The sequence below is a fragment of the Anolis sagrei genome, chromosome 1 (assembly GCF_037176765.1).
Source record: "Anolis sagrei isolate rAnoSag1 chromosome 1, rAnoSag1.mat, whole genome shotgun sequence".
Taxonomy (NCBI): Eukaryota; Metazoa; Chordata; class Lepidosauria; order Squamata; family Dactyloidae; genus Anolis; species Anolis sagrei.
In genome coordinates this window covers 68,615,347-68,726,947 of record NC_090021.1, presented here as the reverse complement: position 1 = coordinate 68,726,947, position 111,601 = coordinate 68,615,347, and the positions used below count along the sequence as shown (strand labels likewise).

Genomic DNA, 111,601 nt, shown 5'->3' with positions numbered 1-111,601 from the left:
GTGGCCCCTCAACTGTGGAATTCACTCCCCAGTGATATTAGAGCAGCTCCCTCCCTCCTGGCCTTCAGAAAGAAAGTAAAAACCTGGCTTTGAGATCAAGCCTTTGGAGATTAACTATAGTGCAATAATAGCTAGGGAATATGTTCAATGTTTATTGGAACAGCCCTGGATTATGATTGTGGATGGTGTGATTTTAATAGTGAATGAAATGTTTTTATATGTTTTAATGTGCTTTAATTCTAATTTTAATTTTTAACTTAAATGTATTTAACAGCATATTGTCCAAAGGAATATGTAAAGCCACCTTGAGTCCCCTTTGGGCTAGAGAATGGTGGGATATAAATAGGGTAAATAAATAAATAAATAATCCACAATTAGTTACAAAGCTTGCTGGGTAACCTTGGATAAGTTGCCACTCTCTACCTAATCTGCTTTGAAGGGAAATCAAATTTCAATGCAACAAATCAAAATTCTAAACAAGGAGAAAGTGCTAAAGCTTTGCATAAAACTGGAGCCTTATTTCTCTCAGCCAAGAGGAATTTCCTTCTGACATAATTATTGTTTTTATAATCACAAAGACCCTTTGGGGAAAGCAAGCTTGATTTATCCTCTTCCTGAAGTACACAGTAATTTCATGTGCTCCATCCTTCCAGCCTAAGCAAGCATTTGGATGTTCGCAGGTTGAGATGGTAGCTTTAATGAAGTTTATCACATTCCATAAGACTCTCATGAAAATAAATAGGAATAAAATATGCACACGCTATTTTAAAAGTGTCCTGATGAAAAATGAAAGGTTAAATGTTTGCTTATATTGTCACGCATTTGAACTTTGAAATGTTCTGCATTTTAATATCAGCATGTGATTTATGCTCACTGAAAGGCAAGCCTGCAGTTACGCTATACTCCTTCAAGATGTAGGTTAATACTGCAGTTGGTTCATTTAGAAAACTAGCATGTCCTAACCTCACCCTTTTCTTACATCTGGTTTTCCATGTGCTGATCGTTCTTTAGGTACAGCAGCGGTTCTCACAATTTGACTCTCTGGTTTCTGACCTTTGGTCCTCCAGATGTTTTGAACTTCAGTTTCCAGAATTCCTGACAGCTGGCCAAGCTAGATGGGGATTCTGGGACCTGAAGTCCCAAAAACCTGGAAGATCAAAGATTGAAAATAATTACTCTATATAGTGAGAACATCGGTTCACAGAATCCCCGAAATATCAGGAGACCAAATGTTGAGTCTTATTTATACAGAGGAGCATTTAGTCTCATGTGCATGGGAAAGTACATAGTAATCTTGGCCAAATCACAATCATCTTGGTATTCCAGTAAGGGGTCATTGAGGGCTTCCGCCTAGGTTTCCTTTCCTTGGCTCTCTTCCATAGCTCAGTGGATACAAATTATCTAGTGAGAGAAGCACAAGCAGCCACAACTCACTCCAGAGTTATCTTTCAGCTTTTTGCTACTTTCATTTGTACTTCAGCAGGTATCATTAATACTGCATTGAGGCTCAGAATATTGCAGGAAAACCAAAATAATAGCCAGAGTAAAAATAAAGGTAAAGGTTTCCCTGACTCTGGGGAATGGTGCTCATCTGCATTTCTAAGCCAAAGAACCGGTGTTGTCCATAGACGCCTCCAAGGTCATGTGGCTGGAATGATTGCATGGAATGTCATTACCTTCCTGTTGAAACAATACCTACTGATCTACTAACATTTGCATGTTTTTGAACTGCCAAGTTGGCAGAAGCTGGGGCTAACGGCAGGAGCTCACCCCACTTCCCAGATTCGAACTACTGACCTTTCAGTCAGCAATTTTAGCAGCTCAGTGGTTTAACCTGTTGCACCACCAGGGGCTTCAGAATAGCCAGAGATAATTCATGACGTGATCCCATCTCTCTGGCAGAGGTGAGAAATGAAAAGGTGATCTTGACATGGAAAGGGGTTGCTGATACTTTTGCTGCCACTGTAGTAACCAACAGCAAAACATTAATCCTCAAACTGTGGCCCTCCAGCTGTTTGGGCCTCCAACTCCTAGAAGCCCTAATGAGCATGTTCAATTGTCAGGAATTCTGGGAGTTGAAGGCCCAAACTGCTGGAGGGCCACAGTTTGAGGATGCCTGCATTAAACATATGCACAAAAAATATACCATATTACAGACCAGGGAGGCATGGTAGATGTTGCCCACCCCCACCAGAAAAGTTCCAGTGTCACTCATTCAAGAAGGGTCCTATTGTGTTGGAGCTGACTTTGGTTTTAGTCCATGCTGCAATCGAAATAAGTGTTGGCATAACTATGATTTCTAACAGTCTTGATAAAGTCTTGATGGGAACTTCTGCCTCTGGATTTACATAGCATATGCTTGAAGGAAATAAAATTATTAAGCAGATATGTGAAATAGGATACACTTTATGTTGCATAAATGAGGATGCCATTAAGAAAAATGAATTTGCCACCTTATCTGCCTTAAAAATGTTTCCCTTTGACATTAAGTCTAGTCATGTCTGACTCTGGGGGGTGGTGCTCATCTCCATTTCTGAGCCAAAGAGCCGGTGTTGTCCATAGAACCTCCAATGTTACGTGGCTGGCATGACTGCATGGAGTGTGGTTACCTTCCTGCAGAAGCGGTACCTATTGATCTACTCTCATTTGCATGTTTTCAAACTGCTAGGTTAGCAGAAGCTGAGGCTAACAACGGGAGCTCACCCCGCTCCCTGGATTCGTACCACCAACCTTTGGGTCAGCAAGTTCAGCAGCTCAGTAGTTTAAACCGCTGTGCCACCCACTTAGCAAGATATAATTTATTAGCATTAGAAAAAATACCCCAAATCTTTAAGCACATGATATTTAAGGTTAAAACTGGATAAAAGGTTAGTGTTTTAAATGCATTTTACATTGAGACTAGGCCATGACCTCTTGCCAGAATGCAAATAACTGCAAGCCTCCCAAGCCCAGACTCGAAGAATGAGTTGCACTTCACAGCATGAGTAATTAGAAAAATATTTTGCCCCATTATAATGACATAGGTAGTACTTTGTAGGAGTAATTGCTTCAGAGAGAAACTGCATTAAGTTATGCAAATAAATCACTGCAATCGTGTTAAAGGGAAGAAGTCCTACATTCTTAGATAGGTCAGGCATTCTGTTCCTTATTGCCCAAAACTCAGAGCTGGGCATTTTTTTCATCAGTGGTTGCATCATAAGGCAAATACATATTCAAATTCACACCTCCCTAAGGACTGAGATAGATATTTCATACAAAATTAAAGCAACCAATTGATTAATAAATAGCATTCTGTGTCACCATCCAGTCCACAACATCATCCTGAGGCGATGGACAAAGAAAACCTAATTCAAACAATGCAAAATTTTTACACACGTTACAATACAGTCTGAAACAGTTGTAGAATCCACTTCTGAAATAGTTAAAATGGTCATTTCAAACAATGAATGTCAGTGATCTACAGATCACTATCTGGTCAGGTTTAGACTGGCTGGGATTCAGAACCTCTGCAGGGGTGGGGGACCCATTAAGATGGTCTGTCCCAGGAGGCTTTTGGCTTTGGATGGATTCCTGGTGGCTCTTGAGGAATTTCCTGCCACCTGGGCAGGCAAGCTTGGTGAAACCTTGGTAGATCTCTGGAACAGGGAAATGGCCAGGTCAGTAGACACAATTGCTCAGAAGTGTCCCTTCTCACGAAGTAGAGTTAAACCAGTCCCTTGGTTTACTAAGGAGCTGGCAACAATGAAACACATGAGATGAGGACTAGAGTAACAGTGGCAGAAACCTCCGAGAGATTCCGACCAAAAATAAGCAAAACAATATCTGAAGACCTATGGTGGGACAATAAACTCAGCAAAAAGATCATTATATACTAATACTATTGTTGGAGCACAAAATGGTCCAGCAGAGCTATTTCGGGTGGTTAGAGGTCTAATCCAACCTGGCCCAAAAAGGAATGTTGCATGCTTTGAGGAGCTTGCCCACTATTTATTATTATTATTATTATTAATAATAATAATAATAATAATAATGGGAGTTGGAAGGCTTGCAGCTAATTTTATTCTCTACTTCAAACTATTACTTGTGCCGGCTTTGGCCTATAAAGCCCTAAACTGTTCTGGTCCAACTTACCTGTACGAATGCATCTCCCCTTATGAGCCAACTAGAGCTTTAAGATCTGCTGGGAAGACCTTGCTCTTGGTCCCGACTGGTTGGGACGGGAGACAGGGCTTTCTCAGTGGTGGTCCCTCGGTTGTGGAATTCTCTTCCCAGGCAGGCCCCATCCCTTCTAGTCTTCAGCAAAAAGGCTAAAGATCTGGTCCTGTAGACAGGCATTTGGAGAATAAGATAGTATGGATTTTGACACAGCCTGAATAAGGACTATGGATCAATCAATAAGTATGGAATCAAGAAGTGAAGTAAATAAATACATAAAATAATTACTTTAAAAGGATAGCAAAATAAAGGTAAGAACAATGTGATGATACAAAAATGATAAATGCATGACACATTTTCATAATCTCCCACTCAGCATGTCACAAAATTACTTTTAGCAAACGAGGGAACTCCAGTGGATTGCTATGAAAAAGATTATATAGAGATGTGCATTTTATGACAACTTTGGCAGCACCTCGTTTGTTTCTTAATGGGAGTTCCCCTTTGGCGATAATTAACCTTTGTACACAGAGTACTGCATGAGAGAAGGAGTCCAAGAATACACCCACCACAAAGAGATCCTGGTTATTGTGTGATACTGTATGATAGCTAAATTTAGGCCTGGTGCAAGCAAGGGCAGTACAACCGAAACAGAGAAGTTGCAGTGTACAGTTTTGTACGCCTTTGCACAGAGACCAACAAAATCCTAAAGATGTTCTCATTGGGTGTCAACCGGGGACTTCCCAAAAGTTGCAAAAAACCCAGCAACAAATCACCATAAATGTACAAGATTTAAAAAGCCTTATTTGTTCTCTGAAAATATATGTATAAAGATGATGTGAACACCATACTCGAATAGCACCAATTTAGCAGGGACAGTCCATGTTAATCCTGTTTTCTGCTTTTTCTACTGCTTATAAAAATGTCTGTTTCTCATTGCTGCCACTTTACTCCATCCCCAGCTTACTTCAATTTCTGCAGAGTTCAAGATGCAAAAATACTTTGCACTTAGTTAATTCAACAGAGAGGAGAAAAGAAGAGGAATGGAATTTTGTCCTTCCCGTATGGTTGGGCAAAAGCAATCTGCTGCAGCCTCTCCTAGACTATGAACCTCAACACACGGGGCAAAATAGCCCAATTTTGCCACTATTATTGGTGGCTTGGACGAGGCCTACTGTGCACCATCACATGATGCATGGCAGGTCCTGTCCACATTTCTCCCAAAGTGGAGGGGAAGTGTGAGAAGGCACTTCCTCCACCACCATGGGGAGAAAAGTGTATTTTGGAGCTACCCGCATTTTCCACTTGTTTCCCCATCTGATGGGGAAAAGGGTGGTGGGGCAATGCACATTACTGTCCTTTCTCCCATCTGATGGGGACAGGGACTGTACCGTCCCCACCATATTATGTGGGGAAGGAGAGACGGTGCCACGAGTCGTATCATGCACCTTCCCTTTCACTGGCAGCTGCCGGCAAAACAGCACAGCCCAAAAGGGCCGAGTTAAGAGGTCCCAGGTGTTCCTCATTCATAACCTTTGCCATTTTCTGCACACTGATGTTGCTTGGCCAGAGGTCTCTAGGTTTTCATCTGTGAAAAGTGTAAAAGTATGGGACACAAAATATTGTTTTGAATTCTCAGATTAATCATAATTCCATTACCATATTCTCATTTACAGTTTCCTTACATAATTCAAAAAGTACTACTAGAAGGAGAAAGAGAGGGAGAGGATAAGCAGCTGGAATCTCTCTACACTCATGATTTCCTGCTCACTTTTCAAGTGGATTCACTATACATGCTGTGAGAAAAGAATTTCAGAAATGAAAAAAATCTTCTGAATGAAACATCTTTTGCCTAGTCTCATTGATAAGAAACCCTGTTTTAGAGTAGAAAAAACCCACTTGTTTAATAAATCTATTAGTAGTCAACAGGAATGTGGACTGTGAATGAGTTTAGATTCAGCTTAGATGAGGGCTCTGTAGGGTCTTCTGTGAACAAATCACGCCAAGAAAGACCTGTGACAGTATCTCCATAAATTGCAGTTGACTTGCAGGCACACAAAGACAACAACAATAACTGCCACATTGAGGAAGGCAAATTTAAACCTTCCTTTTGCATCCCTCCACTAAACAGACCCTTCAAGATATTTTGCTCAATGGGGTGATATTTAAGGAGTGTGAATGGGAACAGCATGCCTTTCAAGCTAAGTGCAACACTTTGTGGTCCAGTATGGTCCTTTCTACCCCACTGGCAAAGTCTCTGGTCATTTTAGTCATTAAATCTGTTGTGGAGCATCATGCTGTTTGATTATTTCCCCTAAAGTTTACAAAACAAAACAAAATCAATGGCTCAAAGGAAACAGAAAGTGAACTGTCATTACTTCAGATCACCAATGAAAGCATCTAAAACAATTTACTATGATCATGTGGAACAACAGTGGAGTCCTAAATGGGTTAGCATGCCCCCCTGGTTTTTGGAGTATGCCCATTCCTGGAGCAGAGGCACTGCTTCTGGGGCAAAATAGAAGCATGCATGGAGTGGCAGGTGGGGGGGGGGGGTGGACACAGATATCCTAAAAATCGGGAAGAAAAAAGGCACATCTTGTGCAAGACCATGTCATGTGAACTCAATCCAGTTTTCACTTTCGGAATGTGTATTTGAGTATATAGCAGAAGTTTAAATGGAAGTGGATGCAAAGTGGCTCTCCACCCCCATGTCCAGGCTCACTTATCCTTTTGTCAATGATACTTCAGTCACCTTGATTTTCATCTAGAGGGTTATGCAGACCTCAATGCAGATCTCGTTTTGGAGCAACAGGAGCTTGAAGAAAAAGGAGACACTCTCAACGCTTTTCCATACCATTTGAAAAAGTTACCTTTTTAGGGCTGCAGTTGCCAAGATCCCCTTGCCATAGTATCTTTTGGCCTGGATGGCGGAGTGATTCTTGAAGGTGCAGTCCCAACAAGAACTTTTCCTTTTCCTTTAGGGGGACATGAGAGAAGCCTCTTACAGGATGGCAAAACATCTGGGCATCCCCTGGGCAATTCTCTCACACTAGATGTGACTTGCAGTTTCTCAAATCGCTCCAGGACATGAAAAAAAAGCACTTTTAAACTAGCCTTGCTCTTGGACCACAGCCTAACATGCAGAAACATTGTATTCTCATTTTTTCCTGGTAGAGACACAGTGAAGAAAAAATATTCCCACATAACTTTGGTGTGTCAGATGGCTTCTAATGAAACAGGAAAAGGAAGTGTTAAAAAGGTGACAGCTGTAATTGCACCAACATTTTTAACAGTCCCGTTCCAGCATGTCCTGTGCTCAGGAAATGTGGAGGCAGGTAATTCTATATGCTTTCCAGCTTCTTATCTAATCGATAGGGCTTTTGGAGTCACTTTGCAGAAGTAAGTGGGCTGTATCAAAATTCCATTATACAGGGTAGAGGTGGGAGGACTGAGGACAAGGCAGGCTGGGGTTTCCTTTTCATCTGACCATACAAAGCACCAAAGTAATCTAAAAGAGATGGTTAATTCACTCCCTCCTTACGACACACCCAGATTGAAATTCCTAACTGTGGAGGAATTGGCTATGATTCATGGTAGAAAAGGTCAACAAAAAGTTATGAACAGAGTTGGTTAGCAATTCCTGACTAAACACCTTATTTAACTATATTCTATAAACTCACTCAGCTTTCTTTTTCTCTCTCAACCTGTATTTTAAAACATTTCTGCTCCATATACTGTATAGTTTTGCTGGAATGTCGTCTTGAGTGTGGAATCACAACCTTTGGAGTAGTGCTTCTGTAAAAAAACTCTAATATGCAGCAATAAACGGGTTAAGTAGGAGGCTATAAATGCTTCACTGGCAGACTTCTGTATAGCAAATGTTCTTGTTAAAGACATACCTACAGGCCAAGCTGGCATTTTTCTTACCACTTGGCAACCTTGTTGAAACACCTTTGGGCAACTAGGTAGTAGAGAGCTGAGAAGAGCAAATACGCAAGAGAAACTGAGGAACAAAGCTGAAGGACACTTCTGGCACCCAGAGCTGGCATGGCTTTTCTGATCACTTTGTTTGGAGAAGAGGTATTGATCATTTATAGGGCAAACCTCGGCCCTCCAGGTGTTTAGGATTTCAACTTCCACCATTCCTAACAGCCTCAGGCCCCTTCTTTACCCCCCTCAGCCACTTATAGTATGGAGAGATATTAAATAAGGCTTTTAATAAAACATATAATTAGAGGAATCTGAATAGATGTCTGAAACAGGTACAAGTTTGGTATGGAACCAAAAACACCCCTGTGGCTGAGACCAACAGAAGGTATTGCATTTAAGGATGATGTAATAGTATATGGAGAACTAGTTATCAGGTTCACTGGACCAGATTTGTCACAAATACACAATACGCCCAAATTTGAATACTGATGTGGTTGGGGGGAGGATTAATTTTGTCATTTGGGAGTTGTAGTTGCTGGGATTTATAGTTCACCTACAAGCATAGAGCATTCTGAACTCCACCAATGATGGAACTGAACCAAACTTGGCACACAGAACTCTCATGACCAACAGAAAATATTGGAAGTGTTTGGTGGGCATTCACCTTGAGTTTTGGAGTTGTAGTTCACATACATTCAGAGAGCACTGTGGACTCAAACGATGATGGATCTGGACCAAACTTGGCACAAGAACTCAATAAGCCCAAATGTGAACACTAACGGAGTTTGGGGAAAATAGATCTTGACATTTGGGAGTTGTAATTGCTAGGATTTATAGTTCGTCTACAATCTAAGAGCATTCTGAACCGCACTAATCATAGAGTTGGGCCAAACTTCCCACACAGAACCCTCATGAGCAACAGAAAATACTGTTTTCTGATTGTCTTTGGTGACCTCCCTGACACCCCCCTTGTGACCCCCCAGGTTGAGAAATGCTGTTATACAGTCTATAAACAGATGTGGGTTTGAGACATCCTGTGATTATCCTACATGTTTCATTGTAGGTTGAAAGGGACCAAGGCACACAGGGTATCAGAAGTCACCCTGAACAGAAAGAGGAATCTTGCAGCCCTCCAGATATTGTTGGACTACTCCTCCCATCTTTCCTCACTATTTACCTTACTTGTGAGGACTGCAAGTTGATGTTGGCAATGGTCAAACAATACACTTGTCAACTCCCTTCGAAAATAACAGGACTTACTTCCGTAAACATGCATAAAAACAAAGTAGAGCATGCATTATTTCAGAAGCATTGTTTCATTTTCCAGTGGGGTGGGGAAAAAAGATTTTATACGAAAGTTTCAATATATATAACAGCATAGTAAATTGGTGTCTCTTATATAACACTAGCCATCCCCTGCCAAACATTGCTGTGGCCCAGTCTGTGTATATGTGTTTTGTGCGTGTATACATATTTGTGTATATGTGTATATATGTGTGTTTGTATGTGTGTGTGTGTGTGTGTGTGTGTGTGTGTGTGTGTATACTAGCCGTCTGCCACGCGTTGCTGTGGCCCACATGGGGGTTCTGTCTGGGAGGTTTGACCCAATTCTATCATTGGTGGGGTTCAGAATGCTCTGTGATTGAACTAAAAATCCCAGCAACTACAACTCCCAAATGTCAAGGTTCTATTTTCCCCAAATGCCACCAGTGTTCACATTTGGGCATATTGAGTATTCTTGTAGAGTTTGGTCCAGATCCATCATTGTTTGAGTCCACAGTGATCTCTGGATGTAGCTGAACTTCAACTCCAAAACCAAAGGACACTGCCCACCAAACCCTTCCAGTATTTTCTGTTGGTCTTGGGAGAACTGTGTGCCAAGTTTGGTTCAGTTCCATCGTTGGTGGGGTTCAGAATGTTTTTTGATTGTAGGTGAACTATAAATCTCAGCAGCTACAACTTCCAAATGACAAAATCAATTTTTTTGAGTGAAGGACATACATAGGGTTTTTAGGTGTCTTGTGTCCAAATTTGGTGTCAATTCTTCCAGTAGTTTTTGAATTCTGTTAATCCCGCAAACGAACATTACACACACACACACATATGGGTTTGCACATGCGTTGTAATGGTTTTTAAAAAACGTTTTGACTTTTTAAGTCTCTTCTGCTGTGTTTTTCAGTATTTCTATGAGTGACTAGCCATCACCTGCCACCCATTGCTGTGGCCCAGCCTGTGTATGTGTGTTGTATGTGTAGATATATATATATATTTAAAATTATTTATTTATTATATTTGTATACCGCATTTCTCAGCCTGTGGGCGACTCGAGGCAGTTTACAGAGGCAAAATTCAAAGCCCAAAGAACAGAAAACATTTAAAAACATTAACATATAATACATAATCATAATAAAATAAAAAAATAAAACATTTCCGTCACCTAGTTAAAAAAAGGGTCTCATCATCCAATCATTCCATATTCCTATGTCTGTTACACTGCCTTAAAGATTTCCAAACGCTTGCTCAAACAGCCAGGTCGTGACTTTCCTCTGGAATGTTAAAAGCGAGGTGGCCGAGCTGATGTCCTTAGGAAGGGTGTTCCACAGCCGAGGGGCCACCACTGACAAGGCCGTCTCTCATCCCCACCAAACGTTTTTGTGACGCAGGCGGGATCGAGAGCAGGGCCTCCCCAAACGATGTGTATATGTGTGTGTATATATTTGTGTATATGTGTATTTATGTGATTACGAGCATAGGTTGTAATGTATTTTTTTTAATTTTTGGCTTTTAAAGTCTTTTCCGCTGTGTTTTTCAGTGTTTTTATGAGTGATGGTCACTCGTTGGGCTGATAGGTGTATTGTGTCCAAATTTGGCGTCAATTCGCCCAGTGGTTTTTAAGTTTTGTTAATCCCACAAACAAAAATTACATTTTTATTTATATAGATAGAAGATCGGCTGAAGCAGGCCAGAGCAAACTTGGGCCCTCCAGGTGTTTTGGACTTCGACTCCCAGCATTCCTCACAGCCTCAGGCCCCTTCCTTTTGCCCCTCAGCCGCTTAAGCGGCTGAGGGGCAAAAGGAAGGGGCCTGAGGCTGTGAGGAATGCTGGGAGTCGAAGTCCAAAACACCTGGAGGGCCCAAGTTTGCTCTAAATTCAGTCCTGGAAAGGTAGGTGATTCGGGCCCCTGCCTACACAGCCTTGGGACTGAATTACATGGCCTTGGAGAGCAGACCCTAGATACAAGTCCCTTAGTTGTGGACCTTGGTCCCCCTTGAAGCCCACGCCCGGCATCCTAGGGCCACAAAGGGCGCTGCGGCGTGGAAAGAGCGTGGGCGCGTCTCCTCCTCCTCCGTGGGCCCCTCCCTCCTGTGCGTCCGGCTGGGCTGCTCCTCCCTCCCTCCCTCCCTCCCGTGTGTGCGAGTTTCGCTCTCCGGGGAAAGAAAGGGCGATGGAACTTTGCCCTGGGTGCGATTGCGTCGTCACAAGGGCCGGCCGGCCAATCAGCGCGAGGGGTTAAAATAGCGCCTTATAAATAGCCGAGGGAGGAGAGCTCGCGGGCAGGTGACCCAGGTGCCTCTCCCGGCTTACCTACCTGGAGGCGGGCGGGAGGCAAGCAGGCAAGCAGGCTTTTGTCCTTCCTTCTGGTAATAACGCCCAGCAGGAGCCGCAGGTGGACGGGCTCTAGATGTGCTTTGTAGTCACACACAGCGGGGGGAACCCTAGGTGCTCTGGCCTTGGCCTTACTGTCCCTGCGGCCAGCTTTGTTCTCTCTCGCACAGTTAGGTAAAGGTAAAAGTTTTCCCCAGACATTAAGTCCCGTCGTGTCCGACTCTGGGAGTTGGTGCGCATCCCTACTTCTAAGCTGGCGTTATCCATAGACACCTCCAAGGTCATGTGGCCGGCATGACTGCATGGAGCGCCGTTATCTTCCCACAGGAGAGGTACCTATTGATCTACTCACATTTGCATATTTTTGAACTGCTAGGTTGGCAGAAGCTGGAGCTGAAAGCGGAAGCTCACACACCTCCCCGGATTTGAACCTGTGACATTTCGGTCAACAAGTTTAGCAGCTCAGCAGTTTAACCCACTGCGCCACCAGGGCTCCAGCTAGTCCTCTGGAGCATAACTCACACAGTTAGTCCTTTGCAGAGGCGGCCCTAGGTAATTTTCAACGGTAAGCAAACAGTATCCCCCCCCCCCCCCCAAATCAATCACTGATATATATTTTCTGTTCGTTGTGGGAGTTCTGTGTGCTATATTTGGTTCAGTTCCATCATTGGTGGAGTTCAGAATGCTCTTTGATTGTAGGTGAACTATACATTCCAGTAACTACAACTCACACATGTCAAGGTCTATTTCCCCCCAAAAGCACCTCAAGAGCACCCCTGGGCAAAATCAACTGTATTGCAAATGCTTACTTTGCGTAATGGGTTGAGCCGCCCCTGGTCCTTTGGAAAGTTACAGGTCAGGGCTTGCCCCCTGTCTGGGTGCAACAACGCTGCTCAATGATTGCAGTTTGACCCCGATTTAACTATGGATCATGCAGGCAGGGTTGTAGGTTTACAACAGGCCTGGGCAAATTTGGGCCCTCCAGGTGGTTTGGACTTCAATCCCCACAATTCCTAACAGCCTAATGAAAGGGCCTGGCTTGTCATAGCCAAGGGTGCACCTACACTCCAGGATGTCCCATAAGTTGCTATACATAGGGGAAATGCGTGCTAAAGGTAGCCTTTATTTACAAAATATTCATTACAACTTTTTTTAAAAAAATGTTGCATATCTGAATATATAAATAAAAATAAAAATATAATGTTCGTTTATGGGATTCACCTAACTCCAAAACCACTGGACGAATTGATACCAAATTTGGACACGATACACATATCAGGCCAACGAATGACCATCACTCATAAAAACACAGCAGAAGAGACTTAGTAAAGGTAAAGATTGTCTCCTGACATTAAGTCCAGTCGTGTCCAACTCTGGGGTGTGGTGCTCATCTCCATTTCTAGGCCGAAGAGCTGGTGTTGTCTGTAGACACCTCCAAGGTCATGTGGCCGGCCCAAATTTGCCCAGGCCTGTTGTAAACCTACATGACCTTGGAGGTGTCTACGGACAACGCCGGCTCTTCAGCTTAGAAATGGAGATGAGCACCACCTCACCAGAGTTAGACATGACTGGACAATGTCAGGAGAAAACCTTTACCCTTACCCTACATAAATATATATTCACACATATAAAACACATATGCACAGACTGGGCCACAGCAACGTGTGGCAGGGGGCAGCTAGGATATATATAGAGAGAATTTGGTATTGGGACTTTTGGAACGCTCTGTACAAAATATATGGAGCCCTCGGTGGCACAGTGGGTTTAACTGCTGAGCTGCTGAACTTGTTGACCGAAAGGTTGCAGGTTCAGATCCAGGGAGTGGGGTCAGCTCCCGCTGTTAGGCCCAGCTTCTGCCAACCTATCAGTTCGAAAACGTGCAAATATGAGTAGATTGTGGAATTGTGGGAGTTGAAGTCCAAAACACCTGGAGGGCCCAAATTTGCCCAGGCCTGGTTTAGAAGGTCTTGATCTTCCTCTTTCAAATAATGCCACTACATGTCCCAGGACTCCATAGCATTGAGCCTTGGGTCTTCAAGATGGGGTGTCAAAGTCCATTCATTTTGTATAGGTAGAGGTAAAGATTTTCCCCTGATATTAAGTCTAGTCGTGTTCAACTCTGTGGGTGGGTGGGTGCTCATCTCCATTTCTAAGCCGCAGAGCCGGCGTTGTCCATAGACACCTCCAAGGTCATGTGGCCGGCATGACTGCATGGAGCGCCGTTACCTTCCTGCCAAAGTGGTACCTATTGATCTACTCACATTTGCATGTTTTCGAACTGCTAGGTTGGCAGAAGCTGGGGCTAACAGTGGGAGCTCACCCCACTCCCTGGATTTGAACCTGCAACTTTTCGGTCAGCAAGTTCAGCAGCTCACAGTTAAACCCACTGTGCCACCATAGGCACCATATATTTTGTACACAGCGTCCCAAAAATCGCCATACCTAGGAAAAATTGACACACTCTCTCTCTATATATATATATTCAGATGTGCAACATTTTGTAAAAAAAGTTGTAATGAATATTTTGTAAATAAAGGCTACCTTTAGCACTACATATGGCAACTTATGGGACATCCTGAAGTGTAGATACACCCTTGGCTATGACAAGCCCGGGCCTTTCATTAGAATTGTGTTTAAAAACAGGTTAATTCTTAGAGCCGTCGCAAACTCTGTTCCTGCGAGAGAAAACCTTGCCAGCATGTCCCTGACGTCACGAGACTCCGCCTCTCACCCCGCCCCTTTCTCTGCCCCTTTCTCCATGCGAGCGTGGTTTTTCCTTTGCTAGGGCAGCATTGCCCGCATTTTCTCTCAGTTGGCTGAATTCAACTGAGAGAAAATGCGGGCAATGCTGCCCTAGCAAAGGAAAAACCACGCTCGCAAAGAGAAAGGGGCGGAGAAAGGGGCGGGGAGAGAGGCGCAGGCTCATGACGTCAGGGACTTGCTAGCAAGGATTTCTCCAGCAGAAACCTAGTTTGCGACGGGCCTTAGGAATCAGGTACAGTTAGTGCAAGATAGGCCGCTACTGTGCCTTCTGCACCGTTCAGCTCACATTCTCTAAGAAGATGTCTGCACTGCACAGTTAAAGCACTTTGATTCCACTTTATTTGCCATCTCTCTATCCTGTGGGAGTCAGGGAACTGTGGTTTACTCCTTGGACATCTCTGCAACCTCATACCTTCATCTGCCCAATTTTGTCCCATCTAGGCCTTTTCAGTAGGTCAGAGCTTCCCAAACATTGCATGTTGGTGACACATTTTTTAGATTAACATCATTTCATGAAACAGTAATTCAGTTTTACTAGCAAACTGGAGGTTAAATCAATCCCTTATAAGAGATACGGGCACACACATAAATTGTAATAATGAAATGTAATGGGGACATAACCTTCCCGAAGTGGTACCTATTGATCTACTCACATTTGCATGCTTTCGAACTGCTAGGTTGATAGAAGCTGGGCCTAACAACAGGAGCCCATGCTGTCCTGCAGATTTGAACCACTGACCTACCACTCAGCAAGTTCAGCAGCTCCACAGTTTAATCCTTTGTGCCACCACAGCCCCTCACTCCCACACACAACTGCAAATCCCAGGATTCTGTTGGCTGGAGACATGACTTTTAAGGCTGCATTAAGTAGCCAGGGATTTGTAGTGCAGGTGAACATTGATGGCAAGTTGACAAAGGGCCCTTCCATACTGCTCTATAACCCAGAATATCAAGGCAAAAAATCCCACAATATCTGCTTTGATCTGGGTTATCTGAGTCCACACTGCCATATATCCCAGTTCAAAGCAGAAAATGTGGAATTTTATTCAGCTATGTAGAAGGAAGCCTAGACTTTTAATCCAATAACATCTGAAACACCTCACGGTCTCTACCTCCGGCTTCTTTCCCTCATTGTTTAGACTGAAATGGAAATAAATAAAAGGAGCAAGAGAGAAACAACCCAGAAGTGAGAAACGCAAGTCAGAGTTTGTTCGGTCATTTGCAAGACAATTGGTGGCTTAAGCAACAAACCATGGTTAACAAAATATGATTTATTGTTACATGTAATCCAAAAAGTGATTACTGTTCTTGTGTACCTTCAAGTTGTTTCTGACCTGTGGCAAACCTAAGGTGACTCTATCATGAAATAGCATTTGTTCAGAGGGGATTGGCCTTTGCCTACCTTGGAGGCTGAAAAAGTGTAGCTTGCCAAAGGCTACCCAGTAGATTTTCATGGTATCAAAGACCCTGGTCACAAGAGTCTTAGTCACTATGTCATACTTACCAAGATTTAAATGGATCTATCTCAGGCATGGGGAAACTTGGGCCCTGCAGGTGTTTTGGACTTCCTAACAGTTTTGGACTTTCCTAACAGCCTCAGGCCCCTTCCATTTCCCCCTCAGCTGCATAAGTGGCTGAGGGCGAAAAGGAAAGGGCCTGAGGCTGTTAGGAATGGTGGGAGTTGAAGTTCAAAACACCTGGCGGGGCCAAGTTTTCCCATGCCTGATCTATATACTACATTTGCATACAAAAAAACCCTGATATCCTACTATAAAAAGAAAAAGGCAGCAGGCAATTGTGTCCACAATATTATTGGGAGATACTTAGAAATAGCAGTGACATGCATTTTCAAATTATATTGGTGTTTTTTTGGTTCTGTTTTTAATCTGTGTAGTTTAGTCTTGAATACAATGCTTCATATACTAATTTCCAGACATCCATCAGTCCCTCTACAAAGGTAAATTTGTTCTATACAGCTACCACTTCTCTTGATGATCCCTGATAAACAATTATATTGGCAGTTTTAGACAACTTCCAGATTCACAAGGATGCACTGTTCTCATACTATTCCAAATAGAGTAACACACCCTTTTCCTATGTGGCATTTTCCCTTTCTTTTCTTGAAATGTTTATCCTGTCTAAAGATTAATACCTTGAAACTCTAGCTGTGCCAAATAAGGAACAGAAGTTTTTCCTTTACAGTTGAGTTGGTTTAATCTAGGTACAGCAGTGAGAATATGTGATTCATTCCCACTTTTCAAATTTGCCCAAGCTTGCTCCCTCCTCCCTATGACTTCCCCTCACATATTTAAATATGGCCGTCATGCCTCCTCTCAGCCTTCTCTTCTGGAGGCTAAACATGCCCAGCTCTTTAAGCTGCTCCTCATAAGGCTTATTCTCCAGAATCTTGATAATTTTAGTTGCTCTCCTCTGGACACATTCCAGCTTGTGAACAACTGCCTTCAACTGTGTTGCCCAGAATGGGACACAGTATTCCAGATGTACTCTGACCAAGGCAGAATAGAAGGGTAGCATGACTTCCCTGGACCTAGATAGACACTTTACTCCTGTTTATGCAGGGCAAAATCCCATTGACCTGTATAAATTGCCTAATTATCAGAAATGCAGAGTTTAAGAATGTAATTTTTAAACTATCCCAAGTAATATGGGAGTTTCTTGGAGCTGCAGGCCAACCCACACTCCAAAAACAAAACAAAACAAACAACACAAAAAACCAAAAAACCAAAACAAAACAAAAAACCAAAACAAAAACCCATATTCAGACTGAAATACCTATTTATTTATTTATTTATTTATTGTATTTATATTATTCTATTCTCACCATGAAGGAAACTCGAACATTCAATGTTATTATACACTAACAAGACAGACAATTGTACATAGATAGAGGTATATATAGGCTTTCCCATCTTTGGGATCTTGGAGGCTGTGCTCGGTTCTGGCCATGAGGGTGGTGGTGGGGCGGGGTGCTGTCACTACATTTTCCCTGCCAAAGAGCTTTTGTATGTAAACTTCCTCCTCGATTGAATTGCCAGTATTTTTCTGGCATTTCCTTATGGGTGCCTTAAGTACCTCCCCGCTTGAAGCGGTACCTATTTATCTACTCACATTTGTTTTCAAAACTGCTAGGTAGACAGAAACTGGGCTAAAGACCAGGAGCTCACCCCAACCCAGGCTTCGAACTGTCAACCTTTTGGTTGGCAAGATTTACTGCAGCTGGCGCTTAACCTGCTGTCCTAAGCCCAGCCCTGTAATACCTAAAACAGTGTGAACTTCTTATACTGAGGGCATTTCTAGATGGAATGCTCTTCACAAATGATATCTACATTTCTCTTGAACAGATCTACAGTATGAAAAGAGGAAGATGTATTGGAAAAATGAACAAGGAGGACTATATCATCTGAAGGCCCCATAAAATTTGTTGAATGAGGCAGGACAGTGGGACGAACTGCTCTCATCTAGACAATTACCAAAAACACAAACTGGTTGTTCTTCTCTAGGCTTTCAGGTAGGATTCTGATCTTAGAACCTGCTAAGTATAAAGTAGATCATCTATCCTTATATCTTTTAAAATGTGTATGTGTGTAAGTTGCCTGTTGACTTAGGGTAACCTTGTTAATTCCATAAGGATGTGTTTTAAGGGCAAGGAATACTCAGAGATGGTTTACCAGTTCCTTCCTCTGAAATATAGCCTACAGCACCTGGTATTCTTTGATGGATCCCCATCCAAATATTAATTAGAATAATAGAATCATAGAGTTGGAACAGACCTTCCAACCCCCTTCCAAGAAGCAAGAAAATCACATTCAATTAGTCGTGAACATGCTTAGTTTCCAAGATCCGATGGCATCTGATGCCTTCAGTGTATTCGGACTCTCTTTCAAATATAGGGAATGATATAAAGAAAGCAAAGATATAAGCAAAGGACAGATGGAATCCCAATGTCCTGTAAAAGCTTTGTCTGTTTTTTGTATTACACTTTGGAGTATGTTTGCAATCAAAATTCAGGAACTATCACCAGCATACCTTTATAATGTTTGGAAATGTCTCATTTTTATGTTTTCCCACCATTGAAAGTTCAGTGGAGATAGTTAACAAAAAGAGCATCTTACACTTGGAACTGAAAGAGATTCATTTGCAGTTCATTACAGTTGGCCTTCCACAGTTTTGACTTTTGCAGAATTGATTAAAAATGTCCTTTCTGTGAATTTTTTATTGTCCTCCAGTATGACAGTGGTCATCTTTCTCCAGTCATGCTAGAGGACCAAGAGATTTTTAATGAGACTACTTCTATAGTAATCTCTAAATCTTTTAATGTGATTCTGTGTCTAGTTTCTAGGATAAGTTAACTATAGAGTCCTAGAAATTTCTTCTCTGAAATAATTTCTTTATTTGTGATATTTATTTATTTACTATATTTATATCTCACTCTTCTCAACCCCGAAGCGATGCGATGCCATCAACAGACAATAGAAAATAGGCATGTACATTATAACACAATTAAAAATAATACAATATTAAACACAATTTTAAAATCACGTAATCTGAGGACATAGTCAAAGGCTGTTCTGGTCATTATTGCACAGAAGTCTACTTTACTTATTTCACAGCACTATTGGCCAAACTTGGTCCCAGAGCCATGATTTTACTTTCTTCCTTGTAAAGAAGTATTAACGCCACCGAATGCCACCAAAACTGTAAGGAACCTCCGACAATGCTAATTAAACTGCCACCATAATGTATAGAGACGCTGGTATTAAAGTCTCTGTTAGTCTCTGTTTGCGTTGTGAGGTAATTTTGGTAGAGTGGAATGCACCGAACGTAAAATCAATGGAGATGAGGCAGTTTTTAAAATAACAAAGAGAACAAGTTTATTGTTAAACAAAGCTTGTGGTTGCAATATAAAGATGTTCAGCTTGGCATATACTTGATGGTTACAATATGGAGAGGTTATGCTTGGCATATACTTGATGGTTACAATATGACTTGGTAGAGATACAATTCAGCCTTTGATGTTACAACTTTTAAACTCTTGCTCTGGTGAAGGTGTCTATTATTCAGTGTTCCCTGCTGTGAATATTCTCACTGTTTGATCTATACTGGATCAAATAATAGAATTCCAGTCTTCCACCGACTGGCAATCGTACAAAGCCTCTGTTAGTTCTTTTTATCTAAAGAAATCTAACAAAGTTTTACCCTTCAGCTCCCTAGCTGAAGAAATATTCACGAACACTAACTAACACTACACTTCTTCACTCCTCAGAGTCTCTTCCCTGACTCTGCTACTCTCTCAGAGTCCCTATCTGACTCTGCTACTCTCTCTCAGGGTCTCTTCCTCCTGACTGAAACTTAACTGTCACTTTCAAACCTTTTTTTCTCTAAGCTCCTCCCACCTCCTCTTCTGCCTTGTTTCCATGGCAACATATCTCTCACAGCTGGGCCGCTCCAGCCATAGGCAACCAATGTAAAACACAAATACAGTTTTAAACACATTATAATAAACACTTCTGTACATCCTGAAGGTCAGGAGGGAGGGGGCTGGCTTGATTTCACTGGGGAGGGAGTTCCACAGCTGAGGGGCCACCACTGAGAAGGCCCTGTCCCTCACCCCACCAACCGCACCTGCGAAGGAGGTGGGACCGAGAGCAGGACCTCCCCAGATGATCTTAATCTCTGAGATGGTTCATAGATGGAGATACGTCCCAAAAGATAAGCTGGGCCAGAACCGTTTAGAGCTTTATAAGCTAAAGCCAGCACTTTGAATTATGCTCACTAGCAGATGGGTATTCAGTAGAGCTGGTGTAACAGGAGGGATGTCCTCTCTCTGTATGCTGCTCCGGTGAGCAGCCTGGCTGTCGCAAGTTGGACCACTTGAAGCTTCCAAACAGTCTTCAAGGGCAACTCATGTAGAGCGTGTTGTAGGTGTCTATATGGGATGTAACGAGTGAGGAACATCATGACCAAGTCTGACTTCTCAAGGTACAGGAGCAACTTGTGCACAAGTTTTAATTGTGCAAATGCTCCCATGGCCATCACCAAGACTTTCACAGGGTTTCCTTTGCCCCCAGTCTCAGCAAATGTGGAGATCTGACTGTATACAGTTTTAAGATACTAGAGCCAAGACTTTCCAGAAGGCTCTTGTTATCAAGATTAGTAACAGTATTAAGGCTGACACCACTTTTTGTGGGGGATGAAGACTGATTATCTTATTTCCTTGAAATGATTTGTTTAATATGAAGCATTTGGACCTTATTGCAGATTAAGATTTGATTGTTTGTAAAAAATATATTTTTAAGAAAACATGATTTTCTGTTGATTCTTTATTATATGCTTTGAGCAAGCCCCAAAATCATATTTAAAAAAGAATTAGTGTGTAAACTATATTGAGAAGAATGAACTTCATGGTTAAACACTTTCAGTTCCATTTTCCTCACCAGCTACAGTGATTAGAATATCATGAAACAAATGCTTTCCATGAAACTAGATTGGAAAACTATCACAGGGTGTTTTTTTAATAATCAGGGAAAGTTTACATCCTAGAACTATCGTCACGTTGTATTTGTTTTTACCAAAGTAATCTAAAAACTAAAGATATGATTATAGACTTACATTAGATTTGTAAATAGAAAAGCAACAGAAATGTCTGAGTGTCAAACAAGTGACCTTCTAGAAACCAAAAATGGACTCCAGTTTTCAAAGAAAAATACATTACACATCGAAATTTTCCTTTCTATTTGGCTTGACACAAAAAAGGCTGCTTTCCAATTCCTGATCTGATATCAAAAGAAACACATGGATGCTGCCAAATTTTGAACGCATCTGAACTGGTTTGACAGACCAGAAGGCCTTGGATTTTATTTCTGTTCTTTCTAATTTTATTTCAGTGATCCATTAAAAAAAAAAATCACAGAATATTTCTGTCAACTTCTGGTATTATCAGAGACTACTATCTACCCAGATTTGTTTATTTTAACCCAGTGTAAAATCAGAAAGAACAAGAAAAAATGAGGTATTTTCAGGCAGTTGGCATGAGCTCTTATTCTCGACTCTCATTTCTTGCTGGCATAATCTATTAAAAGGTACAATTAGAAGTATATCAATCTGTTCTCTGTGCTCCTATTATTGGGAACTTGGAAATACATTTGTCCCTCCACATTTGTGGTTTTGACTCATGTGGATATGATTAAAACGTTCTCTCTAGAAATCTCTAACACCTCTGGGGTTATTCTATGGTCAACTTCTTTTATTTATTATTATTTATTTAAAACTTTTATATCCCAATCTTCTCAACTCCAAAGAGGGACACTCAGACCAGCTTGTTGGAAGACTTAGCGCTTTCTATAGAGAGGGCCTCTTTAGAAATGTCTTGGTTTCTCAAGTGCAATTCTGTGGTCGGCTTCCACACCTGGAAGTCAACCATAGAGATACCCTGGAAGACCCAGAAATTCTTAGGATCTCATCCCATGAGGTGGGGGCAGGGAGTGGGGATAAACAGAGGGAATTGTCTTACCTCATTCCCTACCATTGAGGTCTGTCTTCTGGGTTGGCCAGCCATCCCACATCCTTTCCTTATTTTTCCCTGGTTTTCATCTATTGGAGTTGGGTAGCACCTGACTCCTGAAAATGCATTCTGGTCTCTGTTTCCATGCACTGTGGAAACAGAGTTGTATGGAGTCCCACTGGAAGTGTCCTTATTTCATGTGATGGCCTCCATGGGACTCCGTTTCTGAAGCACATGGAAAAGGAGCTCAGACTGTGTGGGATGAGATTCCAAGACAAATGTTCTCTCAGATTTAAAAAAAAAATCATTTTCACAAGGGTCCTGTTCTCCTGACTCCAGCAAACCTGGAGGGATGACTGTACTGAACTCAGGAAGATGAAAACAGAAGACACACATTTCTTATAACATCACAAGTCTCTAGCTTTTGTGGAAAGAACAATATAAATGGACTTGTGACTCAGTGCTCTGCAAACTTATACATTCTTAAAACATTTAAAAAGTTTTTAAGGAACAGGGAAGGGAATCCTGCCTTGGGCAGTTTTTTTTCCATGTCAGGAGAGACTTGAGAAACTGCAAGTTGATGTGAATTGGTTTTAAAAGCTTTTTATTTATTTGAATTGTATTTGAATGTATTTGCTTGCATACTTGTACAAGTTTAATGCATTTCAATATTTACTTTTTGTATGTTTTAAATTGTTTTGCTTTCAAAGTGTGATAAACTTTGAATGACAATTCTGAGAAAAAGTGAGGTAATCATCATCATCATCTCCACACATCAGCACAAAATAAATAATAGCAGTAAACGTGCTAATTTCGCAGAACTATTTTATTATAGACCAGGAAGAACTACAGGCATTTTACAAAATAAGACAAACATTTTCAGGAGGAGAATATTTCATTTTTGTCTGTACTACATTTAAATTATTTCAGAAACAGATAACAAAGAGTAATATTAATACTTCAATTATTTGTTATAGGATATGTATCCCTATCCTATACAAAAAGATTCACTAGGGCATTAAATACAGTCTGATTAATAAAATGACAATAAAATTCAATTTTAACAAACTATATACTATATTGTTTTAATGAAATAGTATATCAATAAATAGGTATATTTAAGGTTTCTCTTGTATATTTTGTCGTATTAATTACACTTTCAATTTTTTTCAAATAGAGGAAAATATTATGTTTAACTTAAATTACAACAAAATCAGATAAATAGTTAAATAAAATCACAATAATTGCAAACTTTGGAAAATGTGGAATATCTGGTTTATTGCTTGCTCCAGGGATGATTTGCACCAGAAGAAATTCAGTAGATGTTCTCAGATGATTCTAGTAAACTTTCTTGTTTATATTCAATTTCCTGTGGAAATACAGAAATAGATATTTATAGGTCACATTTATTACTGTATATAGTTTCCTTCACCTAAGAACATAAAATGTCTACAAGGTTCTGAGTATTGCAGCATCAAGAGATACAAATATGAAAAATTAAAATTAAAATCCAGATTCACACAATTTCACTAATAAGAGTCAATCATAAAAAAGCAAATTACATTAAAGTATGGAATGATCCTATGTTTTTTAAAAGAAAGTTTTAAATCTCAAATGATTTCAGTGAAGCTTCAACACATACCATATTTATAAGTTCTTATTTAATACAGTGTCACAAATTTATTAACTTTGGCCCCATCATCCCCAGATATTACATAGTTTTAAGAAAATCCCCAACTTGTTATTGGTTATTTAACAGATTAATAGCATGTGTAATATGTTAGTAAACATATTAGTACAGCTGTTGGGTGATCAGTGATCACTCATTGTTAAGAGGATTACTGGCCAACCTTCCTCCCTCCTCTAGTGTCCTATTGTTGTGTGCCTTAAAGTTATTTTTGACACATGGCAACCCAAAGACAAGCCCATCAAAGGGTTTTCTTTTTGGCAAAACTTGTTCATAGGGGTTTAGATTTGCCATATTGTATGACTTCCCCAAGGTTTCCACGGTCAAGTAGGGTTTGCCTCCAGAGGCATAGTTTAGCATAGTTTTATTGAAGTGATGTTTTAATTGATGTTTTAATTGTTTAATTGCTGTTATTCATGTTTTATTTTATTGTTTATGATGATGCCGGCATTGAATTGTGCCTCTGTAAGCCGCCCTGAGTCCCCCCCCCCCTGGGCTTGAGAAGGGAGGGGTAGAAATACCCGAAATAAAATAAATAAATAATAGCAATCAAACAGTACCCCTCATGCTCCTCTAGAGGGCATTTTGGGAGAAAGACAGTTGTGTGACAGTGATGTGTGCTGCCCTCCAACTTCTCCTCGGGGACCATGTGACTCTTTTGCACTTGATATTTGCCCACTCCTAGTTTAGGGAGATACACGCAGTTGACTCTGTATCCTTCCCCTCTGAGGTGAAAACTCATACCAGCAGACCCCAAGCTGATTCTTCAGATCAGCACACTCTGACAACCACCATGTTGGTGACATACACGGGCATATCCTCCTGTTTTGCTGGTGCATGTAGTTTTCGGTTGTTGGAGGAGGAGGAGGTATGTAGTACCTCTTTGCATGATGACTTTTCTCTCATGCAACCTCAGCTTTGAAGCACCAGATCCACATCCTCATGGCCAGTCAGGAGGCTCCTGAGCACCACCTGGCTGAAGTCGTACAGCTGGGAAAAGCAACAACTCTTACTGCTGTTTCTTGGAGGGTATTTGGTTGAAGGTTGGATGGATGAGGGCTGTTCCTTTTCCCAGGTCTACAAGTTTGGCTAGATGGTACCAGGAGCCCTTTGCCTTGTTGGCTGTTGGGATATTGGGTTGTGCAATTGTTGTAGTCGAAGCCTAGTGGCAATATCATGGTGGGGATTTATTCTTGGCTATTACTCAAAAAGGATCTTGGCTTCAATCTTGGGACTTCACTATAACCTCATATTCTCTGACTTTACTATTTAGCAAAGATGATTTTGGGACTGCTCTTTTTTCACCTCATCACAAATTACGTAATAGTCAGGCTGAGTAAGAGTCTTGAAGTACACAAAAGTTCATCTTGTGTTTGTTTTAAAAAAAAATAAAATAATCCAAAGCCAAAATGTATTGATCACACTGGCCAGAATCTTGGTTTCATATACATGGGTTTATATTTTGGGAGGTTGTAGAACAGTAATATTGCATTTGTCTGTATCTTGTCAGACCAGCAACTGATTCAATGAGTTTACTCTAACTCGGACTAAACAAGATGTAGGCAATGAAGTTGTGCATTGAAAATAATTCATTTGTCCATTTCTTCAATTTAGACTAAACCATGCATAAAATGCCCAAAATCCAATTCCTGGCTCTGGGATAAATGCCTGTCCAAAATGGTGGAGCAGGGCTGTTGCATATCAGGGATACTAACTTTTTATGGTCAATGGGCACATTTGGAAATTTGTTGTGCTTTCATAAATCAGCTGTGATGCTTAGAAGTTGTCATCAATAAAATGCTGATATGGTGGAATTGTTGTTGTTTATTCGTTCAGTCACTTCTGACTCTTCGTGACTTCATGGACCAGCCCATGCCAGAGCTCCCTGTTGGCCATCACCACCCCCAGCTCCTTCAAGGTCAAGCCAGTCACTTCAAGGATAACATCCATCCATCTTGCCCTTGGCCAGCCCCTCTTCCTTTTTCCTTCCATTTTCCCAGCATCATTGTCTTCTCTAAGCTTTCCTGTCTTATCATCATGTGGTCAAAGTACTTTGTCCCTCCAGTGAGCAGTCCTGGAGTATGGACTGGTTTTATCTTCTTACAGTCCAAGGCACTCTCAGAATTTTCCTCCAATACCACATTCAAAAGCGTTTATCTTCCTTTCTTATGGACCACCTCCTTTCTTATGGACCATTGGTTACTACAGGGAATACTAATCGCCAAGTTTTGGGAAGCCAGGAATGTATTTTTATATATTTGAAGGAGTGAGGGAATATTAATGACATCTCTGGATTTGAAAATAAACTTCCACTCACAATTCAGGAGTTGGAGGATGTAGAACGTATAAAGTTAGTGGTAATTACCATATTGTTAAAAGGTACATTGTTAGTAGAAAAGCACAAAGACCCCTTTTTATTATTATTTTCAAAATATTTTATAAGTAGTCATATCTGTGTTTTTATTTTTATTTATATGCATATATTTTCTTTTGTTTTCACTGTTGTGTTGCTACTCTTTTGTTGAAATGAAGTTTAATAAACACAATGAAAAAAAGTGATCTTAGGCATGCCCAAATTTCCTTAAAGTAGTGGTTCCCAACCTTTGGGCCTCCAGATATTTTGGACTCCAGCTTCCACAGTTCCTAACAGCTGGTAAGCTGGCTGAGATTCCTGAGAGTTGAAGTTCAAAACTCTTGTAGACCCAAAGATTGTGAACCACTGCCCTAAATAAATACCTGGGCTCCCCAATCCCCTCATGGCTAAAATGCAAATGTATGTGTAATGATCTTGCCCCCTGAACCCACTCAAAACGTTTAATCCTTCCTCCCCAAAATGAAAAGCAATCTATAAATGGTATAAAATTGCTTGGGGTCATATCTGAGCATTAGAACAGGTGTGGGGATGAAAAATAGCTTCCGCTACTTCCACAGCTGCCTTAGACTGGAGCCTTCCAGATATTTGTGAGACTATAGCCTCCATCAGCCCTAGCTGGCACAACAGGGATGATGGGAGTTGTGGGATTGCTAAGTTGTATTGCTGCATGACGGGGTTGGACGGATGTCTCTTGTGGTTTCTTCTGACTCTGTGTTTGTAGTTTATTCATAATCTGTAGTAATTACTTTTCACCATATTTTCTTTTCAGACTTTGTGTTAGATCTAGGGCTTAACTAACAATTACAGTTTGTTTAGCTGGAAGGAGGAAGAATAGGTGAGTGGCTTGGACAAGGTGGGGCTGTTTTCATGCGCAGTTAATGGTTAAGCCGATTTGCTCTGGTGGAATGTAGCGGCCTTCTTTTAAATGGCAATGTCCTGCTTGAATTGTTGGCATAGCAATAGGTACGCACGACATACATGAGACAGTACAGTGAATAACATCCATCTAGTGCGTGACTCATTCACAAAATGTAGAATAAGAAAACCCCAAATTTGGCACGGATTATGCTTTCGTGTTCATTTTATGTTGTTAAAAATGTGTAACTGCCAAACCAAAGTCACCCAGACTTCTTTAGAATACGATTTATTGCATTGCGCCTAGCATACATTACACCATTCAGCTCTGATGTAAAGAGAATCTTTGAAAACACATCTGCACTGACTCTCATGTGTCTGACATTAGGAAATTGATTTGCCATTACCTGAATGGAGGTGGACAATTTCAGTTATTTATTTTGTATATTTATATACTGCCTTTCTCACCCCAGGGGGGACTCAAGGCGGTTTACACCATATTAATGCCAAGCTTTGAGCTAATTTAAACTTTTAAACTTTTAAACAGAGGCTGGATGGCCATCTGTCAGGGGTGATTTGAATGCAATATTCCTGCTTCTTGGCAGGGGATTGGACTGGATGGCCCATGAGGTCTCTTCCAACTCTTTGATTCTATGATTCTATGATAATTTAAAGGTTGATTGACAGCACCTGCAACTCGTAATATTTTTTTCCATTGCAAATTAGAAAATCCAGCAATTTTCTGGGGGGAAAAGAATCAAAAGTTTCTGATTAGTCCCAATCTTTTTGGAAATGTTTGAGATGCCCATCAATTGCTTTAATTGCCATGGCCAGGTCTTATGAAATTGTGGGATTTACAGTATAGATGGGACCCTGGTGGTGCAGTGGGTTAAACCAGTGAGATGCTGAACTTGCTGACCGAAAGGCTGGCAGTTCAAATCAGGGGAGCAGGGTGAGCTCCTGCTGTTAGCCCCAGCTTCTACCAACCTAGCAGTTCCAAAACATGCAAATGTGAGTAGATCAATATGTACCGCTTCTGCAGGAAAGTAACGGATCTCTGTGCAGTCATGCTGGCCACATGACCTTGGAGTTGTCCACGGACAACGCCGGCTCTTAGGCTTAGAGATGGAGATGAGTACCACCCCCCAGAGTTGGACATGATTAAACTTAATGTCAGGGGTAACCTTTACAGTTTAGACAGAGAGATTTAGAAATCTGAGCAAGAGAGTATTTGATCCTCACTAAACTACAAACCCTAGAATTCCATAGAATCTTAAATAAATGGAATAAGAATGTTACAACAGTGTACTGCAAAAAAATCTAACTAAGTCTAAATATGAAAGTAGATCAAAATTGGTTCAAAACTGTACATTTTAGAGCATTTTTTTTTAAAAAATTCAAATTACTTATAATGAGATGGGGCACTAGTGCCATATGTAGTTGACAGATGAAATCCAAAATGCTTAATACATTTTTTGCTCTGTCATGTTGGATAATATACCAAGATTGGTGACCAAGTGTGTCAATTCGTAGCAGATAGATAGAAAGACATGGAAACACTTCAAAATATAGAGATTTAATTGAAAGGGGTGAGGGGTATCTTCTACACCTCCACCATACCCTGTCATAACTGGACAAGAACCCTAGTTTTAAGAAGCTATAGAGAACTGAAAACACTAATTTATTCATATATAACAATCATATATATAATAATCATATTTATCTCTTAAAAGAGACTCAAAATGACAAGCAGTATTAAAAGAAATACAATATACAACTGAAAAATCTAAAACATATAAACACTAAAATAGAATTAAATAGGGGACCATTAAAAATCCCTGTTGGTGCAATGGGTTAAAGCTTTGTGCCGACATGTTTGCTGACCAATAGGTCAGTGGTTCAAATCCGGGTTGAGCTCCCTCTGTCAGCTTCAGCTCCCCATGCAGGGACATGAGAGAAGACTCCCACAAGGATGGTAAAACATCAAACACATCCGGGGATCTCCTGGACAATGTCCTTGCGGATGGCCAATTCTCTCACACCAGAAGTGACTTGCAGTTTCTCAAGTCACTCCAGATATATATATATATATATATATATATGGATTAAAATCTATAAAACGTTTAATGAGATTTGTTCATGTGATTCAGTTTTCCATTGTGCATTTCTTGATAAAGCTGCCTTGTCATCCACTATTGGTTTTAACTCATTGTGATCCTGTTTCTCTGAACAAGATGAATGATGCCATGGAAGAAGGAATGGCAAGAGAATGTTCCACCTCATTGATCCCGAGAAAAGTCACTAACTTTGTGAAGCCTGTTCCTGCTTGCCTTGACTGCCACTGGCAGGTAAAGATCAGGAATTCAGGTAAAGATCTTTCCAGGGCAAAGGACTTCTAGCTGGAGGTGCCAGACATTGCCCCTAAGATTTCATTGACTTATAAAGCTGATGGTTCACCATCACACTACCAGTGCTACAGTATATTGGAGGCAGACCTACTATGCTTTTGAGGCAGTATAAAGCAGTGGTTCCCAACCTTTCTTTCTCTCGATCAGTGGAACCCAACCTTTGATCTTCCAAGTTTTTGGACTTCAGCTCCCACAATTCCTAACAGCTGGCAAACTGGCTGGGATTTCTGGGAGCTGAAGTCCAAAACAACTGTAGGACCAAAGGCTGGTAACCACTGCACTAGATACAGTATTGTTGATTTCAATTCTCAGAAGCCTCAGCCAGCTTGACTGACATCGAGGAATTCTGGGAGCCAAAGTCCACAATGTGGATGAATAAAGGTTTGGAATCACCAGTATAGAAAGTAGCCTGGAGTGCCACCTGATTGAAAGAAGAATGCTAGGTATATATATAACAATATAACAATAACAGCTTCTCGCTTAACTTTTTTATTGGATTACTAGGAAGTCCTACCAATCCATCTGGGCAAGCATAAGACATTTTGCTGACTCTAGTAGTCATCCAAGTCAAAGTACATAGCATGCAATGCCAACTTAAGTTAATGTCATACTGAGCCATGAAATCTCACAAGTATCTCTTCCCTGTGACTGCAAATAGTCGTAACAAACACAGCAATGAAAAAGTACAGATTCACTAGAAAGCAAGTAGCAAACAATCTGCTGTCATTTCACAGTGTCCAGAATGAGCTGCTGAGTAAGCAGACTCATTCTCTAAATGGTGTGTGTGTGTCTGTGTGCAGGGGAAGGCTGTGATTTCCATTTAATTTGTTTGTCTCACCTGCCAATCGGAGCCCCCGGTGATGCAATGGGCCAAACCCTTATGTCAGCAGGACTGTTGACCGAAAGGTTGGAGGTTTGAATATGGGGAGCAGGGTGAGCTCCTGTCTGTCAACTCCAGCTTCTCATGTGGGGACATGAGAGAAGCCTCCCAAAGGATGGTTAAACATCCAGGTGTCCGCTGGGAAATGTCCTTGCAGATGGCCAATTCTCTCACACCAGAAGTGACTTGCAGACTTTCTCAAGTTGCTCCTGACATGAAAAAAAGCCCTGCCAATCTGCTAAAGTTCCTGAGATGATGTGCAACAAGTAAACTCATTTACAGAACACAGAAAACTTAAAAAAAAATTGACTACAGTCCTTAAAAATTATTTTAAGACTAACAATTTAGACAGATAGAATGGTTTTAAACACAAAAGGTGAAGGTCAGACATAGGATTTGGGGGATAATTACACAAATTATACTCTAGCATGGAGTCTGACCTTGATTTTGATTATAAAGGTTGTTTAGAATTACTGTGAAATAAATGTTATTCTTGAGTTCCTTCAAGGCATTTCTAACAGTAACTCTGTTTTCTTGATGATATTTATTCAGAGGGGGTTTGCCTTTGCCTTCCTCTGAGGAGCAGAGAATGCGACTTGCCCAAGGTCACCCAGGGGGCCTTCTTGGCTGAGCAGGAATTTGTACCCTGGTGTCCTAGTGTCCTCGTCCAGCTCTCAAATTTGTATATCACAACAACTGTTTGAAAGAAACGTACATAACCTAAAGTGTCATTTTGGCAGTATTGTGTGGACTACAACTGAAGTTAAGCAATGCAATCCTTAGCCTTATCACTAAGCTGGAAGGACAACTGAACATAATTTAGTTCAGATAAATCTGCAATATGGTACCATCATTGCTTTCTATGACACCACCTTTGCATATGTCCACAAAGTGGAATTTGGTGGCTCCAAGGTTAGTGGGATGATGAGACTACTCCAGATTTTAGTCTAAACCTTACCTGAACAACCCAATAGTTTCCTTAAAATTTGGATTAGATTAGAACCTGGAGCAGATTCCCTGTCTCTCGCTGCCCCTGAGGCTTCCAGCTGCCACTGAGTGAATAATTGTAGGTCTCTGCTGTTAATGACTTCAACCAGGGTATTTTGGCCAGCCATTGTGTGTAAGAAGAAGAAATTCACTAATAGCTGAATGGTTTTTGTTTCTAATGGTATCACTGACATCTAGTGGTAACACACGTTGGAACATCAGTGGGGTTATTTTAGTGTATTTTTGAGATGGTTCTTGCAGATTGGTCTAAAAAAGTGTGGTTTCTTGTAGCATAGCCCTGCGTTTTCTAAGGCGCTGGCCATCTTTTGGGAGTGCTTTGATTGTGTATTTGACTTAATTTTAGTTTTGTGATGCTTATTTGTTGTAATGTTTGTTGATGTTGGTTGATGTATTTTTGATGTTTTTATTTTTTTTGTTTTTTAATAATTTTAATTATGGTGTTTATTTGGTATATGTTTTTAATTGAGTTTACTTTGTAATTTCGCCTATGTTCAGCTTGGTCCCCATGTAAGCTGCCCCAAGTCCCTCCGGGGAGATGGTGGAAGGGTATAAGAATAAAGTTGTTGTTGTTGTTTTTGTTGTTATTGTTGTTATTGTTGTTATGCATAACAAGAGTAGTATGCAGCAAACAAAATCACTATGCTGGCATTTGTATTTGATCACATGTCGGATACTTCCCAAGTGTCTAGGACTGTGTGATGTATCAGCAAATAATGCGTGTAGATCCGAGTAGCGTTTGTTTTCTTAAGAAATTGCAAGTTGCTTCTGGTGTGAGAGAACTGGCTGTCTGCAAGGACGTTGCCCAGGGGATGCTCAAATGTTGGATGTTTTACCATCCTGTGGGAGGCTTCTCTCATGTCTCAGTTCAGCCAGCACAAGGGTTAAATCACCGCAGTTCCTATATAGGGGACTGTGTCATTGTGCCAGCCCGGCTCCTAAATAGGGCACTGTGTCTTTGTATGTTGTGTAATGTATGTCCACACAGACATACATTCCATGTAGATTTGTTTGCTTGTATGCTTTCATCCTATCACTTTCCATTTTTTGCACATCAGCAAAAGACTATAATGTGCTGTGTGCATGCGTTTGAGAAGAAGGCAGGAAGAAGGAAAGAGAAAGATATAAAAAGAATCTGTCAATCAGCCATGGAAAATTTCAAACCAGTCTATAGAAGTATGAATTTTAGCAAAGTAGCTTGCTGAGTTTTGTTTGTTGTCACTTCTGCATTCACTTTTGCATCTTTTTTTGGGTGGGGGGAGGAGCAAGTGTTTGTAACAGTATCTTGCATGTATGCTATGTCTGGGTTGTTGTAGGTTTTTCGGGCTATATGGACATGTTCTAGAAGAATATAGCCATATAGCCTGAAAAGCCTACAACAACCCAGTGATTCTGGCCATGAAAGCCTTCGACAATACATATGTTATGTCTCTTCCAAAGAGTTTTTAGAAACTGGGGACATGCATTGGCGAGGTGTCTGAAGGGCACATTTTCTTCTCCTTTCTTTCTTTTACTTTAAAAAAAATAGTTACAGTGCTTTAGTGCAAAGGTACCAATTTAATGATAACTTTAAGGAAATAAAATAGGACAAGAGATAGAGTCACTTTTGTTTTGAAATGTCTTGGAATTAAAATGATACCCTTTTGAGAACTGGAACAAAAAGTTGAAGTTGGGACCAGGAATTGCCAGAAAATAATCCAGGACAGCAGAAACGTCATTTTGAAATTTCTTTAAAAAAATCCCCTCAAGATATCAATAAATACAAGAACGTCCTTACATGCACACCTCACCTGGAGGAGTCCATTGTCAATAGCATCCACTACCATGCACATTATGGGATAGTTATTTTGGGGGGGGGGGGTTACAAATTTGAAGACCTAGTTTGCAAGGGTACAATTCCATTTGACAAAGAGCTATGACCACTTCCAAACCAGCCTTACTGCTCTGCAAATGTTATGACTACTTGGCATTTATGTTCATACCAGCATGTTAGAATTGCTGCTTAAACAGTGTGATGCCTCCAATGGGTTTGTGATTATACATGATTGAAAATGCATGTTTTTTGGAGAGAGATAATTGTTTTTGTCTGTTACCTGATTTTCTGGGCAAGGAATGGTCTTGAGACAACCTGGTTTATGGATTACTGGAGCGTCTTCTGTGACTAGGTCTGTGGAATCCAGCAAATTGTTTCTCCCGCCAGCTTTTCTCTTTCCGTGCGAACTCTTGACTAGCAAAATCATCCACCCTGTTTCCAGCGACCTCATTTATTAAACCTGAAATAGTAGTACTTTGTGTTAGATAGTCTCTTCTAAGCTACATCTAGCAAAGCAAGTTGTATTTGATTACATTTTAATGCATAACATGCCTCCTTTGCAAGCAAATTGGGGATTTTTAATTGATAGAATGTGCATGGGTAATAATTGCCACACAAATGACAGGTGAAAGAAGCTGATAGCTATTTCTGTAGGGTTGAAGGAGAAAGAGGGCTCCCTGGTGATGCAGGGAGTTAAACCGCTTAGCTGCTGAACTTGCTGACTGAAAGGTTGGCAATTCGAATTTGGAGAGCAGGGTGAGCTCCCGCTGTTAGCCCCAGCTTCTGTCAACCTAGCAGTTCAAAAACATGCAAATGTGAGTATATCAATAGGTACTGCTTCTGTGGGAAGGTAACGACACTCCATACAGTCATGCTGGCTACCTGATCTTGGAGGTGTCTATGGACAATGCTGGCTCTGCGGCTTAGAGTCAGACATGACTAGACTTAACTTCAAGGGGAAACCTTTACTTTATAGGAGAAAGAAACAATAAATATAAACTCTTTAAATCCACCAGCATAATTGGCTGCTTATTGAACTCCTTAACACCCAGTGGTTGGAAAAAGTTTGCAGAAATGTTATACAGTACAATGGAACTGTACAAAGGTGACTTGATGGATGTTGAGTGCCATTTCTGGACTTGTAAAGGGACTATGAAAATACATGGTAATCACTGTACAAGCAATGGTTTTTCCCTCTGTACATGACAGTAATCTAACAGAGAGAATGGGCAAGAAGGGGTTGCATTTTAAATAAATTCATCAGAATAAAACACCTCTTCTGCATTTAAGAAATGAAGGTATTTGCATGTTCTCTTTCTAAAAACAATATTCAACTACAGTTTATTATTTATTTATTTATTATTTATTTATTATTTGCACTTATTGACCGCCACTCTCAGCCCTAGGGCGACTCGTTTACAAAAAGTTTACAAAAAGTTTACAAAAAGATGCACAGCCAAATGAAAGCACAGAAATTATTATGTGGTTAGTTTTTAATGCACTTTTCTCAGTGTCTCAACAAAATCAATGGTGCTTACTGACAACTTTGTATGTTATAGTCGAATTCTAGGAAAGTTACTTCTGTAAGTTATGGCTTCCAGAATCTCGAATATGTCCAGAGGAGGGTGAATAAAATGATCAAGGCTCTGGAGAACAAGCCCTGTGAGCAGCGGCTTAAAGAGCTGGGCATCTTTAGCCTGCAGAAGAGAAGGCTGAGAGGATACGTGATGGCCATATATAAATATGTGAAGGGAAGTCATAGGGAGGAGAGAGCAAGCTTGTTTTCTGCTGCCCTGGGGAATAGGATGCGGAGCAGTGGCTTCAAACTACAGGAAAGGAGATTCCACCTGAACATGAGGAAGAACTATCTCGCTGTGTGCGCTGTTCAGCAGTGAAACTCTCTGCCTTGGAGTGTGGTGGAGGCTCCTTCTTTGGAGACTTAAATAGAACAGAGGCTTCATGACCATCTGTCGGGGGTGCTTTGAATGTGATCTTCTTGCTTCTTGGCAGGCGGTTGGACTGGATGGCCCACAAGGTCTCTTCCAACTCTCTGATTCTATGAATCTCCCAGTAGCTATGGCTAGTGTCCATGATGTTTTGAGGATTCTGGAGACTGTAGTCCTAAAATGTTACTTTTCCAAACTCTTGTTACAGGAATAATTTCAAAAAGAGAACATGACATTCTTTGATATCTCATTCTTATTAACTTACAGTCTGTCATGATTCTTCCTAGAAGCCGACTATCCATTCTTTGTTCTACATTGTTCATCAGGTATGGAAGGAAATCTTCCTCAACCTCTGTAATGATGCAAGAGAGCAAAACATGTGTTATATATATTTTTATTCATGTCACTTTTTACGGAAAATTATTCCAATTTCTAATAAAACACTTTAAGAATCTCCCTCTCTTTTTCTCCCTCTCCTCCCCTCTCTCTATATGTGTACACACTATACATAGTACTATAGGTATGACCATAAGTAATATAAATCCTCAGCACTTATGCAGTAAACCCAATCGAAGAGACTGCTTCTCGCAAGCAATCCTGGATAGGAATACAGTGCACATCATTCCACCCCTCATTTTCTTTAATTCATCTGCTTCAGCTGAATCGTCCAACAAATCTTTGGACTCTACCACATTGCACAATTATCTCACTATGGTTTCATTTTAACTGCTATGGCAACATGCTATGAAGTTCTGACACTTGGTAATTTAGGAAGTGACATCCAGAATTAGCAACCAGAGAGCCCTAGTACTTAAAGTTTCCTTCTGATAAATGTCGAGGCTTTCTGTTTCAGGATTTCACAGTTTTTAATAGTTGTTTTCACTTTTTGCATCCAGTCAGGCCCCAAGTGTACAGTACTGTGGTCTTGGCCCTGGTTTGTGATCAATTTTAGTGCTATCCTCAATCTGAACATTTATTTTCAGCTGTTCTTTGTTCCCAATTGAGATGTGACTAAACTTAGATGTGTGTTTTGCTTCCCTTCATTCCTCTGCATTCCTTCCCTGAATTCAGCATCTCCACCTATGATCCTCCCCCCGTATCCATGTTTCCTGTCTTAAGTATTGAATTTTTTTACATTTTCCTTATAGTCATAACACTAAAGTTATAAATCTGTACTACTTGAGCATTATAACTGCAAAAGAAAGGGGATAGAATTTCAATTGGAAATCTCATAAAGGAACTAAGATCAGCAGAAAACCTCCATGCGGTGTTGTTAAACTCTAGCATGGATGTGGTTTCCCTCCATATAAAAAATGCAGCAATTCCCCTCAAAATTCATGTTCTCTGTCTTGTACATTTATTTAAAAATTGATACAGTCACGATGCTAAGATATCATTCCACTTTAGCACTATATTCCTGAAAGAATGAAGAAATGACCAACCTACTACCCAGAAATGTAAGAAGGGAACAAAGCTCAACAGAAAATCTTTGTGATGAATGTCGAACCTCTATTCCAAAGTCAGCTCTCCCAAAAGTACAGCAGCATAAACCCATCAAGAGATACAGAGTTATCCAAAGTACAGAAGCTTACCCCTAAAATAGATCCAGCAGTTTAAGTATCTCCTTTAAAGTTCATAATAAAGTCTAGAGTTAAGTAAACTTTTATTTGCAACAAGCTAATTACCATTGCTATTTTTAAAAGTATAGTACATATCAAAAGATATAACAGTTTCAAATCACATTCACTGATGTAACAGAGTAAATCTCTGAGGCCCCTTCTACACTGTCATATAATCCAGATTATCAAATCCACATTATCTGCTTTGAACTGGACTATATGAGTCTACACTGCCATATAATCAAATTCAAAGCAGTTCATCTGGATTTTATATGGTAGTATAGAAGGGCTCTGAGACATATCCCCAAAATCATCTGGCAAAATAGTTCCAGTATTACAATGAATAAGCTGTGCACAAAATGTCTGTGGAATACATGAATTGACTGGATGGAGAAGGAGAATATTTTGTGAAAAGAACAACCTAGATTTACACAGGCAAATCAGCTATAGATCACTGCTTGGTTTTGAACTCTCTGATAAATACGTTATTTAAAAAACCCATAGGACCTTTCTATTTTATATGTCATCAACTGAAAAGAAGCATTTGACTCCGTCTCCAATATGGGATATTGAGGGGGCGGAAAGTAAAGGTCTCAATACCTGTAGATAAAAACTTGTGTGTTACATACCTCTTTGGATGTCATCGTAGAAGAATCCCTTATTCTGAAGATTAGTCAGGACTGAAGGAATGAGGTTTGCCAAGTACTGCAGAGCAAATATCCGAGCAGCAATTCTTTCCGCAACCTCAGACTGCTTTTTCTGCTCTTCCAACTGCTGCCGCATACGACGAAGCTTTAAGTAATAATGAAAGACAACTGTCACATTGGCGAGATAGGTAGACATTTCCCCATTGTCCACAAAAAGAAGCTGGGAGTCTTTAAAACCACAAAGAGGATTTTGAATTAAGAGAAAGGAATTACAAATAATTCCTTTGTAATTCATTATTATGAATTAGCTATGAAATCAGATCACATCTCAGTCTGTGTGATATTTAAAGAAATATTTGAGGGCAATCAAGTAAGTCTGAAAAATATGTATACAAAAAAGAAAGCTGCTGAGAACTTCACGGTGTCTTTGGAGATGACATCCTCAAACCAATTATTTAATTTCTTTGATTAAGCAAAAAATATATACAGACTGGCACTGATTTTGGTGTTTGATCCTACCATGTTTGGTCAAGAATTCCTCTTTTGTTAATGCCAAAGCTGTCTCTTCTTGACATGTGTGAGAGTGACATGGGACATTCATCATGAAGTGGTATCTTAGTAACCTGCGATGAGCAATAATTGTTTCTAGAGGGCCAGGAGAGGAGTACAGCATCACCCCTAGTATGTCTTCCCGTCCCTCCACCCATGCTTTCCATGTTGCTACCTTTGTTTTGTATTTTTGCAGCTCTTCATTTTCAAAATGGATGAAACTAGATATGACTTCAATGCTATTCATATGTTGGACTTCTAAACAAAGCTCCAGATCCACTTCTTCGTGGAAAAACATAAGTGTTAAAGCACATGTAGGGACTGCTTTTATTAGGATCAATTAAAATTCAACAAAATGATTTTGTGATTTATTTTGGATGATGTTTGGTTTGTGAAGTGATTGTGACCCCCCCCCCCACCCAATGTTTGGTTCCAGGATCCCCCTGGGTAGCTAAAACTATTGGTGCTCAAGTTCCATATATACAGTGGCATTGTAAAAATACACTTGTATTAAATAATAAACAACTCAAATGCTTCCAGAGAGAGACTGAGGAGCTGTGAAATACTGGGAGGCTGCAGCAGGGTATGCCAACACATCAGCATAGTGTTCATAGGACAGCAAAACGCATTTGTAATTTGCATTTTCCCTCCAGAATATTTTCGAGCTGTGGTTGGTTGAATCTATAAGTATAGAACTTGTGTATATGGAGGCCTACTGTATAGCACTTCATTCCACACTGTGCCCATCCTAGACAACGATTCCTCCTCATTGACAAAGTACCTCTTTTGCCTTATCTTAAAAATCACATATCCACAATGAGAGGACAAAAGCACTCTTTTGCCTTTTTTGTGGTGAAGGCTCACTATCCCCTCACCACTGGTCTCATTCATGGCTAGGCTCAGCTGGGGGTGGGGTGGGGTTACACTAAGAAGAGAAAAATGTGCTTCTCATCTGAATGTGGGAAGGAGAAATGAATGGCCATCAATATAATATCAGTGTGGTGTATTACAAATAGATTTGGTGCTAAAAGTGGGAATTTGGAGCAGCTTTGTAACACTTTGAATTACAGCTGGAATAATGGGTTGTTGTTGAAGACTTTCATGGCCGGAATTGCTGGGTTGCTGTGAGTTTTCCGAGCTGTATGGCCATGTTCCAGAAACATTCTCTCCTGATGTTTCTCCCACATCTATGGCAGGCATCCCCAGAGGCTGCAAGGTCTGTTGGAAACTAGGCGAGTGATGTTTATATATCTGTGGAATGTCTAGGGTGGGAGAAAGAACTCTTGTCTGTTAGAGGCAAGAGTGAAAGTTGCAATTGGCCACCTTGATTAACATTGAATAGCCTCACAGCTCCAAAGCCTGGCTGCTTCCTACCTGGGGGAATCCTTTGTTGGGAGGATTCACCTAGGAATATTTTGTCAATAGACAGGTGCCTAGCTATACCTTTTCTTCCTTGCGTCTTTTCTCTTGCTCTTCAAGGCGCTGCATTTCAGCGATCTCTGCATTGCGGAGTTCCTGAAAGGCATACTGGTGTGCCTGAAGATTGGCCAGGTCCTCTTCTTCTGAGACTTCTATCAAAGCTTGCTCTATGGTTTTTCCAACCAAAACTTCAAGTATTGGTTTGACTTCAACGTCAAAGTCAAAGAGCTGAAAAGATAAAACAGATGATGTTTAGGCCCTCTGCAGTTGGCATCTTGTTTTCTGATGTGGAGCAGAAGACTTTTATTTTTCGAAATGAGATGGGATGACAGATAAACCTTTTGCTGATAACATTGGGGTTATTATAAATAACAAGTCAGGGATTGGGATAACATTTTCAAAACTATTAAAAGTTTGGCTTGTGGTCTATTTCATTACCAATGAATTAATATGTGGCTATTTTTTAGTTATTTAAAATATATACTTAAAATGATGTAAATAGTCGAAACATCACCAATTTAGCTTCTAAAAGCAAAGTCTTAGAAGTAAATAATACAGTTATGGAATTGTTTCCAGAAAGTACCAAACCCATCTGAACCAATTTTATAGGAATCAGAAAAAAGTGCTGAGGATATGCAATCAGAATGACCTTGCTCATCCTTTGCTCATATATTCTTTCCATGCCAGACATCATCTTTACATGTGTCACAAAGATATTCCAGTCTTTATTATGGAATTATTCAAGAAATAAATTTGGATTTGGTACCTTTTGGAAACAAATTGTAAATTGATACGTTTTGGCATGAAACAACTGGATTTGATACATTTAGCTATAAAATGTGATTTTCCAAGTTCTGTACTGAAGTGATTTGGTATATTTTGGTTATTTTAATCTATACATAATATTATTCTTCTATCCAAAATGTGCTGCCACCTGTAACTCATTTTTCTTTTTCTTTTTAATCTGGTACCTTTTGGAAACAAGCTCCCAAATTACTTGTTACAACCAGAGTAAACTGCTAGCAGTAGCTGCTACCATACTTTTTTAATGTAACAAGAGTGAGAGCATTACTATTTCAAAATGTAACACTTATTGCCAGATGTAGTACATTACTTTCAAGTTTTTGTTGGAAGGATAGCTCAAATAATATATATACAGTAGAAGTGTTAGATAAATGCTATATGAATTATTATTTTGCAGTATTCTGTAACAATCTTCTGTTATTCTATTTCTAAATTATATTGTGTCCATTTAATTTTTTGTTTTGTTTAAGTCCTTCTAATTCTATAGACACTGAGAACTGGGAAGCCCTGGTCCTTGAGCATTCTAACTGGAGGTCAGCTGTGACAAGCAGTGCTGCTGAATTCGAAGAAGCATTAATGGAGGGCAAAAGGGAGAAATGTGCCAAGAGGAAGGTGTGTCAAGCCAACCCTGACCGGGACAGTCTTCCACCTGGAAACTGATGTCCTCACTGCAGGAGAACATGCAGATCAAGAATAGGGCTCCACGGCCACCTATGGATCCAGACACTATACTTGGAGGACCATCATCCCTGGCCTACAAGGGATTGCCTAAGTAAGTAAGTCTAATTCTATAATTATTTTAGGTTTTTTAAAACTATATGATGCTTCATTTGAATTGTTCAGATATAGAAAATGTGTTTTTCCCTGAACATGAAACAAGAACTGGGTAGAAAGAAAGCCAGTGCTGTCTGACAATGAAATTTCTCATGAGGCAACCCTGGATTAGATCATGACATGATGATTCAACATCCATATACAAAAGAGGTAAAATGCAAGATGATGCCTTTTGCCCATTCCATGTTCATGAAATAACTGGAATGAGTGATAAATGTTATATCAGTATTGATTATAGGATAGGATTTTCTCCACCACATCTAAAATGCAACCCAGAATCAGAGCATGCCATGTGGTTAGACAGGGCTGGCTGTAGTTGATGCCCATCATTTGATGCCTGATGTGGTTGCTTTACTGTGCCTAATGACACTACAGATGACATAGAGGGAAATTCTAGCTTAGCTTGTGATGTCTGCTATAGGGACATGATACCATCACTTGGCATACAATAATTGTCATTAAGACATTGTCTTGGAATCACCAAAGAACAAACTGAAGTATGAGCCTTTGGGAAAACGTCTTGTGAAAAGCAAATTTGGCCCAGAATTCAGGTAAAAGCCAGCTAATCAGGTAGCATGGCATCCCATGGCCAGGAAGAAAAACAATTGTGACACCCTTGGAAGTAGCAAATGTACTCATTAGCTGCTCCAGATGCCACCATTTTTACTATGCTTTACATCCCACACAGCCTTCCCTACTTCCATTACACCCCCACACATCTGGTGGCCTTATGCTGCTGCCGAGGGTTATGGAAGGCTCACTACAAATATATTGGGATTTTTTTCCTGCCTTGTTCCAAATGGCACAGTGGGCCTAAGTGCATGTCCACATCAGTTCTTCCTCCAGTCCCATCTTCTCACCATTGCACAGTAACATTGCATAATTGAAATGCATATAAAGACCTTTAGTTGGGTCTGGTGACAGCTGGGAATGGGTGGAAATGACTGCTGAGACTTCAGAGCCAAAAACAAAGTCAAATATCCTCCTGCAAACACTGCTGAAATATGTTTCTCCAACTAGAAAGGCCTGACAGTCCTCTAAACTGAGTTATCTCAGACCTATACATGATGCAACCAAACTGTCTCGCGTGCTATTTGATTCATCCAGTAGTGACTCAAGGCTATGATGTAATGATTACAGGACATTTATAAATGTCTGAACTTCTAGGAGTATCTAAGAGAGCAAAATATGCAGGGAGAAGAGTTTGGCTATCTGAATGTAATTCAATATTCTAATCTTACACACCTCTCCTTCTTCGATTTGTGTGGCTACATCAGCCCCAGTCTTCAATGGGATGAAAAGAGGGCTGGGTGCTCTGATCAGAAAAGCATCTGTTTGACACTCTATGTCCGTTTCAATGATGCGGTCTGCAATTTCTTCCAGGTATAGTTCTGCAATAATGACACATTGAGGAATGGTTAGTGGATTAATGAAAGGTATAGCTGGAATCCTGCTGGACAGTTACAAGAGTTAACTGGTAACAGTTACAAGAGTTGACTGGTTTCTTCATCTGTGTGTCATACCGCTGAAGGGAACATCAGTTAGCTGCCCCCCAATTGCCGAGGGAACAGATCCCCATTGATTGCAATGGTGGTTGCAATTGCAGTCAGTGACAGCAGTGGAGATTGAAGGAACTGAGATGAGATTCATTGCACAGCAACATATCTATATTGCTCATGTATTCATAAGTCCTCAACTGGATTCTGGCTCCATACTTTAAAAATTATATTTTAGTTGAAAAGCTAAAATCTAAACCAGTGGTTCTCAACCTGGGGTCCCCAGATTTTTTTGGCCTTCAACTTCCAGAAATTCTAACAGCTGGTAAACTGGCCAAAAACATCTGGGGACTCCAGGTTGAGAACCACTGATCTAAGCAATGATTTCTTGTCTGTGCAATATTCTTTTCATTTATTCTTTTCAACATCTTTGCATGTTTACATTGCTTCTCAACAATAGGAGCCTCTCCGTTTAATCTGCACTGATCATGAGGCAGGGATTTCATCATTTATTTATTTAGAAATGAACCATTCACATATGTTTTTGGTGCTCTACCTGTCTGCACATCGACACGATTTCCAGCGTCTTCAATTACTGGAGCATGTACTTCACTCTCTTCCTTTATTCGCCTTCTAGCAAGCATTTTCCTGTGAGCTTCTCGTCGCCTCTGAATCTCAGCAGGATCTGGTTCAGGACTCTGGAAAGTGGGAGAGAAATTCCCCTGCTAATTTGAAGTGATATTCCAATCTACATGATAAAGGTGTGAAAAACTATTTGGGATTTTTAAAATCACACATGTCCCACTTTATGGGTCCTAGAGGCCCAGAACACAACTTACAAAATGTTTCCACAATATAAAAGTACTTCAAAAGTAGTCAGAAAGGTGTGATGGTTTCACTGTTGCGAACAAAACTTCAGGAGACCAAGGTTCAACTTGCCACTCAGCCATGGAAACCTGCTAGGTGATCTTGGGCAAGTCATACTCTCTTGGCCTTAGGAGGAGAAAATGGCAAATGTCTTTGGAATAAACCATGTCAAGAAAGCCCTGTGAGAGGTCTGCCATAAATTGGAATCAACATAAAGGTGTGTAACAATTATTCCCATTGAGTACACATTCCAACAACAACAAAAATATTCTTGGTGTCTTGTTTTTAGGCCTGTTCTTGATGTTATTTGGGGCACTGATTAAGAGAATCGCATTGGCTAGACCGCATCAGCTCTAGTTTCTTAAATATAGTTATAATTTTCTATGAGTGAACAGATGGTGATTGGTAGATGGTATATATTCTGTATCTCAAAAATAGAGTTGATAAGGAAAACAGGTGCCATTTTTGGAATCGGCAGGTCAAATATACCCAGATAAAGGGCTAACATTTAAGGCACCAACATAGATGTTAGCCAGTGTGGTTTTTTTGTTTTCTTATATTTAAAAAAGACAGGAATATGAGGAGGAAAAACTCACCCAAGGTAATGTAGGAATTGAGTATGTGTTGCCTCGAACCACTCTGCGGTCATACATGAGGTTCCCATAGCGAACAGAGCCTTCTTCGCTATAATACATAAAATTAAAGGGAAGGAAACAGTAGAATTCAAAATGCTATTTATCATGTTTTATTAAAGACACCCAACAAAAAAAGAAAACATAACTGAATACTCTGAATATTACCAGGCTGCTCAATAGAGAACAGCTTCTATGCTTACTGATAACAGAACATGGGAAGTTATAAATTTCATTTTCTGTGCAAAAATATGAATGTTGTATGAAATTTCGAACTAGTGCATTTTCTGTATAAGAAACAGCATTCCTTGTGCAGGAAACAGTACATTTCAGTGTTATTGTGTGGAAAATCCTATTTTGTTGTGTACAAAAATACACCAATTTTCTGCCGAGTATGTTGAGCCCTCAACGACATGTCTTTCAGTGGCAAGAAAATGGTTAGTAGTCACATGAGGGCTGTACAATGGCTCTAGCTTCACCAGGTTTGCCCTGTGAGATGTATAACACACACAAACACATGAAGGCTATTCGCTAGATAAATGCACTTTACTCTGAAAAGTAAAGAAGAAATGAATGTTTGCTCACTCCCTTTTCCATAGATGTTTTCTTTAATAACTGTAAGGAAGCACAACCCCAGGATGAATGGATTTAACACACCTCCATCCTATTGGATAGTAGAAAAATTGTTAGTTATTGCTTTATTTGCCACCTTTTAAGATTCTGTTTCAAGAGGAGAATTTTCAGGCAACCTTTTCTAAAGGGGCTTATTTATCAAGAATATCTAAATTTTATTGGTAGTCCCAACTAGACTTGCCAGTCATTTCCTTATGAAAATCTTCCTTCTTGCTTTATGACATGTCTAGATGTACCCCAATATCAAGGACAACTTATGTACAAAAGCCAAGTGAAATGTTGCAAGAAGGGGAGCCTTTGGTAACCTGTATTTTCAGCGGAGCAAGAAATGACAAAATCTTTTGGCATGGCAACTGCTAGAATATACCAGCCACTATGGCCACATCTCTGGAAGTTTGTAAACAGAAGCTGGATAGTCCACTGTTGGGAGTGCTTAGCCTGGTGTTCCTGCATGGCATGGAGTTGGACTGGGTGGCCCTTGTGGCCTCTTCCAACTTTCTGATTCTATGAAAAACAAAAACAGACCAAAGGATAGGGCAGGAGGGAAAAACTAGAAGAGGTCATTTGGTGTGGGCTGGCCCAAGCAAAGTCAATGAGTATTGAAAACAATTGGGCATCACAACTCACCTCTCTTTGGCTAATGTGGATGCTCGGTACCGTTTTCTGATGGGCACAACTTTGGGTCGACTGCTGTAAGAGTATGTGGTAGTAGGGTCAGGAGGACCTTCTTGGCTGAGAATAATTGAGGTCATGTTGGATCTTAGCCACGTTGGGTTCCAATAGACTTAGCAAAGTCTCTGTGGCATTGAAGAACAATCCTCTCTGTCAACAGTTGCTATGTGTTCTGGAATTCTATCTTGTTGCCAAGATAAACGGATTCTGGGCTGACCAGTTCTTTTGCACAGATTGAACTCTATCCATATTCTTAAGCCTGAAAATTCTATGCAAAGCTAGCAAAGATTCCCTTTTCAAACATGCCTTAATTGACTCCAGTAAATTGCAGTGACAACAAAAGACATTTAGTACCTAATGCAGAAAAACAACCATTGGTCTTCAAATCAGGTTGGTGTAAGCCACTTTGATGCCTGAGACAGGCATGGAAACCATGTCATTCAAACCATTATTTACAACATACCCCCACTTTTCCAGGTTTAATATTTGCAGATTTGATCAACATAATCTCTCTAGGAATCTCTAGATCTTCTAGTTTGATTCTGTAGTTAACTTCTGCTGGAAATTTACCATGGAGTTGTGCTAGAAGACCTAAAGATTCCTAGACAGGCATTGTCTTAGTTTTTAAAAAGTAGTTTTTAATTCACATTTTTCAACCAATGAAACAACTTTCTCAATCTGGTCAGAACAAAACTCATGGTTAAACCCTTGTGCTGCTAAACTGCGGACCAGAAGGTTGGCCGTTTGAATCAGTGGGACAAGTGAGCTCCTACTGTTAGCCCCAGTCCCTGCCAACCTAGTAGTTCAAAAACATGCAAATGTGAGTAGATAAATAGGTACCGCTTAGGCGGGAAAGATATAAGATGCTCCAAGAAGTCATGCCTGTCACACGACCAGGAGGTGACAATGCAGGTTCCTCGGCTTGGAAATGGAGAACAGTACCTCCCCCAGAGCTAGAGATGATCACCTCCTCCAAAGCCGGAAATGAAAGGAGAAGTCTCCACTTTTGTTTGTGTTTGTGTGTCTTATTTTGTTTGCAGGTATCTGTTTATATTGTAATCTGCTCTGAGTCTTCACAGGGAGAAGGGCAGAATATAAATGAAGTATTACTACTACTACTACTACCACTTGTGCAAATATGGCACTAAGAGTTAAAGTACAAGAGCAAAATGCATAAGTTACATTGCCCACAGTACAGAAAAATGATGGTTATTTTAGTTAGCGAAATGTTTAGCTTGTGTTGGGATAATGAAATTTGTGGTCTAGCAATGTCTGTACATGTGTTCCTCATCTTTACTGGCTCACAAAATGTTTATAAGAGAAGTCTCTTTTAAAAATATGCATTTCTTTCTGTTGTTGCCAAAGATTACTCTCCAACACTGTTTTAATTTTTCAAATATTACTTTGGCTCTCTCATTGGAAATGTATGGTTGCCAGAAAAACACACAAATGCCAACGTCATTATTTGATTGTCAACTATATATGATATAAAGGGCAGATGGCACAGAGTCAGACTATATCATAAATTTTGTTAGAATAACTACTGAGGATTCCACCACAAGATGTCACTGTAATCTTTATTAGCATCTCTATATAATTTCCCCCTGACTTGCTTGCGTGAAGCAGGAGTTGGAGCGTGCAGTTGCTTTTATGACTTCCTAACAGGGTTCCCGTAGCCAAATTGATGACTACATGCCCATCAACATTTTACAGAGTACATGTTGCCAAACAATATTACTGCTAGAAAAAGTTGTCAATGGGTAATAATATAAAGGGTAGGAGGTAATGCAGCTGTTTGCTTTATCCTGAATCTGTTGGAAAGAGTAAGATTCCATTATCTTTTTTCCCACTCTGCTGAGTGCAAACCACCTCTCTACTTCTTGCAGCATCTGAAGAAAGCCAAGGACAAAGTAGATGAGTGAATTAATTGGGGACAGTCCCTGCCAACTCTAAGCACATAGAGTGACAATAGTGATGATGGGTAAGACTCGGAGGCATGCAGTGTGCAAATTAAGGTTAAGATAATCTGGAGACGCCCTGCTCTCAGTTCCACCTCCTTCACAGGTACGGTTGGTGGGGACCAAAGACAGTGCCTTCTCTGTGGCTGCTCCTCGGCTATGGAACTCCCTCCCCAGCAAAATAAAGTCATCCTCTTCCCTCTTCATTTTGAGAAAGAAAGTAAAAACATGGCTCTGGGACCAAGCCTTTGGCTAGTAGTGCAGTGCAATAAGTGAAGATGGAATATGTGTAATAATGACTGGAGTGGCTTTGACTATGATTTCTGATTGCGTGGTTTTAATAAATGGGTTTTAATCTTTATATTGCTTTTTAATTTTATTTTTTAATGTATATGTTTATTTTATCATGATTGTTTGGGATGGCATCAAATTGTTGCCTATTGTAAGGCCACTCTGAGTCCCCTTCGGGGTGAGAAGGGTGGGTTATAAATACAGTAAATAAATAAATAAATTCTGGTCTGAATCTACAGGATTTACACGGAATCAACTACTGGGTGATCAGTAAGCAACTCATATATATTTTATAGGTTCCATGGATATATTTTAGTAGGTACTAACAATAGGATGCACACTTCTGATATAAAGTGACTGAACCACACAAATGAATCCATGGATCAGAACAGAGTTATCTTACAAATGTCACAGTCCCACACTTGACATTTGACAATGTTCCCACACAATTTTTGCTTTTAAAAAGGAATGTTTTTAAAGCATTCCTTTTTGGATACAAAATGTTGAAAAATCCATATTTGGGGAGAAAACACTCTTCTGTAACCTTCAATAATTGTGTTGGAGAATGTAGAGGTGCCTAAAGAAGTGTTTTCTCTGCAACATCTGGTAGGTATTGACCTTAGAGTTCACTGGACAACCTAAAGATTTATAGAGAGACCTAGTAATCAAATCTGCAAAAGTGAAATCTGCAAATATTGAGAGTTGACTGTATTTCCTTTCTCTCTGTGCAGTAGTAATCAAAAAGAGTCTAGTTATAACTCCATAGTTAATCAGTAGCTGGATGATCACTATGCCTAGTAGCCTCTCCAAGCTCTTTTTCCAGGGCAGTCAGAACCTTGCATGAATGAGGAGTAGACATCCCCTTCAACTGAGTCTGAAAAAGTACATACATGGGAATAAACTTCAGTTATGACAAATATGCCGTTGGCAGGATCCTGAGTAGTGACACAAACTAGATGGATCTGTTTCACCTATTCCTAGCATCTAGGAGAGATTGTCAATACTTAAGGAAGGAGTTGCACTGAAATAATCTTATCCAAGCACCCCCTACCCCCCTCCAGCAATTCAGGCTGTGCTCTGGTCATGATTATGTAGAAACTGCAGAGAGCAGGTACCAGAATACATTAATTGAATATAAATTAATGAACAAATCAATTGCATTAATGTTTTGCTAATGGGCTAACTACCTGACTGGTACTGTATGAACACTGTGGTGGATTGAAGGCCTTTGGACTTATTCAACAGGCAAGATCAATAAACAAGAATAGGAGGTAGAGGAAGCCAGCAGGTAGGACCAAAGGTCAACAGAGGATGAAGGGATCATCTACACTGTAGAATTTATTGGAATGGTAGTTTTACAAGATCTGTAGCCTTCTTTGCTAAAGAGTGCTGATGTTTCATCACACTATAAACCCCAGGATTCCATCGAATTGAGAAGCCATGGGCAGCAAACTTTGGCCCTCCAGGTGTTTTGGACTTCAATTCCTAACAGCCAGTAGGCTGTTGGGAATTGTGGGAGTTGAAATCCAAAACACCTGGAGGGCCAAAGTTTGCCCATGCCTGGTACCGAGCCATGGAAATTAAAGTGGTGCCAAACCACATTAATTCTACAGTGTAGATGTGCCCTTAGTCACTTGTCAATTGTTATATTAAACATTTTTTTTTAAAAAATGGGTTCTACATTTCTTAATTTCTTTCATGTCCTCACTTTTATCTATGGGATGGAGGTGGTGTTTTGTGTCCAAAATTTTCATCTTTCCTTTAAAAAAAGTTTTTGGACTTTATCCACACAACCATTTTTTTCAGATGTTGTTTTCCCAGTTGCTGGTGAGAAAGCCAAATAAACAATTGTATCTTGGAAGCAATGTAGTTTCATTAACATCTGCAGGAAACAAAAACTATCTGTACACGTGCAGAACAGAAGATATGAATCAGAAAACACAGTTGCAACCATAGTTATCTGTTTTGAAAGCCCAGGGAAACAGAGGAAAGTGTTGCAATTGATGGGCAGATGAGAACCAATAAAGCACAACATAGAGGGCAGTCTCTGTTGGCAGAATCAGCAAGTCCATGAGATCATGAAACTGGAAGCTTGCATGAGAAACTGGAACTGAACACCCAAAGGTTTTCCAAAACAAGCAAGCAAGCGAGCCAGATCAACTGTTTGGAAAATTTACCTTTTTTACTGCAACTCCCAGAATTCTTGGAATGACATTATGGGAATTGTCCCCAAAGTAACTTGTTTAGCTACTGACAAACATCACTTTGTCTGAGGATATCACTGAAGCTTTAAGAAAGATAAAGAACCTCTGGCTTCTGCGGTGGGAAGTAAACATTGATAGTGACAAAAGAATTCGGAGAAAACCCAGAAAGCTTAGAACATGTGTGGTTTTTAGTTTCCTGCTGTAATGTTTTAATTCATATGAAGCTGTAGTAGCTGCTTTCTTAGATGTAATTGATCATTCCATTTATCCTGATAAAAACCACTGTCTACCTTTCCTTTCCTCCTCCCCCGCCTCTCTCTCTCTTTCTGAGCTTTCATTACATGGCTGAAAACCCTAGCAGATTTTTCAGTCTCCTTCAGTCAGACATACTTTACCCTGACATGGAGTATAGTTGTCCCCCATGTCCACAGATTCAACCAACATGGCTTGAAAATATTCTTTCTTGCTTAAATCCAGAAGACAAACCTTGATTTTGCAATTTTGTATAAGGGACACTATTCTACTATGTCTTTGTATACAGTGGGGCTTGAACATCCATGGATTTTGATACAGGAGGTGGTGGGGAAGGGTAAAATGGATACCATGTGTCCACTTTAATCCAGTCAGATTCCTCTGATTCATACCATAATGGGTATTGCTGTGCATCTTCAAACACTCTATGCCAACATCCTCCAACCCAATTTTCTCAAAGTCTGCTGGTCTATGTAGTTCCATACCCCAATCAACAGGGAGAAGGCTGTGGCAGATCAGGAATGTTTAATACACACTTCTTCTCCCATCTACTACAATTATGGACGTTTTCTAGTCATTAACACTAATCATTTTCTCGCGGTTTTAAATGATGTGAGTGACTTTTCCAAGGTCACTATGTGTTTACTCTGTACATCAGATCATATATAGTAATGTATATGTATGGTGCGTGGGGATTGTTTAAATCAGGGATCCACAAATTAAGGTCCATGGGACAGATACAGCTCTCCAAGATCATAGACCCAGTCCCGACCTAAACTTTTGACTGATAATCGCCCTAAGTCTGAAATGACCTGAAGGAATACAGCAACAACAATCCCAATTAACTTGACTATCTCAGCCAAAAGCAGACCCACATGCCCCACTGAAATACTGGTAAATTTATGTTGGTTAAATTATTCTTCCTTTTTTAATACTGTTCTTTCATGTGTTTTTGCACTACAAATAAGACACATACAATGTGCATAGGAATTGCCTTCTAGCTGAGAAAGGCGGTATATAAATGCGGCAAATAAATACATAAATTTGTTCATTCCCCCATCCCCCCAAACTATATTCCAGCCCTCCAATAGCCTGAGGGACCATGAACCACCCCTCTAATTAAAGTTTCAGGACCCTGGTTTAAATGAAGCAGTTTAGCACCATTTCAATACTATAGATTGCGTTTGGGAGATTCTTTTTGCAATTAAGTACCTACTTCTTATTACCATTGGCAGGGCAATCCTATGGTAGTGTTTGCAGTCAGTGTCTCAAGAAGGTCCAATGTATTGAGAGATAATGATATTTATTGCTGTAGTTCTCAGGGATCAAAAATATCAAAAAATGGTTGGCCTAGACTATTTTCTGGAAATACCTAGAACCAGCTTCAATATTTGATCTCACTCTTGAGTGGAGCTTTTTAAAATTTTTGAGTAACAAACAGTACATGCCCTTCTAGATTGCTTTCTCTTCTTGTTCCTTTCCAGGTTCAGCCTAACTTGAATAGGGTTTAGTTCAATTAAGTTGGCCCTTGTTTCAATCCAATTCTTTTTGTTAGGCCCTGTTATTCCATACATGCTCATTAGTTATTGTGGTTACTTTAATGGTTTTGACTACTGTGATGATTTTATTGGTTTTATTGCCTAATTGGTTTTTAATGTGCTTTTAGGGGTTCTGAGTGCAATTTTATAGTGCAGGGAGAATGAAAATGCAGTAAATTTTATAGTGCAAGGCAGGGTAAATATGCAGTAAAATAAATAAAAAAGAGGAAGTGAGTCTCTACAGTTTAATGTCATATCTGAGTTGGCTAAGAAATAAGTAAAAGTGGTTTTAGCTAGAAAAACTCTGCAACCTTTTAATCCCGTTCTTCTTATGAAGGTCAAACACTACACATGATATGAGCTAAAAGCATATCTCCCCAATTTGACATTTTCTTGGACTACTAATTATTTCTACCATATTTTGTCAGGATATGATGTTTGTAGTCCAACACATCCTAAGGTCAATATGCTGGGGAAACCTTGGCGACAAGCACCTATAACATCTTAAGGTTGTTGACACATATTAAAGCAGAGACACTACTTTCTATAAGGACAGTAGTCCTCTCTAGGTATTCCAATGGAAAGCAATAAATCACATCTTGTAAGAAGTCTAGCAGAACAGGATAGATAAATCTCCTAATCTTTTTGCTTATCTTTAAAGCATGCCTTTTAAAAATTCACACAAATTTATAAACTTAGATACATACATATATACAAGATTTACAGATTTGTAATTGGACAATACACATTCCATATTACAATTAAAAATGGCATTTTTAAAAACACAAACAATTATTAAGGGGATTAAGGGCAGTCAAAGACTTGTGTTTACATCACTGGTGGAACAGATGAACTTAAACATAGGACTCCTTTGCACACTGAATGCAGTCAAAGGCTGGCTGACTGCACCGTCGCACCAAATATTCTTGTTTGCTTTTTTGGTAAGAACCAGACATGGTCCTAAGACGGTAGACTTGAGGAGTGAGGGGTATATTTGCCCGGGGATGTATTCCAATGACAAAATCAACAGCTGGCAGAGTGTCCTTAGGATTATTGATCACAGAAAGTCTGCTGCTTAAAAAGTCCTTATATACTTTATTTGTAACCTCTTTGTCAAACCTTGAATGTTGAGGCTCAGAATCTGGAAATGATTTGATAGGTCTTGTATCTTGAACTGCTAAACTGCCATAGGAAGGAAGTCTAGCAGCTGTGCAGTTTTTGGTTGCCTCTTCATAAGATGGGGGCTTTCCAGGATTTCGCCGATCCACAAATTGAAACACTTCCTCTGCTGACATGAAACGAGACCTGTGTTGATATTCCACAGGTACCACTGGTTTGCATTTATCAACGTAAGTTGCTTGGACTATCCGGCAGGAAAGATGCCTCTCCTTTTTGGACTCTGTCTTGAAACTGTCCCTTTGAGAGCCACCCAGGCTACAACTTTGCGTTTTTGTTACTAGTTTCCTGCGGGTTGTTGCCGAAAATGACACTGAATGTTTCTTTAGCTCTCCGATGTGTGTGCCACTTCCTTCTGAAATATTGGTAGACAAGGACTGTGGTTGAATCAGGGCATTATTCTTGAAGAGGGAAGGCGATGCTAGTGGTGAGCTGGAGAAGACTGAATTGTCTGAGACTGAGGTGAGGCTGTCTAGTGAACTGCTGGAGGATGTTCTGGGTAAGGAACCACTTGACAGTTCTGACTGCAAACTGGCTTTGATAGTAAGGTTTAGTGGTTTTTTGGTTCGATAGAGACCCGGAAGAGGAGGTTCCCCTATCATGTGCATTCTCAAATTTTGACATTTCAGTCCCAATTCCTCTTGCTGAATAACATTCTCCTCACTTTTGGTTAACTTCTGACCCCTCACACAGTTTTCCCGAGAACTTTTAGAAGAGAACATGTCTGGTTCGGAGTATCTTCTGTCCAGTTTGCTTATAGATAATTTAAAACGGGTCAGGGAGGAGACAGGGGAGGTTTGTTCTAGTACTCGTTGGGGATATAACTCTCTGCGGCTGGGTCTGCTAGCTGCCATGTTTGCTTTTGGTAGATTGTTAGGCTGGAGATCATTGGAGCTGCATTCTCCCTCAGGGTCTGTGCTGTCATATGCAGAATCATGTAACTGGCTTGCAGATGGCATTTCTGGAAAAGAGAAAATTGTACTGTTTAGGTTTGAAGCAGCTGGATGCACGCTTTAGAGGTAAGTTTATTTAATTATTATATATAAATAGCAAAGAATGAGACTTGTGATCTCTATGTGCAATCTACTTTTCAGAAATACTAGACACACATATTGACTTGTCTTAAGTGTCTAAAATATGGATACTACATAATCCTATAATTGACAGCCCCTGGTGGCGCAGTGGTTAAACCCTTGTGCTGGCAGGACTGAAGTCTGACAGATCAGAGGTTCAAATCCTGGGAGAGTGTGGATGAGCTCCCTCTGTCAGCTCCAGCTTCCCATGCAGGGACACGAGAAAAGCCTCCCACAGGGATGATAGAACATCAAAACATCCAGGCAACCCCTGGGCAAAGTCCTTGTAGACAGCCAATTCTCTCACACCAGAAGCAACTTGCAGTTTCTCAAGTTGCTCCGGACATGAAAAATTCTTCCACAATGTCCAGACTCCAGAACAAGAATGTTTTGATATTCCAAAAATGGGCAAATGCATGACTGCTAATATTAATATAGTTTGCTTCCTCCCACAAGACCATAGAATTCTAGAGGTTCTTCAACATGGAATCTAATCTGATAAGGAGTCAACTATAAGGAAGTTCTCAATGTTGTTATCTATATGCAACCATCTCTTGATGTATTTCTTGCATATCTAGGATTACTTTGTATGGTATTGGACATAAAAAAGTGTCTAATACAAAGTTACACCAGCAGTGAGGGATTTCCAAAGCATATATTCTGCTTCTGTATCACTTTGAGACAGCAGCTTCACTGGAGTGTTAATCTGTCTTTCATGTGAGTCTCTAAGAAATAGCTCTTTTAGAATTTGAAAGCAATCCAATGTTGTGGTTTGTCCGTTATCTTTAATCACTTCCTTTGCAGTTTGAACATGTCTAAATAAACTAGCAACAATGCAAGTTCAAATCATATCTTTTAGTGTAGCACTTTCAAAAAAACCATTGCACATTCTGAGAAAGATGAGCACTCTGAGAACAATCGGAGCAAATGCTAGAGAGACCCGACAACAAAATATTTTAAAATACCTGATTTGTCCAGGGAATCATCAACAGAATTACTGAACATCAAGCAGATTTCTTCTCCAAATATATCAGAACAATTGTTAATGAGGAACTCCACTAGGGTCTTTACCTGTTGAAATCAATCAAGGATACTGTTACTTGGGCATTTTTCTGGGGTCATTTTGCAATTAACACTGTCATTTCTGGGTTGCTATGTGTTTTCTGGACTGTATGGCCATGTTTCAGAAGCATTCTCTCCTGACATTTCACCAACATCTCTGGCAAACGCCCTCAAAGGTTGGAACCTCACAACCTCTGAGGATGCCTGCCATAGATGTGGGTGAAACTTCAGGACAGAATGCTTCTGGAACATGGCTATTCAGCCCCGAAAACTCACAGCAACCCAGTGATTCTGGCCATGAAAGCCTTTGACAACACACTGTCATTTCGGCAGATCTTTCTTATATATGGCTCATTCTTTGGTTAAGAAAACAACAGATGCATCAGTAGTGCTAACTATATTTTCAGCTACAACCCTATATGATTCAATGTAGTAATCCTGCATATGAAACTACACTACAGCTGGCAATTCAGTGAGCCATGGAGCACCTCTAGAGTCACTACAACCTGCCTCCCCATCCAAAAAAGAAAGATACCTCCCAAAAAGTAAGTTTTCCAAGCACTTGAAGCTATGCAATCATTTTGGAGTTATCTCCCAGGGATCATAGGACAACAGTGGATAGTGTTAGTACTCGGCAACAACAGAGGCAAAATTTTGTTGGACCACATCATTTTTGGCTTCTAATCCTTGGTTTCCCTTCCCCTCTGTCTCCACAATGCTTCTTCCATGCCCAGTGGGCTGATGCGGGAAGAAACAAATTATGCTAAAAGTTTGAATTCATCCTTTGAAGAGGGGTTTTGAAACCAGAACTTAAAGATGCTCTGCTCATTGAAATAATGAAGCTTTTAGGTTGAGGATGGCGGGGGGAGGGGGGAGGGATGACGACAGGAGATGGCAGAACCTCCAAATTCTGTCCACACCACCTCCCAACAAGCCACTATTATGCCTATACAACTTGTGATTGTGAGGAAGCATACAGTCAGCCAGTGAATTTGAAAGCAGTCTGACACATATTCATTGCCTGAGTCACTGGATGAGTTTCTACCGGTTGGGTAAGGCTACATAAAAGGGGAACCCTAAGCAAGCAGTTCACTCTGAGCTTCAGTCCACCCACACTCCCTATGTTAAGACATTTTAATTATTTATAATTGTTAAAACTTTATGAGGCATTTAGCATGGGCTATCAATCCAGACTTCAATGACCAGTGTAATCGGCATTGGTTTTCCAGGGGTCCCAGCCCATGGAGGTATTTCTCACCCCTTGGTGGTTATGAGGCTCGGCTGGGATGTCCCAGCAGGGCCTTTCAGTACATTCCTATTGGATCTGATACTGGATTGGACAAGCAGATAGATTAGTTAATGCCTGAATTTGGATCCATGTGCAAGGCCACCCTTATCTACAGCTATAACCAAGATTTCTTTATCCAATGTGTTTTTGGTCTGGTTTTTCTCTGTAATGGAATGGGCCACACAATTACAATTTCTAATAGGATGCACATGCCTGTCTTGTAGGTAAGAATCTGTTCCTGCACAGCTATAAAGCTGGTTTGTACCTCATCAGAATATTTGTCTTTCTAGCCTAGCCTGTATATTCTGACAGCATTCTTCATAGTACCAGGACTTGATCTATTAATTGGAAAAGGCCAGGGATTGTATCTAGACCAGTGGTTCTCAACCTGTGGGTCCCCAGATGTTTTTACCTACATCTCCCAGAAATCCCAGCCAGTTTACCAGCTGTTGGGATTTTTGGGAGTTGTAGGCAAAAACATCTGGGGACCCACAGGTTGAGAACCACTGGTCTAGATCCTCTATGAGTCCATTGTATTATCACTCCTCCTTGATCCTAGTACATCTCAAGCATTAATTGAAGCTACCCTGATTCAAAGAGCATTGCTCTCTAGAAATTTTAGATTAAAGATTTTTAAAAACTGGCAAAAGTCACTGAGACTAAAGATCAAACAACTGTCTTAGGAATGACTTTCTTGACTAGTGCATTGGTTCAGTTTTCAGGAATTAGCTCTTAGGATAAAACTCCAAATGTAAGGACAAAGCTGATGTGAGATAATTTTACAACAAGTCGCTTAGAAGAATAATATAGTTATAGGTAAAAAGAATTAGAGCAATCTTACCTTATCTGTCTGCTCTTTCTGGGCTGCAAGAGGCAGACTTCTGTCATAATCTGAAGTCAACATGGTTGGGCCAAAACAGATGGCTAGATTGCTAGAATCCATTTTGTTGATCTCTGAGCTTTTGCTTATGTGATGCAGCACACAAAGCAAATGTTTCAGCAAAAGAAGATTTGGTCTTGGTAGCTTGCTTACAACCCTATGGAAATAAAAAAACAAAACAAAAAATAAAGGTCATCCTCAGTAACTTCCACATCTTATTGAAGTGAAGCTTCAGTCACATGAAACTTCCTTTAAAATGTGGAAATTTATTTAAAGCAGTTAGACAAAAAAAAATCCCATTCAAAAGTCCCCAGATATCAGCTGAGTGAAATCAACAAACCAAAAGGTCCTGACCAGGTGTCAACTGACATGGTACTTTATCTTTGTTGTACCAACATCATAGCTACTTCTATGGAGGACCCAGGAAGAAGCCCTCTCTCTCTTCTTATGGGAAGCTACACTGGCTACTTTTCTGCTTTCCTTTAGCTGTTAGGCAAATATATTTTTGTTTAGATAAATGTTTGACTAAACACATTGCTTAAATAAGAAATTATTCTGTACTTTTATTTATATCACACTTGAAGTCCTTTAAATCAGCACTCTTATTAATAAGATAATTAATTTAAACTCTTTCCCCCTGTTAACATTGGGCTTTTGCTGTAGTCCCTGAACACACATCCCAATCCTGTATTTCTCTTCTCAGAAGTAAAACGCATGGCTTTCAGTAAAGGTCACTTCTAGGTAGGTGGGCAGAGGATCTCAGTCTCAAGAGCAATTTCTGTAGAACCTTCTGAAAAGTTTACATTTGGAGCAAGGGACGGGGAAATCAACTTCTAGTTTTGCTGTATGTCACAAAACAATACAATTTCTGAGATGGGTCAACTTACTCTTTTATTGCTTCAGTTTTTTCACGATGGCCCATTTTCTCCACTGCTGTCATCCAGTCATCATAAAGCTCAGTTAGCAGGAGTTTATGGGGAATGTTCCTGAGGAAATCCTGCAAGGAAATAAGCCTTTCTTTAACATTTAGGTGAAATATTTTGCTACCACATAGACAAAGTTATGTCTTTACAGTATAAACAAACAAGACCGGCAAGAGAGATTTTGCTGGTTCAGTTGAAGAGCAAGCTAGAACTCCTCCTTCATACACAAAAGCCAACTCTATTGCTGATTGCCTCTTCTTCAGCACTGGCAATTGAAGAGTATTCTATACCACACCCAAAGACAGTAAGCTAGCTTACAAAGCCCAGGGGTGAACTATATAGCATGTAATACCCTCCACCAACACCTTGCTGCTGTGTCTCCTGCTAACTCAGCTTCAGGCGACCAGCTCAGTGCCTACAGCGGGAAAACAAGGAAACATGCAAATACATACATATAAATGGACACCGACCTTGAAAACCACTGCTAACAAATGCACAGAGGCCTTCTCAAAGGCAACATTTCCTCCAGAGTTTAACTCTTCTTTCAGCTCTTTGCGTAACTTCTCATTTGCTGCCTTCCGAAATATTCCTTCAGTGTATGGACCTTGCAGGAAGAGTATTGTAAGGATATCCTATAGATATCAGAGAAGAAAAGAAATGATATTTGCCCGAAGGAACTGGGAAATTATTGTTTCCATTCGATGTTTGATGTTTTGTCTTAGAGTTATAACAGGCTGTGTTTTTTATTTAATTTTAGTTTTTAAATCATAATTCGTGTTTATATGTTGGGTTGCTTAAATTTTGTTAGTATGGATGTATTGTTGTTGTATTCAGGCATTGAATATTTGCCTTTTATGTTTGGAATCTGCTCTGAGTCCCTTTGGGGAGATAGAGCAGAATATAAAATTATTATTATTATTATTATTATTATTATTCAACACAATTCATTTTACTGACAGAATGATTGAAAACCAAACACAGTTTACTTTTTTAAAAGCACATGCCACCTTTTCAACACAGTGTTCAAAGTAATGTGCGACGCACCATTAAAATACAACAGAAACCAATAATAAACAGTTACAGTTCAAAAAAACCACAGGAAGCAAAACAGTACATAAAACAAGAAAGAAACTAATTTATGTCATCGGAGCTAAATTATGAACTAGACAGGTCAGATACCTGTCTAAAGAAGAACCTCACAGGTGGAACACCATCAGAGAGGGAATTGTTTACTTGCATCTTTTATTTAAAAAGCAGAAAAACAAAGTGCTCATCCTGGGTTATTTCCTCTCTCAAACATTATTTTCCTCAAGCATTGCATTCTTTATTGTCCTCCTATTTACCACTCCTAATGTTCTAGAAATAATTCCCAAAATCAAAACAATCAAAAAGGTATTGGGTTTTTTTCCCCATGTTTGAATTGGTTTGCTGGAATATATACAGCCCAAAACATTTGCCTCTTTTGTAAAAAGTTTAGCTTTGTGATGATTTTGATCAGCTGAATCAATGGGCATCATCTGTACAAAGTGAAAAGAGTCACCTAGTGCTTGCTTACCTGTATTGGTTTGGGCAGCATATCCTCCTCGTTGCAAACCATTGACAATGGCTGGTCAAACAGAGAAGGCTTCAAATCAGATTCTAATTGTCCCAAGGTCTCTGGTCCAGTGCTGATGCGTCTCATCAGAAATGGCCAAGATATTACTTTCTTTCTTTTTTTATTACTCTCTGTTCAAACAAAAGGGAATGAGAACAAGTATTTAATCAGTGAGCAGATCTACTGAGATACATTTTTACTGACACTAAATTATATGACATAGGGAACAGGCCATTTTTTTTCATCTATCTGAAAATTGGCCAGAAGTGATATTGCTTCTATTTTCAGCTGTTTGCAACAAGGTTTTGTGAGAGGGTTTTATTTGGGGAGGGGGGGGGGGTTATTGTTGAAAGATGTCCCTTGCATTTTATACCACTAGTGGCTTTTTGCCCATTGGAGAAATTCTTGGTGGATTTGGTGGATTTTAGATAGTGATGAGGATCTGTAAAAAAGCCCAAAAGGAGGTACAGACAACTTATGAGCTGCAATTTCCCCACCTAATATAGAGCAATATTAAAACCTCTTCAAAATAATGAGACAAACCGCTAGGATAGCTGGGGAAGATTCAGCATTGAAGTCCAAAATGTACATTTTCCAAGTTCTGCAAAGAACACTGAAGTAGAGTTGTCTTTTCACCAAAAGTGGGAGAAAAGCCCATAGGGCAGTGGTTGTCAACCTGTGGGTCCCCAGATGTTTTGGCCTATAACTCCCAGAAATCTCAGCTGTTAGGATTTCTGGGAGTTGAAGGCCAAAACCTCTGGGGACCCACAGGTTGACAACCACTGCCATAGGGAATAACAGTGCTAACTTGTGAATAGCCAAGTATAAGTTTGTGATGTTAAGCTTCTCTACTATGCTTTGTAACCAAATGGTTTTTCTGGATGACCCCTTTTAACATTGCAGGCACTTTTTCTTATTAACTATTGATAACCATAGAGAAAATAAACAGATCAACGAAACTTAATCTGCAGCAGTTTTCAAAAATATTACTGCATCATGATACAATTGTTGTGTCTGAAGAGGATAACATTGTTCCCTTGAAATATAGCTGAATTTAACAATGACCTACATCCTCAAAGTCAAAGGACATTTAACCAACTACCAAGTTTGCAAAATCTGTGTGTGTGTGTGTTTTTTTCTTTTTAATCTGTGTGTTTGTTTTGCTCTGTTAGAATACAATGGTATGGTTGCTGATGACACGATAAATAAATAAATCCTCAAAGTGAGAGGGGGAGATTCCTTAGGACGGGATCCATTTCCATTTAAGGGGCATGAAACTGGTGTAAATGTATACTGCAGGTACACTGCCTTCTACCCAATTGTTTTGCCCTAGAATGGCCTGCCAGACTTGTTAATAGAAAATAAAAATATAGTTTCATGAAAGATTGCCACTAGGGGGCAATCAAGAATGCAGTTGTTAAAATCTTTAGGAGTGTGCACGCACACCAGGCTGCTATCCAAACACACAGAAGCCGGGACAAGGGTTGGTACAAGCAGGGAGAGGCAGAGTATCTATCCACCTAGAAAAATTTCTCATGCCTGCTGTCTGAATCTACCAATATCAATAGATTTTATTTATTATTTATTTATTTACTTTATTTGTATACCTCACTCTCTCAGCCCGTAGGCGACTCAGTGCGGTTTACAACCAGGTCAATATACAAAGTGCACAACATTAGCATTAGCATTTAAAAACAGTAACTAGAGCAACTAAATCACATAACAATACATCAGTACATCAATATAACAACAATACATCCATATAACTAATCCATCACGTCTCATCAATAAAGTCATAATCCGATCTCCTCGTCCATTATTCCAAGTTCCAAGTTTCAAGTTCCAATCTAGATTGGAAAAGTTACTTTGTGAACTACAACTCCCAGAAACCTTCTGGTAGCTAACCAGGACAGTAGGTTTTGGACTAATTTAAGGAAAAGGTAAAAGTTTCCCCTTGACATTAAGTCTAGTTGTGTCTGACTCTGAGGGCTGGTGCTCATCTCCATTTCTAAGCCAAAGCGCTGGCATTGTCCATAGACACCTTCAAGGTCATGTGACCGGCATGACTCTCTCACACACCGTTACCTTCCCACTGAAATGGTATGTATTGATCTACTCACATTTACATGTTTTCAAACTGCTAGGTTGGCAGAAGCTGGGGCTAACAGCTCACCCCGCACCCCGGATTCGAACCGCCTACCTTTCAGTCAGCAAGTTCAGCAGCACAGTGGTTTAACCTGTTGTGCCACCGGGGGCTCCTTTGGACTAGCTAATGATTCTGAAATCTGTGGTTCACAAAGATAACTTTTCTAAGTTTCATATGCTGTTACATAACAAAGCTGAGTACAAACATCAGTGTTGTATCTGGCATACTTTTGATCTCTCTTGCATAATGAATTGCAGCCAAGAACCTAGTCTTCACTCTCACATTTATCAAAGGACAAAGTTGTCTTATGAAACCATACCAGATAGATGACACAGCCCATCTTCAGTGTCACAGGGCATGAACAAGTGGCATTTCTTGATATCAACCTGGAATAAACAATAATTAATTACAAGAAGCCACTTAAAATCAATTCACACAGAATCTCCATTCAACATACAGCTGTAATGAGCTTGCAATTTTCTTTTTCCTTTCAAATTAAAAATAAAAGGAGAAGGAAGGACACTTCTGTCATGCGGCAGATAAAAAGCTAATGGGATTTTGGGCTGCACAAATAGGAGTATAGTGTCTAGATCCAAGGAAGTCATACTACCCCTCTATTCTGTCTTGGTCAGACCACACCTGGAATGCTGTGTCCAATTCTGGGCATTGCAATTTAAGGGAGATGTTGACAAGCTGGAGTGTATACAGAGAAGGGTGACTAAAATGATCAAGAATCTGGAGAACAAGCCCTATGAGGAGTGGCTTAAAGAGCTGGGCATGTTTAGCCTGCAGAAGAGGAGGCTGAGAGGAGACATGATGACCATGTATAAATATGTGAGGGAAAGTCATAGGAAGGAGGGAGCAAGTTTGTTTTCTGCTGCCTTGGAGACTAGGACACGGAACAATGGCTTCAAACTACAAGAGAGGAGATTCCATTTGAACATTAGTAAGAACTTCCTGACTGTGAGAGCTGTTCAGCAGTGGAACTCTTTGCCCCGGAGTGTGGTGGAGGCTCCTTCTTTGGAGGCTTTTAAACAGAGGCTGGATGGCCATCTGTTGGGGGTGCTTTGAATGCAAATTTCCTGCTTCTTGGCAGGGAGTTGGGCTGGATGGCCCATGAGGTCTCTTCCAATTCTATGACTCTATGATTCTTCCAAGATAGCATGCACTCTCTTTGGCTGTGGTCTTGTAACTTCTGCAGGACAAAGCAGAAGTTGATACCAATGAGTTTGGAAGTTACATGCAATCTTTCTTTAGAAGAAATTGCTCATTGGTTTCTACTCAAAATACATTATCCTGCTTTTTTGAAGCGATCCATTCATCATCTATCTATGTATTGGATTCAGAGAAGCTTGATTAGAATAAATTTACTGAAATCATTGCTTTAATTCAGTCACAACTTATTCCAGTAGTTCTATTCTAAGCAGAAGCAGTCTAGAGCCAATTCCATGAAATGAGTTCTATGAGACTTTAAAGTTGTCAAACAGTGCTTCCTATACATATAAATGCTTTATGGCAAAAAATAAAACACTGTGTTTGATTTTTCTTTGTATTTTGCATTGCTATGTTTTATTCTTATGTTCTACTTATTTTATTGTGATGTTATTTTTGCTGTTCTGTATTTATTTTGTTGTAATGTATTACCGAGCTTGGCCTCATGTAAGCCACCTCGAGTCCCATCTGGAGAGATGGTGGTGGGGTATAAATAAATAAATAAATAAATATTAATAATAATAATTAAAAACCAAACATTTTTGTACTGTAGAAGTTTTTAAAATGCTCACAACGGTAACAGATGGGAAGATAGTAAAAAAATTCAGCGGAGTTCCTGCAACCTCTTTTGATGAGCTTAAGCAGATATCTGGATCCAAGCCATAGATCCAAGTAAGGCTGTGATTCTTCACATTACTGGAAACAGTACACTTAAATTAATGGATCTTTCAAGCAGGAGGTGTTTAAAATCTGAATATTGTTGTGATTCAGGTTGAATGCAGCCTTACAGCCTAGTTCTATAGCTCTGTGGCTGTGCTGAATGGGGGGATTTTGGGAGTTGTCCAAAACTACAAACTTTTCTAAGCTCTGGTCTGAACACGTTTGTTTTTGCACCAAGTGCCTTCATTTCATCAGATTCCACATTCGTAACCTTAACATACCACTCCCTTTCTCAACAGATTTCATTACAACCCGCTTATTAGATACTTGGCTACGGATTACAGCTCAAGACTTGCTGTGGAATTTTGACAAGCTTCTGGTTTTAAACTTGATTTTAACACATTCATGATTTAGTTGTGGTTTCAGAACTACCTGTGTACCCTGAGAAACTTAAGCCAAACATAACTTGAACTATATGGAAATTGTTTCTGATTTCACTGTCTGTAAATCAGAGCTAGGGTTTCATAATGCATACTACAATTCTGTGTATGTTTACTCAGAAGTAATGCAATTTTGATTTCAATGGGATTTATCTCCTAGTGAGTATATTTAGGAACAAAGAATCAACCATGTACTTGGAGTTTGCTTACCTCTGACTGGCATCCAATCAAAGTCTCCATATCACTCACATCTAAGGTTTTGGGCTGCAAAACAAAATATAACAAATGCAGTCCATAGTTAGAAGCCACGGCAGTTCTTTGTTATATTACAGTGTCCAGATACTAAGGAAGGGGAAAAAATAATACTCACTGCATTGCAACTGCTTAACACCTTCATCAGGAATTTAATTGATGCAACTTTTGTGATTTTTGCGCCTTTGATTTCTCTAGTTTGCCTGGTTAAGAATGATGAGACAAATGTTAACAAGATCTAACAAAAGCTTCAGTTTTCTTTGTGGCAAGTCAAGATGTATAAATACAAGATACTTAATTTGCGAGACAAAGGATTCTACATAGTCTTCATAGGGACCACCAAACGCAGCACCCAAACACAAATCAAGGAACATGAAAGGCACTGCAGACTAATTCAACCAGAGAAGTCAGCCATAGCAGAGCACCTGATGAACCAACCTGGACACAGCATATTATCTGAGAACACAGAAGTGCTGGACCACTCTAACAACTACCCTGTCAGGCTACACAGAGAGCCATTGAAATCCACAAGCATGTGGACAATTTCAACAAAAAGGGAGAAACCATGAAAATTAACAAAATCTGGCCGCCAAACCTTAACAGTAAATAAAGAACAACATTGAAATCATAACAGTAAATAAAGAACAACACTGAAAAACAGAGGTATTTCAGACAGGAAACAATCAGGGACAGTTAATCACCTCCCAACAAAGGATTCCCCAAGGCAGTAAGAAGCCAGATCTTGAAACTGCTAGGCCATTAAATGCTAATCAAGCTGGCCAATTGAAACATTCATGCCTACCTCAAACAGACAACAGTTCTTTCTCCCACCCTGGATATTCCACAGATATATAAACCCCATTTGCGTAGTTTCTAACAGACCTCACAACCTCTGATGATGCCAGGCAAAATGCTTCAGGAACATGGCCATACAGTTTGGAAAACTCACAACAACCCAGTGATTCCAGCCATGAAAGCCATTGACAATACAAAAGATTCACTTTTTAAAGTCCCCACACAGACTAATTGTCTCTGGTTTTTAAAACAGCACAACACTATTCAGAGGGGACAAAAGTTGGCACAACACAGTATGTAGCATAAACAGCAATTTCTGTCTTCAAGTCTTTGAGGGAAATATAATTTCCAAGCCTTAAATATGCACTAAAAGATATCCCAAGCACAAGTGCTTTCTTTACAGCATTGCATAAACATAATCAATCATCCCAGTTAAAAGAATAGTGACTGCAAAATGTTGGAAACCTACAATGAAAATAAGCTATGAATACATGCTACGAATGTACAAATGTTCCTGACATTATAAAAATAAATAAAATAAATCAAACCCTATAGACACCTTCAAGGTCATAGCAAATAGTCTCCACATGCTGTACAGGACAGTTACATTGAGCAGTGGATGCTTTGTCATAAAAAACCCTTACTAGTACAGTCTATAGCAGCTACTAAACTTTCACACAATCTCATGTTACAAACTTACCAGTGAATGGTATCCAGCCAAAGTTCTTTCAAACTGAGTGAGCTGGAGAGAAAAGGAGAACCAGCATGACTGCCCACTGCCTGCAACTCATTTGCCAGAGAGAGTTTGAGGAACCCTTCAGCCCAGCGTGCGCTGCATGCTAAATGAGCGGTGGCAGTGGAAAGACGCAGGTGGAAATTCACAATGCAATAGGAACAGGAAGACACATCATAGTCTGAATGCAGAACTCACTGGCAGATACTTTAGTGCACCCGTTTCCTCTTTCCTTTTAGGGCAGCTGAGCTCTCTGTTTGGTTTCCCTCCTACTTTTTGAAAAATAAAAAAAGCCCAGTGTTGTCACAGACAAAAGGAAAATGGAACAGATGAGATGTCATATAGGTAAAAGTTCCACCTGAGAAGTGGGATGTGTGAAAAACATATTGCCTTGTAGGTTGTGTAAAGGCAGCCAAAAGGGCAATCTGGGGTTCCAAACACCAATCTCTTTACCAGCAGAGTTTGCCTTTGTGCGTGACAAGTGTCTCCAAGACGTCACACCTCACCTTAAATAAACCACATGGACAAGAGATCAAGGTCCATGAAAAAAGGTCAATATCTTCACTTTTAAAAAGCAACTGGGGGAAGAAATAGGCATGTGGGAGGATAGATGGGCTGGGGACATTTAAGAAGCAGAGTATTATTTATGATTATAGGAGGCCCCAGTGGTGCAATGGGTTAAACCCTTGTGCCAGCAGCACTGAAGACTGACAGTTTGGAGGTTTGAATCCGGGGAGAGTGTGGATGAGCTCCCTCTGTCAGCTCCAGCTCCCCATGAAGGGACATGAGAGAAACCTTCCACAAGGATGGTAAAACATCAAAACATCTGGGTGTCCCCTGGGCAGCATCCTTGCAGACAGCCAATTCTATTATACCAGATGTGACTTGCAGTTTCTCAAGTCACTCCTGACATGAAAAAAATGGTCTGCTTTGAGTCTAGTGATTTGAATGTTGTCTAGAATTCATAGAAAGGTTTGGAATGAATTACAGCACAGTTGATTTGCGGATGCTTAAAGGGCTCATGAAATGATTTCTCCTGATATAAACACAGAATACTCAGATTTACTCGTATCTGAGACTGTTTAATACGCATTTGTGTTGTTGTGAACCTTCTTTGCAACTAAAGGCAGCCATAGAGTGTGCCTACTACAGAGTTTTCTGGGGCTGAGAGAGTGTGATTTGCCCAGGGTCACCCAGTCAGTTTCATGTATGAGCAGTCTCCAAAGTTGTGCTTAAACATTCAAATCACTACACCACCCTGATTCTTGCATAAACTGTATGTTAAAAAAACTCCAAAATAGATAACTTTTTAAAAGTAATATTTGGAAAGCAACAGTGAAGCACATGCAGAGGATTCCTTTTTTCAAAAGGCAAGTGCCGGTATCACAAACTTGATCTCCTGAGATATTCATATTATAAATTGGATCACTAAGGAAATCGAATTGCCAGGTGACTTTTAAAGAAATAAGACAGAGTGTTTGTTAAATCCTGTCTAATCCTGCAAAATGGCACAGAAAACGGCAAAACTAGAATATAGCAGCTGCTACAAGATATGGTGGCAGGCAGACAGCAGCAGATGGAAGAGGAACAATGGTCACTAGGCTGGGAAGAGGCTTTTGGAGAAGCAAAGGGGTTTATTGTAGCTGGCTGAGTGAGCATGCTCTCGGGAAAGCAGCAGGAGCTGCCAAAACCATTTTCACACCTCATGGGAGCAGATGCTGGTGAGCAAAAAGTGACTCAATCTGTAGACTTCAATAAAGTTACTGAGAAGCACAGCGAGCAGCACTGCATTCATAGAGAACCAACAAAATGCAAAGGATCAGATGGTAAACTAGCCTTCTCTGTATCAGCTCCCTCCAGCTGTGCTGGATGGCAACATGTGGCTCAAACTACTTGGCCAGCCGGTTTCATTCTCTGAATATTTCAAGATAAAATCAATTTCTCAAAAACCATTCCATGGTATTTGGTGAGAAAATAAAGCTTCCAATTTCCCATTAGAGTTTGTTGTCAAACAGAAAAGTTAACATTTTATTTAGAAGAGCATTGACCAACTGTTTCTTGAATTTGGGGGGATCTGGATCAAGGTTGCCTCCTAAATGCTGGTTTTGTAGTAAAGGCGGTAATGTTGTGTTGCAAGTTAGTTGGATTTCATTCTCATTTAAATCAATGGGATGACTCACAAATGTGAAGTTCCCCAAAAGGTTGCTGTCCCAAGCACACTTACCCACTGAATACAGTAGGATTTCCTTCTGAAAAATCATTGATGGCATTTACTGTTAAATTAGATTGATCACATTTCTGTATGTGGGATCACTGGGGTGCTTTACATTATATACTATTAGTAAATTAAACTATACATTTCAGCATCTTGTGAGGATTTGTACCTGTGGTTTTGGTATGTTCCAGTGCTTTGCATTATCTTCCACTCTGATATGAGCAACTGCACCATGCACAGTTCCCTTCAGCAAACTCTTTTCCCCACTGACCTCCCTCCCATATACATTTAGAGGTGTGCTAGGTCGTAGGCTGCATTATGGCCAAAATGCTTTTGCAACATTCCCTATGCACAATGGCACCTGAATTTGATTTCTGCACACTAAACACCATAACATAATAAAACGGTGAGCTGCAAATCCAATAAAGGCAAGCAAAGAAACGGCAGTGACAAAGAATGGATAAGGAGTCAAACTGGTAGACATTAATTATTATAGTTTTAATTGGTTTTTATATGGATTTTTATTATGTGATATTAAATGTTTTTAATTGATATGTATGTATGTATGTTTATGGCATCTAATTGTTGCCAATCTGTATGCCGCCCTGAGTTGTCTTCAGGCTGAAAAGAGCTGGATAAAAATGCTGTAAATAAATAAAATAAGTAAATAAGTTCATTTGAATTTCCTTATGCCATGGAAGAACATATAAAAACCGAGGTGTTAAATAAGTGGGGGCACTCATAAATGTAGTTCTCACCAATGCATCCACAAAGAGAGTCCAGACAATGGAGATATTGGTGTTGATCCATAGTTACATACCTCAAAGCCTTGCAAAGGACAGCCCACATTATATCCTTCACAATCTACGGTTGAAGATTGGGAACTCTCCCACCCATATTTTTGGCCCCAGATCACTTCCTGTCACTTCTGAAAGTTAATTCCATTAGTATGTGGGACACCACATACCCAACTGGACAGAAAATGTGGTGAAATTACCAACTATACTCTTTAAAGAGCAACCTTAACTGGGGCTAAGAAGTGTGTGTGTGTGTGTGTGTGTGTGTGACTGGGAGGAGCAAGATCAGAAGGATAGGAAAGTCCATAATTGGTTGGATGTAGGCTCTGGAAGCTACATTATACACTCACATACCTCCAGCTCACCACAGTATATTGTTGCTGGGAAAACCCATTTTCATTCAGTGCTGTGAATATTACAGCAAAGCCCAGAAGGAAACTTGACATTTTGTGAATGCTGATGTGCTTTCGGCATCTCAATAACTGATTCTAAAGTCACAACACTCTGTGATGCTTGGTTATACTGCAACCGTGGATGAGGGATGTACAGTTGTACTACACATTCAGTTGCTGCATGAAGGTGGGCTATTAAATCTAGAAAAGAGGGACTTTGGCTTAGATCATGTCTACACTGGCTGACAAGTCTGAGGTCAGTCCAGAGTAGAAATGCTTTTGACTGGCCTTGAAGGTGACCACATGCAGCTTCCTGAAACCATTGTAGTGTTGGGTTGTCATCTATAAGGAAAGACAGGCCTACACTGCCTTGGCCTCTCCAATAATCACCTCACTGTTTGAGGCACTCAAACACCACAGAGCTTCATGTGAGTTCCTGGCCATTATGAGCATCCAATGCCGAAATCAGCAAAGGTGCCTGCCTGACCTAGAAGTATGTTGGAGCCAGTCTCCCCACCCTTTTCCTGGTTTTGTGGACATACATGCTGCTATTGGTGCAGGGTGCTCACAATGACCAGGAGTTGACAGAGCTCTGCAGCCATCGAGGCGCAGTGATGGCAATGACACAGACACAATAGTTCTCCTTTTTCCTGTGCTGATGAGTGCAGGGATAAGACGATTGTGCCAATGCCTCATATAGACAGAAGACCTGTCTGAATTGGATCTAGTTCTGCTATCCACACTGCCTCAGAGCTGGGCATTTACTCTGGAGTTTCAAGCAAACTCTTGAGTAGCCCCCAATGTTTCCTTTGCCCCACTTTAACCATCATGGTTCAGTGCTGTGGAGTCAGTGGAATTACAGTTTCTGTCAAAGAGTGTTGGTGCATCAACAAAAACCAACACTCAGAATTTCATAGCACTTTTTTTTGTCATGCCAGGAGCGACTTGAGAAACTGCAAGTCACTTCTGGTGTGAGAGAATTGGCCATCTGCAAGGATGTTGCCCAGGGGATGCCTGGATGTTTTTTTTGATGTTTTACCATCCTTGTGAGAGGCTTCTCTCATGTCCCCACATGGGGAGCTGGAGCTGATAGAGGGAGCTCACCCGCTCTCTCCCCGGATTCGAACCTGTAACCTGTTGGTCTTCAGTCCTGCCGGCACAGGGGTTTAACCCACTGTGCCACCGGGGATTAAAGGGGGTTTAACTACCATGGTAGTTAAAGGGGTGTCAAGGTGAATTAATTCTATAATGTAGATACACCTCTAATGCAGAGCTGAACTGTAGATGCGGCTAAGTGAAGATTCCTCTCTTGAAAGAGCTTTCCATGGAAATCTGTCCACAATCTCTCTCAGGTGAGAATAATTTTAAACATTATTAACTGGTTTAATCTTGAATTTTTATCTCAGATTTTATTTTGTAAACTGTTATTTTGTATGACTATGAAATGGAGGGCATAAAGGCAATCAATTCATGTGCTTCCAGTTCATTGTTCTTGTTTCAGCAGTATTTCTAAAGAATCCCAATGCAAAATGTCAGTCTTAAAAATGCTGTGAATAAAGGAAAACTTAGCAATATACACTGTGTGACTGTAGAAAAAAACACCCTGTTCCTTACTATGGACAGCTAAGCCAGTAACAGCTGCGAAAACCAAAAAATAAGGAAGATTGCTGACATCCTTCCCCCCTCCCCTCCTCACAAGGCATCTGTTTGACTTCTTTTGTGAAACCTCAAATGGGAAAATCCCAGCCATGGCCAATATTTGCTAGTTTCAATAGAGCTTTTACCAACTCTTGAGGCACCCCAATAACCGTTACCGGCAGGGGTTGCATGGGAGAGCAAACGGCTACAAATCTGTGTTTGTGTCAATGTTATGCTAATGAGAAAACAACAAAGGTTTAGCATAGTCCAACAGACAAAAGGATGCTGCTTTGGCATTGACATTTCGAACCCCGTTTATAGTGCAGTAAAACAAGGAGGGTTCTGGACCAATGCTTCTGAATGTTCATATATAGTATGTATTCCAGCTTTGTCAGAGTAAAAAAAACCAGAGGTCTCCAGGGAAACAACAAAAACATTGACCAAACAAGAGAGCAGTTGCGTAAGCACACAGAGAGCACAGGTTTCGTTTTCTTTCCTTCTGTATTTTTCCTAATGGTTTTGGCTGCTTAGCGTGACAACAGCTTTAAAGTATCAGCTCTATTATTTTCATGATGCTTTGTGTGGTCTCCTGGTCTTTCTGGTGGGATCGGTGCTGCAGGCATTTTCATATTATGTGATTATGTCCTTGTGGTCAGCAGATATTGCATAATGTCCTCTTTGTTTATTGCAGATTAATGCTGTGCTCCATATAGAGCAGTGGTTCCCAACCTTTTTTTGACCAGGGACCACTTTGACCAGGGACCACCCTCCAACATTAGTACCAAAAAGGTTGCAAATCAGATTTGGTTTGGGGTACTGATTCAGAAAATTGCATTGGATAGACCACATCAGCTCTAGTTTCTGATATAGAACATACACCATGTGCAGCGACAGGGAAGGAGTGGCAGGTGGTGCGAAAGGAGAGGAAGTAAAATAAAATAAAAAGGAAGGAAGCCCACAGACCAGATTTTCATCCTCACAGCCCAGTGGTGGTCCGTGGCCCACAGGTTAAGAACCACTGATATAGACACTGAGATTTCAGATCCAATACCTGAGGTTAAGGTATAAGGTTGTTATACCACCCAGATAGCTGGGTTTTATCTGGCTTCTTGGCACCCAGTTCTTGTTTGAACTTTCATTTTTTCATTAACTCTTATAGAAACTGAGATATGGGGGGAGGGGTGTGGGAATTCCATCAAATTGTTCTGCAAGGAGAAAGTCCACCCAGGAATTTCAGGTGAACGGGAAGTAAGTGTGAGTAGTGAGAAAAACAGAGTACAAGATGCAAGAAAGAATTGAATTGAGAGGGTGCAAGGTGAGATGAGGGTTGGATAAGAGCGAGAGAGAGCAGAGTGAGATATATCAAAGCATAAGATAAGACAAGGAGAGGGATAGTATGAGCAAGACTGTGCAAGAATAAGGACAGAGGAGCATTGTGTGGGGATAAGTGGACTTAAATCTGGTTGCTGTCTCCTGTAGAATTGTGAGGTTTGTAGTTTAGGGAGGAGCCTTTAATAGCCTCACTAAACTACAAACCCCATAATTCTGCAGGAGACAGAAACCAGATTTAGAGTGGATTCATTGTCTAGTGTGATGAAGTATAGGTGAGGCAAAGGAATGAGTAGGAAGGGAGTGAAGGAAGGGAAAGGATGAAAGGGAGGCTGATGATGCATTTATACTATAGAATCAATGCCGTTTGACATCGCTTTCAATGCCATGGCTCAGTGCAATGGAAACATGTGGCCTGTAGACTATTCTGCCTCACCAAATGACAACTCCCAGAATCCCATAACACTGAGTGATGGCAGTTGAAGTGGGATACACTGCATTGATTCTACAGTGTAGATACACCCTGCTCATTTTCATCAGCATTGTGGTTGCCTTCAAAGAGTCACTGAATCCATGGGAATAACAACCCAACATCACTTGTGGTTCTGAAGTTGAAGAAAAGTTAAAGGACATTTTAAAGTCAGTCATCACATCCACAAGCATTATATCTACATTCAACACCCACTATCATGACTAAACAAAATAAACTGCAGCCTTCCAGATGTTACAACTTTCCTCAGCTTCCATCTAGTCATGATGTCTAATGATGAAGAAAACAGGAGTTATACTCCAGCATCTGAAGGGCCACCTAGAGTCATCATGTCACTGTCATAGCCCTTTCCAAGGCCATAGCCTGGGTAGTGCAAAGTGAAGTGTGTATGTCAGATAGATATCTGGCTATGTTTCATAGCCAGGTGCAGACTAAAGACAACAAACACCAAGATCCTCTGGGGTCATCTGAAGGTTTCAGCAGATGATATCATTGGTCTGTCTGGCTATGGGAACACATCAAAATACCCCTGTGATATCTTCTGCTCTCCATCAGCAACAGAATGTCTTTGGGGGGTTAGGCACTATCTCTCCAACTTAGCAAGTCTAGGACGTGTGTGAGTGTGTAAATTCATTGTGGTGGAAGGAAGAAAATACCACCTCCTGCAATGAACAATCAAGGCTTATGTAACATTTGTATGTGTTATTGATAGAATGCTGTCCTATGTAGCTAAAGCCAGGATGAGCACAATTTACTATTTGACTATCCTTATAAACACCCCAGCAAATGAGGCTCAATAGGCTCAATTCAACAGAAGTAGATGTGCTGAAGGCACTGGGTTTAGTGGAGCTAAATTCACTTCACTCAATATTAGATATTGGTATGTATTTTCACATTATTACTTGATGTAACCAATTGTGTAATTTGTACGCAGTTTCACTGAGAAAAGGCAGAATGTGTTTTAAAAAAATATGTAGTTCTCCCTATTCATCAAAATATCACTGATAAATAGGAACCTAATCTTTAAAACAGATTATGATCTGTGTATTGTGTTGCTGTTAGCAACGGTTCTTATTCTTTAGCTGTTTTAAAGCAGACCCCAGATTGGTACAGCTGAGTATTTTAAATCAAAATGCCCTTATGTTGACCTTAAAAGGCTACCTTTCCCCACACAATGTTGGATTGAATAGCAAATCAGAGCCCTTTCTAGGGGAAGATTATACAACTATATAAAAGGATATATACGTTCTATCTTCTCTTAATTGTTTCAGAGAACCCTTATAATTCTTTTGAGTTATGGAACCCAGGCCAGAGTTGTTGTGTTGCTAGGTGCCTTCAGGTCAACTTTGGCTTATGGTGACCCTATCACAAGATTTTCTTGGCAAAATTTATCCATAGGAGGCTTGCCACTACTCTCTCCTGAGGCTGAGAGAATCAGATTTAATCAAGGGTTTCCATGGCTGAGTGGGGATTTGAACTCTGGTCTTCTGGAGTCCTAGCCCAACATCCTAATCAACACGCCTTATTGGCTTTCTCAAGCTTTGGTACTGCTGATTCATAGCCCAAACAGCTCCATCAACACATAAGTGGGAGATATTAGCAGGCTTGGTGAACAGGGGTAGTCATCATATAGTTTGTATAAGTACCTTCAACAAACTTTAGTGGGAGAGTGGGGAATGAATAGAGAGCAAATGAATCGAAATTAACCCAATACGGATTATGAGCAAGGATTATGGGAGAATGGTACTATGCACTATGTTTTTACTATGTTTTTAACTCTGTTATTAATCTGTGCATTTATTTGCTTAACTTTTTTAATTGTTTAGTTGATGGAATATGTTTTTATGACTGTGTTTTATGTGGCATTTAATTTTGCTGGAGCTGTAAGTCACCTTGAATTCCCCAATGGGGTGAGAAAGGCAGGGCATAAATTTGGGGTCCTCAAACTTTTTAAACAGAGGGCCAGGTCACAGTCCCTCAAACTGTTGAAGGGCCAGATTTTAATTTGAAAAAACAACAACAACACATATTTTATTTGTAGTGTGAAAAACACTTAAAAATACAATAATTAAAATGAAGAACAATTTTAACAAATATAAACTTATTAGTATTTTAATGGGAAGTGTGGGCCTGCTTTTGGATGATGAGATAGGATTGTTGTTGTTGTTGTTGTTGTTGTGTGCATTCAAGTCATTTCAGACTTAGGTTGACCCTGAGCGAGGGCTGGGTAAATGACCTTGGAGGGCTGTATCTGGCCCTCGAGCCATAGTTTGAGGACCCCTGGTATAAATAAAGCAAATAACAACAACAACCCAGAATGGACAACCAATGGCATGGCATGCTAAGGGATTGTTGTAGTGATTGAAGTTGAATCGAAGCAGATAGAATATACTTTAGAAACATACTGAACAGAAGGACTTTATGCAGAAACATTTTATTGCATTTCTCATCTATTTTAACTTAAAATTCCGTGTTGATCTCCCTGTGTGGGTGCTTACACAATTGCATACATTCAGAAGTGACAAAAACATAGCTTAAAAAAGTGCATGGTATAACCATTTTTTTGGTGACACAACTTCCCTGCTCCTTAAATCTAGCTTGGGTTTGCTTGTATAAAAAAGATTTGCTTTGTTGAAAAAACATTTTTTCAGTTGTATGTTTCCTTTTAAAGAGTAATTTTGGCTTCCCCATACCCTTCATTTATCAGATAAATCAATTAAATGGAGACCATTCCCTCTGAGAGCACTGACAACATGTGGTCACTCGCTTACAAACAGCCTTATTTGGTATCTGCTGAAGCGTTCCCATAAGAAAAGTCTGTTGCTCAGTGATCCAAAACTTTAAGAAGTATTTGCGAGACCATAAATATGATCATTATCATTTTAAAGGTGATTTAAACATCAGCTCCAGCTTGTTTCTCAAACTGTACGGTTTAGCAACTGTGAAATAACATTTTATTTGAACCCACTGAGTAAATAATTCAGCTGCTGCATTATACTATTATGCAAAATAGAGACTGGAATAAAGGACATTCAAGGAACAAAAGGCATGTCAATTTAACATATTGTGTTAAGGGCTCTCCATGTTCAGCCAAGGTTCACAATGTTAGGAAACTGCAGCTGCTGAGAGGTCATGCCTTTTAATAGGCATAGTCTCGAGACAATATGGAAATGGCATGGTATACTGTCCTGCAATTTGTTCTAGCTTCAGTACTATCACCAAAGTGGATGACTGTTAGGGACAAAGCAATGGGCTCAAGTCTCAGATGTATCTGTTCGTAAGCATTATGCTAGTTGAGCTCCTTATGCTAGTTGAGCAATATTCAGTTAGCATCACCAATCTCATTCTTGCTCTGGACTAGTCCTACATAGTATTTGCTACTGAGGATAGGACTGGTCAAATCTGTCTGCATGAAACTGTTTATTCTTTATCTGCTCATTTATCTGAAGAACATATAAGCAGGACAGGCCCGTAGCCAGGATTTTGTTTCGGGGGGGGGGGGGCTAAAAAATTTCAGGGGGGGTTTCGGGGGGGGCTGAGTTTTGGGGGGGGGGGCTGAGTCTGAGTGAAAGAGGGTCTAGCCTAGCAAACCTTTTGTATCATTACCCCAATACCCCCATTCATATGGGATATATTGAGTAAGGTGATCAGATCATGATATGAATAAACATAACAGTTTAAATAATGCACCAGTAAGGCCTTTTCGCAAACCACCATGAGAATTTCCGGGGGGGGGGGGGGGGGGCTGAAGCCCCTCAAGCCCCCCCCCCCCCCCTGGCTACATGCCTGAAGCAGGATTTTTTTGGCATGCACGCAGTTCTTTCACTATATTAATACACCAAGTATATTAAAAACACTAACAACCTCATTATACACGGCTAAAATCGGTGACATACACTGATCTAGCCCTGATCACCCAAGGAGCTAGCTGGCTCCCATCAGACAACGTCATACCGGCTTCATGGGTGACAGCGGATGGAAAAAGCATGCCGCCACTGCAGCAACATGAGAGGCTTCTTGTATTGCCATGGAATCTATGGGGAGAAGCTGCATGCTCAAGCTTCCCCCCATGTACCCCCTCCCAGCGATGTGAGGCGTGGGATGCTGGATTCCCCATGCCCCGTGGCGAAGCGGAGCACTGCTGCCGCCCACCACTAGTCATCTGATGAGGTTGTAAGACAAATGTAGTTTTCTGAATGAATCAAAACAAAGTCCACAGTCAAGCCATACTCAAAAGCATACAGGCTTTTGACTTCTCTTGAACTCCTCATTAGCTTTGCTGGTGTAAAAGCAAGAAATAAAGAACAAAGATTGAAGCAAACCATAGGTCAAGTTTAGGGTCATGAAGTGTGGAACTGTGGAAAAGCTCAGCCCTAAGATGGAGGTCACAAATGAGTGACTCTTTGGATGGTAAATTGTCATTTGGTTCCATCCAGCCCTGCAAACTGGGAGGAAGACTCAACAGCCTTCCTTTATTTCTAAAGATACCAGACTGGTTGTAACTCAGAGATCTACAACTCTTTGTTCTTAAGATGTCAGAGCCATCTGTCAGGGGTGTTTTGAATGCGATTTTCCTGCTTCTTGGCAGGGGGTTGGACTGGATGGCCCTAGAAGTCTCTTCCAATTCTATGATTCTATGATTCTAAGTCATAGAGCAGAAACTCATAATAACATGGAAGTTTTTATCTTGGCAAAGATGGAGATGAAATGTAAGAGATGCACTAGTTGAAATTGACTTATGGTGACCCTATGAATGAGGTATTTCAAAGCCACTGTATCAACAACATCTCTCCTCAGGTTCTACAGACCCAGGGCCATAATTTCCTTCCATTTGAAATGTTATCTTCCACTTTTCCTACTGTTTTCTACTTTACCAGTCATTATTGTCTGTTTCTAGGGAGTTATGCCTTCACATGATATGGCCAAAGAGTGACAGCCTCAGTTTAGGCATCTAGATTTCTAGAGCGAGGTCAGCATGATTTGCTACAAGACCCATTTGATGTTGCATCCCACTCTCCCTGGCCATTAATTGGCTGTGAGAACATGCGCTGGGACTCAGAAGTTGTCATTTGTTGGGCCACAAGCGGTAGCCACATAGAACTGTGCTAGTGGAGCATTATCTCCTGCAAACAAAGTGTAGAACTGTGTCAGAGATATGTGTGTACATTCTTTCCGTTACAATTCTAATGTTAAAATTTGTATAAATGCAAATATTGGTGTTGAAGGAGAACTCTTTGGGGCTGTGTATTGGAATTCTTTTCATTTGTTTCACAAAGACCATGTGGTTTGCTGAGTTTATCTTGCTACAAAAGTAAGGAGAACTGGCTATGTTGGAACCTGCAGAATTACTGTATAGCGGTGACTTCAGTTCATATTTGCAATAAGTACAAATTGAGCTGACAAATTGGACTGAATCCCAACTTATGCTTAGAAGAGGCCCACAGAAATAAGAGGACTTAAAATTAGATGTGACTAGCTTATTAATTATAATATCATGTTTGATGTAAGCAGGACTAAAACCCTACCAACCCTGCCATATAATGCAGTTTCATAAAACAGTTTAACTACACTGAACTGCATTATATGGCAGTCTGAACTCAAACTGCACTATGAAACTGCATTATATAGCAGATGAGGTTTAAGGCTACAAGCAACCCATTTCCCCCTTCTTTTCCAGAAAATGTGATTTCTTCATTTTTACTTGTTTATAATAAATTACAATTTTTTTCACAAAAACTTTAATGTACGTCTGTCATATTGTAGTTTTGTTGAATTCCACTTCTGCTTTGGGTTTACTACTGTTTTCACAGGAACTTCTCCCTTTCCCTTTAAATCCTTGTAATCATTGTCGTCTACCAAATTTTCGTATTAAAGTGTTTCACAGAGGGCTGGGTTACCCTGCTGGATTATGGCCTGGAACCTAACCCTGTTTGGTACTGCTTTTAGATTTTCATTATACCATCATATTATAGGCCTATATTGGAAAGAAGTGGGTAGGAATGGCATCAATTTATTAGTTAACCATGCCCTGCCTTCCCAAGGTGACATTTTCCAGTACTGGACTTTCTAATCCCATCACTTTGAACAATACTCTGCTATGGACTACAATGGACATGGATACCACGGGTGCCTGACATGCCTTGATTGGTCAATCACAAACCAAAAGAACAATTCCATAACCGTCAGGGACCTGATGTCCCTGCTTTGTTCATCCCAACAGAGGGAAAAGGTGACACATTTACAACACTGTTTACTCCTTTGTCTCCTGGACTGTCCTGTCCCCCGTCAGCCATTGGAGAACAGAAATCTGCATAGGAAGCGAGGAATGCTCTCTGATTGGCTTGTGGGTGCTGCAGTCCTGCCTCTCCAAAGGAATTTTCCCAGCTGGCTATGACATCTGGGCTGGCTCTGCCAATCAGTGCGAAACCTGCTCCAGTTGGGGCATGAGCAGGAAAAACAAAAGATTTCCCTGTATAAAAATGTATGCTTTTGCCTATGTCAAACATGTCAGCTTCCTTTAACAGCTTACCATGAGCTGTCATCCTTTCCAGCTGGATTGAATAAATAACTTGGTGGCTTTCTTCTTCAACTGGTGATACCTTTTGATTGAGAAACATTGGGATTATAACTTCTTGGTCTTACCAGGCACAGATCCACAGGCGGCCTACAGGCAGTACCAGTCACCCACTTAACAGGTCTCGGTATCCACGGCGCAGTTTTTCTATCGGTGGTCCAGATCTCACTATCCGCGACTATCCTAAATTGCTCGATTTCAATGGGAGTATGTGATACTGGTAAACATACATTTTTAATTTTCAGTCATGGAGGAATGGGATGTTTGTGAAGCCTGGAGTAGTCATACTGTCAGATTAATATATTGTTCAACTTCCTCTTGAAGAAAGACATGACCAAGAACCCTTTGGGATTATTTGGTGTGGCTTTCTTTTCCATAGTATATATACTTCTGTACTTCTCAGGGAAAGTTGAAATTAATGTTTTAAAATTAAGATGAATGTTAAGAAGTAATCTCTGAAACATTTATTAGGTGTTTTAAGTCATGTTTTAAATGTTGTTTTGTCTTATCTTATGATGAATTGTCCTATTGATTTTATGCTTAGTTAAATGGTGTTGATTGTGATTTGGTGCATATTTGTAAGGCATTGAATTTTGTCACTATTTCTATGTAAACTTCTTTGAGTCCCTCCCAGGCGTGAGTAAAGCAGTATATAAATACTGCAAACAAACAAATAAATAACTTGATGTATTAGAAAAATCAGATAAGACATACTTCGTTCTAGCACTTCTATGGAATGATAAATCAGTTTGTGTTTTCCATAAATAATAAAGTTATCCATATTTGTCTAATGGTAGCCATAAAGAAAACATGAAAGGTTACGTTTTATGTTTTATGTATGGAGTAAGTGTAACAAATGTGATATTTGAAATGAAGGGCAAAGTCCTGGTAAAGTATTAATGCTTTCCTGGGAAATGGAATTCGATAGTGCCAAAATCAAGAATTGGAAGTGCTTTACTTTGTTTGATTGTGTCATGTTTAACTTATTTTTAAATAAGAACTAATTACTTACTCAGAGGGAGATTTACTTTTATACTGTGAGGTTATAGAAATACACACACACACTTTTTGGGTAAAGTGTCCATAAAGTAGTAAACTGTCCTTAGAATTGAAATTTTAAAATGAATTTCTCTTGGTCATTATTTGGAAGTAATTAAAAGTTTTAAGTCTGAATTTGAAGCCAGTGTGCCATCATGGTTTGAGGAGACTACAACTCTAGAGAACAAGGTTTGAATCCCTGCTTGGCCAGGAAAACTCATTGGTTGTCCTTGGGCAAGTCTTTCAGTCTCAGAAATCTCTGTGGTAGGTTCAACTTATGACTGCCATAAGTCAGAAACAACGTGAATACATTAAATGTTCACAAAATTCTGTCCTCTGTTATAAAATATGCTTACCGTAAGTATTAAGATAACATATCCACATAAAAGAGAACCAGTTATACCATAAAAGGAAATTCCTTATGTTGACAGATGAAATGTCTACATTCTGATTACTTTCTGAAAAATGACTGCAAGATTTAATAATATTATATTCTACTAACAGCGTTCCATGTAGTCATGCTGGCCACATGACCTTGGAAGCATCTACAGATAATGCTGGTTCTTAGCATTAGAAATTGAGATGAGCACCCCCCCCCCCAGAGTCAAAATAACTTAACGTCAGGGGAAACCTTTACATCTTCTTCTTCTTCTTCTTCTTCTTCTTCTTCTTCTTCTTCTTCTTCTTCTCCCCCCCCCCTCTCTCTCTCTCTCACACACACACACACATATTTGTTGTTTATTCATTCAGTCACTTCCAACTCTTTGTGACCTCATGGACCAGCCCATGCCAGAGCTCCCTGTTGGCCGTTGCCACCCTTAACTTCTTCAAAGTCAAGCCAGTCACTTCAAGGATACCATCCATCTTACCCTTGGTCGGCCCCTCTTCCTTTTTCCTTCAATTTCCCCCAGCATCATTGTCTTTTCTAAGCTTTCCTGTCTTCTCATGATGTGGCCAAAGTACCTTATCTTTGCCTCTGATATCCTTCCCTCCAGTGAGCAGTCGGGCTTTATTTCGTGGAGGAAGAACTGGTTTGATCTTCTCGTGGTCCAGGGCACTCTCAGAATTTTCCTCCAGCATCACAGTTCAAAAGCATCTATCTTCCTTCACTCAGCCTTCCTTATGGTCCAGCTCTCACATTCATAGGTTACTACAGAGAATACCATTGCTTTGACTATGCTGATCTTCATTGCCAGTGTGATGTCTCTACTCTTCACTTGGCATTTTACCAATTAGTTTTGCATGTTATCTATCTTTTTGTATTTGTTGAAATTGCTGTAAGCTGCCTTGGATTCCAGATTAGAGGAAAGGTGGGATATTACTTATTTATTTATGTATTTATTAGCTATTATTATTTATTTTAGTTGTGTAATATCCACCCCAAACAAGATTCAAGGCAAATGTATTATTTATAAAGAATTATGCCTAAACTCTCTACCTTTTTGTGTTCACTGCATTTTCCTTCTATCTGTTGGCATAAACAATAGGAAATAAATTTCAGTCTTGTTTTACTAGAATACTGTGGCAATTAGAGGAAGATGCATGACACAATACCAACCATGAATGTGACAGTTGAGACAAAGAGGAAGAGTAGCAGGATTGCATAATTTGGCTCTGGTGACTGTAGAAAATGACTCCATGTCTTATCATATACATTGAAGAACAGTATGAGCTTCTCAGAACTGTGTGGCTTTCTGAAAAGAGTGATTGCCTAAGTACAGGCCTATTAATAAATCTGAAGGTACTTGAAAGTTGTAACTTCAGGAGAGAATATATCTGTACAAGCACATTTAACTCGACTTGTGCTATAAGAGTATTCAAGCCAGGAGTTTTGAAGACTTTACAAAGTCTTCAAAACTCATGGCTTGAATACTCTTATAGCATGGCGTTATATACAGTCAATAACTTGGCTTGCTTGTCATTAGAGAACTGTCCCTGGTTGTGGTCAATCTGTGAGTCCCACTAAACTATGATATATTGAGATTTGCATGATGGAAAACACCACAAACCTTTGGTCTGTAAACCTTCTCCATGCTTTTCCTTCCAAATATGAGGAAAGAAGACTTTGAGAATGTCACCCTCACTTTACCTGTTATCTCAGATGGTCACGTTGTCTAGATCAGGGATTGTGGCTGTTAAGACATTTTGTTTAGTTTCAAAATGTGTCAACTTCAGGATTGTGACAAAAGCCTTTCCACCTCTTTCCTCACCAGTCTCTCAATTTGTTCTAGTCAGTATCAAAACTTACATTTAATATTTTTAATATTTTTTGTTTTTCTCAACATATCCATGAGAAGGGTTGAATTGTTACAAACACCCACATTCTGAATGAGTACTCATACTATATGTATTCTTGTATGTACATAGTACAACATGTGCAACAACAAAGTCATGCTCTATTTGGTCCTATGCTTGTGGTTTCTCATTTGTTTTATTTACCTAGGGGTACAGCTACACTGTAGATGTAATGCAGTGTGGCAGTACTTTAACTCCATGGTTACACACTATGAAATCATGGCAGTTGTGGTTTAGCAAAGCCTTTAGCTATCTCTGCCCAATAGTGCTGGAGCCCCATCAAACCACAACTCCCCCATAGGAATGAACCACTGCAATTATACTAGTATCAAACCACTATAATTCTCCAGTGTAGATGCACTGGATTTCAAATTTATTTACCAGCTAATCATCATGAGACTTACTTGAAGGATGCAATGCAGGCATTGGTGGACCACCTCAAAATGATGGCATTTCCACAGGTGAGAGTAAATCCACAAGACGTGTCCATATCTTCTTCTTTCTCCTCACCGTACACAATCCAGAGTTCACTTAGATCCACATTGTTTTTTAATTTGAATGTTGTGCCAGATCTGAAAGAAGCAGCCACACTGAGTGAGTTGCGTTTCATTCCTATTAAGAGCCTTTTGCAAATATTTCCACTGTACTGCTGAAGACTCTCCATTTTGTTAAATATAATAAAAAATATCAACAACACAATATTTGCATTAAAACTCTGTTTAGGAGGGCTGATGGACACTTCAAAGCAGTAAGTAATGTGTGTGTATGTATATATAAGGAGGAGAATTTCTCCAGTGTTTGTGCTTTTATCCTCAAAATCACTCTTGCTGTCATTTTCCTCATAGTTAATGACTTCTAATTTTGCAATCTCTGTGAAACAAATATACCTGGAGGGGAGTAATTTCTGAGACAAAAACAGTTGACAGGACGACGACGATTTATATGCTTCTTTCCCTCTCCCAACGAGACTCAAAGTGGTGAACATTGCTTTAAAAAGAGATAATTGTCACTCCCATTCTGGGTTTTAAAACTTCCCATCTCTGTTATATAACAAAACTCATGGCACATGTTTGGTGCTATAATATTTAGGTAGCTGTCTGTGAAAGTGAGGAACTGTGTAGTGTAGTGGTGGACTAGGACTCTGGAGACTGGGTTCAAATCCCAACTTGGCCATAGAAGCCCATCGGATGGCATTATTATTATATTTATTTATACCCCACTTTATCTCTCCTGCAGGAGACTCAAAGTGGCTTAACATAAAAGCATCGGCATAATATTTAAACTATACAAATATGCAAACATTAAAACAGGATGAAATAAAAACACTATTTAAAAATTCTCAATGAAAAACCATTATTTATTTATTTATTTATTAATTTACTGTATTTGTATACCGCCTTTCTCAGCCAATTGGAGACTCATTAAACATATTCAAAGTCAAAAACCACAGCACTCCCTGGCTTTATCTTTAACACCTTCTTCTTTAAAATCCTGTTTGAATTAAAAAGTTTTAGCCGGCCGCTGGAAGGACAGCAAGGAGGGGACCATTCTGGCTTCCCTGGGCAGGTAGTTCCTGAGTTGAGGGGCATCCACCGAGAAGGCCCGCTCTCTCATTCCTGCCAACCAAGCTTGAGATGGAGGCTGTGTCAGAGTTTGTTTCATGCTCTGGTGGTTCTTGTATATATTGCAACTGAATATAGAAAGCCTTCCTGTGTTTGGAACAAGCATCTGAAGTCTTGTGCTCCTGCCACAACTACAAGGAGGGGAGCTTGCATTCTATCTAGCATCTTCAGGGAAAGCTTCAAGAACTCTGTTGTTGTTTATTCATTCAGTTGTTTCCAACTCTTTATGAGCTCATGGACCAGCCCATGCCAAAGCTCCCTGTTGGCCGTGGCCACCCCCAGCTCCTTCAAGGTCAAGCCAGTCACTTCAAGGATAACCTCTACCCATCTTGCCCTTGGTTGGCCCCTCTTCCTTTTTCCTTCCATTTTCTCCAGCATCATTGTCTTCTCCAAAGAGTATTTCATGGCCAAAGTACTTCATCTTTGCCTCTAATATCCTTCCCTCCAGTGAGCAGTTGGGCATTGTTTCCTGGCGTATCCACACAGTCAAAGACATTAGAATAGTCAATAAAACAGAAATAGATATTTTTTCTGAAATTTCCTGCCTTTCTCTATTATCCAGCGGATATTGGCCATTTGGTCTCTCGTTCCTCTGCCTTGTCTAAACCCAGTACATCTGGCAACTCTCGATCCATGTATTGCTGGAGTCTACCTTGAAGGATCTTGAGCATTATCTTAGATAACAGAAATCCCTGTCAGGTAGGACCGAAAGAAGGGCCTCTCCTGAAGATCTCAGGGCCCGGGCAGGTTCGCTCAAGGGGATCCAGTCAGCCAAATAGCCTGGATCTGAACCACCTAGGGCTTTAAAGGTCATAACCAGCACTTTGAATTGTGACCAGAAACAGACTGGCAGCCAGTGGAGCTGCTGCAACAGGGCGGTTGACTTGAAGCAAGCCACAGTCTCTCAGCCTCAGAAGAAGGCAAAGGCAAACCAACCTGGGACTAGCATTTTTTTTTAAAAAAATAATGTTTACTATCACTTTATGCTGCTTTTTATCCCATTCTTTCTCTAATAAGGAGCTGAAGACAGCATACTGTGAATGGGAGATTGGGGGTTTGCCTACATTTTAAATATAATTTTAATGTATTTTAACTTTTACACTCATGACACAACTGTTTAACTGTTTTTAATTTTCATATCCATATGAACATTTATTTTTAAATTCTATTGTATTGTGTCATGCCATTGTTAGCCACACTGATACCCTTTGGGGAAGAAGGTGGATTATGATGATGATGATGATAATGTTGATGATGATGATGATGATGATGATGGTGATGATAATTTTTGGAAATTTATCTTCACAACAACCCTGTCAAATAGGTTAGATGGAAAGAGAGTCACTGGACAATGATGATTTCATCATTCTTAGAGATCTGAAAGCAGGTTTCCTCAGCCTCTACAATTCTAACCCAATATTTTGACTTATTTGTTGAAGTGAATGGACTTGCTTCTGATTCAACATGTACAGGATTGCACATCTCACTATGTTGTGTTTGTGTAGTTTCATTTTCCTGCTTGCCCTGGTTTGTTGCATCAACAACAACAACAATAACAATACTTTATTTTTAATTCCTCTACTATTTTATTTTGCATTTGTTTTATTGTATATTTTGCTATTGTATGCATGTTACTTTGATGTTATTATTTGTTTGTTTGTATTTTATTTTGCTTGATTGTAATTCTTGGGATTGGCCTCATGTTAGCTGCCCCAAGTCCCCTTGGGGAGATGGTGGCGGGGTATAAATAGTTTATTATTATTGTTGTTGTTATTGTTGTTATTATTATTATTATTATTATTATTATTATTTATAGGCTGCCCTATCTCACTGAGGGGACTCAAAGCTTTATTACCCCAGTAAACAAATAAATATAGAAAGAAAAGGGATGAAACATGGGAAAATTCTTAACAAAACCTGAATGAGCTAAAAACCTGAAAAAATGCATGTTTCTTCTCTTAAGTGAAGTCATATAAGTCACCGAGAAACGTGACGAGTAAGAGAAGTAGCCTTATTTGGTGGTTTCTTGTGAAATTGTGTATGTTTTCTAAGACTCAAGTTATAGCCACTTGTTTTGCAAGAAATCTTCCCTGTCTGCTCATCCCTTATGAATCAGTTGCTTTCTACATTTGTGTGTGAGGTTTTTGTAGACAGAAGATGTCCTGGGTTCTTATGGAAAGGCAGAAATTTCACTTTTGTAGTGTGTCATGATGTGAGGGCTCCAACAAGTGAAGCAAATATTGCATCCCATGAAAGTTCAAAAGCATGTTAGGTGACTTGTGTTGAACAAACTGCTTCAGCAAATGGAGAATGTATGCTTTCAAGTCATTTCTGATTTATTGCAATTCTAATAACAAAACCAAAAACAAGGTTTCTAAGCTGGTCTGATCTAAGGTTTTCTGATATAATAATAATAATAATAATAATTATTATTATTATTATTATTATTTATTTGATCAGTCATATGTCCATTTCAAAATAGAACATGTGTAAAAAAAAAAACAAGGCAACAAGGTGAAGATAGCAGCCGACCTTCTATTTATAGTCAGAATCTTATTTTCCTGGTTCTTCTTTCAGGAAATCTGCTCTTTTCTTAATAGTTTTCAGAATAAAAAGGCTTACTCTGATTATGCAGGATCTTTCCTGCCCTTGCAAGAGGGATGTCAGAATATCATTTCTGTTGGGGGGCCTGCAGTTGGATAATATTGGATGTAAATATCTGTCTCGCAGTTCAGTATATGCTGGACAGTCAATTAAGAAATGTTCAATGTCTTCCACTGTTTGTTCTCCCCAGACACAGAATCTCTCACTTCTTGGGATGTTACAGTAGTGCCCGGTTTGCACCATAGTACCGAGTTGTTCAAACCTAGCCCTAGTATATATTCTTCTTAAGGGTAGAGGAAGTGGAATAGTTAGGTAGTGCTCTAAATGAATATTCCTTTTGTGGGAAGCAGGTTTTCTGATATTCTTTTCTTATTGTTTAATTGTCTTTAGCACAGCTGGTTAATCACCAGCAGCAATAGATCTTTCCCAACCAAAAGGTTGGGAGTTCGAGCCTGGGTCAGGGTAAGCACCCGACCTTCAGCTCAGCTCACTGTCCACCTAACCAGTTTGAAAACAGCTGTAGCTGTGAGTAGAGATATTAGGCACCGCTTAAGCACGGAGGTATTTTATGGCACCATAAAAAGCTGTCAATCAAAGAACAGGAAGAAAGCATGTGATCAAAAAGGCTTGTCATCATAGAGGATGGAGTGACAGCACCCCCTGTGGCTGGAATTGAGCATAACCTCCAGGATACCGAAGCTGCAAAATCCTGAAATGCATACCTAATGCATTGAATGTTTGCTGTGTATGTGTTCTGTGATCTGCTCTGAGTCCCCTTTGATGGGAGAAGGGCAGGATATAAATGCTGTAAATAAATAAATAATCGATAAATGTAATTAATTCAAATATTTACACAGTGGGGCCTTAGTATCCACTGGGGGTTATTACCAGGACCTCCTGTGGAAAAACCTGTGAATGCTGCAGTCCCATTATATACAATGGAGTAACAAAATGGTGTCCTTTATGTAAAACGGCAAAGTTTTCCTTTTTTTTTCTTCTAGAAATATTTTCATGCCATGTGTGGTTGAATCTGTGGGTATGGATGGCCAACTCCAGCCCGCCCTATATCAAGAGGTCTTGAAGTGGCTTACAATGTCATTAAACAGGCTGAAAACAGTAGGATAGTTTAAACAATCTTAAACATATTTAATAATATAAAAATAGATGTTTAAATATCAAACTATAAACAGCAGTCATTGGGTTGCAAAAAAGAGGCCCAAAGTGGCTTTGGTGACAAGTCAAATTTAATTTGGCTGGTAATAAATCAGCCATCACTACCATCACCATCATCTTCATAATGATTTGCTGTCACTTTAATTGCCATGGCTAAATTCTATGGAATTTCAGCACTCGAGCAGAGAAGGCTAATGACCTTGTAAAAATTCAGCTCCTGCCATTCCATAGCCGGGAAAATGTGTCAAATTTAATTGATTCTACAGTGTAAATGCACCTCTGATCTCCCAGAGTCCTAGTCCAACACCACAAGTATACCACACTTGCTGCCCCTCTGAAAGTCACAAAATGGACTTGACACTATGTGTGGCCCATGGTCTACACTTTGTACACCACAGCTTTATATGATGGAGAAGAATTTGGAGGAACTGTGCTCACAATAGAATATCAGGTTCAAACCCAAGTTCCACTCAACAACATTCATACACTCAAAGGATGGTTCATAAAACTGAGTTCTCAGTCTGCTAGTTTCTTGGAACTTCCCATTTTGAACCATTTTAGACTCACCACAAATGCAATCTTTCTTGCAGTATTTTGGAACTTCTGCTTCCAGTTTTACTCAAAGATTAGGAATGAATGAGTAAAATAATATTTTTCCAGAGAGGTCCCTTGCACCAAGTCCCGAGTGAATCCAGATTTTGGGAATATGCCATTTGCAGCTCAATTGGAAGCTCAGTTTTTCAAAAGTAAGATCCCAAACTCAGTGGGACTTAACTCCTTGGTGAACATACCTAAGATTTCATTGTTTGTATTTGTATTTTTGCTTAGGATTAAATCCATTCCAATTTATGCTACTGATTGCACTACTCTCTTCCTTTGTATTAGTGTTTGTTGCAGAACTGAGGGCCCTGATTTGAAACACTTCATTTCAAAAGCAAGCACAAAAATCAATTTCTTGCTAGATGCGGACTGTTCATTTCTGAAGGGGAAAGAATCAGCAAGGACACGAGACAGAAACTCATTTGGTATTTGTAAGTTTCTGTGCAATGTTTTTTTCGTGTACATCATAGATAGACATAAGCACAATCCAAGACAAATTGTGCTCATGTCCAAAAGTTTTGGAGTTCAGAATTTTTAAATATTTGCATACACATCATTAGATATCTATGGCCCCAACCCCACAGCCATATAAAATTCACATTGAACTAGATTATATGGCAGTGTGGACTCAGATAATCCAATTCAAAGCAGAAATTGTGGATCATCTGCCTTGATATTATGGGTTACATGGCTGTGTGGAAAGGCCCTCAGAAATAAAACCCAAGTCTACACAAAAAAATCATTTAAGTTTCATATACACATTGTACACATGGCCTGAATGTAATTCAATTGTATACTCAATATTTTAAATAATTTCAAGCATAAAAAAGTTTGTGTACACTGAATCACCAGAAAGCAAAGACTTAGTCCCCCATGAGATTTTGGATTTGTAGCTAAGGATTACTCAACCTCTATATAATTTTACTGCAAGCTTCTTTATTTTAAATTTAGACTAATTTCTTACTATGACATGTATTTAATTTAAATATCTAGTAAACAAAGGTAGTCTAGTATCTTTGAAAATACTTATCCTTCAAAAATCTGAATTTATTTGTAGAGTTGCCCTAGAAAACATGGACATTTCCCCCAAAGAGAATGGTTTCTACTGCTGTAGATGGTGGACATAGAAGGCAGAGTAGTAGAAATTAGTGTTATTTGAATCCAGCTAACATCAAGTAGGTTCAAGACATTCTAGCAGCAGTGCAAGTTTGTCCTGTTCCCAGCTGAAGAACTGCATTATCTCTACAGTGTAGATGCACCCCCGGAATCCATAAATTGGAGCAGTGATGGGATCAATTCGGATCTGGCATTCACGGTGTGACTAAAGGAGCCCTGCCCTTTAATTCTAAGTACAGGCAGTCCACAAGTTATAAACAAGATAGGTTCTGTAGGTTTGTTCTTGTTGGATTTGTATGTAAGTTGGAACAGGTACATTTTTAAAGTGCAGCTCCAGCCAAATCTCTCTCTCTCTCTCTATCCTAACTTTGGATAGCTTAGGATAGAGTTAACACCGCTGTGATGTTTGTTTTACCATCTGTGCCCCTGTTCAGAAGATTTCACCTCACTTTCTAGTCCCTGTGGGATTTTGAAAAATTTGGCTTGTTGTGGAAGCAAGGATTGGTAAGAGAAAGCTTCAGTTGAGACACCTTTTCTTCATAACTCTTTCAGGGGCACATTTCCCTTCTGAGGGGTAGATTTCCTCTCCCTTCCTGTTGTCCTAAGCTTGCTGAAATTGCCAGCCCTCACATAAATATTAAGTAAATACCAGCTGTAAGGGCACCATATCCAGCCTGCTCTTGGATGATAAACGGCCAGTCTGGTTAGTTTGTGGATGGAAAACCAGACCACCAATGAAAACCCGGAGTGGTGTGCTGTATTTCATAGAAAGGAACTAGAAAAGCACTTCTGTGGATTCTTTGTCTAAGAAAACCCTATGAAATTCAAGGAAACTGCCACAAGTCAACAGGCAACTCGAACACACACAATGACAATTGAATAGTTTCATTCTCAGTAATTATAATAGCTCACTATTATAATAGCTCACTATTCACAGTAAAATTAATATTGAAGACTAAGAAACAAATCTTGCTACTTCTAAAGCAAATATTGAAACCAACACTCCTTTAGAAGAAACAGGATTTGTTCTTCCTAAAGCCTACAAGAGGATTAAAATAAAGTTTTAAGCTGAGTAATCTGTGAAGTGTTGCCTTTCTTAATATGACCTCCTTTATTGGAAGAATGTAGGAGGGTGTTTAAAGGTCATAATCATAGTGGTGGTCTTTTTGCCATCTGGAGGAGTGTGGTATGTGGTGGAAGGAAGAAAATGAAAAGAGCTTCTGCTGCAAAGGTGAAAATGGGGGAATTTCTCTTGCTGTCTCCCCCTCTGTGTGTCTGTGTATATAGAACAATGGTAAGAAGAAGAAAAAAACTGTGTGTGTAAGTGACATAATTTGAAATCAGTATGTTAACAGAAGTTGAAAATACAAAAGTTAACTAACTGGCCTAAGGAAAGTAGGAAAGTTATTCAAGGTCCTAATATAAATTGCCTTCATGTTAGGGTGGAGGTCAAAAGGGGGTGCCTTCATTTTAGGGAAAAGCTGAAAGAGGACTGGTGGGAAGAGAAAAAGTGGGAATACACTGCAAAGAGCATCAGTTTAAACCACAGAGGGGGCAGGATAGGTAAACACGGAGAGAGGACATTTTAGGTTACTCCATTCCTATTGGAAGGGGATCAACTTTTCTGGATCTGATCCTAATCCTTGTACCAAGTTTGGAAGCTCCAACTGGTTCAAAATACAGCAGCCAGATTAGTTACAGGAACATCAAAGAGTGAGCATGTTACACCTATCCTAAAGTCAGTCCACTGGCTGCCAATTAGTTTCTGGGCAAAGTAGAAGGTGATGGTTTTGACTTTTAAAGCCTTACATTGTTTGGGTCCAGGTTACCTAAAGGATTGCCTTCTCCCATACAGTCTGTCCCACATACTTTGGTCTTCTGGGGGCATCTGCTCCAATTTTTCAGAACCTGACTAGCAACTACCACCCAGAGGACCTTTTCGTCAGCCACCCCAAGACTGTGGAAAGACCTGCCAATAGAGCTCCAACAGCTAAATCAGCTGTCAGAATTTAAGACATAAATGAAGACTTATCTCTTCTGGCAGGTCCACCCAGACAGTCTTTAAACATAAACATGAATTTTAATGCATGTCCCTTGTTTAATCTCTGTTTTGTCTGTTTTAATATGTTTTCATTGATATATGTTTTGGTATGTAACTTTTATGGAGGTAGGTTTTAGTGTGTGTATTTGTAGTGTGTTTGCTATGTTTATTGTGTATTTACATTGTTTTGTAACCCACCTCGAGCCATGAGGAGAGGCGGGTAATAATAATAATAATAATAATAATAATAATAATAATAGTTATTGTTATTAATCAGTACTGAGGATCTGGTTGATGCAGTGGAAGTGATGGGATCCTTAGGTGGGAATGACATGCACAAGAAATGGAAAAGGGGGAAATCACCAAAGAGGGATTCAAACTAATAACCACGGAAGACGATAAGGCTAAGGCACAAAATGAACTCAGGCTTGCTAGAGAGATTTGTTGTTGTTCATTCGTTCAGTCGTCTCCGACTCTTCATGACCTCATGGACCAGCCCACGCCAGAGCTCCCTGTCAGCCGTTACCACCCCCAGCTCCCTCAAGGTCAATCCAGTCACTTCAAGAATGCCATCCATCCATCTTGCCCTTGGTCGGCCCCTCTTCCTTTTCCCTTCCACTTTCCCCAGCATCATTGTCTTCTCTAGGCTTTCCTGTCTCCTCATGATGTGGCCAAAGTACTTCAACTTTGTCTCTAGTATCCTTCCCTCCAGTGAGCAGTCAGGCTTTATTTTCTGGAGGATGGACTGGTTGGATCTTCTTGCAGTCCAAGGCACTCTCAGAACTTTCCTCCAACACCACAGCTCAAAAGCATCGATCTTCCTTCGCTCAGCCTTCCCTAAGGTCCAGCTCTCACATCCGTAGGTGACTACAGGGAATACCATGGCTTTGACTAGGCGGATCTTTGTTGCCAGTCTGATGTCTCTACTCTTTACTATTTTATCGAGATTGGACATTGCTCTCCTCCCAAGAAGTAAGCGTCTTCTGATTTCCTGGCCACAGTCTGCATCTGCAGTAATCTTTGCGCCTAGAAATACAAAGTCTGTCACGGCCTCCACGGTTTCTCCCTCTATTTTCCAGTTGTCAATCATTCTTGTTGCCATAATCTTGGTTTTTTTGACGTTTAGCTGCAACCCGGCTTTTGCGCTTTCTTCTTTCACCTTGATTAAAAGGCTCCTCAGCTCCTCCTCGCTTTCGGCCATCAGAGTGGTGTCGTCTGCATATCTGAGGTTGTTAATGTTTCTTCCAGCAATTTTCACCCCAGCTTTGCATTCATCCAGCCCCGCACATCGCATGATGTGTTCTGCATACAAGTTAAAAAGGTTGGGTGAGAGGATGCAACCTTGCCGTACGCCTTTCCCAATCTTGAACCAGTCTGTTGTTCCGTGGTCAGTTCTTACTGTTGCCACTTGGTCCTTGTACAGATTCCTCAGGAGAGAGACAAGGTGGCTTGGGATGCCCATCCCACTAAGAACTTGCCACAATTTATTATTATGATCCACGCAGTCAAAGGCTAGAGAGATAAAAAACAATAAAAAGCAGTTTTTGGTTTGTCATTAGAAAATGAAATGGTAGGGCTTATGCGAAGAGAAGGTGGTGAAATGCTAACAGAGGATAGGGAAAAGGCAGAGCTGCGCAACACCTTCTTTACCTCAGACTTCTCCCAAAAGGAGACTGAGGTTCAATCTGAGCAAAACGGAGTAGGTAAAGAATTAGTCCAGGAATGCCTAGCAACTCTAAATGAATTCAAACTTCCAGGGCCAGATGAACTACATCCAAGAATATTGAAAGAACTAGCATAAGTCATTTCAGAACCACTGGCAACAATCTTTGAGAATTTTTGGAGAACAGAAGTACCAGCAGATTGCAGGAGGGCAAATGTTGTCCCTGTCTTAAAGAAGGGGAAAAATGAGACTCAAACAATTATGGCCCCATTTTGGTAGATACATGGAATGGTGTGGATGTAGCATATCTCGATTTCAGTAAGAACGTCCCCTATGACCTCCTTTCAAGCAAACTAATCAAAGGCGGGCTATTAGATGGATCTGTATTTGGTTAAGCGACTGAACCCAAAGGGTGCTCACCAATGGTTCCTCTTCATCTGGAAAGAAGTGACTAGCAGAGTACCGCATGATTTGGTCCTGGGCCCAGTGTTGTTCAAGATCTTTATTAATGACTTGGATGAAGGTTTAGAGGGTGTACTTAACAGGTTTGCAGATGATACCAAATTAGGAAGGATAGCCAGAGAACAGGATCAGAATTCAAAATGACCTTAACAGATTAGAGAGCTGGACCAAAACTAACAAAATGAATTTCAACAAGGACAAATGTAAAAAACTATACTTAGGCAGAAAAAATGAAATGCAAAGATACAAAATAGGTGATTACTGGCTCAACAACAGTACATGTGAGAAAGATCTTGGAGTCTTCATGGACAACAAGTTGAACATGAGCCAGAGGTGGCCCTAGGTAATTTTCAACGGTAAGCAAACAGTATTTTGCCGCCCCCCCCTCCCCCCAACCAATCATTGATATATATTTTCTGTTCGTCATGGGAGTTCTGTGTGCTATATTTGGTTCAATTCCATCATTGGTGGAGTTCGGAATGCTCTTTGATTTTAGGTGAACTATACATCCCAGTAACTACAACTCGCATATGTCAAGGTCTATTTTCCCCCAAGAGCACCTCAAGAGCGCCCCTGGGCAAAATAAACTATACTGCGAATGCTTACTTTGCGTAATGGGTTGAACCGCCCCTGACATGAGCCAACAGTGTGATGCAGCAGCTTAAAAGCCAATGGAATTTTGGGATGCATCAAAAGGAATATAGTGTATAGACCAGGCATGGGCAAACATTGGCCCTCTAGGAGTTTTGGACTTCAACTCCCACAATTCCTACTGGCTGTTAGGAATTGTGGGAGTTAAAGTCCAAAACACATGGAGTGACAAAGTTTGCTCATGCCTGGTATTCTGCTTTGGTTAGACTTCACCAGGAATACTGTGTCCAGTTCTGGGCATCATCACAGTTCAAGAGAGATATTGACAAGCTGGAAGGTGTCCAGAGGAGGGCAACTAAAATGATCATAGGACTGGAGACCATGCCCTATGAGAGGCATCTTAAAGAACTGGGTATGTTTAGCTTGCAGAAGAGAAGGCTGAGAGGAGACATGATAGCCATGTATAAATATGTGAAATGGGTGTCATAAGGAAGAGGGAGCAGACTTGTTTGCGGCTGCCCTTGAAACATTATCACATCAACACCACCATTTTTGCAAAAAGCTTGCAGAAAGAGAAGGGAAAAAAACAAATACCAGGTTACCACGTTTGTGGTGGCATCTTTTCTAGGGTTAGTGCAGAGGAAAGGCAGTAAAATTGGGAAGGTTCAAGCAGCTGATGGTATTATAGAATCATAAAGTTGGAAGAGACCCCAAGGGCCATCCAATCTAAAACCCTTCCATGCAGGAATGCATAATCAAGGCACTCTTGACAGATGGTCATTCGGCTCTGCTTATTGTCTCTGTAGAAGGAGACTCCAGCACAGTATGAGACAGCATATTCCAGAGCTGAACAGCTCTACTATCACATCTTGTAATCAATCAGTTAATCAATTAAGTACATGTATATATGAGATGACGGAGAAGATGCCATTTTGTCCTGTCTCAGGCAGCAAAATATTTTGGGCCAGCTCTGATAGTATGAACACCAGGGTTTCCCCTTTATTCAGGGCAAAGAAGCTGGTTGTGAACAAAAACATCTACAAATGATTCATTCACTTTGTTCTAAATAAAGCAGCTACAAGTTTCATTTCCAGATTGACTTTTTCCTCCCCTGAGAGTTTTACTCTGAAAAAGCCCCAGAGGGAATGGCTTTGCCTTTGTTGATCAAATCTAGAATTTCCCCAAAACTGTTTACAACCAAGCAGGTGACATCTGACTTTAGTCATATATAAAACGTGCAAGGTTTTCGTGGATTATCTGCAAGTGATATTATTTAATAAAATTGCAGAATGGATAAAGTATAGTCAGCAAGTATTCAGAAGTCAATCTTCTGTTCCAATGCAATGTTTTGAGCAACTTAAGTGCTGTGCTATGAGCAGAAACAGCAGAATGTCATTTGTTAGTGGCATCACTTAACAAAGGGTTTTAACTTCGTTGTTAATGACCTTGCATTCTATTAATGAACTTGTCACATGGCTGTGTTTCATGGGAGGGGGGGTGGGAAACCCGGCACCTCACATCCCGCATCGCCCGGCTCCAGCTGAGGGCATTCACATGGAGGAAAGTGTGGAGTGTGCTTGGAGCATCCGGCCTCTCCCCATTGAGTCCAACAGCAACCCATGTGAAGAGGTCCTTATTCAAGTACATGCTTTGTCACTGAAAAATCTAGAACTGGTCTTTGCAAAAATAAAAATCCAGCAATATAAAAATGTATCATCTAGTACAGCTTTTCTCAACCTGGGGGTTGGGACCCCTGGGAGGATTGTGAGGGGGTGTCAAAGGGGTATCCAAAGATCATTAGAAAACACAGTATTTTCTGTTGGTCATGGGGGTTCTATGTGGGAAGTCTCTCCCAGTTCTATCGTTGGTGGGGTCCAGAATGCTCTTTGTAGGTGAACTATAAATCCCAGCAACTAAAACTCCCAAATGTCAAGGTCTCTCTCCCCCCCCCCCCCAAACTCCACCAGTGTTCATATTTGGGCATATTGAGTATTTGTGCCAAGTTTGGTTCAGATTTAGCATTGTTTGAGTCCACAGTGCTCACTGGAAGTAGGTGAACTACAACTCCAAAACTCAAGGTCAATACCCACCAGACCCTTCCAGTATTTTCTGTTGATCATGGGAGTTTTGTGTGCAAAGTTTGGTTCAATTCCATCATTGTTGGAGTTCAGAATGCTCTTTTATTGTAACTTTAAATCCCAGCAAGTACAACTCCCAAATGACAAAATCAATCCCCCTCAACCCCACCAGTATTCAAATTTGGGCATATAAGTTATTTGTGCCAAATTTGGTCCTGTGAATGAAAATACATCCTGCATATCAGATATTTTCATTACAATTCATAACAATAGCAGAATTACTATTATCAAGCAGCAACAGAAATAATTTTATGGTTGGGGGTCACCACAACATGAAGAACTGTATTAAGGGTCATGGCATTAGGAAGGTTGAGAAACACTGATCTAGTAGGATATGAACACTTTAAACCAGGGTTGGGGAAAGTGTGACCTGTGCACTTCATCAAATTTCTATGGCCATTTTATGATACACAAGGCCCCAGCCCCCAATTTTGAGATTCTTATTTTTTAGAGTTCAATGCAAATAGATTAATTTTATTTATTAAAAATTTAAAAAAAATTAAAAAAAGAATTATTGTCCCAAAGTACCATAGAATATCCCCTTGGTATACAGGGGTTATTTTTGCCATGTTTGCCATGTTTTGACCCCTTTCAGCTATTTTAGGCCCAGGAGACAAAACTGGAATTGCAAGCTTGTTCTGGGCCTATTATATTCCAATTTCACCCACAAAGTATCAAAATTTTCCTTATCCTTCTGGAAGGAGTTTTTTGCTACAAGCTTTTTCCATTTTTTGTTTTGCATTTTTTGAGGAGGGGGGGGGGGACACACCGTTTAATGTGTCTTAATTCCAATGGTTGCCCACCCCTGACCAAAATGCTACCCAATTACATGCAGTCCCCGAGTTACAAACATCTGCCTTACAAACAACTCCTAGTTACTAATGGAAGTTAGACAACAGTTCAAGGCACAGAATCTGGATTTTATATGGCAGTGTAAAACGGACCTCAGAAGAAAGGTTGCAAGAAACATTCACTCAACTCCAGTTTCTGGATTAACCCTCATTCTGAAGCCATGAAATCATTTCAGAAGCTGTCAACCATATTGAAGCAAAAATTATGTTTCACTTGTAAAGAATGTACACAATTTCAAGTTAAGAGTGTAATAAATTAAACCCAGTATCTATGAAGGGGAGATTAAGTGGTTATCTAATTTATTTATATCGATTTTCCTGGGGAGGCCACCCTTTGTGGGAAGGAGACAACCCTATGGTACAGTACACAAACCCTACATTAGTTGAGTGAAGGTAACACGGAAAGTTACATTTCTTACTTCAGTTTGGCAACAACAAGGGTACGGCTGAAGAGGAAAAGATGTCTCGCTGTGGTTTTCATCCCTTCAGTTATGATAACGGTGTCTGTGAGGATCAGCTCTGAGTTTTCATCAGTCAAGCCTAGCACAAAAGGACATTGCTCAACTGGTACCAGGCAACCAGGGTTTTCTCTGGAAAACAAAACACAGATATTCATCTTTCTGTATCAAAGATCCAGGCAAGGCAATGGATTCACATGTCCTAGAGAAGTCCAAGGGGATAATCCAATTAAAATGGGTGGTAAAACTACAGTCAACATAAAATGTAAAAGAAAACCACAAGCAAGTAGCCTCTCTTTCAAAATTAGCCATGCTGTTTGTGAGCAAACTATTTAAGGGGAAGAAGAAATTACCCAGCTATTTCTTGGAGTGAGGTGGGGTTTATTTCTTAAGAATTACAGCTTGCTCTCTACAAATGTGTGTATTTCATTATTTGCAGATTTCATTACTGTTTCCATTATCCTAGGTCCTCCAGCATGGTGCCATGGACAACTTCTAGTTGAAGTTGATCATAGAATTATCCTGGAGGACCTAGAAATTCCTAGAGATAAGATTTTTCTAGGCATTTTAGACTCTCTGGTGATCAATCTCTAGTGAAAGGTGACTACATAATTGTGCTGGAGGACCTGGAGTAGGGGTCCTCAAACTAAGGCCTAGGGGCCAGATACGGCCTTCCAGGGTCATTTACCCGGCCCTCACTCAGAGTCAACCTAAGTCTGAAACGACTTGAAAGCACACAATAATCCCATCTCATCAGCCAAAAGCAGGCCTACACTTCCCACTGAAATACTAATAAGTTTATATTTGCTAAAATTGTTCTTCATTTTAATTATTGCATTGTTTTAAGTGTTTGTTTTGCACTACAAATTAGAGGAATTTTGCACAGTTGTGTTCTTATTCTGGAGATGCAATTGCCATAGTGGAAATAAAAAAATCTTAGAAATATTGTTTAAAATGTATTTGCAAAATAGGCTCAGCTTTATAATGTCTACCCTGGCTATGACTGTTGGATGGAACACTAGAAGGGAAGGAGAGGAATCATAGACTCCTAGAGTTGGATAAGACCTTGTGGGCCATCCAGTCCAACCCCCTGCCAAAAAGCAGGAAAATCGCATTCAAAGCACCCCCAACAGATGGCCATCCAGCCTCTGTTTAAAAGCTTCCAAAGACAGAGCGCCCACCACACTCCGGGGCAGAGAGTTCCACTGCTGAACAGTTCTTACTGTTAAGAAGTTCTTCCTAATGTTCAGGTGGAATCTCCTTTCCTGTAGTTTGAAGCCATTGTTTTGTGTCCTAGTCTCCAGGGCAGTAGAAAACAAGCTTTCTTCCTCCTCCCTATGACTTCTCCTCACATATTTATACATGGCAATCATATCTTCTCTCAGCCTTCTCTTCTGCAGGCTAAACATGCCCAGCTCTTTAAGCCGCTCCTCATAGGGCTTGTTCTCCAGCCCCTTAATCATTTTACTTACCTTCCTCTGGACACATTCCAGCTTGAGTGAGATGTTTTTGAGCTGTTTGTATGCACATGGAAGAATACTATCCATATAAACTTTGGGTGGGGAATCTTTGGCCCTCCAAATGTGGAAGAACAACTACTACGCCCAACATAACTCACTGACCAGATTGACTTGGGCTGGTGAGAATGAGAATTCAACCCCTTCCAAGGCTCACCTGGCCTAATACAACCCTATGTAGGTTGAGTGCTCCTGCTGCATAGTTTCTCTTTACACTGGATTTCAGTTTCTCCTCTTTCAACTTACTGGATATGTTGTATCAAACATGGCTACATAAATACATAGAAAAATCATGCTGTATCAAGAGCTTAAAACTATCCAATCCAGCATCCAGTTTCTATAGTAGACAGCCAGATGCTAGAGAAAACAGGACATGAGTCCAATGCTGTACAATTCCCATATGCTGAGACCAGAACCCAGGGCTTCATCTACATGCATCTGTCAAAATGTGCCCTCTCTGAATTTTTGAGGTCTTGAGGAGATTCAATGGTATGCATCCACCAGAGATGAACAGAGAGTCATCTTAAGGAGTTTTAAAGGTCTTTCATGTTGAATCTATGGTAACTTTTGGTAGAGGGTTGTTTATTTCAGTAAGATTCATGATTATTGTTTCTATAGAGTTTCATGACTTGGCATTTTAGATGGTTTTAATCTGTTTGTTTGATTGATTGATATGTATGTTAATTGCTTATAGGTTTAGATTGTTTTATATTTTAATGATATGTGTTTTTACTGTTTATTTGTGCAGCATTAAATTTTGGCCAGATTTGTAAGCTGTCTTGAGTCTCCTCCGGGGTTGAGAAAGGCAGAGTAGAAATGAAGTAAATAATAATAATAATAATAATAATAATAATAATAATAATAAGTTCAGTAATGTGCCCCCATGAATGCAAGGGTCATACTGTGCTAACTGCCCCACTTATATTCTCCAGCAAATGGTATTGAGAGATATTTTCCCTCCAGTACTACCAAAGACATCATGAGCTTTCACTCTCCATGAGTACATCTCAATAAGCATGTATTCATAGATCATAGAGAGCAGGAATGCATCCCTGTTTCAGCTGGCACCTGCCTTCTCAAGACAGAACTTACTGGAAATAGGGCACTGATATTGCTCATTGCAGACCATTTTACATTACACAGTTATAGCACTCATTCAAAAGTAACTGCCATGGCTGCATCCCATTGAATTTTGGAATTTGTAGTTTGGAAAGGTCCTAGAGGTCTCTGGAAAAGGATTCTAAATATGTCATAAAACTATCAATTCCAAGATTCCATGGAATGAAGCCATGGTGGCTAAAGTGGAATCAAAGTGCTATAACTGTGTGGTATAAATGCCATTATACCAAGATAATTTTGCTATATCTCACAAATCTTTATAGAAATGTATTTTTTTTAAAAAAAAGATTCACAGTCATGGACAAAGTGATGGATTATCGCCCAGAGTTTCTGTACTATGTCTACTCATACTTGAAGGTTTGACTCACCCGTTGGATGACAGCCAAGGCTTACTCCATGCTTTAGTGAACACAAGTGAAGGAGCTGAGCTTCGACGATGAACATAGTTCTGGAGGAGCTTTAAAAAAGCAAGAAACATGCAGGCTAATTAGCTTCTCATCCCTCCCATTTGCCCCCTTCATTCTGCCTTTTTTCTAGAACACAGTATGTGCAACTCATGCACAAAGGACTGTGGATTTAAGAAGTGATGGAGAATATGTGAACATCCAGATATTGTTGGCCTGTAACTCCCATCATCCTGATCCCATTGCTAATATTGAAGGATGATAAGAATTGCCATTGTACAGCATCTGGAATATCAGATATTCCCCATCCCCAAAGGTTTAATTATGGGAGGGCAAAATAAAGGCATTACTTCCCCCCGCCCGCTCATCAAATTCTGCCCACAATGAACATTTAGTTTAATTTTCAAATTTCTAGCATTGCAGGATGTGGGAAGCACTGAAATCCATTGACAAATAGAATTCTTATATTTGTTGTGTTTTCAGATCATTGGTAACTGTCAGGGGCGGCTCGACCCATTACGCAAAGTAAGCATTTGCAGTATAGTTGATCTTACCCAGGGGCGCTCTTGAGGCGCTCTTGGGGGAAAATAGGCCTTGACATATGCGAGTTGTAGTTACTGGGATGTATAGTTCACCTACAATCAAAGAGCATTCTGAACTCCACCAATGGTAGAATTGAACCAAATATGGCACACAGAACTCCCACAACGAACAGAAAATATATATCAGTGATTGGTTGGGGGGGGGGGGGCAAAATACAGTTTGCTTACCATTGAAAATTACCTAGGGCCGCCTCTGGTAACTGTGACCCCACCTCCCCTTTGGATGCTTAATCTATATTTCTAAATGCTTTTAAGTTGTTTCAATGCTGGAAATTTGGCAAATGAAGGAAATTTCAAGGCAGAGGATGAGAGCAGGACTCTTATGTTCCATTTATGTAGATTGAAATATTTAAAAATAAATGCATAATAAATTTCTATTGAACACATTTTTAAACAAATCAAGGGGCCTCTACTTACATTCCATGGGCAGGGAAAGAGATTCTTATCTCCCACCATTTCTTTTGGAAGATATAGAGTAAGTAATACGCGTTGTGGATACTAGAATCATATACTGAAGCTCTGAGTTGACTATTTAGCACAGTGTTTCTCAGCCTTCCTACTGCTGTGACCCCTTATTACAGTAACCCATGTTGTGGTGATCCCCAAAACATAAAAATTATTTTCGTTGCTACTTCATAACTGTAATTTTGCTATTATTATGAATTCTAATGTAAATATCTGACATGTAGGATGTATTTTCACTGGACCAAATTTGGCACAAATGCCCAATATGTCCAAATTTGAATACTGGAGGGGTTGGGGGAGGATTGATTTTTGTCATTTGGAAGTTGTAGTTGCTGAGATTTATAGTTCACCTACAATCAAAGAGCATTCTGAACCCCACCAACGATAGAATTGGGTCAAACTTCCTACATAGAACCCCCATGACAAAAAAATACTGGAAGGGTTTGATGGGCATTGACCTTGAGTTTTGGAGTTTTAGTTCACCTACATCCAGAGAGCAAGAGGAGGGCAATTGGTGGGAGGATTTGCTGTCTGTTTCCAAAAACAAAGAGAAGAATAGGCGGAGAGATCTTCAGCCTTCTCTGCCAAAGGGATTCCTAAGACCATCAGAAATATGTGTTTTCTGATGGTCTTTGGTGACCCCTCTGAAACCCCCTCAAGAACCCCTCAGGGGTCCCGACAGCCAGGTTGAGAAACACAAGAGCATTTCCTCTTGAGGGCAATCAAGGAAGGAAGGAAGGAAGGAAGGAAGGAAGGAAGGAAGGAAGGAATAGTGCGATATGTACCTCTTTATGAACAACTTTAAAATAGGCTAAGAATATCCTTATTTCGCGCAGTATCCTTGAGCTTGATACTGAAATGGCAGCACCAAAATTGCTTCTGAGCACATGTGCCATTTAGTTATTTGTTTGATTTTCACATTTCTCCTATGTGTCAGGTTCAAGAAGGAAAAAAGATACTGGTTAAAAGGTAACATTGGGCTTAGGTTTTCAGGCTATTTGAATGCTGAGCATGTTCTTAACCCCTGGGGTTATATGCATTATAGAATTAATGCAGTTTTACACCACTCTAGCTGCTGTGGCTCAAAGTTCTAGAATGATGGGAGTTGTAGTTTTACAAACAGTTTAGTTTTCTCTGCCAAAAAAATATAAATAAATATAAATCTGAGGATTCCATATCACTGAGCTATGGCACTTCAAGTGGCATCAAATTATATTAATTCTACGGTTCAGATGCACCATTGACATTTGTAAATGGTAAAATTCTTTAAACATTATGACCTGGATAAGTAAGTGTGAAAAATATGACAATTTTATTATGTTTGATTGTTTTTCCCAGTTAAGGACGGGTCTTTTTCTGAGTCTGGAGAATGGTATTGATTCATTATGACTGTGTGTCAACAACAAGCTTACCCAAGTCTTGTTCAGCAGAGAATGTACTGAAGCCACACTCTCCTACACCTTTTGGTTTCACAGCAGTGGGCTGGTAGCAATGACTTTTTCTTATTACTGTTATTTACTGATAGTAGGGTAAAACAGACCACTTTTTGGAATTTTCTCTGCTGTGAAATTCTAGTAAATGAGTATATACAGAATACAGAGACAACATATCTTGTTCCACTCTTCTTAACAAAAATATTAGATGTTCACTACCCTTCCTCTCCACTAAAAAAAAAGCCTTTTGGGGTGGTCATCTGCTGTGATATTCTACTATTCAACCTGTGTGAAGATGGAATGAATGCACATAGTATCTGTTCTGCTATATCTATCATTTTATTATACATTATGATCTGCTTTGGAACCCCCGGTGGCACAATGCGTTAAACCCTTGTTGGCAGGATTGGAGACTGACAGGTTGAATCCAGGGAGAGTGGGTTGATCTTTGTCAGCTCCAGTTCCCCATACGGAGACACAAGAAAAGCCCCCCACAAGGTTGTTAAAATATCAAAACATCTGGGCATCCCCTGGACAATGTCCTTGCAGATGGTCAATTGTCTCACATAAGAAATGACTTGCAGTTTCTCAAGTCACTCCTGACATGAAAAAAAATGGCCTGCTTTGAGTCTAGTGCTTTGAATGTTGTCTAGAATTCAGAGAAAGCTTTGGAATGATTAAAAGCACAGTTGATTTGTGGGTACTTAAAGGGTTCATGAAGTGATTTCTGTTGATAACACAGTATACTAGCAGAATCACTTCCTTCTCTTCTCTGATGATTTGTCTGTTTTCACAGAATGAAGAATGCAGTCCAGGCCCGTAGCCAGGATTTAGTTTCGGGGGGAAGGGGGCTGATTTTTTTCAGGGGGGGGGGCTGAGTCTGAGTGAAAGAGGGTCTAGCCTAGCAAACCTTTTGTATCAATACCCCCATGCATATGGGATATATTGAGTATGGTGATCAGATCATGATATGAATAAACATAACAGTTTAAATAATGCACCACTAAGGCCTTTTCGCGAACCACCATGAGAATTTCGGGGGGGGGGGGTTAAGCCCCCCGAGCCCCCCCCCTCCGGCTACATGCCTGATGCAGTCAATAAAATATTATCCACCAGAGTCCTCTAAAACAGTTTGAGGTGGTAGGTTTTTCTTTTTAGGAGAATGAAGAAAGAAAGAAAGAAAGAAAGAAAGAAAGAAAGAAAGAAAAGAAAAGAAAGAGGATTGCAAACTTCTGGTAATACTTGTACATAGCCTTGTGGCTTTCTGAACCACTTTGAAGTGACCTTTGATACCTATAAACTGGAGTAGGTTAGCCAGAGGCTAGCCAGATTTACATCAAGATAAACTCCCGTTCCTGGCAAGCCATCAGTCAGAAGGAAAATTTATGTAATTTTGCATGTGCCCTTTTTATTTATTACTTTCTTTCTTTGGTAGTGTAATGAAGCAAAAGCATGTGTGAAAATAATGTGTTGGAGAAGATAAATGAACAGTCAGCCCCAGATAGACTGGCTTGATTCTTTCTTGATAAATAATGGTGCCTTGTAGAACTTGTCTCGTTGCTGTCTTGTACCACCAGCAAAATAAAATACTAGTAGTGATAGAATCATAGAGTTGGAAGAGACCTCATGGGCCATCCAGTCCAACCCCCTACCAAGAAGCAGGATCTAGAAGCTGAAGAGCATTTAAATAAATGGAGAGCGAGAGCGTGCACTACTAAGTGTCCTTTCACACTACAATTTTATAGGAGTGTGATTCAACTTCAGGTGCAATGGTTGCATCCTATGAAATTCTGGAATTTGTAGTTTGGTGAGGCAATAGAGCAGGCATGGGGAAACTTCGGCCCTCCAGGTGTTTTGGACTTCAACTCCCACAACTCCTAACAGTCTACCAGCCAGGAATGTAGCCAGGGGAGGGGGGCTTGGGGGGCTTGGGGGGCTTCAGCCCCCCCCCCCCCCCAATTCTCATGGTGGTCTGCGAGAAGGCCTTACTGGTACATTATTTAAACTGTTATGTTTATTCATATCATGATCTGATCACCATGCTCAATTAATCCCATATGCACGGGGGTATTGGGGTAACGATACAAAAGGTTTGCTAGGGTAGACCCTCTTTCACTCAGACTCAGCCCCTCCGCCCCCGAATCAAACTCAGCTCCCCCGAAACAAAATCCTGGCTACGGGCCTGCTTCCAGCTGTTGGGAATTGTGGGAGTTGAAGTCCCAAACACCTGGAGGGCTGAAGTTTGCTCATGCCTGCATTAGAGCAATGGTTCTGAACCTTTGATCCTACAGGTGTTTTGGATTTCAGTGGCCAGAATCCATCATCATTGACCATTTTGGTGGAGGCTTATGAGAACCGAAGTGTGAAACAATTGGAGGATGAAAGGTTGATAATCTCTGCATTTAAGTACTTCGACTAAAAAATTCTTAACATGCCTCCCTAAACTGCAAATTCCAGGACTTCATAGAAATTATAAATGCCAAAAATATATGGATGCTCCAGTCCCATGATATACAATGGTGTCCCTTCTATCATCAAGTTTATTTGTCAGTGCACAACATCTATTACAAATATTCTGAAACTAACATACTTACACTAAACAAAGGAATCACAAAGAGGATTTTAAAATATATTGTTTGTTATTATCCCAATCTTATTTTTGAGATGTCCAGATTTCTATAATTTATAAGAGACTGACTTTTTGAATTTGACTCTCATCGGAAATGTATTTGCTAATCAACAGCAAGTGTTCTCCCCATGATGCAGCCTTATGAAGAGAGAATAACAGTCCAGTGTTTCCAAGATTCCCATTCCTAGAAATGCCTGGTTTTTTTGGATTACTGTGACAAAGGGACTGCCTTGGAAGTGCGTTCACCTGGTTCAAAGAACTTCAGCAAAACTGTTATCAGTGGTTAACTAAAGAAAGCACACAACTCCCTTGTAGTAATAGCTCTGCTAACTGGCCATCTGTTTGCGGGCCCAGTTCAAAGTACAGGTAGTCCCCAAAAATTAAGAACGGGGGTGAGACAACAGGAAGTGAGAGAAACCTCCCCCTACAAAGCGAAATTCACTCCTCTAAAGAGTTATCATGAGGAAAGGGGTTCTCCACTGACGCTTTCTCAATAATAATCCTTGTTTCCACAACAAACCTTTTTTTTTTTTCAAAATCCAATTATCACATTTGGGGAACTGCCTGTACTGGCAATGAGCCGTAAAGCCCTATATGGTTCAGATCCAGGTTATCTGGGCTGCCTTGAGCCCCAGTTTACCAAAGCTTGTAGAAATATAGTAGTAACAAGAACAGCAAACAACTGATGAAATTGTTAGGCATTTTATTGAGCTCATGTGTAGTACAATAGAAAAAGAATTGGGTAAATAAAAAGGAATGGGCAGAACTGAAGAATTTGCTGACACTGAAAACAACCTTTTGTAAGTATGTTTTATGGAAACCTTGCAAACTCATCTCTATTTGATAAGCAAAGAGTTGAAAGCATTCCCTTGTGTGCTTAGTGAAGCATGTGCATGATTGGTCTCTCCAAACGTGTATTTGTCACAAAGGCATATAGGACAACAACAATCCTATTCATTCCTCATCTTGGCACCAAAAATGCTTGTCTTGTCCAATGAAACTCATCAGCTGATTTCTCAGAAGGTAATGGTCTTCTTTAATTACCCCTGCTTTGGTGCTCAGGGGGTTGGAGAGTTTTAGAAACAAAATATTGAATACTAGCCAACATGTGTGTCTCAAACCATAACTCTTTGGCCAGCTCTGGAACTCTTCTAATGGCAAAGAAACCAAGCCAATATAGGGAACACTGGTAGAATTTTTATTGAAGAATTAGAAATAATAACAAGCAGCAGGGAATGTGGCCATTGGCCTTGGGTAAATTCCTTGGTTGGATAATAAGGCCTTTTCTGCACAGTCCAACATTTTATAGATGAAAATCAGGACATATGTGGTCAAGCAACATCAGACTTTGGTCAAAATGGCAAAACTGGTTAATGAGAATCACACGAGCTTGGAAAGCTGGCAGCAACTTACTTTTGCCTGAGTCTACAGAGAAAGGCAAGATTTTCCTCTTCTTTTTGAATCCAGTTTGCAGCAATTGCAGCATGCAGGGAATGAAGAGGGAGGAGAAAAGAATCAGGGACATTTTAAAGCAACTAGAATGGGATGATAGAGGAGTAATCCAGACTCTCCTTGTCAAATCAGGATTATCAAAAAGGGATATCATATTCCATTTTCCCTACAGTTGGATGATTATTGGTTCTGTGATGCAGTCACTAGATTCCACACTTTTATAGTATCTTTGATCCAGGATCAAGGGAGTGGATGGAGTTTTAAAAAAATCAACCCAAATCCGTGAAGGCCTTTTGACAGGGATGGAGGAGAGTTAACTGCTTTTATTGTGGCACAGCATTGGATTTAGTATAGTACTATATAAAATATTTTATTTGACTGGAACTCTCATCAACCCTTGTTAATGTTCAATATATTCAGTTATTCCATGGCTAGTTGTCATGCATAATGGAAGCTGTGTTTTAGCGACATCTGGAAGCTCATGGGTTCTCCACCTTATCTAAGATGAAAAGAAGAACAAACCCCCCAAAAATGTTATTAAAGTGAAATATGTGCCCTGTGAGTTTCATAGAGTTTTCTTTGGCAAGAAATACTCAAAATTGGTTTGGCATGGCCTACTTTGAAATACAGCCTACAGCACCCCGACACTGTATAGTGATCGACCTTCCAAGTACTGACCAGGCCTGAGCCTGTTTAAAGACCAAAATTAGACAAAGTCTAGTACAGTGGTTCTCATCCTGTGAGTCCTCAGGTGTTTTTGCCTACAACTCCCAGAAATCACAGCCAGTTTACCAGCTGTTAGGATTTCTGGGAGTTGAAGGCCTAAACATCTGAGGACTCACAGGTTGAGAACCATTTTTGTTGAAGAATTAGAAATAGTAACAAGATGTTGTAGCTCAGCGTGTTGCTCGAGTTGCTACTCCTAGTAGCAGGGGAAACGGGTCTACTTTAGAGTCATGGGGAGAACAGCAGCATCAGCACATTAGAGAAATCACTATGGCTCCAAGCGATACTGACACGTTCCCAGGTTTCTCCGATTGGGAGATGGGGGATGGGGAAGGGAGCAGAGGTGTAAAGAGGGCTGCTCATGAGCCAGAGTCTGAAGGGGAATAACAAAGGAAGCGTATTCGGGAAATACTTTGTGCACCAACAGAGGATGAAGATTTCTTTGGGTTTGAAAGGGGTTCTGGGACTGGGAGTGAAATGGAAGATGATGAGGAGTTAAATTGGACCCGTGTGCAAAACATAAGGGATATCTGTAACCAGCCCACCTTGAGTGAGGAATTTGAGGGGTTCACTGGAGTTTGGCAGCCAGGGGACTCTTGGCAGGATCTGAATCCTGATAATCATTGGCAGAGGTGGAGGGATGGGCATTCAGCTGCAGGTTTGGGAGCAGCTGGGAGTGATGATGAGAGGGTGGGGAGCTCATCAAGCTCTGAAGAAGAATTGTAAGATAAAAGGGGGTTCAGTTTGACCTGTAAGTCGCAGAAGGCAAAGTGTCTTCATGGGACATAATTCTTTGTACCTGCCAACTTTCCACCTTGGGTCCTGGGCTATAGCTTTGTGAGTTCCTGTGTTCCTGTTTCCTGGGTGTCTTCAACGTTCCAGCTTTGCTTCTCTACGGAATTGACTATGGACTGGTTTGACTTCGCTTTTGGACTTCTGGACTTTGTTTGCTAATATCTTTGTGACTTTAACAACTTTCAGTTTTGAAACAACGTTTTTTTCAGCTTTAAAGACTGTGTTCTTGCTACATTTTGATTTTTAAGCAATTCGCTTCATCTTCAGTTTAATCCGGATCAAGAGGCAGCGCTATAATCCGGATTATATTTTTGTTTCTCCTATTGACTTATTTTTGGTGCCAAATTGCTCCAACAGACCTTAGCACTGTAGTTAAGTGCTTTATAGGTCCTTTTGTTTGCAATAAAGCTGTGTTTGAACCTTTAATCTGTGTCTGGCGTGGTTTAAGGCTTCTGGGTTCTGACACAAGAAGCAGGGAATATGCCCATTATCTTAAAGGCATTACTGTCCATCAATCTGTGCATATAAGTAATCCTTTATAACTTCTCATGTTCTCAAATATATGAGGAAATCCTTTTTCTGTGTCTCTTTTTTTTTTCTTGCTCAGAAAAGTTATGAAAAGGGGCTTTCTCTGTGATGGCCCCTGAACTTCTGAATGACCTGCCCACTGATCCTTACATTCCAGAGCTTCTTTCCAAGTTGAACAACAGTGGGTGGTGGAGACATATGCTTTTCCTTACCATTGACATGTTTTGTCTCTAGCAGTCAATCAAGAATGTGTTAGGTAATATCGACAAATATCTCATGGCCAACTATTGATTTCTCTTCTTATGCCATGAATTTTAAATTTGGCATTCACCATTATTAGACAGACTGTCATAACCAAATTCTTCCCTACTTGAATTAGCACTTTTAAGCTATCCATAGGAACTAGTTACATGTGACCCATTTGTGCATGTTAGATCATTATAGTTTCAATTAGTATTAGAAGAAATAACAATCATATTCATCAAGTTGCATCTCTACAGGATGTTGATATAAAATTTGGTTGGTAAATGTTCAGCACACTGAGACCAAGAACATCTTGTGTTTCACAATTCAACTGGAATAATCTCATTGATAGAACAAGCTACGCAACATGATTTAATCAGACAGAAGATGTGCCTATCTCCACGTATACTGTTTAAAACTAATTGGAATGAAGAAGAAAAATGAAACTACCATCTTTTGGATTGATACCTCCACCCTCTGATCCAAACTAAAATTTAAAAATTAGTACGGATGCTCTTATACTCACTGGATTCCTTGTTGCAGTGTTGCCATCATAGCTTCCCCTCCTCAGGTTGAGCATCACACTGTGAGTCTGACTGTGTGAATAACCCCAGTTTACAGACTCAGTCATGGCAAAACCGGATCTGAATGGTCCACGACACTTGGCTAACCATGCTTTTGAGCACTAATGAGCAGGAGGTGCTGAACAAACTGCAAGCTACAACACATCAACAGAAGGGAGGAACTGTTTACAAAGTTAGTGCATCCATACGGCCTCAGGAAGTTTATCAAATTAAATGACAACAACACAACTTACATTTTCTTTTGATAATCTCACCTCTTCTTCTTGGTGAATTGCCATTTAGAACCATGATTCATTGCAGGAGTTTAGTGTGATTTTGCTTTCCAGAGAGGGAAAGGAGTTCCTAAGTATTTATTAGTATTAGGAACAGGAGGGTGGGGTAACCAATACCCTCCTAAAAATAGCCATGTTGTTTGTCCTATCAGAATTACATGTATATAGCACATAGTTTGAAATCTACTACATTTTTCAGGACAAGTCTGACCATATCTGGAGGACTAAGTATTCCCCATCCCAAAGAAAGCAAGTTTGACATATTGGTTAGAGTGTTGGACTAGGTATAATATTGGGAGTTGGGAGGATCATTTTAACCTTTTAACCTATGCTAGTTTCCCAACCTACCAGTAACTCAAGAGCATTATCCTGCTTCTGCTCATTTATATTTTGCTCCACCATGTAATTATATTTATTTAGGTAAAAAGTAATTTTCCAACTTTTGCCTCCCACTGTATCATCTAAAGACAGGATAAGAGAAAGGTTCAGTTGTGCTTACAAATTCTTAGAATGATAGCAAGTAACTTCCAAACTTTGGTCATCACTCCAATAATGGTATACTCTGTAACTAGTCAGTAAATCAGATAAGTGCGCCAGTGTTATTTGTACTCTTTCTTAGTGGCTTGACTGTTGCAACGAATAGCCTTTGGAAAGCTGATTCTAATAACTGTTTTACCCAAGATATCTGTAGAAAGCTAACAAATCTATATGCCTTTTACAAGTATTTAATACTAAGAATATATGATCATCTACACCTAATCTACATTTGTTTTGCAAAACTCTTCCATCCAGTAACTACTAACGGTAGCCCTATGACTACAACACCTCTAAGTCATCCTATCCTCAACAGTCCTCCTCAAGCCTTGAAGCCTTGAAACCTTGAAACCTCAGGGTTGTATTTCCTGATTTTATCTATCTGGAATACAGTCTTCCTCTTTTCCCATTGCCCTCCACCTTATCAAGCATTATCATACTCTCTAGTGAATTATCTTTTCTCATAGTATGGCCAAAATATGATGCCTTACTCTAATCATATTGGCCTCTAGGAAACATTCAGACTTGAAGTGCTCTAAGATCTATTTATTTGTCATTCAAACACTACATCTCAAATGGGATTGATTTCTTCTATCAGCTTTCTTCATTGTCCAG

The 111,601-nt window shown here is 40.1% G+C and overlaps 2 protein-coding genes across 2 annotated transcripts; both read right to left on the bottom strand.

Moving 5' to 3' along the window:
* Window positions 1-32,726: 32,726 nt before the first annotated feature.
* Window positions 32,727-45,340, bottom strand: RSPH3 (radial spoke head 3). The gene is made up of 8 exons (XM_067466863.1): window positions 45,075-45,340; window positions 43,779-43,866; window positions 42,872-43,013; window positions 42,065-42,210; window positions 39,206-39,409; window positions 37,196-37,358; window positions 35,213-35,299; window positions 32,727-32,755 (listed from the first exon to the last, which is right to left on the bottom strand). The coding sequence occupies exons 1-8, from the start codon at window positions 45,197-45,199 to the stop codon at window positions 32,727-32,729; spliced, it is 984 nt and encodes a 327-aa protein (XP_067322964.1). The 5' UTR covers window positions 45,200-45,340.
* Window positions 45,341-51,593: 6,253 nt separating this feature from the next.
* On the bottom strand, window positions 51,594-110,256 carry TAGAP (T cell activation RhoGTPase activating protein). Its single transcript, XM_067465829.1, has 14 exons — window positions 110,123-110,256; window positions 100,688-100,776; window positions 97,645-97,815; window positions 82,769-82,936; window positions 65,564-65,605; window positions 64,187-64,271; window positions 64,027-64,080; window positions 61,824-61,890; window positions 59,320-59,489; window positions 58,235-58,396; window positions 57,729-57,838; window positions 56,803-56,998; window positions 54,577-54,682; window positions 51,594-53,499 (listed from the first exon to the last, which is right to left on the bottom strand). Exons 1-14 carry the CDS (start codon window positions 110,225-110,227, stop codon window positions 52,217-52,219), a joined length of 2,808 nt encoding a protein of 935 aa, XP_067321930.1. The 5' UTR covers window positions 110,228-110,256; the 3' UTR covers window positions 51,594-52,216.
* Between the last annotated feature and the right edge of the window lie 1,345 nt (window positions 110,257-111,601).

Excerpts from the sequence above, each read along its gene's own strand:
- RSPH3 (XM_067466863.1), bottom strand. The coding sequence starts at position 45,199 with ATGACCTCAATTATTCTCAGCCAAGAAGGTCCTCCTGACCCTACTACC. Across the intron at positions 37,359-39,205 it reads AAAGACGCAAGGAAGAAAAG|CTTCGTCGTATGCGGCAGCA; the intron begins GTATAGCTAGGC and ends TATTACTTAAAG. Across the intron at positions 32,756-35,212 it reads AGGAAGAATCATGACAGACT|TTATCATTAAATTGGTACCT; the intron begins GTAAGTTAATAA and ends ATTTCCTTAAAG.
- TAGAP (XM_067465829.1), bottom strand. The coding sequence starts at position 110,227 with ATGACTGAGTCTGTAAACTGGGGTTATTCACACAGTCAGACTCACAGT. Across the intron at positions 64,081-64,186 it reads TGTTAAGCAGTTGCAATGCA|CCCAAAACCTTAGATGTGAG; the intron begins GTGAGTATTATT and ends TTTGTTTTGCAG. Across the intron at positions 54,683-56,802 it reads AGAAAGAGCAGACAGATAAG|GTAAAGACCCTAGTGGAGTT; the intron begins GTAAGATTGCTC and ends TGATTTCAACAG.